General features: G+C 34.5%; 7 protein-coding genes and 1 long non-coding RNA gene across 10 annotated transcripts; 2 read left to right on the forward strand and 6 right to left on the reverse strand.

The window, feature by feature from the left end:
- The first annotated feature begins 21,880 nt into the window (after positions 1-21,880).
- On the forward strand, positions 21,881-30,675 carry LOC110107088 (uncharacterized protein At2g02148). Its single transcript, XM_028699859.1, has 6 exons — positions 21,881-22,316; positions 22,406-22,535; positions 22,659-22,994; positions 23,088-23,250; positions 30,351-30,471; positions 30,544-30,675. The coding sequence occupies exons 1-6, from the start codon at positions 22,044-22,046 to the stop codon at positions 30,673-30,675; spliced, it is 1,155 nt and encodes a 384-aa protein (XP_028555692.1). The 5' UTR covers positions 21,881-22,043.
- A 17,873-nt stretch (positions 30,676-48,548) lies between these two features.
- LOC110107083 (protein DJ-1 homolog D) lies at positions 48,549-67,137 on the forward strand. The gene is made up of 5 exons (XM_020837228.1): positions 48,549-48,663; positions 48,756-48,872; positions 61,149-61,589; positions 65,722-66,084; positions 66,715-67,137. The coding sequence occupies exons 1-5, from the start codon at positions 48,598-48,600 to the stop codon at positions 66,901-66,903; spliced, it is 1,176 nt and encodes a 391-aa protein (XP_020692887.1). The 5' UTR covers positions 48,549-48,597; the 3' UTR covers positions 66,904-67,137.
- Positions 67,138-70,879: 3,742 nt separating this feature from the next.
- On the reverse strand, positions 70,880-75,269 carry LOC110107084 (myosin-10). 2 transcript variants are annotated; one of them, XM_020837230.2, is made up of 6 exons: positions 75,162-75,269; positions 74,839-75,063; positions 74,502-74,714; positions 72,492-72,575; positions 72,295-72,423; positions 70,880-71,178 (listed from the first exon to the last, which is right to left on the reverse strand). In XM_020837230.2, exons 2-6 carry the CDS (start codon positions 75,043-75,045, stop codon positions 71,059-71,061), a joined length of 753 nt encoding a protein of 250 aa, XP_020692889.1. In that variant the 5' UTR covers positions 75,046-75,063; positions 75,162-75,269; the 3' UTR covers positions 70,880-71,058. The 2 variants fall into 2 exon arrangements, with proteins under 2 accessions (XP_020692889.1, XP_020692890.1); XM_020837231.2 differs by having other exon boundaries at positions 74,839-75,033; positions 75,119-75,255.
- Positions 75,270-78,123: 2,854 nt separating this feature from the next.
- On the reverse strand, positions 78,124-89,946 carry LOC110107085 (plant UBX domain-containing protein 7). The gene is made up of 10 exons (XM_020837232.2): positions 89,610-89,946; positions 89,320-89,438; positions 89,095-89,211; positions 84,779-84,950; positions 81,052-81,129; positions 80,878-80,946; positions 79,829-79,972; positions 79,567-79,669; positions 78,600-78,859; positions 78,124-78,518 (listed from the first exon to the last, which is right to left on the reverse strand). The coding sequence occupies exons 1-10, from the start codon at positions 89,709-89,711 to the stop codon at positions 78,354-78,356; spliced, it is 1,329 nt and encodes a 442-aa protein (XP_020692891.1). The 5' UTR covers positions 89,712-89,946; the 3' UTR covers positions 78,124-78,353.
- Positions 89,947-91,354: 1,408 nt separating this feature from the next.
- On the reverse strand, positions 91,355-105,015 carry LOC110107089 (protein PHOSPHATE STARVATION RESPONSE 2). The gene is made up of 8 exons (XM_020837237.2): positions 104,817-105,015; positions 101,302-102,032; positions 100,745-100,940; positions 100,590-100,666; positions 100,462-100,501; positions 100,021-100,078; positions 93,316-93,382; positions 91,355-91,911 (listed from the first exon to the last, which is right to left on the reverse strand). The coding sequence occupies exons 2-8, from the start codon at positions 101,743-101,745 to the stop codon at positions 91,564-91,566; spliced, it is 1,230 nt and encodes a 409-aa protein (XP_020692896.1). The 5' UTR covers positions 101,746-102,032; positions 104,817-105,015; the 3' UTR covers positions 91,355-91,563.
- Positions 105,016-108,710: 3,695 nt separating this feature from the next.
- LOC110107086 (acid phosphatase 1) lies at positions 108,711-111,903 on the reverse strand. Of its 2 annotated transcripts, none has more exons than XM_020837234.2 (2): positions 111,416-111,903; positions 108,711-109,479 (listed from the first exon to the last, which is right to left on the reverse strand). In XM_020837234.2, exons 1-2 carry the CDS (start codon positions 111,877-111,879, stop codon positions 109,077-109,079), a joined length of 867 nt encoding a protein of 288 aa, XP_020692893.1. In that variant the 5' UTR covers positions 111,880-111,903; the 3' UTR covers positions 108,711-109,076. The 2 variants fall into 2 exon arrangements, with proteins under 2 accessions (XP_020692893.1, XP_020692892.2); XM_020837233.2 differs by lacking the exon at positions 111,416-111,903 and adding an exon at positions 110,515-110,977.
- A 12,361-nt stretch (positions 111,904-124,264) lies between these two features.
- LOC114580919 lies at positions 124,265-126,943 on the reverse strand. Its single transcript, XR_003702594.1, has 3 exons — positions 126,866-126,943; positions 126,239-126,285; positions 124,265-124,335 (listed from the first exon to the last, which is right to left on the reverse strand). It is a non-coding gene; the product is annotated as an uncharacterized LOC114580919 (long non-coding RNA).
- A 5,572-nt stretch (positions 126,944-132,515) lies between these two features.
- Positions 132,516-139,325, reverse strand: LOC110107092 (60S ribosomal protein L23). Its single transcript, XM_020837247.2, has 4 exons — positions 139,214-139,325; positions 138,800-139,084; positions 132,884-132,925; positions 132,516-132,783 (listed from the first exon to the last, which is right to left on the reverse strand). The coding sequence occupies exons 1-4, from the start codon at positions 139,224-139,226 to the stop codon at positions 132,701-132,703; spliced, it is 423 nt and encodes a 140-aa protein (XP_020692906.1). The 5' UTR covers positions 139,227-139,325; the 3' UTR covers positions 132,516-132,700.
- Between the last annotated feature and the right edge of the window lie 4,854 nt (positions 139,326-144,179).

Here is a 144,179-nt window from a genome sequence, read left to right on the forward strand (position 1 = left end):
AAATTACTGTGGTATTATAATTTTTTTAATTTAATAATTGGGCATCAATAATCTTAAAATTATCATACTTTAGAGGATATTGTTGTTAAAAATAGTTTCTCATCATAAAAATTTTTAAAAATAAAAAATAAATAATAGCCAAAAGATATATGATTGTAGTCAGTAGTCTAAAAAATGATAAGAAAGTTGGCCTAAATAGACCTAAGTCTTATTGCTTGATAACTATCTAAGTACTCGTAGAAGTACTCTTGATGAGTTCTTGGTTTTGGATGAGTTATTTAAGAAAGAATTTTTATGACATTCTCCATAGTGAAATAATTATATATCCTAACAAGTTCTCTCACTAATTGATTATTAACGTCCACAAAATTAGAGACTAAAAAAAATGGACGCTAAAAATACACTTTAGCGATCAAAAATAAAGATTGCCTCTATGTTTACATGAATGATGATATTAGTTACCAAAACAGAGAATTGACTGCTAATGTTTTCTCTTATAATGCATAGAATAATTTATTCATAAATAAATACTTTAATAACCAATATTTTTTTTTACTTATCATTTTTAACGATCAATTTTGATGGTCATTAATAACCCATTTTCTTATAGTGTATAATCATTTCTTTTATCAACTTGCATAGAATGTTTCGACGAGCAAATTAAATTTTTTGACAAACTAGTTGATATATCATCAAAAAATTATCTTGATCGGGCTCGATCTAATCTAGAGGCAAAATCAAGTTAGAAATTTCAAAAATTAAATCAGAGGTCATATGAACTCCGATTTCAGTAAACTTACAGTCGAACTAAACGTCTCGGAAATGCGAACCCAACAACACTAAATTAGACCCAATCTGAGCTCAAATTGGTCCAAATTGAAGGCCTGAGGCACATTCAGAAGGTTCAAACCATAATTTGTATTACCAAATGGTTTCCAAATGTAAAATGCTTATAGTCTAATCGAGCGGCTCGACGAGACGAATCCAACAAGCCCAAAATCCTCAAATTCTGATATCATCATTAAGACATTGAAATGCCCAACGAATGATTCATGATTAAGGGATTCAACATTAGCCGTTCATTCAAACCACTCCCAATTCACCCATGATCTTCCTCCTAGTTATTGATCATGCCACTCTAAAAAAACTATAAATAAACCTCTCATTCTAATAGAAAGGGGGGGGGAGAGAGAGAGAGAGAGAGAGAGAGAGAGAGAGAGAGAGGCCCAAGCAAGAAGAGAAGGAAGATAAGGAAGTGATCAACAAAGAGACTCCTCCTCGACCACTGTCAGACTTTCACCCAGCAGTCTATCCGACGTCGGACTTCTTCCGGAATGCCATCTAACGCCGAAGTTTACTTGGCTGCCGATTGACGTCGGACTTCTACCCGATGTCGTACCTCTGCTCATCGCCGGACTTCTACCCCTCGTCGGACTTCCACCCGTCGTCGGCTTTGATGAAATGAAAGAAATCTTATTGATGAGTTTATTTTTAGTATGTGAATATTTAGTTGCTTTGTAATTTATAGTTTATTTAAAAAGAATGTTGGAAGAGAATCTAAAATATTTCAAAATTAGATCTTGAAATTTATCTGTCACAACTTAACACGGTAGGACATATCCTAGTAGCGGTTGGGTTATGTCAAGCTTTTGTCATATCAAAATTATGGTTTTGCAATGGATCATATATCAGAGTTATGAGAATTAATCTATAAGTCACGTGGGGTAGTTTTGAGTCAATATGAATGTTTATTATTATTTGTTTCATGTGCATCTTTGCTCAGTTGCAAATTCTATGCGATTATGGATTCATCAGAACCATATATGACAGATGAGTAGAGTAGTAGTCATGCAACTCTTGTATATAGATGATATTTATAATGGTTATGACCGCTATAAATCTGTAAGTTTGCACTAGTTATAACTGACATAAATCTAGAAATAAGTTTTTTTGGATGAAATTTGTGGCGGTTATGACCGTTACAAATATGCAAGTTTGCATCGGATATAACCGCTGCTAAATATATCACTTTGTCAAATATACCCCGTCGGTCCTTAAGCCTCTACGGAATGTTGTTGTAGAGCATTGCAATTACAACGGGGGTACAACGTTTTTAAAACCGCTGCAAAAAAAAAAAAAATGGTGGTTATAATCATCAGGAAAACCTAAATTTGTGCTGAGCTAGCCCCTTTTTTAGTAGTCTATATGAAATGAGTATTAATATATCACACTTATCTTTTGATATCTTAGATGTTGTGAAAAGTTCAATAATATATAATTTATTAGTAAAATTACATGATAATGATTAATAACATATTTCGTGAAAATGCCTAATTGTCTATTTGGACATTTGTTGTAAGGAAAGTATTTTTTTTTTTTTTTTTGAATTATTGTGGCATTATATTTTTTTTAATATAAAATGGGGCATCAATAATCTTAAAATTATCTTAGTTTAGAGGATATTGTTGCTATAAAAATAGCTTCCCATCATAATTTTTTTTTTTTTAATAAAAAAGAAATAATAGCCAAAAGATATATGATTGTAGTCTGTAGTCTAAAAAATAATGAGAAAGTTGGCCTAAATAGACCTAAGTCTTATTGCTTGATAACTATCTAAGTACTTGTAGAGCTCTTGATGAGTTCTTGGTTTTGGATGAGTTACTTAAGAAAGAATTTTTATGGCATTCTCCATAGTGAAATAATTATATATCCTAACAAGTTCTCTCACTAATTGATTATTAACGTCCACAATATTAGAGACTAAAAAAAATGGACGCTAAAAATACACTTTAGCGATAAAAAATAAAGATTGTCTCTATGTTTACATGAATGATGATATTAGTTATCAAAATAGAGAATTGACTGCTAATGTTTTCTATAATAATTCATAGAAAAATTTCTTCATAAATAAATACTTTAATAACCAATATATTTTTTACTTATCATTTTTAACGATCAATTTTGAGGGTCATTAATAACCCATTTTCTTATAGTGTTACAAAAACTCAATTTGAATAGAAATGAAGCTTTAAGTGATATGATGGTGTTAGATGCTTAATAATTTATAAAAGCAAGTAGGTATAATCATTTCTTTTATCAAATTGCATAGAATGTTTCGACGAGCAAATTAAATTTTTTGACAAACTAGTTGATATATCATCAAAAAATTATCTTGATCGGGCTCGATCTAATCTAGAGGCAAAATCAAGTTAGAAATTTCAAAAATTAAATCGGACGTCATATGAACTCCTATTTCAGTAAACTTACAGTCGAACTAAACGTCTCAGAAATGCAAACCTAACAACACTAAATTAGACCCAATCTGAGCTCAAATTGGTCCAAATCGAAGGCCTGAGGCACATTCAGAAGGTTCAAACCATAATTTGTATTACCAAACGGTTTCCAAATGTAAAATGCTTATAGTCTAATCGAGCAGCTCGACGAGACGAATCCAACAAGCCCAAAATCCTCAAATTCTGATATCATCATTAAGACATTGAAATGCCCAACGAATGATCCATGATTGAGGGATTCAACATTAGCCGTTCATTCAAACCACTCCCAATTCACCCATGATCTTCCTCCTAGTTATTAGTCATGCTACTCTCAAAAAACTATAAATAAACCTCTCATTCTAATAGAAAGGGGGGGGGAGAGAGAGAGAGAGAGAGAGAGAGAGAGAGAGAGAGAGGCCCAAGCAAGAAGAGAAGGAAGATAAGGAAGTGAACGAAGAGACTCCTCCTCGAACACTGTTAGACTTTAACTCAGCAGTCTATCCGACGCCAGACTTCTGCCCGAATGCCATCTGACGCCGAAGTTCTACCTGGCTGCCGATTGACGTTGGACTTCTACTCGATGTCGTACCTCTGCTCATCATCGGATTTCTAGCCAACGCCGGACTTCTGCCCCTCATCGGACTTCCACCCGTCGTCGAACTTCCACCCGACCTCCAATTGACACTGAATTCCTACTCGACATCGGACTTCCGCTCATCATCGGATTCCTACCCAACATCGAGATTCCGCTCGTCACCGGATTCCAACCCGACGTCGGACTTTTATTTAACACCGGACTTCTGTCCATCATCGAATTTCTACCCGACGCCATCTTTCCGACTTCCATCTCCAGACAAACGGTCTTATAACCTCCATCACCCGCAGATTATGGTCATTCTAACTTACTCCGTTCATCGATTACGGTCCTTTCGACCAAACAAACACATCAACAATGATTCTTTGTATTCCCACCATATAATGTACTCTATATGATGTACATCAAGCTAAGACAATATTCCTCCAAGGAAGGGCCGCATTTGTAATCAACAACTAATATTAGTGGATTCATTCAAACTGAGTTAGGCCCCGTGATTTTTTCCCCTTTCAAGGACTTTTCACGTAAAAATCTTGGTGTCTCTTGTGAATGTCGCACATTATCTTTTTATTTGTACGTATGCATGTTGGATCTTCGTACAAAGCTTAGACGTTAAACTTTATTTTTCTCTACCGCCACAAATATTCCAGGACGCAACACTAGTAAATGCTAGAAACTTTCCAACTCAGGGTTTTTTTTGAGTCAATTAAGTCAAATCTGCATATCACATATATAAGCTTCGAATTCAAAAAAATTTAATTGATCACAAAATCCCCCAACCAACAAATCAATATCAGCAACGTCCCAGCTAGAGATTAAGATTAACGTCAATGCAAATTGGCTTGATCGACAAGACCCATAATGCTTCATCTTCTTCATTGTTTCTTCATCATATTTATTCATGCTTGAATTAGAAGAATAATAAGCCAGTGAATCATGATCCAATTTTTCTCCTTCAAATTTATTAGGGATGCAAACTAATCAATTGCTGGTTTCCCCATGAAATAATACAGTAACGGTCAATTACTTCTAACAATATTAACAAACTTTTTAATAGCTGCATGTTTAAACAAAATGAACGCGATCGATATGAGAGAAGACAATGAATCAACATTTTATAAATGATGTCAAATGTGTTGATATAAGGAAATATACATTTTTTTTTCTGCAATTGCAACCTAAAAATTAAAATCAAAAGAATAACTCAAGACAATTTCCAGATCTCCAGCAGGATCAGCTCTAGCTGTAAAGCAGGCGAGGTCGTCTTCCTAAAACAGCAATGCGGTGCCAGTAATAAGCATAATGCTCATGACCAGGGAACATAAAGTCGAACTGTTCGTCGCCGAACATTAGCTGGTTCAAGAATAGCTCTGCAGATGGATTCCACGCCACTACCGCCGCTATCTTCTCTATGCGGTCGCAGGCACTCCGGTCGATCGGAGCCTCGTCATCATCATATTCATCTTCTAGCAACTCATAAACCTCCTCTTCTTCTTCTTCTAATTCCTCCATTGTGATTACTCCTGAGAGCTGCAGTACTTGCTCTTCTTCCTTCTCCATCTATGTATTTCGATGTATGATTTTGTGGAGAAGAGTGCTCAATTTTATAGAGAGAGAGTGGTAGGAAAAGTTATGGAAGTGAAGAGGAGCACGTGAATGGAAGGAGAGAAGAAGGTTGAGTTCTGGCTGGCGTTTTACGTGAATTTCTTAGTGAAAATGGGGTCATGCACGAGAAGTATGTGCTGTGTTTGCAAGTCAAAGCTGTAAAAGTTGCTTTTTCAGGTTTACGAGTCAATTATGTATGCTGCATTTGTTATGCGCTGGTTGATTTGGGGTGTTTGAGCTGGCGTTTTCATTGACTTGTGCTTATTCCCATGGGGTGTTCTTTTTAAACTGTTTTGCTCTATTATTGCTGAGAGAGAGAGAAATGGAGTTGGGATTTTTTTTTTTTAAAAATCCAAGTGACTGCAGATTGTATAGAGCAATTAAATAAGAAATGAAGTGTGGTAATTTTTTATTTTAATTTAGGAAGTATATATGGTGAGATCATAGAAGTCAGGGAAATTAGCCTAAGAGAGTGTGAAATTGTATATAAGTTATGAGACTAGGAGTTTTCATGTGGAAGACTTAGAGTGGGGAAAATAATTAATATGGTCTAAATATATAAATTTAAGTGAACCTAATAAACATTGGAAGATAAAAGAATCATTTCTTTCTCGTATTTGAAGAATTAGAGAGATTATACACAGTTGAGAATAATAATATGATTCACATTATTTAGTCATGAATTTTTTTTTTTTTAGTTCATAATTCTTTACATGTCTGTTTGGGGGGGAAATTATTGGGTTCGGACACAGAACGATGTCCGGAGCCCAATGAAAATATGTCACATCACCTCCTACTCGGTACTAAGCTCAGTATGAGCTTGGTACTGTGGAGTACCGAACTCGGTACTTCACAGTACCGAGTTAAGTATTACTCGATACTCTGAAGTACCGAACGATAACCTGTGTCTGGTGTCCGAACCCAATAATCTCTCATGTTTGGGACATATTTTGTTCTAAAGGATTCATCATGATATGACGAAAATCATTTGGCTCTTGTAATTTCGAGATCATTTAATTTCTACGTGCATCAAATTTTCAAAATGAATTAAGCATATTATTGATTACTATGATTTAGTTGAATATTTATATGGCACTTCATTTTTATTTCTAATTATAAAAAAATAATAAAATAGGAAATAAAATTTATACATAAGAGTCTTTAGTTGTCTTTTGTGTGAAAAGGATAATAATTTAAGATTGTATAAATAAGGATAATAGTTTATACTATTTGATAATAAAAACAAATAATGGACTTCATATGGATTTGGGGTTTTAAACAAATCATGTCGAGCTGAGAAGATGATTGTTCATGTTTGAGCTTGTCTATTATCATATTGTTTTAGCTCGATTCAAGATTTTATAGTAGTGTTCAAGCTTGATTAATTTAAAATTATGAATTTCATGTTTAGTTTGTGTTTGGTTTATATTTGTTTCGTTTCATTCTTATGGACCATTAAACAAATTAATGAGCCTTATTGAGCTATAACACACTTTACTTTCTAAATATCTACTAGCTTAAGTACTTAACAAACGAACCTTATCGAGCTTACTAACAAACAATGACCGTTGATCCTATTCAAGAATATATTTAGCTAGTATTTTTGAGCTACCAAAGGAGCTCATTCATGAACATACCTAGTAGGTATTTTTAAGCCACCAAATGAGTATGTTTACTAATGTCTAATGAGCTGAGTAAATGATTTTTCTCATAAACAAATTTATTCATGAACATTTCAAAAAAAAAATCTACCAAACCTAAATAAATATATACCTCTTATTTTTTAACATATTTTCTAATGAAAATATATAACATAAAAAATGAAATAAGAATAATTTATTTTAATAAACTAAAAAATTATGAAAAAATACATCAAATAAAAATTTAACCCAATATTAAGAAATTATTTAGTTCCAAACATTACTTATAAACGAACTAATTCACTATCTTTGTATTGAAGATGAATAAATATTCTTAATAAGCTTCTTATCAAGTTTCCTATCAAGTTTGTTCTTGCATTTTAAACCATGATATTCATAAATGTTAACGAGCCGAACAAATAGTTGTTCAAGCTTACTTATTTAATCATCAACTATTTAAAAAAATTCAAGCTTGTTTTATTACATAAACAAGTGATTATAAACGAGCTATAATCATGTAGAGATATGATCAGTAGCTTGTCGATCTCCCGGCAAACAAAATTTTTTTGACAATAATGAAGCTAAAATAGGAGTGTCTTCATAATTTTTTTATTTAAGTGGTTTTATTTCTATATAAACTCCCTATTCACTACAAAAAATTGCTTTTCGCAGCAACTTTTTATACCTTTCCCGCAGTTATACCCGCACTTAAATTTTCATTGCAGCGGTTCTAACGGTGCAAACTATGTTTAAATTTCTGATGCAAAACGAGGTTTTGGCAGCGGTTTTTAAATTCGGTGCAAAGAACCGCTGCGATAGGTCGCGTTTTTGGTATAATAAACAAATCTAAAAAAATAGACCAAAATTATTTCGAATACATTTTTTTAGTTGACTTAATAGAATATCTAAAATATATAATAATTTTATATCTTCACCAAATTTATTTAATTTATGCATTAAATAATGACAATTACTAATAGCTTTCTTCTGAGCATTATTTTAGTTTCATAAACGAGAAAAACCTTTGCTCCCAGTCAACTAAAAAACACAACACGTCAAGAACAACCGAATCAAATAAATGTGCACAATTGTCAAACATAAGCAAGACTAAATTGGGTTGTCATCAATAAACAGGCCAGCATAGAGCTAAATCAGAGGTTTCTTATCAATCTGTTATACTAGTCAAAAATATCTAAGAGAAAATATCAACCTTTTCAACTTACAAAATGTTATTCAAAATTCATATACCTTGAAAGATTATTTTTCAAATTTTACAATTTGTTTGAATTTTGAAAATTTCTCAATTGTGCGTGCAATTTAGGAATGATAAAATGACAAAATAAGAGGGATTTAACAATTTTTTAATAATTAATAATAATAATAAATAATATATATATATATATATGTATATATATATATATATATAATATATATCTCATATTGGATTTGCAATTATAGCTTATCTCTGTCCGTTTCAAATTTTAGATCGGTTTAAGAGTACAGTCCTGATAACCTGTTTTGACCCGGATTGACCGGCACGTACGATTTGATTTAGGCCATGTGACATAATTTAGTGTGACAGACATTATGTGTGCTCTTTTTGTTTGATATATATATGAGTTATGTGCATTGTTTCATCTTATGAAACATTCATCGATGTTATTTCACAAGAAGTTAATTTCAACATTTTAATGGCTATTTTTCATTTCTTGCTCATATTTCAATTCAATAATGTAGACTCAACAGAGCAACTTAAAGTACTCAATATGTTGGTATTAACCCTATGTAAAAGTTTGTGTCTAAATTTAGGTTTCTTTTTTTTGAAAGGTGTCTTACTATTTTACTTTTTAGATCCTAATTATATACAATTTATATTTATCCATTATTTTTTTGCTACTTTCAAAAAAATAATATTCTAAAAAGTTGTTTTTGACAGCAACTTCAAAAAGTTACTTTTTTTACAACAAATTTATAAAATAGTAATAGAACTAACATAAACAAAGTCAACATTGATTTTGTTTCTAATGTTTTGATTATTGATTATTGGCTAAGCATATTCTTTGGGATGCAAAAGGTTTAGCATAAGCTGGAAGTCTAGCCTAAGGCAAGATCGATGAGTTTTATTTGCATGCTTGTAATAGAATTTGAAGGAGAAGAGGAAGCTACAATCATTATAAGAAATCGCTCTTTATCGACGAAATTTCAGGTGTATTTTCGACAGAACAATTTCCGACGGATTTTTCAGCGGATTATGATAAAAAATTTCCGCAGAAAAAAATTTTCCGACGACTTTTATGGGGTTTAGATTAGAGCGAATGAACGTTTTGAACGCCTGATACGTGGGAGGTAATCCATTAATCGTATACATAATGATATCATCTATAGATAATGGAGAACCAGAAGAACTAATGGTATCAACTTTGCTCTTGATCTCTGATAAGTATTGCATCATCGATTTATCCTTCATTGAAACATGATGTAGCTCGTTTTTTAGCTGTAAGATCCTTGAACGGTTGGTCGATTGCAATCGCCGTTCAATCGTTGTCCAGATATCGAAACATGAATCCAAATTTAAAACATAGGGAAGAAATGTAGTAGAAATAGTCGAGTAGAGAACAATAGCAAGATTCTGATCAACTAACAGCCATGTAGCATATTCAGGATTGGCTTGAAGATCGCCGGAGGCAGTAGAGATGAGCTTCGGGGGTTTTGTGATGGTACCATCCAAATAACCATCAAATCCATTCGCCGTAAATAGCTTTTGAATATGAGACTTCCATAGAGGAAAATTGTCTGCAGTTAGTTGGAGATTGAGAATGGATTTTACATTGGACATCAGAAACTTCAGCTATGAAGGTATTGTTATATCTTCCATTTTGACAGTAGACGAAGAAGCAAGGATTGACGTAGCCGACGAAGCCGAAGACATCATTGAGATCGATTAAGCCGTATGGCCGAAAAAATGCTCTGATACCATGTAGAAGTATCAGCACCTGCAAGTTAGCAAAGCAAAAACAGAGAAGGAAGAAAAGCTACAGAACGAATCATCTCAGAGGTAACTCATCTTCTCTGCGTATTCACTGTAGCAAAGCATACATATAGTGAAGAGTAATAAAAAGGAGATGGGGACATCAATGTTCCAGATTAGACTGTTAGAGATTAACGGGTGAGATGAGAGGAACGTTTTGCACAGACTGAGCACACTCGTGGTAGCCGCATAAAGTCATTTTCAGCTCATTTAATTATTTCTGCTCATTACTTTTACCGTCGAAAACGTTTTTCGCAGGAAATCCGGCGAAAAACTTCAAAATCCGCCATAAAATTCAAAAATTTCAGCCGAAAAATCCGCCGGAATTATACGATTTTCCGTAGTGAATTGAGATTTTTTTGCTGTGATAACAGAAGCATAAAAAGGATCTGTCTGAGATGGTTTTTTCATATTTTGATTATTCAGTTTGTTACAGTACTTCATTTTACCTTCTTGAAACTATTATAAAATTTGATTTTAGAGGCAATTTTGGCGGGGTTTAGCAGGAAATTCAACCGTTATGTAAATTCTTCCTACTATTCTAAAATCACTACAAAACATTTTGATTGCAAAACAACTAGAGGTTCCTTTGACAAGGGTTTTGCGACCGCCAGTGAAGGGTTACAGGGGGACGGTAGGTAGCAACATATTTTTGTTTATTAGGGCATCTTTAACCAAATGTCATTCGGGCATTTGCATTTCGTGCAAGTGTCCAATCAAGCGGCATTCATAAAATTATTTTCGTATTTTGAATAGTGCGACGTTAATATTAGTAGGATAAATGCTTATTATTGTTGTTGTTCTTGAACAGTGCAATGTTAATATTGATCATGTCGCATTGTTCACGAATATAACTTTCTTAAAAAAATGATAGATAAAGAATATATACAGAATAATCTTTTTTTTATGTCAGAAATAAGGTTGGATAGGAAATGCCCCTTACTCTTCATTCATAATATTACTAATTTCTTTATGCTATCCAAGGCATCAATTGAACCATTACTGATGTAATTAGTGTTCATTAATTATATTATTACTTTTTAATTAACTTCGATTAAATATAATAACTTTTTTCTTCAGTTCACAGCAAAACTTCAGCTGAAAGGCGTTAAATCGGTTCCAAAACATAATATTCTGCATGAAATAATAGAAAACAAGCGATGATCTTAATTAGCGCATTGCTTGCCTGACCAATAGATCAAAGATTAATAAGTTTAATTAACAGGTTAAACAACTTCCTGTTCTTAATTAGCTAGCTTAGAAATAGTTTACTTACAGAATCCGAGCAGCTATACACAAAATAACGCCGAACTGATCCCAAAAATATACAGTTCCTGTGAAAAATTCTATGATTTAAATTAGGGGTGTTAATTTTTGACGCGACCCGAAATCCGACCCGGAAAATCGTGTTCAGGTTGACCCGGTTAGCAAACGGGTCCGATTTGGGTTCGAATTTTTTACCAGTTTAAAAAACGTGTTGGTTTCGGGTTGACCCGAAAACCCGAAAATCAGATCCCACATGACCCGAAAAGTGGAGTCCATTCCCGGATTTCCACCCGCACTGGCACAGTCCCGACTCCGCGGACTCCTGGGTCGCTGCCCGCGCTCTCACGGAACCCGCGGACAACTCCATCCGCACTGGCGCACTCTCGGACGACTCTGCCCGGCACTGGCGCAATTTCGGATCCGCGGACTCTGCCCGCAGCCTCGTCGCAGCACGCTTACGGCTTCGGATTTGTGACCTAGCGTGTTCACGACCCAGGCGATTCAGCTCACGCTCTTCAACCAAATTCTACTAATCCAGGTCGGGGTCAAGCATCATCAACCACCTGGGGAACCTGGTGTTCATGTTTGAACATATCCTTATTCCGTTTTTGCGCAAAAACGGATCATGTTCAGTATTGACAACGCTTAAGCATCCACGGGCAAACTTAGATTTGACCTGAACCACGACTCCGAATTGACACCCCTACTTTTGAGTGCTAGTAAGTTACTCTCGGCAAATTATAATTTAACTATAACTTATTGTAAACTTATTATATACCAGTTCAAGAAAAATAACATACTATTAGTTTTATTATAATGTAAGCTTCCCAAGACTCTAATCTCTACTGATGGACTAATTAAATAAGCTCCCACCTCCTCACTCACCCATCAAAATTACACATACGCAACAACAATGGCGAAAGATCAGGAGCCTATTGCTTACGCCGTCTCTCTTCCTCGTAATCGAATCGCACAACCATTCCGAAACAGACCTCATCATTCTCCAAACTCCTCCCTGACATCTTCAGTGCTGGAAAAGCCATCGTTTTGAGGTCAGAACACTGTGTGGTAAGCTTATTGCTAGCTTCCTTAACTTACATATAAGGAGGCATCAGCACAGAATGATAATTGCAAGGCTTTCCGTGCCCACATTGAAGATAGTTGTGTCTCCTGCTGTTGTTCAACGCCTTCCATGTGTTTGGCCCCGGGTTGTCCAACTTCACCTCCAAGCCGTTTGGTGGCGTATTTGACCGATCCGCCAGCTTCGGCTTAAGTTGATTTTCAGCTTTGTTTCTCAATAAGCGCCGTGCTCTTGCATGAAAATGGATATAATTATTTGTATGAAAGTTCAGCGATGGTGGCTTTAACCTTTTGGTTTTGTTAAAGATCGATTAAGTTTCTTGATCATGTATGTTTAATGTTATTCCGATGCTAATAAAGAAATTGCAATAAGCCTTTTTCTGGTCTTTTGAAATCACAAGCTGCAGGTTATTGCCTTGAATATTTCAAATGAACTCTTTATTCTTAATTTTCATCTTCCTGAAACAACTTTTTTTTTTTTAATAAAGAAAACTTATATTAATCAATTCAAAATGGTTACACCAAAATAAAAAGACGAGCTGAAAAAAAAGAGGAAAATTACAAGCTAAAAGCTAAAAGTGGGCTCAGTAAACGGCCGAGGCTTCCAGCGCCCCTGAAGCCCTGCACGGACCGTCCAAAAAGGTGTAGACCCAGTCCAAAAAATCGTCCCGAAAAGCCACACCAAAGGTTGCCACCAGCAAAACGACCGGAACGCGAGCCCTGACCACATCATAGCCCTTAGCCCCACGCAACAGCAACTCGAACAACAAAGCATATAATTCCCGAGGAGAGCACAAAGAGAAAAAAACACAACAACACGAAAAATCATCGTCTACGTCTGCCTCTTCCCCAAAATCTCCCCCGAGGTGAAATAATGAAAGTAGGTCTATCACGCACCAGAGAGAAATCATTATCAGGCTCAGACACCCCATCATCTTCAGAAAAGTCAGCTTCCGATTCACCATCCGACGAACCATTCAGCCAATTAAGCTGGTTCTTAATATCCAAACCCGAAGAATCACCCAAACTGTTAGCCATAGCTTGCGTATCAATCTCCGACGAACCATTCAGCCAATTAAGCTAGTTCTTAATATCCAAACCCGAAGAATCACCCAAACTGTTAGCCATAGCTTGCGTATCAATCTCCTTCACTGGAACCTCAACTAACCTGTTGACACTAGGAATACACTCCACTCTGACACCAGACGACGGAGGCTCAGCCTCTAACACAACGGGAACTAAAGCAACCGACGAAATAACAGCAGCACCACCTTCTGAATTATTAAAAACCTGTCCACACCCATTTGGCTCCACAACACCCAAAACAGGCGAACCACCAGACCCCCTTCCACCCTCGGCAATAGAAGTCACAACATTAACAGGAACAGAGCCCAACTCCAACACCAGAACAACTGCCAGAGAGTCCACAATCACATCCGTAGGACCAAAACCGTCCACCAAACACGAGGGAATAAAAGGAATGGCATTAGGAGACAACAAAGTATCAGCAGCATCCGACAAATTGACACCAACATCATGCGCAACCGGGCTATTACAGTTAATAACACCCACAGGAGGCAACAAAAGCTCCGAAGAACCACCAACCAAAGCAACAGAGGAATTCCTAGCCGCAGGGGAACACCCCGAATGCTCAACAGAGGGTAAAGCCTCAAAAACAACATCAGAATTAGCAACCAATTTACCCAAATTTTCCGACACAGAAGGGGCAACACCCTTATCGACATTAACAGCACATAAAGAAGAAAGCTTATCAATCGGAACAGACAAAACAATAGGAATTCCAGACACAGCATCAGTACGACACTTATCTGATACATGCCCTAAGCATTTACAAACATCACAAAATTGAGGAAAATCATCTAACACCACCCCTTGAACAGACCCTAATGAATCAGAGCCTAACCAAACTTGCTTAGGGTAAGTTTTAGTAATATCAAGTTCAACTAAAACACGAACATGTTGTTATGGAAACTTTGATGGATGTCACTGCAACGATTAGCTTGTTGGGTTTAGGATTACAAATGAAGAAATTTGATGGATGTCGAATAGAAATTAAATCCTAAAATAAAAAATGAAATGAAATGTGATGTATGTCAAAAGATTTTTTTTGTATCATTTGGAGCAAGTGGCACCATCACATGGTCATTGGAGTTATAACTCTTAATGTAGAGTATGTGATATATATGACTCTCAGAGTCTCTTGGGGATGGTAACATTTCATAGTATTAGCACTGTAAAGTTGTTATGGAAAAATAAGTTAATTATTCTAGTTGCAAAAAATAAATTTGCATCATAAAAATTTATGTGTAGTGCCGCAACACTGTGGCACTACACAACGATGCGATGCCGAATCTACAGCTTTGCGGCGCTCCGCTCTCTGTCGTTTCTCCTAACAAATTTTGCAACACTGAGGCGCTCTGGTGCACCACATCGGGTCGTTGTACGGGAAAAAAAATTATATAGATTGGACCCGCATGACCCCTTCAACGAGCATAATCAGAAATTGATTTGAGATCCGAGGCAATAGTTGTGACAGTCCAAACTCTTAAATATCGAGATATTGTGCCTAAAAAGCCTCACTATTTTATATTATTGGTGTAACTTTCAAATATGTCACCCATCCCTCGATTATTTCTTTGGGATAAACAAGCTTAATTGCAGAATTTTTTAATGAAATTCTAACTATTAATTACACCAAAACTCACATTGATGTTTAAGAGTTTAACTTCTTTTATTTAACGAGTTTCACAATCTCCCTCACTTAAGTACACGACGTACTCATTAGTTTTCCTATTCTAGAATCATCCACCATGCTGATAGGATTTCAGAGGTGACCTTACAAGTTCAAGCGGTGTACTCAGTTCAAGAGATGACTCATATAATGCAGCACTTTATCTTGTTAGTTCCTATCTTTCTTCTAGTATATTGTGTAAGAAGAAGGCTAGATGCAGTAGATGCCCATGGAGGAATCGGAACAAAGACAGGGAGAGAGACAGAGGTGAAAGAAGAGGAAAAGTAATTCTTAATTCATGTATATGTAAAGCAGATACAGAGAAGCTATAAATAGAAGAGTACAGAGGCAATATTGTAATTAAGTAACGATTATATTAATAAGCTGATATAATATGCTAATATCCCCCCGCAAATTAATCATTCTGATCTTGAATGGTTAATTTGGATCGGAGATCTTGGAACCGAGCTTTGTTGAAAGATTTTGTTAGAATGTCGGCGACTTGATCCTTGGAAGGAATGTGCTGAAGAAGAATGCTGCCGGTGTGTATATGTTGACGGATAAATTGATAGTCAATTTCTATGTGTTTTGTACGAGCGTGAAAAACGGGATTCTTAGCTAGTGCAATGGCGGAGATATTGTCACAGTGGATCGTAGTGGGTGATATTTGTTCGGTGTGTAGCTCGGAAACTAGCCTTCTCAGCCAAATAACGTCTGAAGTTGCGGCTGCTAGTGAGCGGTATTCGGCTTCGGTGGAGGATTTGGCGACGGTTGGTTGTTTCTTGACGGACCAAGACACGAGATTGGGTCCAAGAAACGAGCAGAACCCGGATGTAGATTTTCTGTCCAGGTGGTCCGATGCCCAGTCGGCATCTGTATAAGTGTGTAGATGTAGTTCGCCGGTCTTGATTGGAAGGCCGAATGATATTGTGCCTTTGATGTAGCGAAGTACCCGAGTTAAGGCGTCATAGTCTTGAATGGTAGGAGACTGCATGTGTTGACATAATTTGTTGGTGGCGAAGGCTATGTCGGGCCTCGTGATTGTAAGGTATTGGAGGGAGCCAGCTAGACGGCGATAGAGCGATGGATTGTTGAACAGTTTGCCGTTGTCCGAGTGAGCTGTTGTGGGCGGTGTGCTAGGTGTAGAGGCCGGTTTGCAGTCCAAAAAACCGGCATCTTTGATCATTTTCGCCGCATAGTGTGCTTGTGATAGGAAATATCCTTGAGTATTTTGCTGAATTTGGATGCCCAAGAACAGAGAGATCTGTCCCATTTGCTTAAGTGCAAAGGCTGCGTGGAGATCATGAAGGAGTTCTTGTATTGCTTTTTGGTCATTTCCTGTTACAAGAAGATCATCAACATATATTAGAAAGAAAATGCGTATGGTGTTTTTGGATAGAATTAAGAGGGAGGGATCGGAGCGACTAAACCGAAATCCTTTTGATTTGAGAAAGTCCGTTAGCTTTTGGAACCATTGGCGAGGCGCTTGCTTAAGGCCGTAGAGGGATTTTAGTAGCTTGCAGACCGAATTTGGTGAAGCGGGATCGAGGAAGCCGGGAGGTTGACGCATGTATATATCTTCGTGAAGATCGCCGTGTAAAAAAGCGTTAGAGACGTCAAGTTGAAGGACGGGCCATTTCCGATTGAGGGCGACAGTGAGAAGTATCCTAATTGTGGTCATCTTGGCGACGGGGCTGAAAGTTTCGTCGTAGTTTTCTCCGTGCTTTTGATTGTAGCCGAGGGCCACGAGGCGAGCTTTATAGCGGTCAATTTGGCCGTTGGGTAAGATTTTGGTGCGGTAAGTCCATTTGCATCCGAGTATAGTTTTGTTCGGAGGTGTAGGGACAAGAGTCCATGTCTTTTGCTGTTGGAGAGCATGAAATTCGGATTCCATTGCCTGTTGCCAATGCGGTATGTGACGGGCCTGATTATAATTAATAGGTGTATCGTTATCATTTTGTTTGCTGAGAAGAGAGTATATCGGGTTCGGCTTGTAGATTCCCGATTTAGATCTCGTTTGCATTGAGTGTTTCGACGGATTGATAGAGCGGGTATTGGAGACCGGAGGTGGTTCAGATATAATGGGAATAGGGGTGAGAGTTTCTGGTTGTTGAATTATGTTGGTGGGATTAGTAGGATTGGGTGTGTAGGAGTGATTCACGGTGGAAGTGGGAACTAAGAGGAGCGGTGGAGTTTCTTGGTCAGCCGTTGGTGTAGTGGCAGTGGGATTGGTGTGATAAGGAAAAATGGATTCTACAAAGACCACGTGACGGGATATGTGAACTTTGTGCGTTAGAGGATTGAAGCATTTGTAGCCTTTGTGGTTTGGGGAGTAGCCGATGAAGATGCAGTCCTGCGAGCGAGGAGCAAGTTTATTCTCGGAGTAAGGTTTTAGCCATGGGTAGCATAAGCACCCAAAGACCCGAAGGTGGTTGTAAGAGGGTTGTTTGTTGTAAAGGAGCTGATAGGGGGAGATGTGGCTGTTGGATTTGTTTGGTAGGCGATTTATAAGATGAATGGCTGTAGATACCGCATCTGCCCAAAATTGATTTGGTAAGTTGGCGGCGTGAAGGAGAGTCCTGGTTAGTTCGAGAACATGTCGGTGTTTGCGTTCTGCCAAGCCATTCTGTTCCGGAGTATGAGGGCAGCTGAGACGTTGGTGAATACCTTGTGCATGAAGAAAATTTTTGAAGTTAGTACTGGTGAATTCACCGCCCCCATCAGATTGTAAAATCTTGGGGATTTTGTTGAACTGTGTAGAAATTAATTTGCATAAGTGTTGAAAGTGTGAAAAAGTTTCTTGCTTTGTATGCATAAAATAAATCCAAGAGAATCTTGTATAATCATCAGTAAAGATTGCATAATAACGAAACCCGGATAAAGAAGAAATCGGAGACGGTCCCCATACGTCCGAGTGAATGAGATCAAACGGCGTATGGGTGACAGAGGTTCTTGTATTAAATTGGAGCTTGTGGCTCTTTGAGATATTACAAGATTTGCACAAGAAATTGTTGGTAACAGTAAAGGGAGGAGAAATAGATTTTGCTAGGCGTTGTAGAAGCTGGATGTGCGGATGCCCGAGTCTGTCGTGCCAAGTCGTCATAGAGTTTCTGACGGTTTGAAGAGCGACAGGTTCAGAGCTTGGCGGCGTCTGAACATGGTATAACCCATTACGAAGATGGCCACGTAGAAGTAGCCGATTGTCCTGTGAATCCTTCATTTCAAAGCCATTAGCATTAAACATGATTGAAATAGAGTTATCTTTGGTAAGCCGAGAAACTGAGATTAGGTTGTGGGTTAAAGAAGGAACATGAAGAAGATTGTTTAAATGTAGCTTACGCGTGGAGTCAGGTAAAGGTAGTAATCCTTGCCCGGTGTGTTGGATCGGTGCGGAAGACCCGTTAGCAACGGATATAGTATCGGATCCATTGTATGCCATTTGCTGGTGTAAATTTGCAGTGTCCGGCGTGAGGTGGGTGGTAGCCCCGGTATCAAGAATCCAATCTTGAGTTGGATAGGAGATCGGTTGAGCGAGCATGGCTCGAGGTTGATAGGGCGTTGTTGGTGCGAACTTGAAGTTGCATCGGTGCCAGCAATTGATTGCTATGTGACCTGTTTTTCCGCAGATTTGGCAGATGGATTTGGTTGAAGACGTTGGCTGCGGTTGTTGCTGAGTCGGAGGAGGAAAATTGGGGTAGGTGCTGACGGGCTTGTTCTTGATATATCGTTTTTGTTGCTTGCCACGGGTGTAGTTGGTATTGTTGGAGAAGAATGCCGTTTGATCTGTGGTGGGTTCTTTTTGTTGATCTTGATTGACGTGAATCTCCTCGCTGCAGAGGAGCGAATACAGGGAATCAAGATCTGCGGGTAGAGGTGATGTGCGGATGTAAGTCTTGAAAGAGTTGTAGGATTGAGGTAGCCCATTTAGGATGTAATGGACGATATCTTCTGGGTCGAGCTTTGAGCCAGAAGCCGCAATATTGTCAACTATGTGCTTGATCTGAGTGAGGTATTGTTGCATAGAGAGATTCTTGAGTTGAATGTGGTGAAGTTCGTTCTTGAGTTGAAGAACTCGAGAGCGATTTGTCGGTTGTAGACGTCTTTCAAGTATCGTCCAAACTTCGTGCGCGGTGGTGGCGGTGATGACGTAGGGAAGAATGGAAGGAGTAATGGTTGCAAAGAGAGCCGAGATTAAGGTGCTGTCCACCAGATGCCAAGTTTCGTATTCCGGAGAGGTAACGTCTGCCGGAGGGGGTGAAGCACCGGTTAGATGACCGGAATATTTGTTGGCTGTTACCTGTTGAAGAACTTGGATACGCCAGATAGCGTAATTTTCGATCGTGAGGGGGTGAGGTATGAGATTCTTGATATTGGAGATAAGGAATTTTAGGGGAGCCGGAATGATCATCTCGATGGAGTTGCTGCTGTGCTGGATAGAGGAGGGAGGGTGGGAAGAAGAATATGTGTCTTGATCTCCCATCTGGGCACTGATACCATGTAAGAAGAAGGCTAGATGCAGTAGATGCCCATGGAGGAATCGGAACAAAGACAGGGAGAGAGACAGAGGTGAAAGAAGAGGAAAAGTAATTCTTAATTCATGTATATGTAAAGCAGATACAGAGAAGCTATAAATAGAAGAGTACAGAGGCAATATTGTAATTAAGTAACGATTATATTAATAAGCTGATATAATATGCTAATATCCCCCCGCAAATTAATCATTCTGATCTTGAATGGTTAATTTGGATCGGAGATCTTGGAACCGAGCTTTGTTGAAAGATTTTGTTAGAATGTCGGCGACTTGATCCTTGGAAGGAATGTGCTGAAGAAGAATGCTGCCGGTGTGTATATGTTGACGGATAAATTGATAGTCAATTTCTATGTGTTTTGTACGAGCGTGAAAAACGGGATTCTTAGCTAGTGCAATGGCGGAGATATTGTCACAGTGGATCGTAGTGGGTGATATTTGTTCGGTGTGTAGCTCGGAAACTAGCCTTCTCAGCCAAATAACGTCTGAAGTTGCGGCTGCTAGTGAGCGGTATTCGGCTTCGGTGGAGGATTTGGCGACGGTTGGTTGTTTCTTGACGGACCAAGACACGAGATTGGGTCCAAGAAACGAGCAGAACCCGGATGTAGATTTTCTGTCCAGGTGGTCCGATGCCCAGTCGGCATCTGTATAAGTGTGTAGATGTAGTTCGCCGGTCTTGATTGGAAGGCCGAATGATATTGTGCCTTTGATGTAGCGAAGTACCCGAGTTAAGGCGTCATAGTCTTGAATGGTAGGAGACTGCATGTGTTGACATAATTTGTTGGTGGCGAAGGCTATGTCGGGCCTCGTGATTGTAAGGTATTGGAGGGAGCCAGCTAGACGGCGATAGAGCGATGGATTGTTGAACAGTTTGCCGTTGTCCGAGTGAGCTGTTGTGGGCGGTGTGCTAGGTGTAGAGGCCGGTTTGCAGTCCAAAAAACCGGCATCTTTGATCATTTTCGCCGCATAGTGTGCTTGTGATAGGAAATATCCTTGAGTATTTTGCTGAATTTGGATGCCCAAGAACAGAGAGATCTGTCCCATTTGCTTAAGTGCAAAGGCTGCGTGGAGATCATGAAGGAGTTCTTGTATTGCTTTTTGGTCATTTCCTGTTACAAGAAGATCATCAACATATATTAGAAAGAAAATGCGTATGGTGTTTTTGGATAGAATTAAGAGGGAGGGATCGGAGCGACTAAACCGAAATCCTTTTGATTTGAGAAAGTCCGTTAGCTTTTGGAACCATTGGCGAGGCGCTTGCTTAAGGCCGTAGAGGGATTTTAGTAGCTTGCAGACCGAATTTGGTGAAGCGGGATCGAGGAAGCCGGGAGGTTGACGCATGTATATATCTTCGTGAAGATCGCCGTGTAAAAAAGCGTTAGAGACGTCAAGTTGAAGGACGGGCCATTTCCGATTGAGGGCGACAGTGAGAAGTATCCTAATTGTGGTCATCTTGGCGACGGGGCTGAAAGTTTCGTCGTAGTTTTCTCCGTGCTTTTGATTGTAGCCGAGGGCCACGAGGCGAGCTTTATAGCGGTCAATTTGGCCGTTGGGTAAGATTTTGGTGCGGTAAGTCCATTTGCATCCGAGTATAGTTTTGTTCGGAGGTGTAGGGACAAGAGTCCATGTCTTTTGCTGTTGGAGAGCATGAAATTCGGATTCCATTGCCTGTTGCCAATGCGGTATGTGACGGGCCTGATTATAATTAATAGGTGTATCGTTATCATTTTGTTTGCTGAGAAGAGAGTATATCGGGTTCGGCTTGTAGATTCCCGATTTAGATCTCGTTTGCATTGAGTGTTCAAATATGAAAATAATTTTGATATATTAATATTCAATTGTTCGATATTACCTGCTGCGCATATAGTGGTATGTCTCTCTCTCTATCCATACTCATACTCGTCAAAGCAATCAGAACGCAGCTAATAAGCTTCTGCGTTTTCTACCGCAGGTGTCCCTCTTCCCTCGAGGTGGAATTCGGGCAGAGAACCAAGAAGAGGAGCAAGGCGAGATTCAAATATGAAAATAATTTTGATATATTAATATTCAATTGTTCGATATTACCTGCTGCGCATATAGTGGTATGTCTCTCTCTCTATCCATACTCATACTCGTCAAAGCAATCAGAACGCAGCTAATAAGCTTCTGCGTTTTCTACCGCAGGTGTCCCTCTTCCCTCGAGGTGGAATTCGGGCAGAGAACCAAGAAGAGGAGCAAGGCGAGAAGTGAATGGAGACGAGCTCTTAGTAGGGTTCCTGCGTCTCGCTTCCCGGAATGGGAACTAGGGTTCCGATATCACATCCCTACGGGCTAAGACCCGCCAGCTCCTTCATTGGAGGATCATTGCACGACCTGAACTCCGTGGAGACGCGCAACGGCGAGATCGAGGGGATCAGCGACGTTGATCGCGACGCTGTCACTGAAGACAGCCTTGACAACGACGAAGAGTCCACTTCTGTGGTTCGCCCCGCCAATTTTTTACCCTCGCTTTCTCTTTCTCATCGGTTTGCTGTTTCTCCATTGATTGCTAGCGAAAACCCTAAAAAGGCTGGCTGTGCTAATTGATTTTTTTTTTCTCATTTTTGCGCTTGGAAGCATGAGATGATGCGTCTAATTTGGTATGTTTGATGCATCAGGATTGCATACATGATTCATATAGGAATTCGTTGCAACCTCTCCATGGCGTTGGAGTTGACGAAGAACAATCTGCTCTTGAGAGTGATGGCAGGCCCCCCACTCCTTGTTATAGCATTCTGACAGTTGATGGTAAATTCTTTTTGCTCTTTTGGGAATTCATTTAGAAAATTATAATCTTGCACCCGTTCAACACTTCAGCAACCTTTTATCGGAGGTGCTTATTTTGAAGTTGCTATTTTAATACTGTGATAGATGTTTTACCAATTGATGCTGCAAGGGCGAGATTCTTGCACATTATTGTGGATCACTTTGTGAAGGAGAATGTGGTAGAAGTGACTGACTCTTCTGTTGCTGAATATGGTCATGGGCATGATAAACACAAAAGAAAGCTTCACGAAGTCTGTTATGAAGGTGACCCAAGGTTTGTATTGCCCTTGATGTACGTGGCAAACTTGTATGAGACCTTGGTTAATGATGTGAACATCCGCCTTTCTTCTTTGGCTGGGATCCGTGAAAAGACAATTGGGGTAGCACTTGAAGCAGCTGGTGGCTTGTACAGAAAACTTGCTAAAAAATTTCCTAGAAAAGGTGTGCATCAATTAAGGTCCTGCATTGCAAACTTATGTTTCTCGTTAAGGTATCTTTGCACCTTTCTTACCTCCTTTTATATACTTGTACCAGGACCTTGTAGCTTTAAGAGAAGAGAATTGGCCACTTCTCTTGAGACAAGGACAAGGTTTCCTGAGCTAGTTGTACAGGAAGAGAGACGTGTTCGTTTTGTCGTTGTGAATGGGTTGATGATAATTGAGAAGCCAGACAGTATGTCACCGGAAGATGCCGAATGGTGAGTACCGCATAAATTACTAAGCTCTTTTATGATCAATGGAACTATTGTTAATACAGAAGGCTCAGTGTTCATTAAGACATTGATTTTAGCTCATGATTCTTAGAATTTTGAACATATCAAGTTCATTTAGAGCTAGAACAATGTGTACAAGTTTCTCTTCGGAAAGTGTCATCATGGCAATTTCCGACTCGTGGTTGTGTTATATAATGATGTTTACAGTCTTGAAGGAAGATCACCTATTTGTATCACGAAATTTGTTGATAACCTGAGTGGAAGAATACGCTCCAAAATATGCTGTTTTTTTCATTGCTGTTTTTAGCAATTTTTTTATGGTTGGAGTAGATTCATTTTGAAGATGTTTGTTCTTTGAGTATCCTGTGCTATTTTGAACTTGAATTATTTTTTTGAAATGTTTTCATTATTATTGTTCATTTGTTCTTATTATGAAGTAAAGAATTACTTGGAATATGTACCAAAAACTTGCACTTTTGTCTGCATTAAATCTGACAATTGATCAGTTTTATACCACATCATTCTTATCTATTTACATATCTAATAGCTGAACTTTACTATTTACTTATTTAACACCCAGATCTTTTAATCATATAAAAAATATGACTAATATTAACTTTTATAAAGTGAATACATCTTTTGATGGATTGCTTTGATGTGATTGAGACATTAAAGTGTTATAAGTAAATATTAAAGTTTAGGTGCTAGATATGTAAAGTGTAAACAGACAAGAATTGTTTAGCTAGATATGATATATGTAAATCTACCATATTTTAATTTTCTTAGCAATCCTTCACAATTTTGCACTTATTATATGTGAGATACCTATTATTTGGTATTAACTGTTAAACTAAATTTAGTCGTTGAGAAAGAGATCAAACTCGACAACTAAAGTTTCATTTGTGTACTTTCTTAATTATATGTTTTCTTTTTATTTCTAACATGCATTACAACATGGGCTTATTTTTTGCAACTCTTGGAAGTTTAATTACTAGCTAAACTTTCCAACTTCTACTATTCACTTGTTTCTAAACTAGTATTCTCTTATTGGAAATCATTTGCCCCTTGCAATTTCATGTTGTGGAGACCTAAATTCCCTTAACAAATAAAGATTTTAAATCCTCAAAAGTCGCGATAATTTTAGTCCAAGTTTGTTCAAACTTAATACCTAAAATTGTTAATTTATTTCAAATAGATTTTTTTTTTCAAGTTTGTCAGCTAAACTCAAGCCTAAATATAAACATAATCTGTCATTCTTGCTTTATTCCTTGTATAAGGAGATGAGTTGATGGGCTTTTTAAGTTCCTTAAAGTGGCAACAATTGAATGTCTTGAAGCAATTAATGATCGGTATGAGTTTATGGTGTGCTCGTGCTTCCCTTGTGGTGGTTGGTGGCTAGTCGAGGGTGTCCAATTTGGAGGCCAATGGGCAGCCATAGGGGATGTAAAGAGAACCATGATGACCTGATCAAGGAGGGACCATTGATGGTGTTAGACAACCTTATGCGATAAGGGTTGTTGACTGGTAATATGTTTGATCAACAAGAGTTCTTTTTGGCTTTTGGCCAGTAGTTGGAGGCATCGATCGATAGAGGCGGAGACTATTGATTTTTTCGGCTAGAAAGGAGGCAACATGTATCTTATGCAATGGAAGATGATCTACTTGTAGAAGGTATTTGGTTGAAAATGTTTAGGGTAAACAAGGATTGTTGGGTTAAAATATATCTACAAACATACTCAAATACCGACATTAAATTCCTTATACTTGTTATTTTGGATTTTGGAGTGACTTTGATTTGGAGTTGGCGGGAAAGACGAAAAAGAGAGGAAAAGAAGAGAGATTAAAGTAAGAGGGATAAATATTTGTACTATTGTAATCATCTATTCATCTGTGTAAACTAATATATTTCTATGTGGTTGTGGATGTAGGCTAACATTTGCTGAACCACGTAAATTTTATGTCCCTTATCTTTTAGTGTTCTTCTTGCAGTTTATTTATTGTTCTGATTATCATCATTGCTCTTTCCTGCACACTTTTGTTTATCATATGGTATCAAAGCTATGCTTTGATGTCTTTGAAGAAAAATAGGAGTATTGACATTTGTGGACGGGCTGAAGATTGATAAGTTCGATGACAAGGATTTTAGACATTAATTAGAGGAAGCATATTGGATATATTGTTACATCAATATCTCTTGGAAACAAATGCTTGCAACCATTGGTCAATGTGATTAGATCTCTCGAATAAATTGTAATAGTGTGTTTTATGCTTGACATTGATAAACATCATTGAATTTAACATATTATATGAGCTGACCGCATATTGAGTTATAACAGTTATATTGGATAATTTAAGAAGAATGTGTTGTGAAACTAGAAATAATTTTACGTAAATTGATTATATTGGATAATTTATGGAAAAGGAGTATTGAAAATAAAATTATAGGAAATATAATATTTAGTTTAGACATATGCATTGGAGATCAAATGATGTATCTTGAGGGTAGTTTATTTTGAGGTTAGAAATGATTTGGTTGATTTGAGTTGAAGCTTCTGTTTTGTGCAAGGTAAATGAAAGTGGGTTTGAATTTTTAAAACTTTAATTAAATTGAGTAAGTTTTAATTATGAGGATTTAAAGTCATTTTTATTTTTGAGCTCTTACTTGTAATATTAATAGAATAAGATGAAGTTGATGTTTAGCTCATTATAATAAGACTTGTGATAAATAATTCATTGCTAATAGAAGAATGGGTAAATACAAAACTCATTGTAAGAACTTAGTTTTGGTAAAACAAATAGTGCTCATTGAAATTCAGTTCAATGTGTCTCACATTAGGAATTTAGCTTCAATCATGTTTAAACATTTGCATTGAAACAAAGTTGACCCTATGACAGGTACAAAAGGATTGTTGTGAAAGAAAATGGATGTAACATGGTGTGAATGGTGGTTTCATGGTTAGAAATTCTACAAAAAGATATGTACTATTTGAGATTGACACCAGTATATGATGCAATAACAAAATAACGGACCAAAATATACTCATCCTTGGAAAGGATTAGCAAGTTTGAAATTATTGGGTATAATTCCCAATATTTGATTCAAGATACTCGACTAGTTAGTCCTATTAAGTTTGTTTAGGAACACAAACAGAATCTTCAGGTTCTTTGCACAAAATTCACTTAAGCTGTTACAACTTTTCATCATGTTCTAGCCAACATCGTGGCATACAGGGGCAGGATTGACCTGTGATTAGGAGCAGCAAGCACTTAAGAGTATTTTGGTTGCACCTAAAATATGGTTGGAGTTAATCTAGCTTACCTGCCATGTTTCGAAAGCAGGTGGTAGACAAGAGCAGGAGTTAAAGATGAACAAATGAGTTGGAAAACATAGAACACGATGAAGGGATGATTCTTGATTCAAGAAGATGTTGATTTTTTCCAATTTTGGACCTAGTTGTTGTTTGTGGTATCACCTATGAGCAACAATGAACTAACATCACTTCCCAGTTATATTCCTTTAGAATCTTGTTGGAATAGTATTGGTCGGAACTTCTAATTCCATCTGCATTGAATCAATGCTTAAATAGTAATTAATTATTTAAAGTAAAAGATCATTTAAGATAACAATGGGAGTCGAAAAATAGAGAACTAGCAGTAGTTCTGGATACAATCAAATTGAAGGTAGTAGGCTGAAATTCCAAGAAAGGTCATTAGCTGGAATCTTCAGGATCAAGACCTCCTAGTTTATCTGTATTCCACTAGCTGTCGTCAAGATAACGACCATGACAACTTGGCCAACCACTTGACTACAAAAATGATACGTTTCTTGCTGATTTTCTACCTCTGGAATAGAAAAATAAGGATTGGCCTTTCTCAGAGCCTGGAAAAAAGTGCTGGGTAGAGCTCAGACCCAATTGAGAAAGGCAAGGGGATCTTAACAAACCAATTTTGACAAGGTCTTGAACCCCACTATGGCTTCTTCTCCTCACCACCTCTTCAAGATAAGAGGAAATCCATCCCAAAGTGTTGGGAACTCCTTCCCAAATTCAGAAAACTTGAAAAAAACTTCAAAAATACCTTCCTCCCAAACATAAGATTTTGGCGTTTAGAGGAAACAGCCTAAGGATTGAAAGATAATAATTATTAAAATACCCCAAATAAAAGAAAAGGCTAAAGACTAAAAAAACAATAAAAATAAAAGAATTAGTACTTTCTCTAATCACATCATGTTAGAAAATTCAGATAAAGATTTATGCTATTGAGATTCTACATCTAAAGCCGCATTTAATAAATAATTGCAACAGAAGAATTCATAAAGTTGAGATGAAATGGTTGGTACAAGTCTGTTGATAATGAAGTCTAGCTTATTGCATGCTAGCTTGGCATCTCGATGCATTCAAATGTTGAAGAATAGGCCTGAGTGCTTGTGACCTTTAAAAAAAAATTCACTAGTTTCCTATGTGGAATGTTATCTGTTATGGACCTCGTGCTTTCTTATCTATAAATGCCCTTTTGCTCTACTTTCAATTGAGAAAAAAAATATTTGGGATGTCTTTATGAGCTTAAAAAATTCTTGCCCAACGCTTTTGAGAGAGTTTAGCTCTTGGTTGAATTTTCAGAAGCCAAATTAGATTGCATGCATGACACTACTTAGAGATTTTGCCCTTATTTTGTGAGAATTTGAAAATCTAGTTCCAGATTTCCCATCTGCACGAGCCGCTATAGTTAATTATCCTTCTTGGTGATGAGAGAGAATTATCGATTAAGGCTAGTTAATTGAAACTAAGTGCTTAATGTATTGTATTAGTGATTTGATGTTAGGATAGGAAAATATATCATGTTGAGTTTAAAGTGGATGGTGGGAGAATGATCATGAATTTGATTAAGATCCCATAGTTTTCCATTCTAGGTTGTTATGATGTTTACTTAGTTTGTGGTGATAGTCAACACAATCTAATCACAATATTCTTGTTGGCAGCTATGTGTTTTGTTGTATATAGGGATTTTGTAGGCTTGGGTTGGATGCTTATTTAAGGGGATCCTTTTAAACTAACCCAACTAACAGAGGACTATTTGCATTATCAAGTGCACTCTATAATTCATCACTAGAGAGATTTGGGATCATTGGGGAACATTCATGTTATGACTGTGATCATGATTTAATAGTGCAATTTTGCTGCAAAATTATCTTACGAAAGGGCACTAGTCATAACTGTTATTTTGCGATGCCATTTGACAGCAAAATATTCTAGTTATTGCAAAATTTTCATGCTCTTCTTGGTTTGAGATCTTTTGAGAGTGATTGTAGTGATATGCTTGACATGACATCGATCTTTGTGAGCTTATGTTAATTTTAAATTTGTCACCTTCAATAAATTATTGCGAAGAGCAGATGGCTTTTCACTTTAAACTTAGGGTTGTCAATTTTACTTGAAGCATTTAAATTTTATGATTTTTCTTTAAATGTTTACATTTTTTATCTGAATTTACATCTGAAATGATTGATAATGGATTTGGGGGTATTTTATAAATAGGATCCCCTTCGATTCATATTTTCTATCAATACACCATCATTGAGGTTGGATTATCTGACATTTGCAATTAAAAACGTAATTTTTTGCAATTTAAAAACTTAATTTTTGAAAATAGACCCTTCCGATTATGATGTACCGTAAGCATGCCCATCATAAGAATTACTTGCTTCATTGGACTTTCTCATATTGAATTTTATCAACTTTGCCTGCTTACTGGCAGAGGATTGGGTTCATGGGTTCAAGTCTATTCTAATTTTTGTAATGCGGAGGATCGTGCTCAAAATATGGGACTTCCATCCTTGCCTCATAGATAGGGCAACCTGCTTGACTACATGCATAGAAGTTGAATTTGAGTTTGAATTTAAACTAGTTTAAATTTTTAAAATAATTGCAAGACTTCTAAAATATATGCATGCGTCTCTAAGTGGGAGAGTACTAAGTTCATTCTCTTTTTTAGTTCGCGTAGCATTCTTAGCCTTACATGGTCTTTTGCATGCTCTTTTGTGCTTTTATATAATGCATTTGCATGCTTTTTGATGTTTTTTTCGTTATGAACTTGCACACTTTTCGGTGCATTTGTATAATGCACTTATATGCTCTTCAATGAATTTTTATTTGAACTTGCATGCATTTAGGTGCATAGGTTTTCAGTACTTGCACGAAGAAATACACAATAAAATTTTCACTATATTGGGACAATGCGAACAAATATTTAAGCACGAATTTTTTCACTGCACTGGAATAACACACACGAGTGGTTAAAATTTTTAGGGTTTTTTTTTACATTTATATCTTCGCAACAGGTGATTGATGATGATGCGAGGCAACAAAGTTGCAGTTAGAATGGAAATGCACTCCACCTTTTTTTTTTGCTATTTTTGAAGAGAGAGAGAGAGAGAGAGTTGATGATTTTGATTTGCAAAGGTCTGAGAATAACAGAGTTGGTTTGCTGGCGAAGCTTTTTAGAGAGAGATTGTGTCTCACAGTGAGAAGAAAAATCTTGAAGTCCATAGAGTAAGTCATGAAAGCTTATCATGATTGAATGTTGATCACATCTTTGTCCAAGAAAATGATAAAAAAAAAAGAAAAAAATGGTTTAAAAAAATCTCATGTGGTAAAAGGTGACGGTCCCTTGCTCTTGCGGAAGGCTCAAATTAAGGTTCTTACCTTTGTAATGTTTTGGGAAATCCATGAGTCCATGGCTTTGCCTTGCTTGCTTGAGCACTTAAGGTGCTAATGCGTGAGACCTCTATCGGTATACTAAAATTCTTGAGTTTCAGGGGTGCAAAACAAAAAACTATAAGCAGGTATATGAAACTTTAATATGCTGACATGTGATCCTGTATAGCACTTGAGCGGTACAACACAATTCAAATTAGCCTGTGTTATGCCAATGGTCTACCTGCAATCATTAGCATCAATGTATCACAGCTTAAATACTTGCTTTAGACCTAAGCAAAATGTATTCTTTATTCTTACCTTGTTTGTGGCATACTTGTGTGGTGTTACTTATGAATTTTTTTCATTTTTGACAAATTTTTCAATTACTAGGTTCAAGCGTTTGACTGGCAGGCATGAGGTATCTATCTCAGCTAGAGACTACAAGTTTTACTCACCACGCCATAAATATAGACGGATTCAATCACAATCTATCTCTAATATCAGTCTTGCGGTAAGCTTACACAGCCACTGACTACCTTAATAAATCACTACTAATTATATTTATTACCCGTTCACTTCTCAGGCGTTTTCAGCTACCGACAGTTCTTGTCCGTTAACAAATGTTGCAGGATTCCGTCCAGTAAATGAGGTCAGTCATACCAAATTCAGCTTATTTTATCTGAGATCTTTTTATTATCTGCGTATCTTCTGCTGAAATATTTGAAGTCCTTGTTTTTGGTTGATCATATTGCAAGGAGTCTTGTTTTTCCTCTTTGAGTCCTTTAACTGATTGTCCTTCTTTATGATTCTTTTCATTAAACCAAGTAGTACCCACATTGCTTTACTGTATAAACCTTATCAATGGGTTGCTTCCTACCATCATAATTTAAATTTGCTTACTTGATAAGATATATCTGATCTGATGGATCTTTAAAGCAAATATCTTCAATCTATTAAAGTGCAAGCGTTGAGTATTTTTCCATGAGGTTTTCTTTTTTATCATTCAATATGATATTTATTGTCACTACAGGCTTTATAAATGAAATGTTAAATCATCATTCAATTATGTTGGGGTGCAACTAATGTGAAACAACCAGGATTTTAAAGAAATAATAAAAGTTTTATAAGCTTGCTACTTCACGAATAATGGATTACAAAAAAGATTAAAGAGTTATTTTTGGCGACTTGTTTTAGCAATCGGTTGCAATTTAGAAGGAGAAGCCAATTCAAAACAAAATCGACAAATCAGAGTAAAGTTTAATGCACTTGTTATAACAATCCATAGGTTAATGTCAAGAGTTTTCACCTGAAGTTCCCTTGTACCTCTCCAACGTTCTATGGGAATTATTTAATGGAGAGAAGTCTTGAGCGAACTGGACGATGCCACTTAAGAGGACGGTGACGCCGATGGTCTTGATGAAAGGGGAAGTAGCCGGAGAAGGAGGTAAGGTTGAATGTCCCACGAGTTGCCTCTACACGGTGAAGATGTTTTTATAGATGTTATGGATGCCAAAATAGTTATGCAAGCTTAATTAATAGCCTAGGATGAATTCTAGCACAAGTATCGCATGCTAGCCATGCTCTGATACCAGATGATGCAGGACTACTTAAATGACATGCTCATGGATTCATGTGGGCATTGCACAACTAATAGATTAGAACAATTTCGGAACAAAATTACAAGCAATTTTCAAACGACAATTAAAACAAATGACGCGATCAATTGCGTAGGCGAAACCACATGCTCCGAATTTGAACTAACAAGATAATTGAGAAAATAAAAAACAATACCGAATAGTAGTTTTCAAATTAAATCCCTAATCTAACAACGAGACGTAGGATGCATAGAAGATTACACTCAATTCCTACAAAATAATAATAATAATAATAATAATAATAATAATAATAATAATAATAATAATAATAATAATAATAATAATAATAATAATAATAATAATAATAATAATAATAATAATAATAATAATAATAATAATAATAATAATAATAATAATAATAATAATAATAATAATAATAATAATAATAATAATAATAATAATAATAATAATAATAATAATAATAATAATAATAATAATAATAATAATAATAATAATAATAATAATAATAATAATAATAATAATAATAATAATAATAATAATAATAATAATAATAATAATAATAATAATAATAATAATAATAATAATAATAATAATAATAATAATAATAATAATAATAATAATAATAATAATAATAATAATAATAATAATAATAATAATAATAATAATAATAATAATAATAATAATAATAATAATAATAATAATAATAATAATAATAATAATAATAATAATAATAATAATAATAATAATAATAATAATAATAATAATAATAATAATAATAATAATAATAATAATAATAATAATAATAATAATAATAATAATAATAATAATAATAATAATAATAATAATAATAATAATAATAATAATAATAATAATAATAATAATAATAATAATAATAATAATAATAATAATAATAATAATAATAATAATAATAATAATAATAATAATAATAATAATAATAATAATAATAATAATAATAATAATAATAATAATAATAATAATAATAATAATAATAATAATAATAATAATAATAATAATAATAATAATAATAATAATAATAATAATAATAATAATAATAATAATAATAATAATAATAATAATAATAATAATAATAATAATAATAATAATAATAATAATAATAATAATAATAATAATAATAATAATAATAATAATAATAATAATAATAATAATAATAATAATAATAATAATAATAATAATAATAATAATAATAATAATAATAATAATAATAATAATAATAATAATAATAATAATAATAATAATAATAATAATAATAATAATAATAATAATAATAATAATAATAATAATAATAATAATAATAATAATAATAATAATAATAATAATAATAATAATAATAATAATAATAACATATTTAATATTTTAGAGAGAGAAAATTTTAATATTAGAATTAAAGAATATTTCAAATGAGAGAAAAATTACAGAGAATGCATTTATACAAGTATTATATTAGCGACAATTTGGGTGGTGCCTAAAGTAAATTATCCAGATATCTGAATCAACGTGAGTGCTCATGTTTCTTTTATTATAGCAATGACATTATTTTCTCTTCAATTAAATGCTTTGAAAGATAATGTCTACTTATGAAGTCTTTATTATTAGCAATATCGTGTTTTATCTTTTTTTCATACGCAATGATTGATCATGTTAAGTCAAATGAAAATTAATATTTTATGTTTCACATTATCATATAAAGCTAATGAATGTTATAAAAATGAAATAGCTAGATAGATATGCTTGAATGTGCATGTTGACTAACGGAGCACTCTCTTATGGTACTAGCTTTGGAGATAATGTATTTGTGCATGTAAATGGAAAAGATTCTGGGAAAGAAAAAAGAAAATAGAAAAGGAATACTTTTATTGGTACTATTTTAGACAGTGACTCCTGTGATGTTTGTATTGCTTACGAAAAAGGATAAAGAAATGATATAGGCATAACATTGAAAATCTTGAAATAAAATGATGAGATATAATTACTTTATACACTGAAATGATCATGCATATAGTTTCAAATACCTTGAGTTACTATAATTTATAAGCATTATTTACTCGCTGAATTCTTTTATGACTCACTCTTAATTTATAAATGAATAGGTACTATTCAAAGCTTAAAATGAGTAGAAGAAAAAATAATGTATATGGTAGGCGCGGCGCACAAGAAAAAAGGTATTTATAATATTTAACTTTGTTTTAAAAGTTGTGGTTATAGTGGCTCTTTCAATTTATTGGAGATAATTTTGGCAAATGAAATTTAATCAACTGTTCGACTATCTATTCCTGCCTGTGTTAATTCAGGTGACATAACATTTCCTCCACCCCTCCAAATCGATTTTTCATACAGTTTTCCATAAATGGGAACTTTCTTCCATGGTAGCGAGATTCTCCTCCAAACCAGTTTTGAATTGCTCCATCTCACCTTTGAACGCCTCCACCTTCTTCGCTGTCATTCACGGATCTACGTTTCAAATGACAAAAATCAGCAAAAAATAGCAATTAAAGTCTTCAAACTGCAAAAAGTTGCAAACTAGAGAGATAAGGAACATAAATCTGCGAGGAGAACGAAGATTTTGGTCCATAACACCTCTCTGATACCAATTTGATACGCCTTGGAGACAAACAACAAACAAACAATGGAAAACTACATAAATACTAATAATAATGGTTGATTATGTTATATAAGTTCAATTTGAAAGAAAGATACAGGTGATCAACAATTCGAGAGGTAGATCGGCTCTCCCAAACAATATAGACGTCGTTAGGAAGCCCTAAAAGAAAAACTATAGCAAAACCAAATCAAAATCTACATAAAATAATATAAACCCTAAACTTAGCCTTAAATAAGCTTCTCCTACTTTCCTCCTAAATCTTCTCCTCTTCATAATATATTTCCCTCTCCAATTTAAAATTCAATTAGGAAATTTTCCTAATTAAAACCTTCCTAAAGCAGCCCCTTTTCCTAATATATTTCTCTCCAATTTGAATTTCAACTAAGAAATCCATCCTAATTAATAACTTCCTTTATTCCACATCTCACATAATGAATTAATGTTTTACTAGATCCCCCAAGGGCTGAAGATGTATCACTTCCCTAGAGATAATGTATCTAATACTTCATATCTTTCTTTAATACTAGGGACTTCACTAATCACGCGAACAAAATCTTCATCTCCTCTCCAAAGTCATCCTCACTCAATAACAACTCCAAATGACTATCACTCAACAACTCATTCACAACATTTTCCACACAAGTATCAACTAAATCTACTTGACAACAATCCTCACTTTAATCCTTAGGAAACTTCATAAGATTTCAAGACATTGAAGGTGACTTCTTGGTCCTTAACTCTCATAGTCAATTCCACCTTTTGCACATCAATCATAGCCCTACCTGTGACTAAGAAAAGTCTACCCAAGATATAAGTATTTCCTTGTCTTCTTCCATATATAGTACAGGGAAGTCCATAAGGAAAATAAATTTATTAACATTTACTAATACATCCTCTATTAGCCCTTTTAGATAGGTGGATGAATGATCAGCTAACTATAGGGTAACGATGGTAGATTGGACTTCTCCTAGGTCTAGTCTTTTAAAGATGGAGAAGGGCATAAATTTGATGCTAATACCTAAGTCACATAGTTTTCTCCCACAAAACTTGTCTCATATATCCATAGGAATAATAAAATTACCTGGATTCTAAAGCTTATGTGGGATCTTCTTTTGGATGTTAGCACAACATTCCTCAATTAATACTATTTTTTCTAAGTCTCTTAATTTTCTCTTTTTACTAGAAATATCTTTCATGAATTTAGCATAGATAGTCATCTGCTCTAGGGCTTCAGTAAAGGATATATGTTAATTTTTTAAACACATTTAAGAATCTAGAGAATTGCCTATCTAAATTATATTCTAATAATCTCTAGGGAAAATGTTGTGATGGTCTCTCAACAACCTTTCTAACAGGTTTTTATTTTTGCTTATGTATTATTATAACCAAGTCCTTGGGATCCACTATTCAAAGGGCTAGCTAACTACCCTAATTGATCTTGAATATTTCTTATTGCAGGAGCTTGACATCATAATTGGGATTTCATTTGCAAAACTAGATCTTTTAAAAATGACTTTTTATTCTTAGTTTGATTATTTGAGTTAAATTTAAGTGGATAATTAGCCCTTGAATTTCCATAATTCTGACGAGATGGGTTCCAATTTCTTACTTGGTTTGGTTGACTAGAATTCACATTATTAATCATTGCTCTGATTGTTACTCCAGTTAAAGTTAGAGTGATTTCGCCAACCTGGGTTATAAGTATTAGAGAAATGGTTATTTTGTTTATTATTGATGAAATTTAATGATTCAATTTTGATGTATTTTGGTCACTAGATGATCCATACACACTTTCATCTACTAGCAATGGTGTGCTTCGGGATGAAATAACTCTAACATTATTTAGCATTCTAGATATAACAACCACTTGTGCAGTTAAAATTGATAGAGTATCAAATTCATACACACAAGCTACTTTCTTAAGATTTACTCTCTCAAACTATGAGACCTCCAAATTTAGAGAACCATTCAAACCGATCTAAGTTGACTTGAAGTCAAGTGACTTGTTAAATTTCTACATTTGAACTCTTTTACTCATATTTGAGAGTGTTACGTGTGCATATGAAGGTCTGCATGTGTTTTGGAATGAATTCCAGATGTTTGAATGAGGAAATATAAAATATTCCTAAGAGCGCCCCAACGTTGTGTTTCTAGTGCCCTCGCATTGAAGTCTTGGGAAAATTTGCAATTAATTTAGGGCTCTGACGCGCGGCGTGGGAAGCGACACTTTGAATCCTATAAGGTGGCACTGTGGAGCACCATGACGTTACAACAAATTTTGTTATTTGTTATGTGATAAAAACTCTAGAGCCAGAGGGCTATTATGTTTCCGAAGCCTAAGGGTTATTCTGATATACCCTAATAAGAATTTCTATTGACTAAGAGAGAGATTATGTTGGTCTGGTAATTATTATATATATGAAAAATTACAGCCTAAGATCTATTATGATTGTTACTATAAAATGTTTGCTTATATTTTAGTTAGTATCAATATAGTTTTAGTAATTATTTAAATGCATTTAGGTTCAGTATCTATTTCAATTTCAACTTTTCGTACAACACTTCAGTTAATTATTACAGCACATTATTTTCAATTATTTTGGTTTAAGTTATTGATTTTTTATTTAGGCTACGATGGTCTACTGAACCGTGTTAGCTCATTGTTTCTTTTGCTTCTATTTTCAGGTCAGGAAATTGGTAAAAAGCGAGTTGAGGACCTTGATAATAGGATCTGATCTTTGTTGTAGGTATGTTTTTTGGCTAGTTTCTATTACTAAGTGTTGTTGTAAATAGACCTCATATTATATATGTATTTTTGAATAATATTTAGAAGAAAAAATTTTAAAATATAATCTTTTACTTTATTTTATATTCAGTAGTGGCTCTGTGGTATATATAAAGTGAAGGTTTAATTTTTCTCAGCACTTTTCCAACTGAATCTTAGAATCCATTTCTAGTTCTTACCACGATCGAGCACGATATGATTGTGTGGCATTGGGTCATAACAGGTTAGGTTATGACAAGCATTTTGTTATCATAGCGTTGGTTGAAGAAGCAAATCGTAACAAACCCATAGAATTTACTATGTATAATAATGAGATGATTTTGGATAATTTTGGATGCTCATATTATTTATTTTTCATATACATATATTGTATATAGCCATGTTCAATATTTTTGAGATGGATCAGACAGATCAAAATATAACTAATGGTCACAACTCTAGTCATGTAGCTTAGGTTCAGTGTACAACTCCTGTGATTAGCTATAGATAGTTTCTCAAATTTCAGGAATGGTAACACAACTGGTAGGTGAGGTTCATACGCAGGTTTCTGGTACCTGATCTGATGACATATATAGGAATTTATAGAATTTTATGAGATTACAATCTCCCATATTTTTGGGTGTTATTAAACTAAGGGTAATTGAGGATTAGCTGATAAGGATAGAAAAAATCTTGGATGGGATGTATTGTCCTCCGAAGAGGACAATTGCATTAGCTGCATTCTTGATAAAAAAGATCTTGATTCCTTATTTTTACCTTTCGTATTATTACGTGTTTCCTTATCTGTGGTCAATGTTTAAAATTGCGTAATCAGGTATTGAGACGTTTTTCGTTCGTGAGGCGAGACGAAAGCCTCAAGGCGTTTTGAGGCGTAAGCCTTAAAATGAAAAGATTGCGTAAATATAAAATGATAATTTTTTATATACTAATGAGCAAATAATATAAAACATAAAAAAACACAAGATATAAAGTGAAATCAAAATATCCCAATAATAAGACAACATGAAATATAGTTCAACTCAAATTCTATCTTTCCCAAATCCCAGTATTCTTTTCATTAACATATAATTCAAAAAATTAAACTATCAAATGAGCTCGTTCACGAACAATAATTAATTATTTAATGATAATTATATCATTAAGTTATAATAAATATAAAATATTTATATTATGTATATTTATTAATTTTATAATCAATTATTTATTGAGTTTTTATCGAGCTTATTCACGAGTTCTGAATCGAACACGAATCGAGCTTCTTATCGAGCTTATTGTTCACGAGCTTTAAAGAATGTTATTCATGAACATAAATGAGCCGAACACATTAGTGTTCAAGCTTTGTTTATTTAATGATTGATCATTTAAAATATTGTTCAAGTTTGTTTGTTTAGTTAATTAAATGATCACAAATAATCTTTAATCGAATCGAGCAACGAGTAGTTCGTCGAACGTTTGGTTCGTTTGCAACTAATGACTCTAATACCATGCTGATTGCACTCCTTCTGGTCATGCTGAGGGTTTTTCATCATTATATAAGCAAATAGTTGGCAGGGCACAAGCCTATATTTCAACAATGATAACAATTAGATCTGACCTAACAAAGAACAAGCAGTTGTACTCTTTAACTACAAATATTTATAGCCACACTACTTTTAATTACAAAGATTTTTTAGTGAACCTTGCACAATAATAATACAAGAATCTTGCAGTAATTATGGGTAATTTTGCCATGATGTGTGATGCCATCTAAATTTCCCCTGACAAGTATCATGCCTTGCTGGTACAGCATTGCTCTTGCCAGTCGTAATCCTATCTGAATACAGAAAATTGAGGTACCAGGAAAGTTACATGCCTTTGTTGGGACAACATTCCTCGTATGATATTGAGGCTTCATTTAGGACAGCTTTCTTACTGCTTAAAATAATTTTTTAAGTACAAAATTTTAATTTTTGTATCAAAAAATTGTTTTGAGAAGCAGTAAGAAAGCCGTCTCAAACGAAGCATGAGTTTCATTTGAATATGCACAATTGAGATATGCTTTGTTTGTATATTTCATATTTAAGCTCTGGTACATGTACAATGACCCATTCCCAAGGTTTCGTAACTTTGTGAAAGATTATACTTTTCTGTAGAATTATAGTAATTAATCACCCGACCAGTTAATCTCCACACTAAGGTTTGGACATATTTCTTTCGGATTCTGCTTCTCAAAGGATTTAAGCCTACTGCAAAAATCTGTGGTTCTTGGCTTATTGCTGTAGTATCTAATTGACGTGCTTCCAAATGTCTCTGAACCGAGGCAAAAGCACATTCTACCAGAGTCCATTCCTATTGGGATTGTTAGTAAAAGAGATTTTCTATAGGAAAAAAAAAAGGGGAAGGATCGAATTGATCCCTTAATTTTTTTGAAGAATCAAAATAGTCTTCAATCATGTAAATGTATCAATTTTGTTTCTTGAATTTTTAAATAGGTATTAAATTAATCATTTCAGGGTATTATTTAGGTCCGTATTTAAAAATTCAAGAGATTAAAATTAGATTTTCAAATAGGCGGAAATCATTTTGATTCTTATCTTAGGAGGAAAATTTGCTACGAATATCTTGAACAATTTTTTTTGTGTTTTTTCAAAAGGAGCCTTAAAGTAGGGGTGTAAACGAGTTGAGTCAAGCTTGAGTCAGAGGGTGTTTGAGCTCGACTCACGAGTCAAATACCGAGCTCGAACTCGAGTCGAGCTCGACTCGCGACACCGGAATGAGATGTCGAGCCGCTCGATTTCGGTTTCACACCCGCCAGTTGTTTTCCCGCCCGATTTCTCAGCCCGCCGCACTGTAGATTGAAGATGTGGTTCATCTGTTTCTCCTGTGGATAAAAAAGAGTCCTGAGTGTTTTGTAGCTGAAGCTTAATGTTTTTTTTTTGAAAAGCCACGTACTATAGCTGTAGCTTTAACATTATATATATATAGTGAAATGTTGTACTGCAGCTTTAATTTTTTTTTTTGACTGATTAATTACAGTTCTTTTTTAGATTTAAATTTAATGAAAATACAAATTACTCTATTTTAAAAATTCCTAAAATAATTCGAGCCTGCTTGCGAGCTTACAAGCCGAGCCACATCAAGCTTGAACTCGAGCTCGAGCTCGACTCGTGAGCTCGATAAGCTCGGCTTGTTAGCCCATAAACGGGTTGAACTCGAGCCGGCTCGGCTCACTTACACCCCTACCTTAAAGTGGTTGTATTTTCTTTAAGATTAGCATAATGTAAATTGTAATTGATTCCTCATTGTATTCATTTTAAGCTACATCAATTCTTTTTCTTTTATTCTCTATAATCATGGGATGCAGTTTATGCTATGATCACTGTTAATTGTTACGAAAGTAATTGCCAGTACTAATCCTTATGTGATTCTTTCAATTTCAGCCTACCAGCCCTGCAAAGTTTTGTGATGAATGTGGAGCCCCTTATCTGAGAGAAACATCGAAGTTCTGCTCTGAATGCGGTACTAAAAGATTAGGGACATAAATTATGTTATGCTGTTATAATTAGTCTATATGATGTAGCATTATCTTTCTTTCAAAAAGGTCTTGTAATGTAGGGCTGCACATCTGTTTTAGCTTAAGTTGAGTCTCTTTAAGTTAATTTTTTTGCAGCTTATCTTGCTGTGTTGGTTGAGAGTTTTGACTACCAATCAAGAGATCTTGAATTTGAGTCTTGTGAATATATTGTATGTTAGTTTATTTTAATTAGCCTAAATATTCTTCCCAAAAATAGAAAGGTAAAAACTTTGGAGAAATTATTCTGTGTGAAAGTTCAGACGGGAAGAATCGTTCAGATTGTTGCGTATTCACTGAGAATTTGTTGTAAATATTCTGCAAATACTCAGTAAATTTATAACAAATACTCAATAAATATGCAGTAAATCAACAAATACTTATAAAATATTCAGTAATACTCATAGTTTTATGTGCTTTGCTCCTAAAAAGCCACCCCAACAGATTTCGGACTCAAATACTCTCTAGTATTGCTCTTTCTTACCTATGTATTTCAATACACTAATGAAAAATCTGATAATATAGTCATCCATCTGTAATTCGAGGATGACTTTGCTACAACTGTATCTAGAGGTGTAAACTAATCAACTCGAACTTGCATGGCAGCAATGAGATCAAACTCGAACTTGATTTGTCGAAATAACAATGAGAATCAGACTCAGAATTGTGAACTCAAGGACCCCAAAATAGATGAAGTTGTGATTTGAACTTTGTTAGAAATGACATGGTTGGGTGTGAGTAGAAATTTTAAGTTGTTATAGGAGCTCATTGGATAAGACATCAACGAGACTAGGGAGGAAGTTGTGATGTTAAGTAGTTAGCCCATCAATGGGGAAGTTGCGATTGAAGCTCATGAAAGAAGGTATCGAAGGGACTAGTGGGAAAGTTGTGCTGAAAGCTTGATGGAGAGGTGTCATTAATGAGACCGGTGGTGTTTAAAGAAGAACGTAGTTCGTGAGACTTGTGGTGGATCTAAATTACCTAAATCAAATGATAGAAAAAATAGGAGCTAATTGAGCTGGCTAGCAAGCTAATAAGTTGAGCCTCATCAAGCTCTTAACCTCATTTAATATGAGTTGTCTTTTTAACATCGAGAGCTAGTCGTTTGATAAGTTTGACTCATGAGCTTGTTTTTTAGTTGGATTTGAGCTGATTCATTAGCCAACTCGACTCACATACAGTTTTAACGGTATGTCCATCAAACAAAAAATTTCTCTAATGCTCTCTAAAGAGTAATCAACAATAAGGTGTACACCTTGAACAAGAAATTATCTAGTAGGTAGTCCTTTGGGGAGCTTCAAATGATGAACTTTCCCTCTCTTGGAGGAAAAGTAGTCCTCCATAATTAGGCATAAACATACACCATGAACGCATAATCTTTAGCATGTAGTCCCAATAAGTACATCTTCTTGGTGAATTATTCCGAGAAGTCTTCCATTCTTAATGCCTTGTAGATATCTTGTTGCACGTAGCTCTACTTAGCAACTTCTCCTTATAAGTCTCGACTTGCCACCTTGTATCGAGAGGTTCTCCATCTCCATGAACTCTCCCAAAAAAAATCTTTCCCTTTTTTTTGCATTTTGTCCAAAGAAGCCTCTCTTCTTGATGATTTCACAAAGGACTCAATGTATCGATCAAAGAATTATTACTTTTCTAATGACTTCTCTTGAGAAGTCTTCCCTCTCAGAGCTTTTCACATCTCCATCCTTAGAAACCTCTCATCTTGACAACTTCTCTTAAGAAATCTTCCTTCTTTGCACCCCTTCTCAAGAATTATCCATTCTTTAAGACTTCTTGTAGGTAGTCTCCTTCCCCTTCTTAGTACTAATTTTATCTTGCCAACTTCCTAGCACCATCTCTTCTTATTAGCCTTCAATCAATGTCATCCCATCTCGTGGGCCTTTTATTCTGTGCGGAGTGCGGAGGGCGTTCGGAGACCAATAAAAATACACCACATCACCTTTTGGTGGATACCCAGCTCGATACTCGCACTCAGTATCGCTAGGTACTCAGTACTTAACCGGACGGTTCTCCCGTCTGATATCCGTACAAAACAAAAGCTCCATCTCGTGACATTCTGCATTGGTGTTTGCAACAAACTTCTCAGTACCATTTCTACTTATCAATCATTTGTTGATGACATCTTGTTTGTCATCATATCACATCTTTCTTTGTTAGCCTTAGTCAACAAACTTATTGGCAACAACTGCCAGATTAATAATAAATTAATTAAAAAATAGTGGGCAGTGAAGTTTTGAATGACTTACGAGTCTACTAAGCATTGCACAAATATTAAGTGGTTATCTCTCGTTGGAGATAATTATATCAAAAAAGAACTTTCAAGTAAAGTTCTCCTTAAAAATTTTTAAAAAATATTTGCTCAATTTTATATATTATAAGATATAGACAATCAAATTTCATAAAAGTAACCCCTTTTTTTAAACAATATGCAGTTCTATCTTATATTTTTTCAAACAGAAGAATCACAATTTAATTTGCTGATTTGAATAAAAGATTGATAATATAATATATTTTCATTAGTTCATATCACCTTAGTTTTTTTTTTTTTAAATTTAATAACATAAAATTGACTCAATTTCACTACTAGTGGGTTTGAGTTAGGAAAATAAAACTTTTAGCTAAAAAAAAGAAGAAGAAGAAACATTTAGGCTCTATTAGCGTACATAATAGCCGAGCTATCAAGATAGGGGCCACAACACATTGTTGTACTATCTCTACAACTTGTAGCTACTCCACTTGTTGCTCCAGCTCATCTATTTCATTCACGGTAGCACAAAGATAACTAACAATTTGTCTTATGAACTTCTTTATATTACAACTACTGTAACTTATGTTATTGAGTAAAAACTATAGTTGCAGAATTCCTTTCTTCGTACTATTTCTCATTCTGGCTATACAATCTCTTCAGGCTTGGAGTATACCAACTGGCGGTAGAAGCTACGGGAGAACTTGTCGATGATTTTCATGGCTAAAGCCTCACCAGTAGAGACACAAACATGTTGATACACTGCACCAAACTAATCATGATCGAGCAGTCCATCAAACAACCCTTAATTGATTTGGCCAAAACATAGAGAGCTCAAAGAGAACACCACCTCCCTCAGTGCCATGGCATCTTACGGAAATTTTTTTTAGATTTTCTAAATAATGTACATAAACCCACATAACCCGATTCAAAATATATTTAGACAATTACATTCATACAAAATATCCCTATACACATGCAAGAGAGTTCAAATGCAGAAATTTAATGGATTAGCTTTAAGAGGTCGGGTTAGAACAGGTGGAATGGTACACTATGAATCCATATATGTTACAATTTTAATGATTAGGGGTCTTTGGCTATTTTTCTCAATATCTTTACCTATTTGTAAACCATATATTTTGATTGAGTTGGCTAAATTTATGAATACTCATAATAATTTTATAAGGCCAATTCATTTTGCACTATTGGGCACATGTGAGCTTATAAGTATAACCTAACATCTCCTCCCCACCTATCTCCTCAAATTATGCATTTCTTGAATGCTTTTGGTAGTTTGCCAAACACTTCTCTCAATGCCGCTTTTTTTATTCTCCTCCCTTTGTGATAGAAAGTGACGTCCACCGCTTAGAAAGTTGATATGATTTTTGTATGTATCCTTTAATGGACACTCTCATTAGAGGAGGGATTTCCTACCCAATTTATAAGGTTAGATACCACCTTACCAGATATGCACCATGCAAGACTAATATTGCCTTATCCTCATCTCTTCTCTCATCATTTGAGGCAACCCATTACCTCACCTTTAGATAACATGCCATTAGTTTGGCTTAAGACTGCATATAACCATCTTGTCTTAATATGCCATATCATCTCACTACACTATGACTTTTCACAATATAATCCTAAGATGACAATTGTATCACTGTGAGATTACTTATTGTCATCTCATCCTAGGATGGCTTCAACTTCCGAGTCTTTTTATGGGTTTACTTGTGATTACCACATCCTAGGATAAATTTCATCTCACTTTAAGACAACATACCTTCATACCTTTGTATCCCATGATAATCCACATCTTTTGGCGCAACTTACTTCATTCATATATAAGTTGATGCGAACTCACTCTCCAACCTAATGGCTTATCGACCCAATATATTGATGATGTCACATTGACTTCCTACTACTTTAGCCTCCCCACCGGCTTAGCTACTTGTTGACTCCTAATAGAAAACTCCACACAATCAAGATAACATGCCACATAATGCCTCCAAAGCATCTGGTTGGAACTCAGTGTCTTTTCAAATGACTCTCCATCTCATTCAAGAATTTGGGTCAATTAGCTTATCACTTGCCTTAAATGATACTTGGGGACTACCTTAAAACATTTCAACTGACAAACCTCTCCCCTTACAAATGGCCATCATTACATTTTCATGGCTCATTGTAGTATTGATTTGAAGGGCAATTAAAATAAAATAAAATATTTATGTGCAAGAAACTTAGTGATTATTTTAGTTCATTTAACTACATTTATCCAGAAGACCCATCTTCTTTTGGAATTAACATATTAGATTAAGTTTATACTCAATATAATATTATGTTTCTCAATTATTTAAGTTCTAAAATATTTCAAAAATCTTATTTTTCTTAAATTATAGTTAATTTATGAGAAATTTTAAAAAGATGCTAGTAAAAGTTGTAGACATTTGAGAATTAATCCTTTGACTTTCTCTAAGCTTTTTTTAGTCATGTTAGACAATTTGATCTAAAACTTCAAAATTTGCGCACTTAGTTATTCTAATTACACAATGTTAAATTTATTTTATATGGATTTGAAAATTGTATAGTCTATTATTGTAGTTTGCCTACTATGCACATATACATACTTGGACATATTTTCATGCCACATTATACAACCTTTATTTTTCATAGGATTTGCAATATATCATGTTGATTTATTGGCACTTATGAGCATCTTTTAAGCTTTGTTATAAATATTGTATTAATAAGTAAATGAAATAACCCTTTTTTATATGTAACAATCATTAATGTTATGTGATGTGAGCAAACCCCGTGGATTACTACAAATTTTTAACCCTCAAGCCTCCTATAATAGAAAGGTGTCTTCATATTTTGACCTCAAAGTTCATTGAACTTTCTCATATGATTGTTTCACTCAATATCTTGAACCCATAGAATATCCTGTGCAAAAGTTCTAGCAAAAATTATGCTCTCTCCTAGCCATATGGACTCATTGATTTTTCATTGAATAGAATTATATTCCTTAACATCCATAATCCTCTTTAGTATTATACCACAATCTCAAAATATTATGCTTGAAAAAACTTAATCTTCTTTGTAGCTAAGAGAACATGAGTATAAAGTTCTTAATTGAGATTATTCTTTGACATTATATCAAGAATATAATTATTCATATAGGTTTGAACCCATGGGAACCTCTACCCTGATAACCAAGTCATGCATGGTTTATCATACTATTTAAAGGAAATATTCATGATATATTTTTAATTTATTGTCCATTGATTCATCAAGTTTGTCTTATATTAGTCATATTTGTGGTTTAATTCCTTTTAAAGATGTACTTTTTCATATAAAATAGAAAATATAGGTCACCTTCAATGCAACGTGAGCTTTATGTCCATAAATAAAAGTGTAATGAAGTCAAGTTGAAATTGAGTCATCCTAGCTTTAACTAGAGATTGAATCAGTAAATTAAGTTCAAGTAAATTGAGCTTAATTCAATGTGTTTGAGTCAACTCATAAGCAAGTTTCTTTTCTTCAAAAAATAATAAGATGGTGTATACTATGTACTAGAAGTTGAGACAATATTCGTAGAGAGAGATTTCAAATACCTTAGCTTTGAATCATGACTGGCATATAATCAAATAAGCAAAATTGAGTGATATGGGGATACAATATTTTTTATAAGGAAAATAAAAAAGTCATAGGCTCTATCCTAGCTCAAATTATTTTTAATAATATTGCATATGAGCTATGATGTATCACTTTTTGATGAACTTTAAGAAGATGACAACATAAAATAGTAAAATTAGATAGTTTTTCATATCCTCTTTGTTAACAATGAAATAAGATTTATTGCCATGATTGCCTCCCTTTAGGAGGTGATTGCTATATTACCTGAAGGTGATAGATGTTAAAATGCTGAAAGGTCATTAATGCCACTATACATGGTTGATATAGTCCCCTCTTAGAGCTAATAGATAAATGACCTAAGGGAGATGGATGTATTGACATTGAAAAGCTATAGAGACACTAAGAATGGTCTATAATATCCTTCACATATATGTGAAATGGCTTGACCTTGGGGCAATAAATAGGGTAATACAAACAAGTAGAGGAATATCTTCATGTAAGGATCATTATTTTAGAATTCTTCTAAGATGTAAATGTTTTAAATATCCTATATGAATAAAGTTCTATAACTATTTATATACTTTAAGAGGGATATATGAGCACTTATCCTAAGTGAACTAGAATACTAACACTTATCAATAATAAAAATGAAGATTGTGCTCCCCTATAATTAAAAATTGGTTAGGTGGTCGTACCTCTAGGCTAGCTGATCAACCCACTCAATTTGAGTGAAGCTAGAGCAGTGGATGATTGTCCAATGTTGATTGTCACTGCTAATGTCTTTAATCTACACATATATCATTTTATGTATCTTGATGGCACAAGTCCAATCGAGATGACATTGAAATTCCAATGAGTTGATTGATGAGAGTAATTACAAAAAAGGTTTGTTATTTATATTTGAGGTTGTTAGAAACAACAATAGTATGCAACTATTTTTATACCGAAATGTTCGTATCATCGGAAGCAACAATTACTCACAAAAATAGTTTTTGAAATGAAGGTTTATAGATGCCACAATATATTTTGGAAGTGAAAATCTTGTTAGATATATTACATCGATACAATCGGATGCCACAATATAAAAGTAGAGATTGCTTTTCATGGGGCTAATTTAACAACCTAAAAACCAATTGTGATAGTGTCTCCTTATGTGTAAGTGAAGATGAAGATTGATTTAATATATCTAGGCCAAGACATCTCACCTTAGTTCATGTAATTCTAGTTCTTCTGATTGTCTAATTTAGATATTTTGAATATGGCTCTTCTAGTGATGTTCTGTGTCATTCTAAACTTATTTATTTTTTAATTAATTATGAAAGAAAATTGATTATCAATTTAATCTTCCCAAGTGGTTTGACAATTATTGATCCAAGATCAAGTGAGAATTTTTAATACCCTAACAAAGCTAACTACGAGAAGTCTAACCATAAAAAGAACTAAGGTTAACTAAGACTAAGTAATTGAGCTCTATTCATAATTGAGTTACACATAGATTAATAATATCTCCAAGGCCTAGTTGAGACGGATTAATTTCACCTTTTCTGTGTCAAAACGACACAATTATTTTTTGTTGCTCTTTGTATGCGACACTTCTGCAGAAATGTTTTGTACGGAAAGTTATTTTTCTAGTGTTTTAAGAAGCTTTTTGATATTTATTTCTCTGATAAAAATCTCTGTTTCTTCAACCAACATTTTAAAAATTACCTTTTACAAAAAGTACCAGACAACTAAATGAAGCCTAAGATGTTGATGGCAGTTCAATCTTATTTTTACTATTATGTTTTATTCAGCAATAATTTTATAATTACACCTTCGAATTTCATAACAGTATCCTCATAAAGAAGAAAACCCAAAAATAATTTGACGGCCATTTTTACTTTCTTATTCTTATGGATTTAAATGGATGGCATAAGCTATGCGTGGGGTTTATCAAGTTATAAGGCTAGCAAGCAAGATAGCTCCTGTGGAATCGTGATCTGGAAAAGCATCAATAACAGCAGACAGACCCCATGTCTAACCCAAACGAGCCACGTAATATGTCAGGGAGGGACCCACATTGAATTCACCGGACCATCCTGCTTTTAACCACTCCAAAGTCCGATCAGTGCTTCCGATAAAAAGATTAGCAAAAGAGGCATACATGGCGAAAGCCGTAGCTCCGAGAAGAGTTCTGTTGCTCTGCGGAGATTACATGGAAGATTACGAGGTATTCCCTTTGGATTGGCTTCCACTTTCTCATCCTCGATGTTGTTTTTTATATTTTGCGAACTAAAATGTGAATTTGGTGATAATACGAAGGCGATGGTTCCTTTCCAAGCACTGCAAGCTTTTGGAATAGACGTGGACGCAGTCTGCCCGGGAAAGAAAGCCGGCGAGCTGTGCAGGACTTCGGTGCATCAGATATTAGAGCATCAGGTAATCGGCAGTGTGACTTATGCGATTGAGGTATTTTGAAACTGAATTTGCAATTACTCGGTGTAGGGTTGTGTAAACTTTACAAATTTAGGTTAAATTTCTCAAGCGTGTTGATTAGAAATTCTGATGCAATATTTGTTGATCTGAAGCCTAAAGACTGTTAATTAGATTTTGATAATCACAAATATTGCCAAGGAATTATGACTGGTGATCTCAGTTTATTTGTATCAAGGAATAGGTGCATCATCAGGTAGTAAACCACTAGAAGGAGGGCCTTGGAGACATGCACGAAAAACAACCAAAGTAAGGTTAACTAGTAAACCACTTTGTTTATGAGTCAAGTTGTTTTTTAAAATAAAATTTAAGACCCTATCATCAATAAACTAAATCATGAAATTAATATGAAAGAGCTTGGTTATGCTTAACAAAATAATTAGTGAATAAAATGTTTTTCACATAACGGTCCTCCATCAATGTTTGTGGATCAAGACAAAGCTCTTTTAGTCCTCCAAAAAAGGTTAGAACTCTGTAAAAATATAAAGGTTATGGATCTTGAAAAAGTTATTACAGGTCTCCATAAAGGTTTGTAGGTTTCTACAAAACAATTTGCAGGCCTCTGTAAATGTTGATTTTAGGAAATTTTTAATACAACAACAACATCAAGCCTTTATCCCACTATGTGGGGTCGGTTAGGAAATTTTTAATAATGATTTCAAATTGATTTGAGCCATTTAATGATGAATTACCTCAGATTTTTTAATGTTAGAAGTTGTGATTACATGTATATTATATTTTTAATTAATTTTAAAAGTGAAATGAAGCGCTTTGTTTGACATACAAATTGATAGATCTAACCCTAGGTCAAAAAAATTTGTGATTTTGAACTCTCTCTCTACAAAGCTCTATTTTGCTTGAGAAACTGCCAATCATCTCTTCTTGTGAAGTTTTCTCTTCTAGAAACCATGATTAAATAAAATGGCTTGCTTGAAGTGAGTTTTCCCTTCAATGTTTGATGGATGGTTTGCTTGATTTGTAGTTGTTGCGCCATTTATGTATTTTGTGGTTTGTTTTTTATTTGCTTCTTAACATCCTGTGGTGTAGTGATGCAATCTATCATTTGAATTTCTAGCAAAGTAATTTGAACATTTTCAAATTATCCCAATTCACCTCCCATCTTCGGCCCATGTCAACCAACTATATGGCATCTTTTCAGAGAGGAGAAAGTGTTATTTTGAACTATTTCAATGATTAAATTTAGGATGGGAGGAGCTAAGTCACTTCATCCTGTCATTGGCTGAAATAGTAGTAGAGTACTTCTATTTTCAAATTTAAAATATTTAATTTTTTTTAATGTAAAAGTTATTTGCTATGGTTTTTATAGTTTTAGTATCATACCAAATATATCAAAAGTATTATTTATTAATCACAATATCTATTGAACATGAGCTTATATTTATTTGAGCATAATTAATTTGATAATGATTGAATGCGTGTAATTGTTTAAGATTTATTAAAACTGAACTGCAATATTTAAACAAATAATGGATAGATCATGAGAGTAAGTAATATTGATATTCATGTTCAAAGATAAGTTTCATTGTAATACATCAGCAACCATTTGAGAAAGGAAGTGCAACGATTAAGAAGTACACATAATCACCATCTATAATGCTCGCTCAATATATCCTTGCCATCAAGTTTAAGCATTTGTGTGATGCTAATGTCATTTTTGTTGATTAAAATAGTCCCCTTCATCCTTATTCTCATTTTCAGTGATAAATGTGCCCATCCTATCACGAGCCAACTCAGATTGATATCAAACTATGCCTACCTAGCTATGGAATGACACGTCCAAAGGAGAAGTATCCACTCAATAAAAAAAGGTTGCTTGGATTGATGTAGAAGGCCCAACATATTGAGCTTTTGTATTGGTGTATGTAGCATTAAGTGGTGGTGGGGATGGTGCTGGGGATGACTTCATGTCATGACTAGTTGGTGGGAATGCATATGCCGTGGATTGCGGAATAAAAGATGGCATGACATCATATTGAGATGGCAAAGTTGTAGAAATTGGGTTGTGAGCTGCCCAAGATGGTTCGACATGGTGGAGCCTCTTGAGCGGCGTAATTCCATCCATAATCATCTACATGATAGGTGAGTCTCATATGTGCACAAATCTTGTATGCATAATTTATGGCTAGCTATAAGCTACTTCCATCATCTCCTGTGCCTCAAAAACTTGGTCGTTCATGTATCTTATGTAAAAAACTGTTCAACAAGAAATCATTGTGGGCAATGGGTTTAATACTCTCAACTTTGGATAGAATGAATTGAAACATAACATTTACAAACCCTCTGTAGAATTGAGCTTGAGGGTAATATATGTTTGGAGGATCACTCAAATCCTTTGGTAATTATAATTGTGCCTTGGAATGGTACCATACAAGAATATCTACAGCTCATCATCTTTGTCTTCATGCACATGGTATGGCATATGTACATGTATATATGATTGTTAGACATCCCATAGCCCCCAATTTTGATGATGGGAAGCGAACTAGTCATATATAGTTTTCAAGTCCCATCCAATTATTTGAAGTTTAGCCCTAACACCTCTAGGTCTATACCCTACTCGAACCCAAATTGGTCCATTACCCTATGTAGTTGGTGCAACTCAATACAAACCCAGCAAAGTATATTGGTCCTAACATAGATTGATCTTTTTACCTTCCAAACACAATTGGTGTAACTCTCAATGTATATGGCAACTCTCAATGTATGTGACACCCATGTAACTTTTTATGAAGTAATGATTTATAATTTTGTTAGTTAATATGCTATCTTATGGGAGTATCATTTAACATTATATAAACAATACTTTGTTTCAATGAAGCCCATCCAACCCATTTCTACAAAATAATGTTGAATTTCTTGGTAATTCTCTCAGATAATGCTTGTTCATCTAATTTATCATTTCTAATTTAAAATAGTACTTTGATCATGATGTAAAGGATGTTAGCATGTACGGGTAAAACAATTTTGTAGTGTAAAAATTATATTTGTAGCTTAATTCCTTGTCCCTCAGGCCTTGAGTTGATAATGCATACTATGTCTGTTGCCCTGCATGAAGATGCTCTCATTACCAGACCTATACCAAATGGATGCACTCGTCCCGAGTTCTCCCTATTCAAATAGTATCCTCAAAAAGCTCCCTATATAAATGAGCCAAAATAACTCCTCCCAAAGAATGTTGTGATAAGACTACCTATTATGCTAAGACATATTGGCAGCAACTGCTTTGTTAAATTTTCACGTTAGGGGTGAGAGCAAACTATCATCTCAGTCATCTCAATGGCAGCCATGTTCTCGTTGATGCATGGCTCATGGTAAATGTAGTGGCCTGTATCAGGTCATTTAGTGCATGGTATACATTATTCTTCTTAGGGTGCTTGCCAAACAACTTCTCTCACAGTTTAGCCACGAAAACTTTGTAAATTACATTAACGAAAAGGCATGTTTTAATTATCATAATATCAAATTTGAAATGTTTGTTGTTATCAAGATATTATGTATGTTCTCTTTTCTCCTAAGTTTAAATCTATAAAAATCTAATATGTTTTCTTTCCATCATGATTTTACTCTTAATTTTAAATGTTTTAGCTCCATCATGTTGCTATTTAATAATTGACTTGCATCCATGTTTATATAACATGGATAAATTTGTTGAAACAATATCTAATTTTTATGCGAAAACACTATAAGGATCAAATATTATGAACACACAAAATAATAATTAAAGGAATCAAGCACCATAAGAAGACATTAAGATTTACTTGGTTTTGCCAAAATGTCCTCTTAGAGGAGATTAGAGGTGATTCAATCCTATATAAGAAGCCAAACAAATGTGTGCATAAAGAAGGCACACAAAAAGTACTTTTATCCAAATCCAAGTACACTCAATCTTACCACAAAAGTGTTGTAAATATCTCAAGATGAATAAAATAGCAAATAACTCAAGAGAGATAATATAGCGAGAGAAGTAACTGATAGGTAGTGGATGTAGAATTTGTGAAATTACTTGGCTGAATTTGATTTCAGCAAACTATAAATTGGGAACAAGAGAAAATAGGAAGAACTCACAAGGATGCCCTTTTTATTGAAATAAATATGAAAGAAAGACAATATACAATTGGATCTTCAATTGGGGAGGAAGATCTGACTCTCCTAAATCCTAGCCAGCGGGTAGAGCCCACTCAATCTAAGAACAATCTAAATTCAACAAATATCACCTCCCAAAAAATTGAACCCTAACATAAATTACTTAAAGCATACAAAACCAAGAAAATTCCCAAAATAGTCTCCCCCCTTGAATTTTCCCTCCTAGTCGGTCCCTCTCCCATTTGAAACCCTAGGCGTAACTAGGCGGATTAGTTCTGCCTCACATACACCCTTGTCGGTCTAGGATGGACCTACCCTCTTATGCCCGATCCAGGAGGGACCAATCTAACAATACCCCTCTCCCAAAGGCCCACCTTGTCCTCAATGTGGAAAAATGAAAGCTGTTGTTTAACCCCCTTGATGGCTCCCAGGTGGCATCATACTCGAGTATTTTCTTCCATTTTATTAGCACTTACTTGATCCCTCCTCTCCTTGTCATACTGCTTTCAGCTTCAATGGTTCCAACACCATCTCCAAATCCTATGGTAGTGTCATGGGTAACTCTGAATTGGATGCATGGTCATCATTAGCTCTCGTCAATTATGACACGTGAAACACTTGGTGTATGGTAGCGGTTGGGGGTAACCTCAATCAATAAAACACTGCTCTAATCCTCTCCAATATCTCATAAGGGCCAAAATACCTTGGGCTAGCTTCTCATTCCTCTTGTTAGCTACCGTCCTTTATCTATAGGGATAAAGCTTAAAGTATATCATATCCCCTATCTCAAACTGGATGTCCTTTTTTGCGCCCATCCGCATACTTTTTCATGATATGCTATGCCCTCAACAAGTGCCTTTTTAATTCATCCATCACTCTTTTCATCTCCTCCAAGTATTGCTCTACTGACAAGACTAGTGTGCTTCTTTGCCCAAAGTGCACCAAGTGTGGTGGGTCCCTTCCGTACACCACTTTGAAAGGAGTCATTTGTGAAGTCAAAGTATATGAAGTATTGTACTAGTACTTCGTCCATGCCAGCCACTTGGTTCACAACCGAGGTTCTTTGAAGCAAAATATCACAAGTACGTCTTCAAGCTCCTATTTAGCACCTTAGTTTGCCCGTCCTTTTGGGGGTGGTAAGCATTGCTCCTCTTCAATACTATCCCCTGTAGCCTGAACAACTCCCTCCAAAAGTGATTGAGGAACACTTTATCTCGGTTGAATATTATAGACTCTGATATTTCATGCAGTCTGACCACCTCTCTGATAAATGTTGTTGTCATTATCACTACCATGTAAGGATGTCATAGGGGAATAAAATGAGCATATTTTCTCATTCTATTCAGCCCCCCCCCCCCCCCCCCCTTCAGGTCATTAAGTGGGCTAGCTCTATCTAGCCTCTCCCAAATTACGAAGTCTCATCACTCTAACTGCCACACGGATCTCTGGTTTGAGCCTTTTTATAAATTTTCCCTCCAATACAGCCTCTGAAAGCCGATCTAGTCAGCTAGCAAGTTACTCAAACCTCTCATGGTGCTCCACCACTGATCCTTCCTATGTCAAAGAGAAGAATTGCTTATAAAAGTCTCATCCCCTGCTGATTCGGAAACGTTCCAACATACAATCTTTAAACTCCCTCGAGTTCCATATGGGCCGCTTCATGTCTCTCCATTGGTACCATGCCATTGTCTTCCCCTCCATGCACAGATCAGATGTCATCAGCCTCTCCTTCTATGTCAACTCATTGAAAGCAAAATACCTCTCCACCCTATAGATCTACCCATGTGCATCCTCTTTAAAAAATTGACATTTTCAGCTTCCTCACCCTCAAATCTCCTCCGTTCCCCCCATATTCCTTCATAACTTCCCATTCTCCAAGTGGGTGGTCCCCCCAAGTGTCATGATCATCCCTTTCACATTCGTATCCTAACCCTTTGTCAAAATCCACCGTCCTTTCAAAATCAGCAACTCTTCGGTCATAATGAGCCTCATGTCTTTCAAATTCATCACCTCTTCGTTCATACTCGCCCCCCTCACATTGCTTACCATACGTTCTACCTATCTCCTCCCTAGGAATAGGCTCTAGGGGAGGTCTTCTCTCCTCTCCCTCCAAGATGTCTACTTTGTGATCATCCCTCCGGTTGTCGGAATTTGCATTTCCTCCTATCAACGATATTGTCTTTGATGCCGCCGTTTGGTGTGAAGATCCAACACCTTTTTCACCATCTCTTCTAGGTTGGAGAATTTATCTTTCATTGATAAAATTATGTCCTCAAACACTACTTTGATTTAGCTCACTTGTTCAAGACACTCTTCCAAGGCATCAAATATCTTGGCCTCCATAGGTACTCGGATCTTGGCTCTGAATAGTAAAAAAAGCAAAACAACAAATATGGTCTTCAAATAGCAGAAATTAGCATTTCAGAGTGGCAAACGTAGCAAACATCAGCATGGAAGTCTCCTCTATTTCAGCCTAGGACATTGCTCTGATACCAATTTTATAGGTAGTGGATGCATAATTTGTGAAATTCCTTATCTTAAATTTGATTTTAGCAAACCAAAAATTGGGAACAAGAGAAAATAGGAAGAAGAACTCACATGGACACCTGACACCCTTTTTATTGAAATGGATATGAAAGAAATGCAAGATACAATTGGATCTTCAATTGAAGAGGAAGATCCAGCTCTCCCAAGTCCCTAGTCATCGGCTAGAGCTCACTCAACCTAAGAACAATACAAATTCAGCAAAAATCACCTCCCGAAAAACTGAACCTTGACATAAACAGCTTGCATACAAAACCAAGCAAATTCCCAAAATAGCGCCCCCTCCCTTTTCCCTTCTTGAATTGTCCCTCCTAGCCGACCCCTCCCCCATTTGATAAAACTTTCTAGGCCCCACCCAAAAGGATGTGGGATTTCACCCAGGCGGACTGGTTCCGCCTCACTTACACCTGGCTGGTCTAGGATGGACCGGCCCTTCAATGCCCAATCAGGAGGGATCAGTCTAATAGTAACCTGATTAAAAAATTGCACATTTGTTCCTCAAATGGATTCCTTCCCACATGTCTATGAAATCATCATAATCTTTGGCACGACCATGATTTCACTGTTATAATAGTACTACAAAGCTTTAGAAATCTATTTCTTCTCTTTTCCTTCTCTCTCTCTCTCTCTCTCTCTCTCTCTGTCTCCACCATCTTCTCACTTCAATCTTCTTAAACTCTAAGCACTCTGTTTCACTCCAGCAAACCAAGCTTCTCTATTTTTATGAAGCTACATACTACGGCACACTATTCATTGCAGTACATACAGCTCACCCAAGCCTTGGTCGCCTCAAACCAATGCCATCTATTAAAATTTAGGGATTCTTGAGAAGATGATTTAAATTCGAATCAGGTTTGAATTTTTTCTTAGAAATTATCAAAATAAAAATTTCTCAGCAAATTTTAAAACCTAATATTATTTAAAAATAAATTTTATGATCTTTTGTCCTATAAATCACTTATTTTAAACCCATATTATCTTGACTAAATTATTAAGTCAAAATTCTTATAGTAGTTAGTTGCCTACATGCTTATGTATGGTCATATACTACATTATTCATTTTGCTTTTTTTTTTTGGTATTGTTTTAGTATTATCACTTTGTGGTTATTTAGCAGGTTTAAATAACCTGTACCACTTATCTGTACTTTGGGTTTGAGAATTGGATCTAAAGCAAACCAGATTTGAATTTTTTTATTGGATATTTGGAACAAGTTGCTTTCGATTGGATTCATTCCAAGGACGAGGAACTAATATCATCTAGGTTTGTTCTTGGATTTGGTTGAAACTTAATGATACTGGCCTTATTTTAAATCCAAATATTTGGGTCATTCATTATCTTATTCTTTCCTTGCAATTGACTTCCACCAAATCTGCCTAGCTAAATCTATTAGCTTGCATCATTTGACTGTACAACTCTTCATTAAAGTTGAGCCCTTTAAAGGTGTTTTTTAGGATATTTTGGAATAAGTTGGATTCATTTCTAGGACAACTAATGACATTTGGGTTTGTTCTTGGCGTTGGTTGAAATTGACCGACCATGTTATCAATCGTAATTACTAGAGTCATCCATTATCTTATTCTTTGCCCTTTTGATACATTGGTCCCTTGACTTGTGCAAAATATGCCTGTCTAAATCTAATTAGGTTGAGTTATTTGACCTTATTGTTCAGTGTGGAGTCAAAATTTTATGAACTATCTTGGATTAGAATTCATCTTAATTTTCAATATTGGTGGGTTACCAGTTTGGTTGTTGTTCACATTTAATTTTTCAAAAGGTGGCTAGAATAACTCAATACATTTACACTTAATTTTTCAGATAGTGGCTAGCAAACTCAAGCTTCATTAAATTCAAAATTGTTGTCTATTATGTCATAAAAAGATTGTTGCGTTATATTGAAGTATCCACAAGAAGTAATAAAAAGGAGAGAGGAGGAGGAAGAGAGTGGAGATGGGTGTCATCCGAGAAGGAAAACAAGTTTTTTTTAGTGCTTGCAACGGGAGTTCTTCACCTTCTTCAAGAATGAAGAATTATTATTATTTTTTATTCAAGGAAAAGAAGAAGCTCTTGGCCTTAGCAACGAATGTTCTCATTCGAACTCCAACAATAGAGAGAAACAACATCTCATTCTCTACGTCTAGCCCTAATCTTTGCAGTAGATGGTTGTATTTTCACTTAATTATACAAAGTGGTATCTTTATCTATATCTTAAATTTTGTGTGAAGTATAGTTCTCCATGTACTACTTTTAAAGTTTAGTGAATTATTTGATGTCTGTTTGGCCATAGATATAGGACTTATTTAAGCCGAGCCACATAAAATTTGGTGTTTTCTTTTATGTTATTTGATTACCTTTATAGTTACTTTGTGGTTTTCCTTACTAGCTTCTTAGATTAAAGGTGATATTTCCTATCAATTGGTATTAGAGTTTGATTTATGAAAAGTATAATGGCCATGAGTTTGAGATTGGAAAGTTTGATGGCTTAAAGAGTTATGATCATTGGAGAACCAAGATGCATGGTGTTTTTGTACTACAGAGACTTATGAAGACACTCATGGGGCATAGCAGAACACCTATCACAATGACAAAGATAAGACTGAGATGGATGAGAAGGCTCTGCCAGCGGTTTGATTGTGTTTGGCTTGCTAGGTCTTAGAGGAGACACTTGTAGATGGTTTATGGCTCAAGGTGTAGTCTTTGTATAAAATTACAAAGCCTCTCCGACAAATTTTATCATAAGCAAAATTCTACTTCGCATGTCGGGAAGTATGCCTATTAAATCACATTTGAATAAATTTGATTCCATCATTTTAGATTTGAGGCATGTTAATGTGATTGTTGATGATAAATGTCAGGCTTTGTTAATTTTTGCTCTTTATCTCTCTTTTATAAGCATTTTTAGATATAATAAGCTTAAAGGAAAGAATTTACCTATTTCAATAAATATAATTTCGAAGCTGAGGAAGTTATAAGCTAGTTGAAGATTTATTGATGGTTAGAAGGATATCCTATGAGTGAGGGTTCTCTTTTAACCATGATAAGAGTAAATCTTAGAATAAATTAAAATAGATTACTTGCTTCTATTACAAGGAGAAATAGCACATGAAGAATTATTTTATTTTGAAGAGAAGAGAGCAAAAATTAGGTGGGAGCTATAAAAATGATAAGTCAATTGATGCAAGTATTATTGCAAATTTTTCTGGTGATGAAATTTGTGATGCTTTTTTGGTGATTGAAGACAACAACTATAAAGAGTAGTGGACTCTTGACTCAGTTTGTTCTAATAAGATGTATTTTAATTTAGATATATCTTTTATATATGAGCCAAATCCTGATGGTTTTGTTTACATAAGAAACATAGCCATATGCAAGATTGGATGTTTTGGCATTTTGAAGTTAATTGTGCATAGTGGTTTAATTAAATTGTTTTATGGAGTCATATTTAGTACATTTGAAGAAGAATTTAATATTTCTAATTGTCTTAGTGTTGCAGGATATAGATTTTCTGGTGATGCTAACGCCCGCTAGGTTTAAAAAGATGTGATGATTGTGAAGGTGAATAGAGTTAGTGAACTTTGCGTGTTGTAGAATGCAATGTATGTGTTGATATGTTGGATTCTACAACTGTTGTTGTAACTTATGGAAGCAAGAATGGTACTAAGCATATAATGTGAATTACTAGAAAAGTGGTAGTATCTTTGAATTCTCTTTCTGATGATTCTAGAAGAGCGGTGCAAAATAAAGTTTCTCTCAAGTGGAAGCTTCCAAAAGATAGATGGATATTATATGATAAGCAAAAAATCAAAATAAAGGAACAATACAATAACAAGACAAAGTTTGACAAATTTATCACTGATGGACTGAGGTATTGCAAAGCCTTATATAATCTTCGTGGTTGATGACAGAGGTGCTGTAGAGAGTGTGTGTCAAACATCATCCCTAAGCTAATGCATTGAAAATTTAGCCTCCAGTGGGAGGTTATTATGGATGGAGTCAATTTTTTATGAACTATTTGATAAGATTTGGTTTTTCAAGATTGATGGTTTCAATGTCAAAATTCATTTGGGCTTGATTTATCAAGATAATGTCTACTAAATTCTAGCTTCACTAAATCAAGCTTACTATTTACCATCTCTATTCACCTTATAAAGAGATGGTTGCATTATGTTAAAGCATTCACAATAAGTAGCAACAAAGAGAGGTGAATAAGAGGAAGAGAAATGAGTGGGTGTCATTTGAGAAAGAAAAGAAATCATTTTGGGTGCTTGTAAGGTGAGTTTTTGGCTTCTTCAAGAGCAAATTTGTGTTGTTATTTCTAGTTCTAGCAAGAGATGAAGCTCTTAGTCATAACAAGGAATAGTTCTCATATGGACGCCTATAATAATAGAGAGGAGAAGAGAGTAATTGGAGCAACACTAATATCTCCTTCACATTTAGTCCTCAACTTTGCAGTAGGTGATTGCATTTTCTCTCAGCCAGACTCATTGTTATATTTGTCCATTTCTCTTTATTTATATGAAATGTAATTCTTCATGTACCTGTTTAGCCTTAGACATAGACTTAAGTAGGATAGCATAAATTTTTATTTTTATTTTTATTTTTAATTTATGGCACTTGATCTATTTGCATTTACTTTATGATTTATCATATTTTCCCTTAGATTAAGGGCACTAAGTTTAAGATTAAGGGCACTAGCTTTCCTAAAACTCACAGCTCTTCTTCGTTAAACTTCAACCTTTAAAGGGGCATTTGTGCACTTTGAGTTGAACTGCATTTTCATTTTGATGATTGTTCCTCTTGAGTTAATGATTCATATTTTAGATAAATTTGGATCCATTTATGATTTTTATTTATTAAATGCCCTATTGTGAGGCTAATGCTTGCTTATATCATATCTGAATTGGTATTTGGGTACTAGTTATGTTTCAAGAGCTTCTAGTTATGGGAAAATGATCAAAATGATATCTTGACTCTTTATGAAGGATCAAAATTATTCTCAACTATATTAAAGGACTATTTTGATTCTTCAAGTTTTTAAAAATGAATCAAAATAGTCCCATGGTGAGACTATTTTGGTTCTTCTTTAAGGAGTCAAGTGATCAAAATTGTCATAAAATATAATAGGAGATTATTTTGGTCCTTATAAAGAGGAGAATGACCATTTTGGTCCTTTTCTCCTCTAGTTATTCTCAGAGTGCTTAACATCATTGATTTATGTCATTGCTAAGACATGAACTCTGCTGGAAGCTAGTATCACATGTTAGATACAATATCATCCATTTTCTTATATTTTCACAATTAGACATGCTATGAGCTATTGCGGTTGGTATGTGCTCTTTGTTCAACAAATTTATGACTTGACTGATGTAAGTTGGAGGTAGAACCCAAAGTGGGTTAAAAGTTAATGTTTACTCAATAACTCAAATACCATTTCTGATTGTATGAACTTTAAAGGACAACTAATTAACTATGAATTCTCACACTAGAAAAATCAGTTTTGCTGTGCTTAAGTTCTTTGACAGAATTTTGATCTTTAGGCTCATTCTTCTTTTATGGCTAAATTGTTTTGTTGCAGACATATTCAGAGTCACGAGGCCATAATTTTGCACTTAATGCGACATTTGATGAAATTGAAGTGAGGAAGTATAATGGATTAATTATACCTGGTGGAAGAGCTCCAGAGTATCTTGCTATGGATGAATCCGTCTTAAAATTGGTGAGGGAATTTTCAAACTCCGGAAAGGCAATTGCATCCATTTGCCATGGACAGTTGATACTGTCTGCTGCAGATGTTGTCAAAGGGCGTAAGTGTACAGCATATCCTGCTGTTAAGCCTGTTCTGATTGCTGCAAGATCTTATTGGGTAGAAGCAGAGACTACAGCTACTTGTGTCAGGGATGGTAATCTTATTACAGGAGCAACATACGAAGGGCACCCTGAATTTATTCGTCTGTTTGTAGAAGAACTTGGTGGTACCATACAAGGTTCGAACAAAAAGATTCTCTTTCTTTGTGGGGTATGTTTCTAACATAGTTTACTTATTATCTATTGGCCGCATACAGTAAGTTCATTTTCTTCCTTTAATTTGGATATTGTAAGGGGGCATTAAATAAAAACAAGTCAGAAAATTGATTGGTTGTGTTCAATTTTGATCACTTTTGAATACACTGATTGGTTTAGTTTGGATTAGATCTTGGGCTTGGGAAAACCAAATAGCTTGAACTAGGTTGAACTAAGCTATACATTGTACCAAATATATCAAATCAATACAACCCTAAAAATATTTTTTACTTTTCAATTTTATATTTTTTTGTTAATTTGGAATTGACTTTTATCTTTGATGGCAACTTCCATTGTTGACCTCCTTTTTGCATCGGTCACTTGTACAATTCTATTGCACACTTTGTTGGTCGATTTATTTCTTATACATATGTTCAATCCGTACATAAAAATTTTCAAACAATACCTTATCTTGCAAAATGGATTGCACTGTTACGTTCGGCTCGTCAAGACGGATCAAATGAGTCCATCTGCACTCGAATCGGATATCATTTGATGCGTGTTGAGAAGAGAGAATTTCTGTGAGGGCATTTTTCTTAATAAATTTAATAATTAAAATAAATTTAAAATTATATAAAAATATAAAACAAATTTTCATTAGCAAATCAAAACATGAAAATTTAATAAATACAATCCATAAATTTAAACAAATATTTTAAATTTATTAATAAAAATTTTATATGCGGAATGGACATATGTATAAGAGGTAAATCAACCTACAAGTGTGCAATAGGATTGTACAAGTGACTGATGCAAAATGGAGGTCAACACCATCTAGTGAAGTTTGAAACAAGACTAAACCAGAGACACCTCTAAATTTTTTAATATTCATTAACCAAATGAGTTTATAGCTTAGATAACTACTTTGATGGTACCTCTTTATGGTTGAGCATGACTTGTTATTGATTGACTTTATTATACTGCAAGTATCATATTTCATGATCATCATCATCAACAAGCTTATTTAGGGTATGTTTTATGAATCTTTCTTCTCCATTTATATATGTTGAGTATCATATGGGTTGTTAACTCTATTTTACTAAAATTTTCTAGTTCAACTTTTAGTCATGTTATCTTTGGTCTAATTTTTTTTTCCTTTTAAATTTTATCATATTAATTATGCCCTCTCATTTATTGGCTCATTTTTTTGTCCTCCATTATATATATGCTCAAAATTTTAAATTTATTTCTATTATTTTATTTTCGATAAGTGCTACCCTTTGTATATCTTTGATATTATCATTTCTTACTCCATCCTTTCTTATTTTGTACGCTTTGATCTAAATATTTTTATTCAGGTACATTTAATTTTTCTACTAGTGATTTCTTTGTTACTGAACATATCTATACAGTATAAATGGTCCCATTATTTTTTTTATAAAATATTTATTCAATTTTCCATTGCATTCTCTAATGGGATGATACTTCCTAGGCAGTTCACTTCTGTCATTTGAAGCATTTTAACCACCTAGCTTTTTAGATGTTGATTTGTCCATAGTCTCGAGTTAATAAGGGAATAGACAATTAGTCATATTTCATAAATTCTTTCAACACTTAGTACTCAAATTTAAAAATAAGCATCTAAACTTTAACGAAAGAGCCACCCAATAAAAAATTGCTATTTAAGCATACAAATAAAATAAATTTTACCTATTTTTAGTTGAACCCAACATTCTATGCACAACAATCTCAATCAACAATTTAATTAATTGGGAATTTATATAAATTTTTTTTGATTTAATGAATTGAGCTTTCAAGAATAAACTCAGTGGTCAGTTACAATTTTATAGTATGGTACTAATAATGAAATATGTGTATAAGTAGTCACACTATGTCATCTAAACTTTAATTTAATATGCATATAAGTATTTAATGTAAATATGAGTACTGTCAATCATTGATTTATAAAACATTCTTTAAAATTTTATTTTTCAATTTAATTTTGTTAACAATTCATTTATTCCAAGAGCACTGCTTAAATTTGCATCGATATTAGGGGTGCAAACAAGTTGAGTTGAGCTTGAGTTAGAGGGTGGTCGTGTCGCGCTCGACTGTCAAATACCGAGCTTGAGCTCAAGCTCTAACTTGAGTTGAGCTCAAAAGTTGATCTGCTCATCCACGTCCGTTCGTCATGCCAACTTCAGTCATCAACGTCGCCAGCATTCTCTTCGTCTTCACCAATGTCCGTCGTCATCATCACCAGCGTCCGTCCAGGGTCAGTCCATCGAGATTTCATTTTCCCTCCAACGTCCGGCCAGCGTTAGTTCGTCGCATTTTATTTTCCCACATACGCGATTTCATTTTCCTGCTAGCAACTCATTCCGCGAGCTACTCGATGAGCTCGTAAGTCGAGTGGAGGGTTGTTCGAGCTCGAAATTGTGTTCCAGCTCGACTCGCGAGCTCGATAAGCTTGAATCGTCAAGCCTATTACCGAGTCGAGGTCGAGCTAGCTCACGAGTCGGCTTGACTCGGTTGCACCCCTAATCGATATAGGTATATCCATTTTCATTTCCAATTTTTTTCATTTATCGTGCACAGATGTGTTGTGTCCCCTGTCAGTATCATAAGGAGATGAATTCCTGTATTTGCATGCATATACTTTTTCTTTTAAGTACTTTCCATTTCATATTATAATTCATTTTATTTCATTTCATATATATATTGTAATATAAAACAGGTTGTTTGATTTTCCTCATTTTAATATAAAACAGTCCCTTTAAAATAAAACAAGTATTGAAGAATATAATGAGAGATTGGATGTATGAAGCTCAAGGAGTAATCATAGAAGGAGATAATCACAACATTATTAAAATTCTTCAATTAAATTTGAAGAGTTGGAAGAATAAAGGAAGAATTGAAGAGGATCTTGCATTCATTCAAGACTTTAACAAGGTTTTTTTTTCTTATTCAAATAGATTTTGTAACAAATTAGCTGATTTTTGTGCTAATTTGGGTTGCCAAAAAAGGTTTATTTGGGAAGAACTCAATAACGTTGATATCCCACATTCTTTCTTCATTATATTGAAGGAGGAATGTGATGGATTAGGGTTGGGCTGAGTTTTATTTTGGTTTGTATTTTATTTGCTTTTATTTTTAATGCATCTTCGCATTTTATTCAAAAAAATAAAAAAATAAAACAAGTATATATAGAAATTATAGTGTTAGTCAATGTTTTAAATCAATAATAAAATTGTACTTGCTGCAAAATAAAATATAATCACCCACATTTTCCTTTTAAATGTGGAAATTCTCCTTCAGGGTTTTTGAATTTTTATAGTACAATCTATCTATTAAGGATGTAAATTTGTCACTTTATGTAGATAATTAAGAATTGAATTTACATTAAATTTCAGTAACACAATTAACGCTTATCTATTTTCTTATTATTTGGTTTTTATTTCTATTAAGTTTCTTCCTTTACCTCTTCCCCTCACACTTTCCTCCCTACTTGTATGGTCAGCTTGGATATATGATATCTTGAAGGAGATGATTGGCACCAGTGAATTACGTTTGGTATCATTGCTTAGAATTCTAGGCGTGAAGTCACATCTTATTTCTGCTTGCTGTGCAATAATTTATTTGATTGGCAAAAAATATCTATGGGATGGCCTTTTATACCTGTTTGAGTTTCTCCTATAATCGTTTTTTTGGTTATGGGTGTGGAGGAATGCGTAAGCACCTTACAATAATCTTTTGGTGAAAAAATGATTTGTAGTATGGGGTGTCATTCTGCACTTTTTTGTGCTAAACCTCGTTTCTTTGACAATTTTTTTACTGCTGTATGCTCCCCGTTGAGTTGGTTTTTCTTTTTGACCGGTTAGCTAGATGGGCAATTCTACAGTTCTTTCTTGATTATGAGAAAAAATTACTGGATTCGGAAAGGTAAAAGTTACGTTTGAATGTTTTCTTATTTATGAGATGCACATAAAGAACCATAGAAAGGAAAATAACAGTTTGTATTGTTTGAATTTTATCATTATTTGTGGAACTTCTTTAACTTAGATTTTGCTCAACTACTCCAAAACATAATTCTGTGTTGTTCTGCTTGTAATTCAACTTATGAAGAGCTAATCCAACTAACTTTTCAGGATTATATGGAAGATTATGAAGTTATGGTTCCTTTTCAGTCTCTTGGAGCTCTTGGTTGCAAGGTTGATGCTATCTGCCCTAATAAGAATGCGGGTGATATATGTCCAACTGCCATTCATGATTTTGAAGGCGACCAGACATATAGTGAAAAGCCTGGTCATAACTTCACGTTGAATGAGCAGTTTGATTCTGTGGATATCTCTAGCTATGATGCTCTTGTAATACCAGGAGGCCGTGCCCCAGAATATCTAGCATTGGATGAGAAGGTTATTGATTTAGTGAAGCACTTCATGGATAGTAAAAAGCCAGTTGCATCTATCTGCCATGGCCAACAAATATTATCTGCTGCTGGAGTTCTTAAGGTGATTTCAATAAGCTTTAAGGCCCAAAATCATAATGCAGATAACCTAAGCATTACTTGCCTGCTCTCTTTTTTTCAACTGGATCCCATCCTACTAAATCTTTTATTAGAAAATTCGCTAATTGATTTCTTTTGGGGCTGTTTGGTATGCGAATTTAGGCTGGATTTTAGGCGGATTTGAGGCAAATTCCAGCCAAACGGCCTAAAATGCAAAACCAAATCTCACGGAAAATCAAAGCCTCCGTCGACGGAAAATTCCGCCTTTTCGTAGTAAATACCGGATTTCGAAAATCCTCTCGTTCGGCGGATTTCCGAAATCCTCTGGCTCTATTGGTGCGGGAAGGAAGAAAGTCTACCCAAATCTTTCAACCTTCTTAAATCCTGAATGGAATAGCCAAACAGTCATATAGGATTTATCATGAATGTTACCAAACATTTTTTTAGGATTTAACCCCCTTAGGATTTCGTAAATCCTGATTTGGAGGATTTACGAAATCCTACTTAAATGAAATCCTAGATTCTACCAAATAGCCCCTTTATATTTCCGTTCACTTGGCCTCTCAACATTCATGTTTCTTGTATCCTTTTTAAAAGTTACCAGCAACGCTTGTAACCATTACTCTTCTCTCAGGGAAGAAAATGCACAGCATACCCTGCCGTAAAGCTGAATGTTGTGCTAGGTGGAGGAACATGGCTGGAACCAGATCCAATTCACCGCTGCTATACAGATGAAAATTTAGTGACTGGAGCTGCTTGGCCTGGGCATCCGGAGTTTATTTCTCAGCTGATGGTATTACTTGGTATCACAGTCTCATTCTGAATTAGCAAAGTTAATGGTATTTGTCTACTTAATGGAAAGAAGAAGTTAGAGGGAAGGCCACTGTCATCCTTCTTTTTTTGTCGTGAGAGAATGCGTCATTTTGCTGCAGGTAAGCTTGTCATAACGTTATGGTTATTTTCCTTGCTTCTTGCTGTGACATCTATATAATGTAACTGTTAGTGGTATAGTTTATAGTTGTGAAGGTACTGTTATGTGGTGGTTTTTTTCAAGTCATGCAGGCTTGTTAGTCCTTGGCACAAGCTTATAGTCAGGGGCGGATCTACCTAAAGCCCGAGGGGGTATTTAGGTAATTTCATGTTGGATCGGAAGTTATGCCATTTTGATCAGAAGCAATGACGGGAGCTCGCTCGTTGTAAAGGTAACTTTCTCCCTTTCACGGGCTTCTCCGGCCGAAATCCCGATAAATTCGTTGAATCGAAGGATTTCATAATTCTGGGATTTACCACGAAAAGAGGGAATTTTTTGTCAACAACAGCTTAAATTTACTGTGAGATTTGGGTTTGCATTTTTGGCCGTTTGGGTTGATTTTGATCAAATATGCTCGAAATCCGGACTACATCTTGCATCCAAATAGCCCCTTAGAGATAGGATACGAACCGAGCATATTTGTGAAAAGGTTGGGGTAGCTTAGGTGACACATAAGATTATAGAGAGTCGCCTTAGATGGTTTGGTCATGTAAAACGGTGGCCTTCCGATGACCTTATTAGAAGAGTAGATGTATTAGATTTGGCCTATGTTAATAAAAGTAGAGGTAGACCGTAAAAAAACTTGGTTAAAAAATATTAGAAATGGCATTTTCTTTATTAAGATTTAAATGAGATTTTGACTCTAAATAGAACACAATGGAAAAAAAAAGATTTATGTAGGTGATGTAGTGGGATAAAGGCTTGATGATGATGTTATTGTTGCTGTATAAAATGCTCTATTTTGAATATTTTAGCTTTAATAAGTAAAGTTTTAATAAGTTGGTTTTATTTATGTTAAGTTTTGAATACTTCTTTGTTAAGAATTGGTAAACTTGAGATCCATTATAATCCCCAAAAGTCTCAAAATGATATTTTGAAGCATAACTAGAATATTACCTTAGGTGATAAAAGTTGGAAAACATGAATAACATACATGTGTATCATCCTCTATATTGTGATATATCAGTATTTATGATCATGTTTAGCATCTTTTGTATCTATTAACTCTGTAAAGTTTTACATATTTACATATGCATTTATGATCATATGATAAATATTTTGATGTGAGAACTGATAAAGTGCACTATAAATTCTGTAATGTGACCTTAACTTTATATTATGTTTTGTTGTATTCTATTTTGTTTTGTTTTAAGTTCTGGTCCTATCTGCTTTATGTAGGTGTGAGAGGTTTAAAGGAGATATAAGTGGAAATATAGTCATAAGGAGATTAAGGAGGATCTCCTTCACCTAGAGAAGATAGACTATGGGAGGGACAAGTAAATGTTAAGTTATAAGCAAACATCGAGATACAAATATCATTTTTCTTATGTCTCGTATTCTATTCATAAAATGAATTTTCTGATAAATAGAAGCTCAACATAAAAAAAGGAATTTCTAAAAGCAAGTATATTCTATTACTATTTTACACTAGGTACTTAATGGGTATTTAACAACCAACCTGAATCAAAAATCTCTCTCATCACTAGAAGAGAAAATTAACAATATAATGGCTTGCTTCTATGAGAAACCTAAAACCAGATGTAAAATCATCACAAAATGATGATAAAATATCTGTATATTATTTTATCTTAATTCTAATATACTTTCTTAAAATTTATCTTGGAACATTATTTGTTAAAACAATCCTTAAAAAAAAAAAATCAGAGTGATCGAAGCACGAATTTTTTAGCAACAATCATAGCAAGAGAAAATGCACGGTGTATAATCGCTTCCATTCAGTCAAACTCATCTCAAAATTAAAAAAAAAAAATTATTTTTTTTTTCTTTGAAAAACCATACAAATGTATTTATTGATGCAAATTTTTATTGATGGCTGCAAATTTAAAAATTTTACAACTCTTTTAGTTGCATATTGTTATTTAATATATAAAAATTTAAAATCAAATTTTAATATTTAATTCAGTCTCGAGGCCACAAGTCAGGCTCATTCAAATCGAACTGGAGTTTGAACTTGAGCTCATATTTTGATAAATTCAACTCGTGAGTTCATAACCCATTGGCCAGTAGAGTTTGAACCAACTCATAGGCCAACTTGACTCTTTTACAACCCCTATTGCCCATTGTATCTTTCTATATTGTTATCCATTGCCTAATATAAACATTATACCCCTTCTCTAGTTGCGTTGTAGGAAAACCTGAATGGCTGAATATTATAAAGAAGTTGCAATTATCTATGATGCCTCATTTCTCATGTTCATGATGATCATTTGCAAATTTTTCAATGATGAATAACCATTTGTATGGATTCAAACCAAATTTTTAGAAGAGATCGACACCATTACTTAGATCATTGATCTTAATAAGAAACCAAGGTAGCTGTAGACCCTTCAATCGATTAGGTAAGATATAAAACTTAACAACAGGCTTGGTTTGAGTCGGCTCAAAAAATCAACTTGAAAATAAACTCAAGCCAAAACCTAAATCTTGAGTTCAGGTTGACTTGTTAGAACTTGACACAATTTTTGGCTTGAGTAGGTTTAAAATTGAATATATGAAATGTAATTTTATTAGTAATAGACATAGTGAGAAGATTGTGACTTTTGGACGATCAAGTCATTAATAAGAGTACATGTTTTAGATATCTTTGATTTATTGTTCAGAGTGATGTGAAATAGATGTGGATATATTATCAACAGAATTCAAATTGGATGGTTGAAGTGGAAGAATGCATTAGGCTTGCTGTGTGATAGAAAAGTTCTCCTCAAAGTTAAGGGAAAATTCTATAAGATGGTGGTGAGAATTGCAATGCTTTATGGTACCGAATGTTGGCCATTAAAAGAGAATCATAATACTAAGTTAAGTGTTGCAAAGATGAGGATGGTCAGGCGGATGAGTGGCTTTACCCTTAGAGATAGGATACGAAATGAGCATATATGAAAAGGTTGAAGTAGCTCCAATGAAAAATAAGATTAGAAAGAGTCACCTTAGATGATTTGGTCACATAAAATGGTGACCTTCCAATGACCCGGTTAGGAAAGTAGAGGTATTAGATTGACTTTTATGTTAAGAAAGGTAGATAAATACCTAAAAAGACTTGGTTAGAAAATATTAAAATTGATCTTTCTTTATTAAATTTAAACACGAATTTGACTTTAGACAGGACATAATGAAGATAAAAGATTTATGTAGCCGACCTCATGTAATGGGACAAATGCTTGATTAGGGGTGTCAATTCGGGTCAACGGGTCAGGTTCGGGTCGAACCCGGAACTGACCCGACACTGTTCGGGTCAACCCGAACCCGACCCGTTTTTAAAAACGGGTCAGGTTTCTGGACCCGAACCCGACCCGATTTGGGTCCGGGTCAACCCGATCCGACACGAATGACCCGGGATTGACCCAAAATTGCTAATTTTCGGGTCAAAAATCAGGTCAAACTCGGGTTTTCGGGTCAAACTCGGGTCAATCTCGGGTTTTCGGGTCAAAAATGATTTTTCGTGTCACTTTCGGGTCAATTTCGGGTTGGCGGGTCAACCCGAACCCGGCCCGATTTTTAAAACGGGTTGATTTCATGAACCCGAACCCGACCCGTTTCGGGTTTGGGTTGACCCAAACCCGGATTTTTCTGGGTTGGGTTCGGGTCGGGTTTCGTGTCGTATCAAAAATTGACACCCCTAGACTTGATGTTGCTGTTGTTGTTGTGGTATTTTGTTATAAGTTGACATCGGTTACCTCATTCCAATATGATAAACTGAAAGTATCTAATTCAAATTCAGACTAGAATGTTCTGAAGCATTTAAAAAAAAAAATAGTACAAATACAATGCTATCTGGAGATAACACTATAAGGCCCAAAAACTTCAAATTGGTTAGAGACTGAAAGGCTATAAACCACCTTCCAAGAGTTAGAAGTCAGCTGCAAGCTTCCGAGGTTTCTAAGGCGCTTTACAATAAGCGAGATGTCAGCTTGTTTCTCACTTCATAAGGATTCATGACTTTGGGGACAGCTTATGCAGAGGAGTAAGCGGTTGTCTTGTTTGCTCTTCAGAATTGAACTCAATCTGTCGCCCAAAAGAGCTGCCCTTCATGAGGCATGATTTGTGCTTTCCCTATAAAAAAAATGGAATGTTTATAAAATCCATAACCTGCTTCGGAACAAATATTAACAAAATTCTGGGAAGATTATATTCAGCATTAGAAGACTATTAATAAAACAAATTAAATCCAACGGCAAAATGACTTGAGGAAAGAAACCAAAGCTTAGGTAGTGAATATAAGCCGAGCCTGGGCAAGATTGTTCAGCTTATTTATTGAATAAATTAAATATAAACTATCCATTTCAAATATATATAAAGAAAGAGAGGGAGAGAGAACTATTGCTTTAAGAGAATAAGGTTTTATTTGGAAAGGTTTTGTTACTGCTTCTTTAAATAGTTTTTTATACAAATATTTTAATTTTTTGTATTTAAAAACTGTGAAACAGTAAGAAAGCCATCTCAAACAATGTCTAAGGCTTTGTTTGAGACGACGTTTTTTTCTGTTTTTTAAAGCGGCTTTCAAGTAAGAAAGCCGCCTCAAACGAAGCATAAGTGTTCTTATCATATATTTTATAGCATTCATTCACATCTTTGAATGATTGAGATTTAAAATAGAGGGTTTAACAATTAAAATATGATATATATAAAAAAAAGAATGAACTACTTTAACTCTCAAATATTAAAAAAATGTAGATGAATGAGCTAAGATGGGCAAGGATAAAAGCTCCTATTCTTCTAAAAAGAAAACAGTCTTTAACTCCTCAGATGCAGATGAATGAAAAAACTACTTTCTACTACTAAAAACTATATAATATACTTCTAAAAAACGTGTGTTTAGGTTTCGTTTGGGACGATTTTTTTACTACTTAAAGCAGCTTTCGAGTACAAAAATTTTAACTTTTATACTAGAAAATTATTTTAAGAAACAGTAAAAAAACCCATCCCAAACAAAGCCTTATTTTCTATAATACTTAAAAGACGTAATATAAAAATCACGAACTTGTTTTCATGTGGTAGTAAGTCATCAATCCAAAACTTGGCGAAGCATCTAATGGTCATTGATTGGGCTTGCTTTTTGGGTTTGAGTCAATTATAACTGAGCTTAACATAAACTAAATTCTTTCGCTCACTAAAAAACTTGATAAGCCAAACAAAGCCCTGACTAGTTCATGGTCAGCTTCTACTCACCCTAGAAGAAGATGCACTAGCAGATAGCTTGCGGTCAGATCTATGTCGTTGTGTCTCTCTTTGCAGACGCAATAGCAGTCGCTTATTCTCTTCATCCAATAATCTGTTGTCCTCAAATAGCACTTTCACCTTCACAAATAAATGAGGTGGTGAGAGACAGAATTATGAGAAATATAAAAACAATCAAATCCCCGCACCTCCTCTTCAGCTCTCTGCAGATTTATCCGAAGGTTCTCCTTATCTTCTTTCAAGGATTGTACTTCAGCAGCTAATACCTGAACCTGCAATTGCGAATAAATAATCAATTTTTAGAAATTACAGGGAAAGATACAACAATAAGCAAAACCAAAGCTAAGAACCTGTCTTAAATGTTAAAATGTTAAGCAAAACCAAGATACCAAAGGCTGTTTTTTCAAAATTTTGGCAGGAGTCGAAAAATTCTAAATTATTTAAGTATTAATTGACTATTCAAAAATCTAATGTGAAAGTCATGTATAACAAACAATGCAACACAATTTGCATATCATTTGTGTTAGGTTGAGGAGATGCATGCAATTCTAGTTCTTGTTTATGTTTGTTTTAGTGTAGAGAAATAATAAAAAAAGGATTTATTTTATATATTTAATTTATAAATTAAAATTATAAATCATCTAAACCCTAACTTTTTAGGCTTGCATCTCTTACAAATAATGTATGCATGAATTACTCAAATAAACTTCTATAATTCTAATCATTCAAATTTAAAAGAAATGTGTACTTAAGCTTCGTAAGTATAGACTCATATTTCACCTATTATATGTACATATCGTAGGTCAACCAGAAGACACCAGCCTATTCTGAACTTGACTAAGCTCATTATCCTTTTTTTCAGATGAGTATCTTTTAGCCATTTTATTTCAAATAGGGGGAGGTAAATTCTTTAAAGGCTATAGAGAAAATTCCTTATTCTATCAAATTGGATCCATAACAAAGTTTAAATCAATGAGAATTTTGAAATAAGAGAATTTTACATATATCAATTTACATGCTTGTATGTCAATCATTTGAGCCACTAATTGTCATGCTAAGACTTTCTAAGGTTCTCAAAAGACGATGCCCAATTCACGAGAAATAATGCTTTACACCTCAAATTTTTCCATGTCAATTATAGATCTTGATTAAAATAAGTTCTAGATTTTTTATCTTGTTTGAATAATCTATGCCAATTTCTATAATAAAAATTCATATCATACATGCACATCTCAATTTCCATTTTAATATGCATACCTTAGAATGTATCAATGAAAGATGCATAAATTCCATCTAACTGTTAATAATACATTTTTATTTAACTCAAATTAAATGAATAGAGACATATTTTAGAAAATATCATCCTTAGCAGTAAGCTTATGAAAGATTTCAATAAAACTGTAATTTTTGAATGCGTGTTTGCTAAGATTTTTCATAAGTTCCATTTTTTAACCTTTTTGTGCAACAGAACTTTTCCACACAACAATGACTTAACTATTATCAAACGTCTAGAAATCTAATCTATTGTTTGAAATCACAATATTTAACAAAAATCCTTATCAAATGATGCCTTATAAAACATGAAGTAACTAATTCACAAACTTTAAACTTTGCTGCAAAAACAGAACTAAACCCTAAATTTAAGGTTCATTCAAATAGTCTAAACTCTAAAGTTTCTAAATAAAAACTAAAAATAAAAAATCTTAAGTTTCTAAATAAAGTCCAATTGACATCCTTTGTACGAAAACTATTAGGCGAAATTATTACATACGGTCACCGGACGCTGTCTAGATGCCAATTAGGATGCGCCATGTCACCAATTTACTGTGTACCATTATGCATCGGGTGACATGGCACATTCTGATTGGCCTCTGACGGTCCGGTGACCACACGTAATAACTTCTCAACTATTAGAATTGCTGCAATTGTAGTTAGGAATATCATCTTTACCCATTTTAACCATAAAAGATATGCTTGATGCATGTTAGCATAGATTACAATCAACATTGCCTCCCTAGAACTCTTTGCATGTGCCATGAAACTTCCAGACAAGAAACAAACAAAAGCATAAAATCAGCCAAGGCAGATACTAATTTTTTTATTTTTTTATTTTTATGCTTGCGAAGGCAGATACTAATATGAATTACTAAATGGAACTGATTTAGGATATTTGATTGTATAAAGCAGAGAGGACTTACCGAGAAGTTATCATGTAGCTGAGCGCGAAGCTCATTGTTCTCCTTCTCCAATTCATCACAGGATTCCATGGCCTTCTCTAAATCTCGTTCAAACAGCACGCATTCTCTTTCCAGCTTAACACAGTAATTCTCCATTTCAGCACACTTTGCAGCCATCATGTCCTTATCCTGTATGCAATTCCTTAAACCCTGGGCATTCATACTCGCCTCTTCCTGTCGCAATATACACAAAATTCCCTAATGTAATAAGAAAAACACTAGAAAGGTACAAAGATTGGGTGAAAGTAGCAAAATTAAAGAAGAAATAAATTGGCCGGCGAAAATTAAGAGAACGAACCTTGCAAAGCTGAAGCCGCTTATGAGACTCCTTGAGTTGGTCCTGCAAGAAGAAGATCTGATCTTGGAGGCGGTGACGCTCGTCCTCTGAAGCGAGAAGCTTCAGCCTGAGAGTTTTCTCCGATATTGGGAGGCCTAGCGAACCCTCGATGGATTCTCTGATGTAATCGTCGGTCTCCTGGGGCATATCCATCGACTGGAACAACATAATAAAAAACTCGGAACCCTATAGATTACACCAAAAGAATTAAGAATTATTGTCGCTAGTATAAAAACCCTACAAATCGAAAACCAATAGAGCGGGTCGATGGACAGAGGCAAAACCCCAAGTCACCAAGAAGTTGGAGTACTGGACTGTAAGTGAGATCAACAGATTTTTCAGCTTCTCAAAAACCCTAGGAGTGGACGCGAGCGAGAGAGAGAGAGAGAGAGGAGAGAGATTTCAAATTGTGAAGCGAGCCGTTGGAACTGGAGAAAATTGTGACGATTGATGGCTAAATCTACACGTGACAACCTTTTTTAAAGATTACCTGTGGCTGTTTGGTTATATAATTTGAAATCATTTTATATTAGATTGGAAGAAATTAAATAGAATGTATTTTTTAAGGAATTTAAAATTTTAAAAAAAATTATATAAAAATATTCTGATAAAATAATTATTATTATGAGATTCAAAGCTCTTAGATCTATATTGAGATATGTGTAATATATAAATAATTTATTTTATGCCTTTCTTAAAGAAAATTCAAAAATTCTAGTCTATCCCAATCAAAGATTTTATAAGCATATCTTAATCAAATTATTTTCCCTTTGAAAATCGATATATAAGTAATTTTTTATTTTATTTAAAATTTGTTTGATTTTGGCAAATTCAAAATACATGGCATGTGTTAACGATGGCAATATTCCGATGACAGATATCGAGTACTTTTCTAATGGGGGTTATTGAACGGTGTTACAATGATGGCGGTAAAGTGATGCACTAAAAGAAGAGGTTAAGTTATAGTTTGACAATGAACATGGTGCTCTAATGGAGCTTTGATATTCTTAGAGCCTCTAAGCTTCTTGAATATCAAGCCCTCTAAACTCTCTTGAATCTCAAACCTAAATCCAAGCTTTTCCCCTTTCATGAAGAGAGTGAGGGCTTATTTATACATTTTTTAGAGTTATATGCCTTGTAAATGTAATAGCACATATTTTGACCAGCTAAATAAATTTTTCATGAGTCATTATAAGTTCAAATTACAAATCATTTCATCATAACATATATATTATAGTGATTTAATTACATTATTAAGATAAAAAAATAATTCTTTTAAATTAGATTATGAAGCATGATAGAAAATATGAAGAAAATTCATAACACTTTATCAGATAGCTTGTATTGATTCTCTTGATCAAAGAGCACATGTTCAACAACTAAGTGCCTTAATATTATTGAAATTAAGTGATTTTTGGGCTCGTTGGATTGGTCTCTCGAGATGCTTGAATTAATTATAAGCATGCAAGATTTGGAAATAGTTTCGACCAAACAAATGTCATGAAGTTTTCAATTACGCTTCAATTATCTGATATGGGTTCATTTGGAATAGAATTAGACCACTTTTGATATCATTGAATTTGTCTATTATGCAAATCCTGTATTTAATTGTGGAAGTTTCAATTCACATCTTGATTTATACCTCATTAAGGTGATTTTCGATGGCTTATCAACATTCAATTTATGCAATATTTCTCAAAAATAAAGAGCCTAAGAAAAAAAATACTCCTGAATTATGGATATAAGAATAAAATATTTATTTTAAATGTGAATTAATTTTTCAAAGATTGTAACACCATAAGAAAAACAATAGAAAATTAATAAAAGATAAGGTACATAAAAATTATATGAAACTCATTTAAATCCTATCTAGAACTATTCACTTTTATTTATTTTATAAAGTTTTTATCTTCTATGAAGACTTGTCAATATAAATCTCAATAAAAAATGTGCAGAAATAGGACTAGAGCGGTCAACATTTGACCCGACTCGAAAACCCGACCCGAAAATTTCAGGTTCGGGTCAACCCGAACCGGGTCGGGTTCGGGTTAGAGATTTCGACCCGTTTGTAAAACCAGGTCGGGTTTGGGTTGACTCGGAAATCCGAAATCGACCCGGTTTGACCCGTTTTTAATTAATTTAATAAGATTTTAAAGGATTTTTATGAAATAAATAAATGATATTTCAAAAAATTATAAACATTGTTGCCCAAATTAAATTAATCTTGATTTATTTTAAATTAATTGAAATAAATCTTACCTTAATTTAATTTAGATTTAAATAAATTGAATTAAATAAAAAAATTTAATAAAATATACCCGAAGCGGATCGGGTTCGGGTTGACCCGGACTCAAAGCGGGTCAGGTTCAGATTCGAAAAATTAACCCGTTTGCAAAAACGGGTCGGGTTCGGGTCTGGTTCATATCTACCACCATGCAGAATTCCTTATGAATGTCCTAATTCTAAGTTTTTTACTGTTTGTAATTAAATTATTCATTGAAATGAATAAAAGAATTAATCTTAGTTTGAGTAACTTTTTATTACTTTCTAAAACAATTTTCTAATACAAATTTTTTTTGAAATAAATATTTTTGCACTCAAAAACTATTTTAAAAATTTATAAAAAAACAGTCCCAACCAAAGACTTTTATGCAAGATTTTAAAGATGGAAAAGCAAGCAATTCATCAGTGCAGTAGTGAAAATACTTAGTCTCATCAAACAGGAATTTTTATCATAGTTTATGGTAATGCAACAAGCCTTGCTTTGTGATTTACAAGGTTAAAGACACAAAAGTTAAATTAAACGAGCCCACGAGCTGAGATCCAATTAGAGCTGCTTACTAAACAAGCCACCTCATTTATATGAGATCTTATAATATAAAGGAAATAAAAAAAAATAAACTTGGACCTCATGAGCTGCTGGTCAAGGGCTATTATTCTGTGCGGATGCCAGACGGTTCTCCCGCTCGGTTACACTTAGGTACCGAGCATGATACATTTTGGGATGACGTGACATATTTTTATTGGTCTCCGGACGCCATCCGGACTCCGCACAAAATAAGAAATCGCTCGTCAGAGTCATAACCTGGAGCTTAAGCTTTACTGGCGAGCTCAACCTGAAGTCATTCTAGGGAAAGCTGATCTAGTCCCTACAACCAAAATTCTAGCCCTCTGAATTAATAGAGATTTCCATCTACATATTGTTCTGCAATGCAGGCTGTTAAGGGAATTATATGCAAGAGATGGTTTATTGGAATAGCATCTGCCAGCCATTAATAGATTATATAAAAATTAAAAAGGTCATCAAATCTAAAAAAAGCATAATATACACAACGTACAACTATAACTTAAACAATTTTGCTCCCAAGAGAAACTTGTATCAATATGAACTCCATCTAGCTCCTCATAAGACAAAATTAACTTGCACATTAAGCTTTCTAGACATTGGCAATGTCCACAGTCAAAGATCCAAACCTTCAATCCCACAGCATGGAAATCAAGGAGTTTGATAAACCAGCCTCATCGAACGTTACGTTGCTCTCATATTCGAGAGTTTTGGATGCTCCAGGAATTGCTTCTGTGAAATGGAAAGGACGAGCTACTGCACCCTCAAGTTGAGAAGAGCAAAATGACCATAATAACTGCCAAAATTCAGCAAATGAAACCAAAAAGTTAAGCGAAGAAAGATAGATATAAATTGTAAGATTCAGTAATGTCTCAACCCTTATGGAGTCAGAACGAAGAAAGCTCCGCTGGACTCGGCGTCCATCAGGAAGGCGGATGCCCACTCTACAAAGAAGCTCTCTGTTCCCCTTTGGCTCCTCTGGAAGGGGAGGATATACAGGTTCCTTGTTGGCGCTGCTTTTAGCATCTTCATCAGCTTTTGCTTCTTCATCTACAGAGGACTCCACAGGCACTTTTGATCCTTCCAATGATGCTGCAACTGCCATCAGCAGCTCCTCATCTTCGTCGAGATATTTTTCTGTTGCAGAAAAAAAAAATCTTATGGCATCAAGAATGGCACAGCAGCCGAATAAATCAGAAGGGAACAAATATTATCAAGCCAAATGACTTGGGAGAAAACGATACTAAAGGCTCAGGGTACAAAGGCAAGAAATTGTGGCAGCATTTAATGGCAGAATAGAAGGACAGAAAAATGGGAGCAAGTTTATATATATATATATATATAGAGAGAGAGAGAGAGAGAGAGAGAGAGAGATTTGTGTAGATATGGATATGCACAGCTGGGCTTTGTGTGTGTGGATTAACGAGTGGGATCTAAAAACAAATCCTATGCAATTTAAATGACCAAATCACAAAGAAGATTAAAAAAAAATTCAAAGAAGTCAGAAAAATTAGCCATTTAAGATGTTAAAAAACTTCCCATATTAATATGGTTAATCAACCAAAAATTAAAATTCTTTTGGAAAACTGTTCCATGGATGACAAGGATAGATCATGTGGAACAACATGCTCTAAGAGAAATGGAATAATTAAATTTAAAAAAAAAAACAAATCCAGTCAAAACAATGGCAATAGATATTGAAGCAGTATCCGTAACAAAAGCCTGACCAGGTACTTTCTATTACTTGCCAAGCAAAAGTAAACAAAAATATGAACTAAAAATATCAGAATTAGTAAACCTACAATGGACCTATCGTGGGAAGAAGAGAAGTACAATTGCAATACCTGATATGCTGACCGTAGAATCCTTTGCTCCTTCCCTACGTCTTTTGAGAGGAAGAGACACGTGTTGTTGTTTTGGTCCGCCTTCCATAAATGGTAATAAATCCTAAATAAAAGAAATGTCATTAGAGAAGGAAAAAGGAGAGGTACAATATCAGTCTCAACTATACAAACAATAAGCTTTCCAACACAACATGCTATATCATCGTATGTCTAAACTGAACAATAAGACTGCAATATATCAAAACATTTCAATGTCTCTTACCTCCAAAATACGTTCTGGCTGTACCATGCCAGTCCATGCTCGCATTTTTTGCCCGGTGATAGGATCGATAACCAAAATGGCTGGAATTGAGGATAAGTTATAGTAGGTGCAAACCTTCCGTCCCTCGCTGGTGTCATTATACACCTAGAAATACATTGAGAAGTCCAATGACAGAAAACTTGATGTTTTAAAGTTTAAAAGAAGTTAGAACATCAATTTATACATGGACATCTGATAGGCCGGTTCATCCTAAACCGGCCCAACCGGGACAGGCCGGTTCTTGTCTATAGGAGGCGGGCTAGTCCCGACTCCTCTATGTTTTCCTCCCACAATAGTGGATCCCACTATTCCAATTGAGTTCAAATTAGAAAATGAGGGGGCAGCTAGAGCTTTGGAGGGAGAATTGATTTGGAAAGTTTATGTATTAAATAGCATGAGGTGTTTTAGGGTTCGGGTATGCTTGATTTGATTTTGATTGAAGTTTCTTGGCATCTTGGGCTCTAGACTAACTTGTCTAGAGATTTGGGAAAGAAGATCCTCCTCTCGAATTGAGGATCACTTGTATCTTATTTTCGTGTTTGTTTGGCTTTGATTCTCTTATTGCAGTCCAACGTTTTGGGGCTGATTTCACCCAGATTTTGTATTATTCTCGCTGTTTTCACCAATTAGTGATAGGTTTGCTTGCGAACTCGAGTATTTCCCTTAGGGTTACTTGCAAACTCAAGTATTTCCTATCAACATCAAAAACAACCTCTCTTAAATTTCTCAAAAGAATAACTCTATATCGAGAACGGAAACAGTACTGAAATTGAAAAAATACTATAGAGGCAGTATTTATCAAAATGGAATAGGAGAAATGCTGAAAAAAATGAGAATAATGACAACAGAGAAATATAATATCACACCGAATGTATCTGTTCAACTAAAAAATATAAAGCATTAAAAACCACAAATAAATCATGTCACAATCTTATAAGCTACAGAAGAAGATGAAAGCTTTAAAATTATCAACATCAACATATTGGTAAGAAACAATTAGGAAAATTTACCTGCCAGAATATGAAATTGGTGCGAATTGTTTGTGTTACAGCTTCATTAGACCATGTATCCCGATTAAGCTTTTGCAATTGCAAGGTAACATAGCATCACTTGAATGGACCGGATTACATTTACATAAGACTAATTCAAAGTAAATGAAATAATTTGTTTTCAGAAAATTTTACCATATGAGAGCTAAATTCTTCCGTGGACTGCAGGTTGACTAACAACCACTTGTCCTGAAGAGAGGCCTCAAACTTGGCCTGCATTTTATAAATAAAATATCAGGATCAGTAAGAAACCAGACAACTGAACCAACATATTAAAATTCTTGCAAAAATAAATAAAACTTAATGTATCACAAAAAGAAGAAGAGCTAAAATTGTGCCAATAAATTGATGTCAATAACTCTTAGATTTGTTGATTTGTTAGGGATGGGGCAGTAAGAAATATTTCTTCATGCAGTATCATAATTAAACTAAGCACCAAACACAGCAGACTGATAAACAAAAATGCAGCTGGGAAAAGCATCATTTCAGACAAACAATCCTTATATCAACACTTGTGCGTAAAGCATCCTACATGAACCAAGCAGCAGTCTAGGGTGTAAACGAGTCGAGCCGAGCAGCAGTCTAGGGTGTAAATGCCTAACGCGAGCTTCGTTCGCCTACCAAATTGGGAGCTCGAGTCAAGCTCAAAATGTGGGCTCGAGCTCTGCTAGTACATTAAAGACGCTCACGAGTTCGCTGTAAAAAAATCGATCAGCCGCTGACACGATCACAACGGAAGAAGAAGACGACGACTTGCATTTTTTCAATGAAGGAACCAAGCTTGCAGTTGCGTTTTTTCCTATACATAAAAGACCTGGAGCTTTTTTCTCTCTGGATAAATAATGCTTGCAGCTTAGGGAACATATACTTCATATTTTATATATATATATATTTTTTTTGAATGTGGTTTCTTTAGTAATTATTAAAGTAGTAGCATTTATCAGTTGTAGTTCTGGGGGATTTTTTTATTAGTTGTGATGTTGTAGTCCTTAAATTTTTTTAAACTTGTAAATGTAATAAAAATATTAATATTTAAAAAAAAAACAAAAGAGTAATTCAAGCTAGCTCGTGAGCTTCTGAGTCGAGACTCATCAAACTCAAACTCGAGCTCATTTAACAGACAAGCTTGAGTTTGAGATTGAGCTCGTGGCTCGATAAGCTTGGCTCGCGAGCTCGTTATCGAGTCGAGTTCGAGCTAACTCGGCTCACTTATACCCCAAAGTAGCACCTTCAGTGGGCAACTCCTATGTCAAATTCAGCATGAAGCACAATTTATGTAGCCCTATCACCAGGCCTTCATTTATGTCCGTAAACAAACCAAGCGTTCGACAAGCTACTCAAGGCTTGGCTCGATAAAAGGTCTTCGTAATCGTTTAATTAAGCAATCAAACAAGCTTGAACATTTTCTTATGCTTTAATAAACAAACTTGAACAACTATATATTCGGCTCATTTATGTTCATGAACAACATTGTTAGAAGCTCATGAACAAACTTAATATGAAGCTCGAGAAAAAACTTGTTAGGAGCTCAATTCTTGTTTGATATAGAAATTTAATAAAACTACTATAAATATTTTATGTCTATTATAACTTAAAAATATAATAATAAGTGATTCTAGAACAAGCTTTCTTATAAGAAGAATTATATCTCGTTTGTTTATGAACGAGCTCATTTGGTAGTTCAAAAACATTCACTAGATGTGTTCATGTACAAGCTTATTTTATAGTTCGAAAACCCTAACTAGATATGTTCGTGATAGGCTCATTTGGTACTAAAAAACACTCATTATATATGTTTGTGAAAATGCTCATTTGGTAGTTTGAAACAATCGCTAGAAATATTCGCAAACATGTTTGTTAGTAGGCACGATAAAGCTCTTTCGTTAAGCTGATGAATATTTAGAAGTAGAGCTCGTTTATAACTTGACAAGGTTCGTTTGTTTAAAGCTCAATAAGCATGAAACAAATAGAACATGAATCAAACACAAACTAAACATGTATATTCATTAACTGAAACAAACCAAGCTTAAATACGAGCAGAAAAGCTCGAAACAAGCTTAAATGAACATAAACAAGCTGATAATAAACGAACACAAACATGAACAAGCACATGCTGGACTCGGCTCGGTTCATTTACAGCCCTACCCTCATTAAAAAAAAAAAAGACTTCTTACACAACTTCCCAGTCCTAGGCATATAAAAGGATGTAGCAATACTGGCGTTGTCATCAACCCGATCATTTGAATGCCAACCTATTTATTATATACCGTGGTCTATGATCCCTCTCTAGAAAACATCAAATCACAAAATAATTTGTTTTGATGATAATACAAAAAGTTGTAAAATCAAGGCCATTGATGTTAATTTGAAAATATGAACTTTATCATGAAAATTGATTGTTTTTTTTTTTTTGGAGAATTGCATACGTGCCAATGAAATCATGCATATCTACAAATCTAGCAGACTTGCACCCAGCCTTAAAAAAAATGAACTATCGAGCTCAAGCAATTGGGCATACTTCAACAAAACTATTTGGAATTTAAGAAAATAAAAAAATAAGTGCTAAATTTTTTTGTGAATTTTGATATAGATAAGAATTAAGAAATTATATAAATGTCCTTCATCAAAAACACTTTTTTAAAACAATTATCATATCAAAACTCAATTAATTCTACACAAAATAAGATACACGAACAGTAATCAATTTGATTTGAATGCTTGTACACATTTAATTTCATAAATCATTGATGCCACTAATTGGACCAATAGAAAGAAATTTGCTGTGCTTGTAGCACAGTTTAATCATAGAAAAAGAATGCAGAATAATGTGTCCTCTATTTTCCATGATATGGATTAAAATGACTTTTCATCAGCATGTTTAAAAAAACAATTGAAATATAATCGTGTTTAAATGAATATGAAAAAAAAAAATAATAGCCAATATATAGACATCATAAATCATCATATTAGCCTTATTCCAAAAAATTGCAACCGTAGCACTATAATCCAGCCATGTAAATCCAACTTCCCTCCCAAGTCGTAAGACTAAGCTATCCAAAGCAAAATCTTAGCCAGCAGCCACAAGACTGACGTCAAGCCCATCTATATTTCATCATACATGTCTTAATCACTATCATATGGTCATTTACATTCATTATAGCCTGTATCAAAATTAATGGGCTTTACTTCAGCCAATCCAAGCCACTCTTTCCCTCTCTTCTCCTGGCAATGTGAATAGCACGTATCAAAATTAATGGGCTTTACTTACTCCAAAGTCCAAACCACACTGTTTTCTCCTGGAAATGAGAATAGCACGATCCTCCCCCTTCCCCAACCTCATAAATTCCCTTGAAATAAGCTATCAGAAGTGCAACCCCAGCCCAAATGAAAAAGAAGAAAAAATTCCAAAACAAAGTATCTGCAATGACAAATAAAAGAAAACAACAGTGCAAAAATTAACAAAATAATCTGCAAGTAACACTATATTCTACTGATGATTCTTATCCCAAACTAAAAAGGATTTGTTAGAGCCTAAGAGAAAAAGAAATGAGTGTCAGTTAGAAACCTTCACTCATTCAAGAAAACTAACAAAAAATTCTACAGAAATCATTGCAAGTTCAGACACAAACTCAAGGAATTTTCCATCGCATGGGCAGTGGGGAGAATAAAATCAGTTATCATTCTGAATCTAAACAATTTACATTATCTTCAGTTAAAAAAAGAGGTATGTATTTGACCAGATGATATGACTAAAATCATAGAGCCATAAGAAATTTCATTAAAGATGCTTCTATAACTGACATTGCAGCTGCTAAAAAGTAACTAAAAAGACAATGAAAACTTGTAACAAGATAGATTATACCTTATCAAATGATCCATTATACATTAAAGCAAAAGGAGGGCGGTATAGAGAAGCAAGATTATCACGGCCCCCATTTGCTGTTGATGCAGTATTTTGTTCAGACTCCCAAACCGCAGGCCTTCTTGACTCCTCTTCAAAGTTTCGAAAAGCAACCACAGAACTAGGTTGTTGTCTGAAATGTCAAAACAAAGAATTTTGAAAAGTATGCTAATGAATTTCTGGATAGGTTGTTGGAAAGAAAAACATAACTATTGCATATAATTAAGTTATCGACACTGAAAAAAAAAAAACAATTGAAACAAGAAATAGGCACTGTAAAATATAGAAAACTAAGATGAACAATCTCTCCCACTAAAATAGCCATTGAATGAACTAAAAACAAAAACAAACAAGGTATGTGAAAAAGGTAAAATAAACTAAAAAAGCAGAACAATAGAAATATTTTCATCATATCATAAAGATTTCAATTCACCATTAGAAGCAAAATAGAAACTTTATTTATCTAACAATATCGTATCAAGAGAAGTTCTTTTTTTATCGTATCAAGATAAGTTCTTTTTTTTATTTATCTAACAACATCAAATCAAGCAAGCTGCAGTGCTCATCCAACTCTAATAGCACGTAAGAGTTTGTTCTGTGCGGAAGTCCTTCAGCTTCTGCATCTCAGGAGTCTGTTCTGCAGTTTTGACTATTGTGTAGAGTTAAATAAAAAATGCCAATAACTTTTACTCAAAATTATAATTGTATTTATCATGGTTTTAAAACCCGGTCCATACCAGCCAATTCAACAAATTCAACTATGAACCGGTCAGATTGTCAATTCGATCCATCTCAAAAATCAGTTTTACATTAAATCGGACTAAACCGGCAAGAACCGTTGGTTCAACCATCAAACCAATCCCAATTTATTAAAACGGACTGGCCCAAGTGTTTTTATATTTAAATAATTAGATAAACTAATTTAATGATTTTAGATTAAAATTTAATAAATTAATTTAAATTTAATCTATTCAAACTTTTAAATGAGTTTTCAATACAAGTAATTATTATTTACCAAAAAGCACCAACCAAGCATTCTTGCATAGTCCCATCACTCCATGTGAGTTCCTAACACATGCAAAATCAAAATGAAGAACATTTCATCTTCGTTTTATCAGCGGGAGCGGGACGAGCAATTTGCGGACTGTTTCGGCGCCGATCTACAAGGATTTCAGCGGAATTTGAGGATGTGAACGGCGTCGGTACATAACAGGTACAAGGTAATTTATTTTTTTTGATTGGTTTTTTATTTTAATTATTATTGCTAATTATAATATAATTATTATTATTATTTTAAAATAACAAAATAATAAGAGAGGAATTTTCATTTTAGCCTCGATTTGCATGTCGTCGCCTTGAAATCTTCACTGATTTTCTTGCACATAATTAATTTTAGATGACTTAGATGTTCTGGACACAACCGAGAAGTCCATTTTACAATCGGATGTCGTTTGGGCAGTGTCACGCAATATTTTCAAATGTTGATCATCGATTTCGACCGTTTTAGCCTGATTTGGCTGCGAGGGGCTCCCTCGTATGTAAATTCGATGCTCCGATCGCAACAACACAGTTCGTTTGGTGATCGGAGGTCATTTGCCCTTTTAAGTGATGCATAGCACTCGTTGGTAGTCACTCGCGTTGCTGATTTCACTTCTTTTCACCCGTTTCTTAATGTATGGGTCAACAAATATGAACAATACAACTTAGATATGATTATCACTTGAGCAAGTTTGTTATGGGTGCAAGTTGGCATGACACTATGCAAGGATTTACCATCAGTGCCACTTATTTCATCTATAAACAAAGGATTGTGGCCCTTAAAAAAGATTCTATAATCAAATTCTCCATGGTTATGTTGGTTGGAAAATTTTGTGAGAATGCATATACATATAACTTAATTAAATAATGGGTATCTGGCTCTCATATAATTAATAGATGATTGATTTACCTGATGAGATATATGAATGATAATCCATGTTTGCTTTGGTCTAACCGATCAAGTCAAGCATGAAGCTCAAATCAAGTTTTGCAGCTCGCTAACAATGAAATGGCTTTATTCACTCATCATTTGCTAACCTTATAAGTTGTCAAAGGCATTTACTTGCTTGCTTCCCTTACTCGATGGGAGTAAAAAATTTATCAAGTTGTTACGCCGGTCCAGCATGGACCGGCTCAACCTGGACCGGCCCAGCCGGTCCAAGTCTATGCGAGGCGGAGTCGGGCCTGGGAGCCGGCGGAAGCTTCAAGGGGGGCTGGGGTGGGGTCCACTTGAAATTCAAACATGGTTTAAGTGTTTTTGGAGGGAGAAGGAAGGGTAGAGAAGTCCTTTTGCTTTTATTTTGTATTAGATTGTTTTAATAGGGAGTTATGAGGGGAATTAGGGGGATCTTGATTTTGAATTTCTTGGGAGATCTAGGGTTTGTTGTTCTTGGGCTCTTGGCATTGCCGGAGATCGTTGGAGAGTTTTTCCTTCCTCTCGAATTGAAGGAAAGTTGTATCTTGCAAGTGCTTTTCATCCTTTATTGAAATAAAAGCGTTTGCATCGTTTTTTCTACGTTTCTCCCTACGTTTTCTCTCAGTTTTTTCACTGTTTGAGCTGTGTTCTTGCTGCGGACAGCAGTTTACTTGGCTTAGGTACTTGATTTGGGTTAGGTTTACTTGTGCAAACGAGTATTTCCTATCACAAGTCACTTAGACTAACAAGTTCTACTCAGATATCAGTACTCAAATATTAAACTCGTCTAAGAGACTTCAAAAGTCACTAGCTTAGCTTAACAAAATCAATCTTCCTAATTGACAAGGTTACAGAAGCAACAAAAATAAATAACCAAACAATGAATCTACAACTCAAGTCTCAAGCCAGTTCAACAGACCAAACAACCATAGGTACCATTAAGTGCTAACAACAAATTAGCCATTAGAATCAAATAGAGATCTACATCTGCGCTAAGCAACCTTTAAAAAAGACAAAAATAGAATCAAACCACCACAAGTAACAATTGCTATAGAGAAACATCAACCAACCTAATTGTAGGCTAGAACAAACAGATGGGCGAGGAACTAGTGGTAAAACTAAACTAAACTCAACCAAATGATGGGTAAAGGTCCCTGATATGATGCAAGCCTGCTCTCCCACCTATTGATGGCCCTAAATACTACCCATTCCTTTGCAATTTATTCCAATTAAAAGTGAATTATGTCAACAACATAGAATAATCTTTTAAAAATTACAAAAGTTCAGTGAAAAATATCCAATATGAGAGAATTAGATTCCTGTACATAAGGTAGTCGGAATAAAATATAAAAAAGCTTTCTTAGAAAGCATGAGGGTTGATCTTCAAGAAAAATACTAGATCCAAAGTTCTTTCAAGTTCATGAAGGATGAACAAATTCAAAGGCCAAACCTAACATCTAGGCAATGAACCTAATAACTTATTAATATAAATGTTAACTTACATGACTAAACGAATTGTCCTGTAGTTTGTCATTTCCACGCCTGACATGGATATCCAAACGTATTTGTTGACGGAAATTGACCTAATGTTTATTTTTATATACCTATTAGATAAGCTGTAGTACTCTCATTCCTGAGCCAATGGAATAAAAGGAGCAATTTTAACATTATAAATGGTAATCAAATAGTTATGTGAGTACAAAGAATGCATAAATCCTTTATCAAAGTAATTTGATCCTACAAATCAACCAAATCATCCTGCATTAATGAAAAACATCTTTTCTTTCAGCAAAATGCTTTTTTGGTTGTTAGTGCTGATTGAGCCACATATTGTTATGGCTATAAGGATATGGCTCTTCACAAAACCTTGTCAGTATGCCTACCATAAGTCTGACAATGTGAAGTTTCACGTTTACCTCCCGAAGGTTGATTTGTAACCCTATATCTAGAACTTGAAACTAGCTTTGAAACAAGAGCAGTGGGACTTAGAGGAAGATGTCGTTGAGATCTACTATTGAAAGAGCAAATAGAATAGCGAGCACTGTAAAAAGGACAAAGTAATCCTCAATAGATCCAATCGTTTACCGATAGAATTCATCAGAAAGGTCAGAAGTAATTATCTTTCAGATGATATAACCTGTGATGGCACTATAATAAAGCCTACAGCCAATTGTAGCAACCTAGAAGGAATGCACCATTTTTAGTATCAAACTGCGCTGCAATAAATTTGAAATAAATGCATCCAACAAATATTCAAGAGCTTCTTCCATTAAACAACCCATAAACCATGAAAAAATCACTGCAAAGCAAAAAGCATAAATACCTCAGAAAAGCAGCATCACCATACAAAGTGTCTCTCTTAACAGGCAATGGAGCTCGCACTTCATCAGCAGTAGCTTCCTTGCCATCACCGCTGTATGCAGCAACATTCTCTACTCCACTGCAGCAACAAAAAAATGCAATACATCAGCCGATGCTTGACAAACCGTACGCATGGCATGCACAACATCTATACTTCCATATGGTGAACATTCAGTCTATTAACCACCTAGAATTTTGATCAAATGGAGGCAACTCAGAAGCAGAAGCAGAAGCAAGTCCGGCTCCACCAACATCGTTCCCAACATAGAAAAGCTGAATAGCTTCCTCAAGTTTCCAACTTGTGGCCTGCGGAACAGGCAAAACAAACTTATTAAAACAATCAGCCTCACATTACATGCCCCCATATCCCAATTGATCAACAAAAGCGGAGCTTCCAATAAATCATGAAGCGAAAAGAATAAATGATCCGATCGCGGTGAGGGCAAAAATATAAAAACAGCTGGTGGACCATCGAACCTGCAGGAACTGGATAGCAGTCTCCGCGGTCTGACCGACTGCGATTTCTAAGAAGGAGGAGATTAGCAACTGCCTCTCCGTTGCCGTCGGTAGGCTTTCCATCGTTCGATCCAAGTAATTCTAATCCAGACAAAAGAAACCCTAGGGCAACAAGGAAAAATAGCGCATTATAGAAGAAATCGATGAAAAGGAGAAATCGAAGGGGTAAGATGAGTTCTAGGAAGGGCGGATGAGATTGGATGAGAAGAGGTCTGTCAGAGGAGAGAGAGAGATATATATAGCAGAAGTTAATCCGGCGAGATGCACCGGCGAGAGGTGAAGGTATTTCTATATGACTTCCAAGCGCTTGCGTAGGTTCCAACTTCCAAGCTTTTTATCCCTGCAAGAAAGCCCTGGTTTTTCTTCCAATGGATGGACCAAATTCAGCCCAAATTCAGCCCGGCGAATTCTAGTCCGTCCATTGGCAGTAATGTTCCACTGGATTCGCATAACATGGCACGTGGCGCGTTTTGCAGCCTAGTTCCCAATGTTTACTATAAATAACATTTTGATATAACCTTATTTGATCTAATAAGGTTAATTTAGCTTTTCTTGTAAAAATAATGGGAAATTCATATATATATGTAAATCCCCCATATTTTTACATAAATTTATTATTTTCTAAAATGAATAATAGAATAATCTTTTTATGGTTATAAAATATTTCTATTAAATACTATAAAATTTATAAGGATAAAGATAATTTAATGTCATAATTTGTTAAAAGATATCTTACAAATACATATAATTTTAGTTATTTAATAATAATTGATCTCTTCCAATAAATAATGAAATAATACAATAGGAAAAGATAAGTAAAAATCAATGTGCTTTGAGATACAGTAAGGCAAACCTCGATGTAGATGGGGATGAAGAAATGCTAAAGCAAAGCTAGGTTTTATGATGTATAGTGGATGGGTCTATTATATGGTTATCCTAATTAATAATACTAATCCTAATTGATCATCTTAAGCATAAATTAATCACTAATTTTTTGAATAAATTAAACATTAACTTTCATCTAGATAAATTAAATAAATATTTGCTGTTGTTGTTTGGTATGCTTTAGGCCAAATCCTGCTACCAAACAGCCCTTAACCACCAAAGCAGAAGCAGGAAACAAAACATATTATTGTTTGACTGATTTATTTTAAGTTTGAAGAGAGTAATGTTAAGTTTTATTTGGGACAATTTTCTTATTGCTTCTTAAGATAATTTTTTAGTAAAAAAAATAAAATTTTGTACTAAAAAATTGCTTTAAAAACTATTAATAAAACAACTATTTTACTATTTTTTGTTAATCCCAAGTTTCTATTTTGAAGTTTGAGATAACTTTCTATTGCTTTCTAAAGTAATTTTTTAATAATAAAATTGTTAAACTAGGAATATTTGTACTAAAAAATTGTTTTAGAAAGCAATAAAAAAATTATCCCAAATAAAATCTTTGGAAAGAAAAATGCATCAGGGTAATATGATTTCAGTTAAAATTTCCGTTCAACTTGTAATGTCCAGCAAGAACACTTTTTGGTTCTAGGCAGGAACTTAGAACTGGTGATGCTTTTGTCAGGTTTAATTTCCAAAATGTTGATTAATACACAACAGAAATAAATGAGGAAGTCATAATTATACTATCAAAGCTTCTACTGCAAATCACATAAAGACTAACAGAATTAAAAAAAAAATGGAAAAATAGTAATAGAAGCTTATTTTAGTCACATAAGATCTAATAAATCTTCTTCAGTTCATTCATTTCACAAATCTAAGCCAAAATAATCTTCTTGAATTCATAAATATGATGACTATTTTGAATAATATAGTTGAAATCAAAATGACTGCATATAACTATTTCAAAGATCACTTTGAACAAGTTCAAGGTTATGATTTCTGCAAAAAGAAAATGGTGAATATAAATTATTTAGCACAATCTTTTAGAACATCTGTCGTCATCTTCACCTCTTTTGCGTTTTTCTGGCGGTGACTGATCAGATTCACAGGCAGGGGACGGTCTGATATCATCAGGAGGATTTGATTGATGATTAGTAAGTTTATGAATATCTTCCACCTCCAAAAAAATTTCTTTCATGTGATGCACACTTTCCGTTTCTTTCTGATCTTTCTCTGAGGTTTCATTCTCCATTGGTTCAGATAAACGCTCAGATGGCAAAGGAGCTTTGAGCTTGTCAAACCCGTCCTTTTGTTTCTCAAACATTATTTGTAGGTGTTTCCCTTGTTCTTCAATTTGCAACTGAAGTTTTCTCTGAACCTGTTTGGATAAAAAAAACGGTGAGAAAGGCTAACGAATACCTATCTGCCAAAGATCCTGGCAGTAAATAGGAATCGGCGCATACAAATTGTGCCAAAAAACAGAAAAATGATTTTCTGGAATGAAAGAAAACATGCAGAAACAAAGTGCGGCACCCAGTCTAACTAAGGCCTCGTTTGGTTTCCCCCGACGTTTTTTTCGTTCTTGACGTTTTTTTCGTTCTTGAATGTAGGTATTACAACGGATAAGTATTTTTTTTCTTCTCAAATCGGCAAAAATACGGAGGTATAGCTAAATATATTTTGAAAAAGTGGCGTAAACAAACAGTAAAATAATGATTTTTTTACTAATTGAAATCGGAAACGGAAAAATTACGGCCAACCAAACAGGCCTAAAGTAGAATCATGTTTGTCTTGTCCGAATGCACATAAAATGCTATTTTATCAATGCTCTGATTTACAAAAATGTATGCAATGCCCATAAAATGCTATTTTCTGATGATGAAATTATAATGAATTTTAACATAATTACATAAAACAAAAGAATATTAGTTGTAAATGAGTGAAAATAATAATACGCATAAAGAACTGATTGACCACGGAAGGATCGAATTATTTTCAAAATCAATTATCCTGGATGTAAAGTAAATTTTCAAAGTAAATGTGATCCTTTAATAATTCAAATTGAGCAAAACCACAAAAGGGCGTGCCTCAAAGTTGCAAAACTAGAAATAATTCAGTCACTAGTATTCAGAACAGAATATTTATATGCTATTGAAGTACTTGCATATACATGAAAAGGTTAGAGTAGCTCCAGTAGAAGATAAGATTAGAGAGAGTCGCCTTAGATGGTTTGGTCACATAAAACGGCGGCCTTCCGATGATCCGGTTAGGAAAGTAGAGGTATTAGATTTGACTTATGTTAAGAAAGATAGAGGTAGACCTAAAAAGACTTGGTTAGAAAATATTAGAAATGATCTTTCTTTATTAGATTTAAACGAGAATTTGACTTTTAATGGGACACAATGGAGAAAAAGGATTCATGTAGCCGACACCACGTAGAGGGATAAAGGCTTATTGTTGTTGTTGTTGTTGTAGTACTTGCCGACTTGCTGGAAGTTATACAAGATAAAAAAATATTTCAGGTCAGTTATTGTACATTCCATATGGACTAGTTCCCAAATTGCAAGCAATGTCCATAAAATGCTATTTGACATGAATTTATATGCCGAGGAAGGAGCTGAAGGTGAAATCGCTGAAAACAGAGAAACGGAACTTGAATATGAAAAGAAAAAACAACAATATTCGGTGATTTGTTTTTCTATGTAAAATAGGTTTCAAATTAAATGAGGTCGCATTTCATTTTAAATTCAGCACACTCGCAAGGATAAAACTTAAGTTGTACCTCAAGCTGTTCATGGAGCCGTTTCTGCAGTTCCACTTGGAGCCGCAATGCTTCAGTGATGTCTCCACTACCATTGAAAGAAAACAAAATCATCAAATCGATTGCAACTAGCTGCAACAATATACCTATTAAATTAATTGGACACTGCAAGCTAAATGCAGTCCAGAAAAAAAATATTATAAAAATGATCATATGTAATTTGATTGTTTTTAGTATTAATTTTTAATTATTATTTTTTTTATTTTTTAGTATTAAATTATTATTATTTATTAATTTAATTAAAAATTTTAAAAATATTTTAATTTTTTTTAATAATTTTAATTTATTAATTTGTCAAATTTAATTTAAAATTTTAATTATTAATTAAATTAAAATAATTAATTATTTTTAAATTAATTATACTGATTAATTATTTAATAAATTAATTTAAAATTAATTTAAAATTAATTACTCAATATAATTTATTTAAAAATAATTAATTATTTTAATTTAATTAATAATTAAAATTTTAAATTAAATTTGAAAAATTATTAAATTAAAATATTTAATCAACAATTATTAAAATTAAAATAATAAACAATATGTTCAAACTCCAATGTAGTTATTATAGAAAGGAAAGCAAGAAATGATCTTCAGGGCAAGGTACACTTCAAGAACTACCATAATACAGGTTAAAAGAACTCAATTTATGAAAGTTTGATATGACAATCTCAGTGTAAAACCAACAATGAAACACGCTAAAAACAATTGTTTATGTGTTTTCTCTAGAGTTTATGGTAGCTATTTGCATGCAATGTAAAATGTGCATATGGTGTTGCTGTATGTTTATATGTGCATGCTGGCATATTTGTCTGTGTATTGATGCAGGCGGTCAGATAATCTGCATTTGTTGTCTACTTCTCCCAGCATGTTGACTGTTATCATTCGCAGTGAACTATTGTATTCATTGCATATCAAATTCCTCTGCTTATAGGGGATGGATATATTTGCTTGTCACTAAATTATTGTAGACTGCATAAATGTCCTAGCACTTGTTGCATGCTTCTGTATATCTATATAGGGAATATCATCAATTGTAGGCAAGTTCACTGCATTGCGCTCATATGCTTATATATTGATCTCGACCGTAGGGGGTTGTATGCATGAGAAGTCTCCTTTTTATTGCCTACAAGAAGTGTATGTCTTCTTTGTAACTGGATGAATATCGCTTGTCAGTGAGTTGTATTTATCATACTCTTCTAGCTTGTACTTGTAGGATGGCAGTCGTCACTGTTGTCTACAGGAGAATCGGTATATTTGCATACAAGATACTTGGCATTGATGGCAAAGAAGTCGTCTTCTCCATGACCCCCTCACTCAGTGTGTAGACATGTCACATTCCTTGTATGTTGTGCATTATCATTTGCAGGGTTTAATGTGCTTGCTTGTAAGTTGACTTCATAGAGAGGTTGTTATATCTCTATATTTTGTTTATAAGTGCATCATAGCACCACTCATGCATAGTCTATTGTGTATATTTACAGTTACTTTTGTTTGATTGTCATGGTTGCTAGCAAGATTGCTATGGATGTCACTATTATTTGCATATGGCTTGTAATGCTTGTTAAGATATTCTCGTACATCTGCTTGTAATTAGGTCACACATCCTTATTAATCATCGTTGATCATTGCACGTTGACCCCCTCAATTTGTAGGGAATTTATGCGCTTGCTTGAAGTTGGATTGTTGTTGATGATGTGGATATTACTACATTCATTATCTGCTCTTCATATTCCACTTGTGAACATCTCCATGTTGCATGTTGATTGTTATGGCTTGCAGAGGTTCAGTGCATTTGCCTGATAATCACTCATCATTAACTACAAAGATGACTCAGCGTCTACTACAAATTGTTCATTGTCACTTGTAGGTAGACTATTGTACGCATAATGAATTTTCTACATTTGCTTGTGGATGCTTGCAATCATTATATACCGCACTACGTGTGTTTGCAAGAAAATTCATTGTCAGCATATGAGTTGGTGTGCTTCTCTGCATACTGATGCTGACCACAAAGTGAGTTGCATTCACGACTGATTTCCCCATGCATATTAATTGGAGGTTGCTATATTTGCTTGCATGCTGGTTGTTGTTGTCCACAAGGAACTGCTATATTCATCCACAAATGGTCGACAATGATTGAAAGGATATTGTAGCATTCATCGCATATCCCTCAAGTTCATTTGTAGTTTGGCGAGTATATTGCATCTGTTTGTATATGTTTCACTGTTATTCACAAACACCCACAAGTCTTCTATAGTTGCTTGTGGATGGACTATTGTGTGTGTTTGCATTTGTTGCATTCTTTATGTATTTTATTGTGGTCTTTGGTTCTTACAATATATCTGCTACTGTTGCCTATAGACAGGTAGATGTATTCATTCACAAATTGAAGTTGACTACAGGATACTGTATTTACTGAAGTCTCTCTGCATCTATCCATAAGTGGCATATAATGCGTACATCTGCATTCGTAGAGGACCCGTACGTATTGCAGATCTTCTATCATTACTTACAGAGGATCCATCACACTGGCGATACATTTACCATCATTGCTTGTAGATAAGATTGTTGTATGTATTACAAGCTCTTTGTTGTTATATGTGTGGGCAAGTTGTGCTAAACACAGGTCTTCTAGTGCTGCTTGTAGGTGGGTCATAGTGTGTTAGGAAATCATTGGAATCTCCAAGTAAACCCTAATTATCTTGATGAAATCAGTGATAACGATCCACAAATCCAAAGGAAAAACCAGAAAACAATAATTTTATTGTGATAATCAACTAACGGAAGAAAAATAACAAGATACAATTGATCCTCCATTCGAGAAGAGGATCTATCTATACCAAATCTCTAGATGCCTCTAGAGCCCAAAATAACCTAAGAGATCTCAAATTCAGCCAAATTCAAGATGTCCTAACCCTAGGAAAACAAACTATTTAATGCATAACATTCAAAAGGAAATCTCTAAACAGACCCTACTTTGAAATTTCTCTTCCAATCCCCTTCAAAAACCTTCCTAAATAGCTCCATGAGGATCAGCAGTCAGATCGTGCGTACAGGAGAGGTGGAACTCTTTTGCCTCTGTTTTGTTGAGCCAGTCCCGTATGGACTGGCTGGACCGGTCCAATGGACTGGTTTAACAATACTCTCCTCCCAAAGACCCACTTTGTCCTCAAGGTGGAAGGATGGGACTCTGCTGATAGCTTTCTTCAACTGCTCTGTTAGTGGCCATGTTATCGTCCATTGGAACCAAGCTAGAACTTTCCCCTTTAAACATAGCCATGTAACCGTAAACTTCTCCTCCTCATTTAACCCATTCACCATGAAATATATCTCCACCAGTACACCCACCCATAAGCATCCTCCCTTTCAAATACTAGCATCCTCAACTTTCTCATCCTATGATCGCTACCACCCCAGTAGCTTTTTCCTCCTCCAATATAGCAGTTGTCGTGATCCCTCCATATTTCCCCTATGTATTGAGGGTGGTAATCCCACCTTACTTACCTCCGCCTCACATGACCCAATTCCCATGATTCGGCCCGTCCCCCTCCTTCGGTCGTCCACTCCCTTGCTTAAAAGACCTCCCATAGTGGTCGGCCATCCCACCACCTTCACAATGAAGCTGCCTTCCTACTGTCCCCCCATTTGATAACCCTATTCTGCCCCTTATCGAAGCCCTAAGAAGTGGCTCTCGACCCCCTCCTCCGATGACCCACTCCCCTTACCCAAAATGCCTCTCATAGTGGTCAGCCGCCCTACGACCCACTCCCCTTGCAATAAAAAGATATTTTCCTTATTTTTTCGGAATTTCATATTGCAGTTCGCTGATTTTGCTGAAATCGCATCTACTTCCTATCAAAAGCATATAATAAAGTTCCAAGAGAAGTGTTATGGAGAGTTCTAGAAAAAGAAAGGGGTTAATAATGCATATATTCAAGTCATTAAACATATATATGTAGAAGATGTTACTTGTGTTCAAATACAAGGTGGTTTGACCAAATATTTTCCTATATCAGTTGGATTACATCAAGGATCAGCCTTAAGCCCATATCTTTTTGTTTTAGTCATGGATGTTCTTACTAGACATTTGCAAGATGATGTACCCTAGTGTATATTTTTAGCTAATGATATTCATCTTGTTGATAAGACTATAGAGGGAGTTGAATGTAAACTTGAATTATAGAGGTCAACCTTAAAGTCTAAAGGTTTTCATTAGAGTAGATCTAAAATTGAATACATGGAGTGTAATTTTAGTAATAATAGATCTAGTGGGGGAATTCTGACTTTGATCGATCAAGTCATTAATAAGAGTACACATTTTAGATATCTTGGGTTGATTGCTCAGAGTGATGGTGAAATAAATGGGAATTATTAATAGAATTTAAGTTGGATGGTTAAAGTGGAGGAATGCATTGGACTTGTTGTTCGATAGAAAAGTTTAACTCAAACTCAAGGAAAAAGTCTATAAGATGGTGGTGAGACCTGCAATGCTTTATGGCGCAGAATGTTGGTCATTAAAAGAGAAGCATGGTATTAAGTTAAGTGGATGAGGATGCTAGGTAGATGAATGGCTTTATACTTAGAGACATGATACGAAATGAGCATATACGTGAAAATGTTGGAGGCTTCGACGGCAAATAAGATTAAAGAGAGTCGGCTTAGATGGTTTGGTCACATAAAACGGTGGCCTTCTGATGACCCATTTAGGATAGATGTATTAGATTTGGCTTATGTAAAGAAAGGTAGAAGTAGACCTAAAAGACTTGGTTATAAAATATTAGAAATGATCTTTCTTTATTAGATTTAGATCAGAATTTTACTCTTAACATGACATAATAAAGAAAAAAGATTCATGTGGCCGACCCTACGTAGTGGGATAAAGGCTTGATGGTGTTGTTGTATCATCAAAGGTAATGTCTTTTGAAGTAAGAGATTTTTTGTTGGGAGGATGTTCACACTAATACCCTTTTTGAGCAAAATACTAAATAAAGATACATTTGCGAGCTCTATGATCAAGTTTAACCTTGTACATATTATTGAAGCTCATAAAAACTCCTATACATCTCTAAATTGTAGATATCCTCACAAAATCATTTTCATGTGGCAACAATGAAATTTGAAGTCCAAGCAAAGAATGATTAACATCTACAACCTAGCTTGAGAGGTGTAAATTTTCATCAAACCAAAATTCGAAAGGCTTTATGCTTTGACTAAGGAGGATTTTTTGAGCAACTAGTTTAAATCCTTTTATTTGGTTTCTTTTGTTTTGCTTGTGCCTTTTAGGTACCTTTTAATTGTAATTAAGGGCTAGGAGCCTAGGACTATAGGAGGATATAGTCCTCTATTTATAAATATAGCTTCAGATTTCATGTATTAAAGCATAAAAAAGAGAAATAAATATCAGTTTTTTTTTTTTTTTTCAAAACTTCTCAATATATAAATATTGTTTGTGAGGATAGAACTGATATTGGTGGTCAACCGATGAGCACAACTTACTGTTTAGGTTCTTTAATTTCTAGCTGCACCTATGTAGAAGTTAGTGTTTTCTTCACAGAAAGGTCATTATTGGCAAAGATTGCTTAGTAGTTTAAAGTACTTAAGAAAATGAGCAACACCCAAAGCAGATATTAGTATAACTAAAAAGTATTTTCAACTTGGATATGCACTGCTAAGGGTGAATCTCATCGCGGTATTGAGTTTTGCTTTTCAAAAACTTGCCAAATCACATTTTCATTCTTATGGAAAACTAATATAGTCCTAACTCAAATGATAATTCAACAAAGCATCAACGAGCAAAGGCTCCATCTTTAAATTGACCAAGTATTTTTGTGATTTACAAAATAATTCAAAAGGTTATTTGAAGCAACCAAATGAAAGAAGCATCTCTATTCTATCCTTTAGCTGGGAAAGGCTCCATATTTTAATTTGATAATTTATTTACTAAGGTGATTTCTTCAAAAATTGCAAATTCTTAAAATGAAATCAGTGTAATCTTCAACATATTTATGCATGGAAGCATGCATGAATGGAATATTTAATTTTACCGTATGTTGTTGGCCTTTCAAAAATCAATAATAGAAAGATTGAGGGATTGTGATAACTATCTTTCTTCAGTTTTCCTAGTAATTATAGCTAAATGATCCAGGTTCAATCAAATTATTTCAACTTTAGGTATATCTACTGCAGATAGAGGATCAGGTAAGGATACGATTTTTGGTAAATCATAAAACTTGAGTTTCTCCCACCTACGCTATTACACTATTTCTCAAGCACGACATTTTACAAGCAAAAAGTGCAAACTCACATGCACAACTTAGCTAGCATGATACAATCTTACAATTACGGGATATTATCTCCCACCATGTGTAGTTCCGGCACAACTTAAATAGGGACCGCAGCACACATATTTTTCAAAAGTGTACTTTATTCAAATAACTAAAAAGTACCTAACACGCCTAAAAACATTATTAGAACAGTATCAGATTACATACACATGCCGAAGACCATGAGAATAGTTCTAATTTCATAATTCAGTTCTCCATTAAGACTTCACAAAATTCCACTAGGTTTCACCTTTATAAAATTGTCTGGTTGACGTATAGGATAAAATATTACTGCTGAGATATTAATAGAAGTTTCTAGCACAGATTCAGTTCAACTTACCATTTCAGGCTGAAAGATGGATTTTGAATCGATGAATTGTTGTTACTTTCCACAGCACCTAAAAGGAAAATTGAAGCATCTATTCATAATAAGATCACATTTATTTAATGAAGCGGTCAAAGACTTTCTAACAAAAGAATGTATGTTCATAGTATCAAAATGAGAGGCGATAGTGCTAATTCATCGCCATCTTGCAAAAATGGATGCTGTCTGTTGGTGGATAAGGGCCTTTTGCTAGTCCAAACCAGGCGACAACCAGCAGCATTTAAATGGCTGTGCAAGCCACACCAAGGTCCAGTATTTTTTCATTTATCTCAAAAGAGGGAAGTAAGATAAATAAAACGTACATTATAAATGATAACATTTTTAGGGGAAAAAAAAGTAAATTGGGCTCACAAGAAATGATATGATTCTAAATCTCAAAAAGTAAAGTAACCTAACCTTCAGATAATCCTGGCCTGACCCGAGTTGTCCTGTATTTCTGCAAATTAAAGTAGAAACACAATCAGAAAGCATGACAGTGAACTGCTATTTAAGTGCATGCCTTTCAGTAAGAAAGCAATTAGAACCTGCAAATGGCTTTTAACATGGTATATGGTCAATCCATCAACCTGCATGAACTTAAGAACGCTCTTAGGTGTAGCTCCTACAAGTGAAGAAGCTAAAAATAAAGAGGGAGTAAAATATCAAATCAAACAATGATTCACAGAAACAAGCAGTTTACTTTCACTTCCACCAAGGTGGTTTACAGCTTCCACAAATTTGTCATGAAGTTCTGGGGTCCATCGCATGCGAGGCTTTGTTGCAGATGCCGTGGTTGAAGGTGAGAGCCAACTGACAGAACCAAGCTCCATAGAAGAAGAAATTGACGGATATTTACTCTGCTGATGCAATGAAGCATTGGATAATGGTTGATCACCCTAATAAATGAGAAATAGCAACATATTTAATTACAAAGAACGTTGCTAAATAATAGTTATAGCATGTGCATACCAAGTAGATAGCAAACTATAAGCATCATCATTCGGAACCTCCTTTTGATTTTCAATATAGACAAATCCAACGAAAGAAGCACAGATCACCATGCAGCATCAATAGAGACAAACTTTTTATAGCTATTCAAGTTTAATATCCATTTACAAAAAGTAATAAAGGAAAATAGTGGAGATTGGTTTTTGGAAAAAAAATCATTTTCTTAGTAACTTGTAACATATTACTATTTATGAGGTAGGCAATCCAACAAAAGTACGACTGAGACTATCTAAAAAATCTTGAAGCTACCTTCGGTTGAACATTGTTATCATCTGATTCATTAAAAAGTTCGAGACAATAATCATTCATCAACTCTGTCAGGTCTGCCAACTCATTCTGCTCTTTAGAACAAGCATTCATAGCACGATTGCTCTGAATTTGATTGCTCGCAGCCGTTACACTATCAGGATAGTCGAGAATATCCTCAAGTGAAGCAGGGCACCAAGAGCTTTCATTAAATTCTTGGGAAAATTTATCTGATGAGGGTAGATACCCTTCTGCATACGTATAACTTGTAGAAGGGGGCATAGTAACGCAATTGGCTGACTGAGAACGAAGCAGAACATTAGATTTTTTCCTTTCTTCAAGTAAATCAGAAGTAAAACCAATATCAGATGATGGTTTAACAACACCCACACTTGACGTGTAAGTGTCAAGTTGCGACACATGATTACTTTTAAATTGCCTTTCCATGGTATCCTACTGGGAATGAGATAGCTATTCTCTAAAGTGATAGCTAGAATGGGAGCAGATAATAAGAAACTCAGAAATTTCTATATTGATGAGCTGCTTCAAATCTGATAACTGTAATGATGTAGCTCCACATGCATCCATTGTTTTCCTTAGGAAAGTTGGTCAAACCCTCCTTTTCTTGGATAATACATGATGACCAAGATACAGTAATGATGAATTTTGCTTTAGACGATGCCAAACAATGTTACAGATCAATCGTAACGTCATAATCCATTCTGCCTCACAACCTGTTAAGAACAAAATTCAGGATTCTAATTGCCACAGAGAGCGAGCCCAAAACAATTGAAAGTATTAAATAGAAATTCCTTGGGAAATAGCAAAACATGGGCAAACCGGGTATACCAAAAAAAAGTAAGGTCAAATTACAAGGGAACCAAATCAAATCCATACAAAGGAGAAGTTCAGCATTGCAACAGTGTATGGTTTTGTAGATTAAAAGGATTAATAACATGAATATAAAGATAAGAGAGAATATAAAAATAGATGTGAAAGCAGATTAAAAAATAAAAGACTAAGAACTAGTAACCTCAAGTGCCTCTTGTATGCTAATTTAAAGGTCTAACATATTCAAGAAAAAATATATAGAAATTATTTCGTCTCGCCATAGTATCCGAGACAAAAAATCCTATATTCTGATTCCTTTGCTAACACTTGCTTGCTCATGTCCCATTTTGCTGCTGCATTCTTCCATTTTCTCTCATCCCAGACTACTACAACAATCGTGTGGATCCGCATGAAATTAATCCTCTTTAAGACTCAATAATAAATAACATTATATTAACTTCTGCTCGGTTTTCACTAAAGAAAGCATATGAGAGCAATCTAAAATGTCATGCAAACACTCAATATAAAAAAAGCTTAACATGAATAAGCAAACATAAACAAAAAGTCTAAAATAAGCAAATAAATAAGTCCTAAAAAAATTAGTTATGACTTCAGACTTTGAATTGAAAAGTCACTTGCAGTAGCATCACTTAAAAAGTCTCCATTAGAATAGTCATCATAGTTGACAGCTTTCCTCCCTACCTCATCCTCCACTGCATAAACAAACTCCCAAACTTAATCATCAGCTTCAATCTCAATCATCTTTTTTTCCCTAATCAATAAAATTCAATAAAAACATTATTTAAAACAACAACTAAATTGAATTTTTATGACATCTATTATATAAAGTTCTATGCTAATATCTTATGTAACTTTATTATTGAGTTTTGTTATTCTTCTTCCTTCCACTAATTAAAAAAAGTTAATATTGAAATCTTCCTATTATAATTCTTATCGTGAAACCTCCACAATTTATTTTTCATTTGATAACACATTATTAATAACCAAAAATCTTCATTATTCTCCAAGAAATTCATGCAAACCCATAATATAGGCATACATCTCATTGCATGCTCTTGAAAGTGCACCTCAAAATGAAGATTGGATGCTCCTCAGCCTAAAACGCTATTCAAGTTGCATAATTTTAAACACTAATTTGTTGGAAATTTTTCAAAATCATAAATTGGTGTAGTCCAAATAAGTCAACGTACATCTTTGTACAAGGAGTTGTCATCCTTAACCATTTTTTAATCATCAAAGGGTTATATAATGTTCATTTATGATAAAAAAAACTAGGAATACTTCAATATATTTTGAATAAAGATCGAAATGTCCCTATCAAAATCTATAAATTATGCCTTTACTTAATTCATTTAGGACATTATTTATTACCATATCTTAAGAGAATTCTAGAGCTCTGATACCGCTTAAAATTCTTGTTGATCCCCTATAGTGTTCCAACATCATACTGCTTCACCTCCATGATGAGGACTGCTTGACCATTCTCAATAGTCCCTAGCCTTTTAGTGTTGCCTTGTCCGTTAACCCCAATGGTTTTATGCCTACACATATTGGACGAGAATGGTCTTCTTCACCATCAACACCCTCCTCGGCCTTTTAGTTTCATCTTGTTCGTAATCCCAAGGTCATATTACCTTCATCTCAAGGAGGAGGATTGAACCAATCATCCTTAGGAGTTTTCTTGAACTTTTAGTGCCATCTTGTTCATCTCCCCAAGTTCGTGATGTCTTCACCTCAACAAGGAGGGTATCTCAATCATCCTCAATGGCCTTCCCAAACTTTCAAAACCACCTTATTTGTCATCCCAAAGCCGACTCGCCTTCATCTCTAAGTGGATGAGGGAGCATCCTCAGTGGCCTCTACAACTTTTTAGTGTCACCTCATTAATCACCCCAAGGTCATATTGTCTTCGCCTTTGGAATATTGACCCGACCATCCTCAATGACATCCCAATCCTTTCAACGCCACCTCATCTACCAAATTCAAGTCACGTTGTCTTCCCCTTACATATAAGGACTATTCCAAAACTTAACCTTCTTGGGTCGCAATACTAAAAGTACTATAAACAACTTACTTTCATTTACTTTATATTAATGGCTTTTTTAGTTCAAAGAAGGGCATTCTCTTATGACTAATATTTACAATTAGCGAAAATAATTTTCACTAGGTTTGGCCTCATGGTTTTTCCCATTTTGGGCTTTTTAGAAAGAAAAAACGTGTCCCCTACCTGCCCCCTTTTAGTCATCTGATTGTGTGTAAGTCATTGCTTGAAGTTAAGGCGACTGAGATATCTCTTTACCGACACAACTTCCTGCACTCAACAATATTATTATATCAAGAAAATGGAAATAAAATCCTAAAAAAAATTATCCATACAAATATCAAGGTAGTTCAAGTAAGTCCAGGAAGTCTAGTTATGAAATTTTGATACTATACATTCCCAGGGCACAGTAGATTGATCGAAGAATAAAGGGTCAATCAAACGACATGAAAGGCTAGTGTTCAGGTACTCCATCGTTTAAAACAGGGGGAAGAAACTAAAAAGATTGAAAGATGGGAATCAATTAACGCCAATGAAAATGGGTACATGCGATCCCAATTGAAAGAAAGTGAATAAGAAATCAATTATTTTCTCTGATTCTAAACTGAAACGACTGTCGTCATACCTTCTGCGATCCCAATTGGCAAATTCCTGATTCTACCCTGAACAAGACCGGAGATAAAGCGGGTCAGTGAAGAATCACGCCTCCGGCGCGGCGGCAGCGCCGGAAAAGTCGAGAGCAAACAGAGATGAAAGTGAAAGGAAAAGGAAAATTCGGAGGGAAGCGGGATTCCTAAATTCGATATCATCGTCCAAGATAAGGGCGAACGAACGGCAAATGAAAATTCGGTCACGGATCAGTCGCGCAATTTATGCGCATTAACCCTCTGACTTCAAAGCATTTGCAAAACATCACGACCGCAATTTTTATTTTACTTTTTGGTTATGAATCTTTATTGCCATGCATTTAAATGATGAGGTGGATACAAACACAATTTTACATTTTTCATTTTTTACATATTTTATTAGACTTAGGTTTCTTTTTGGGATATTTTCTGAAATAAATTTTTAGAATAACAAATTTTTTTTTACAAAATTATGTTAGGATATAATAATGAAATTATCTTAAATGAAGTCTTATTCAAATTAAATCGGAATTAAAATCTTGAAAACTTTTTAATAAATCATCAGTAACAATAAAAAGTATCAATTAGTTGTAGATATATTTAATTTTTTTTGCGGTTACTTTAAAAAGACTAGTGAAGACTACCATTTTTCCTTTCACTAATTTTTTATATATAGGGCTACATAATCTAAAAAAATTAAAAGGCTGCAATATTTGAAATTAAATTATTAATAAATATTTGAATTCATGCTCATATAAGGAGCTATTAGGAATTATTTTTATATGTTATATTTTATTTTATTTCTTTTTCTTTTGATTAAATATAAAATATATTTGACATCTTAAAAATATTTTTGATATCTATAACAGTGGGGGCTAGTTGAGGGATGGGGGGTTCCCAACAAAAAATTCGAATATAATTTACAAGTATATCTTCATGCAGTATATTGATTTTTCATAATACATATAAACAATAAAGTGATTAATTAAATCTGAATATAAAAATAAGTTGAAGGAAGGTTAAAATCGGGCCCCCCTTTTATTTTTTTTTTTTTTTGTTTTATCACTATAGTCAAGGGAACAATGATCATACTTGTTGCGGGCTGGAAGATTCACGGCGGTAGAGTAAATAGAATTTTCGTCTTAGCGGTGCATTGATATCCTGCACACAAACAGAAAAACACCTAATATTTTTTTATGTGGAAAGCCCGAAGAGGGAAAAATCATGGGGCCTCGCTCATGTGAAAAGATTCCACTAAACTTGAGTGAATTACAAGGGTAGATCCATCCCTCAATTTAGAGGTGGTTAAATTATAGTAGTTTGTAGAGCTAGGTAATGATTCGACGACGGTCAGGCGGAAGTCTAAAAGCGTTTGTGCAGAAGTTCAGCTGACAATGAACGATCTGACAAAGCTCAGGCGGAAGTCCGGCTGCAGTCGATGACTGGGCGGATGGCCGGGCTAATGTCCGGTCGGGTGGTGGTCCGACGATGGTTAGGTTGAAGTTTGGCTGAGGTCAGCAACTGGGTAGAAGTCCGACGACGATCGGCGACCGGGCGGTGGTGTTAGAGCTCTTGAAGCTTCATAGCTCTCTCCAATCTGCAGCAAAAGGTCATCCTCATGTATAGAGTAGGGGTCTATTTATTGAATTTCATGAGTGGCATACCCAATTAATATATAGAAGATCCGGGGCTGGTTCGGTGTGCTACATCAGATGACTCGTATTGATTCCCCGATCATATAGAGTTTTTTCAACTATTTAAGTGCCTTAACAATGTCGGAATTCATATATCTTAGGCTCGTTGGATTCGTCTCGCCGAGCCACTCGATTTTACTATAAGCATGTCATATTTGGATATCATTTTATCATCTAAATAAATAAATAATGTTTTGACCCTCCAAATGTGGTCCGAGCCCCCGATTCAGACCCACTTGGGCTTGGGTTGGACCAATTTTGGTATTGTTAGGTTTGTCTTTTTGAGATATTTATATATATATATATAGTTTTTTAGCATATTTTTTAACTTTTTTAAAAAAAATCAATCAAATTTATTTTAAAAACACTTAAAAGAGCATTCAGCTTTCTAAGTGTTTTTAAAACAAACCTTTACTAATAGCTACCGCCACTACTTACCGCCTATAGCAGCCATCTCCGTCAGCAACAACCGCTACTACACACCACTACACCATAAATAAACTCAAATAATATATTTTTGAAATATCAAATATATTTTATTTCTCCTGGAACTATAAACAAAGAAAAAAAAATTATCCCGAATAGCCGAATGGCTTATCCGGACTATCATTTTGAATTAAAATAAAAAGAGTTATTATTTGAAAGAGGGTATGAATGAAAATAGATTAATAACTTTGGTGATTGGAGGAGAAGAACTTGATCGCGTGAAGTAAAGAGAAACCAAGCAGAATTGATGTATCCCTCAAAACGGTTGAAAATAGGAGAGAATAATAAATTATTTATATATTAAGGATTGTTTGAGACCGGTGATTTGCTTTTAAGATCGCAATCACAAAAGCAATAGAGCTCATTTGATTGCTTGGATTAACAAAGGTTCTTATTATTTTTAAAGCGATTTTTTAATACAAAGTTTTCTAATTAAAAAAAAAATTAATATTAAAAGATTAGTTTAGAAAGCATTAAGAAAGCTATTCCAAATGAAGCGTAAAAAGGTTTGAAAAAATGTTGAGTTTTAGATTTTATCATTTATGTTTCGTTTGGGACGACTTTCTTATTAAATCTTAAAGCAGCTTTTTATTAAAAAATTATTTTTTTACTAAAAACTGCTTTAAGAAGCAATAATAAAGTTTGTACGAAAAAGCTGTTTTATGAAGCAGTAAGAAAGCCGACCTAAAGGAAACCTTAGTTTTGCTTTGGTTGCAACAGGCGTGAGGATTCTAATTAAGCATATGTGGCAGCTTGAAGGTCCTATATATCATATTTTGAAAAATAATGAAATTGTTGCACACTCAAAATATGTGAAAATAAATTTCTCACATTTCAAAATATTTATTTATTTACGTGCAACTAAATGAACCCTAAAAATATTCTACACGTAAAATTTAAGACTCTAAGAAAGATAGTCAAAACTAGTGAAAAAAAATAATTAGCAAATATTTTGAAGATTTGAATGAAATCTGTGCATATTTGTAATATATATTATTTTCATGAAAATTGAGCAATAATTTTTTTACAACGAACACAATATAATAAATTTATTTGTATAACTTCCCATTATACAAATATCTGAAAGCAGTAGGCCAATAACATCAATTTAGACAATCAAAGCTTAAGCAAATGTTGTAAGACAAAACTTATAATTTTATTTATACGCTTTGGGAAAAGTTGCGAGGCTTGCAATATTGGTTGAGTTCCCCGGTACTTTCTAGGCAATACAAAGTATTCAGGTTTTCATTTAACAAATTGGCTCAATTGCTTTAGTTTAAATTTTACATATTTAAATAAAATCAATTATTTTGAGATTTTAAGGGTCTATTTGGGGAGAAAGTATTACTTGCGGACGTCAAACGGTATTCGGAGGCCAATCAAAGCGCCCCACATTATCAATCAATACACAACTGTGCACAGGGCTAATGTAGTTTTTTTTTTAAAGATGATTATAAAATCATTGTAGGAAAAATAATTTTTTTAATAGTTGTTGTAAAAATAAACTTCTTAACTAGGGGTGTCAATTTTGAGTCACGGGTCGGATTCGGGTCGAACCCGGAACTGAACCGGGTTCAATCGTGTCGACCCTAACTCTTAATTAAGACTCAAATTCAAAATCGACATCATATTTATAAGACTCAAATTCAAAATCTCTTAATTAATAGTTAAAATTTTCAACCAACAAATCAAAATGAGTTACTTCTACTAAAAACTCGATATATATATATATATAAAATCCTGCATCTCAAGATCTTGCAGGCTATTTATTTATATAAAGTTCTTCCTCTACTTCACTAGCATTCGAACACTCAACACACAGCCCAGGAAATTTCAAGCAGCAGAAATAGATTGCTGATATTACAACGCTAAGAAAAGAGAAAAATTGGCTCAGCATATTTTTATCAAATTCTTATTTAGAACAGATCTTAAAATTATTAAATTTATTATGAGATAAGTGTAATATAAATTTAAATTAATTCTTCATTTATTACACTCATCTCAAATAAATCTAATAATTTTAAGAACCAAAATTTGATAAAAAAATTATGCTAACCCAAATTTTTTTCCAGAAGAGGATCACAAGTAGTACATGGGATTTGGGAGCTTGAAAGCTCTCTTGGCTGTAGAGTGGCCATTAAGACTGCTCCACTGAGAACCAACAATGCCCCACAAGCGATATCCTTGCTCGACCAACTTCTTTCTCTGCTCTGATTTATAGCTCTGTGCATCAACATAGCTCTCCTCATCACACCGGAGGATGAGCTTGGTCCATCCATGATAGCCAGCTTTGAAAAGGTTGTCGACGGTGGCGGCGCGGAGATGCTCCGGCCGCCAGGAGATGATGAAGATGTCCAGCCCTTTGCTGTTGATTTCACGGAAGAGACTAAGCATGTCGTCGATCACTGTCGCCTTTCCCTTCGCCATCCATTTCTCCAGCGATGCTCTGTCTGGTGGATCGCTCCGGCAATCAACAATTTCCCTTCATTTGTTGTCTTTGTTGTTAGAATTGAGTGATGAGAAAAAGGACAAATTTAGGAGGAGAGATTAGAGGAATTATTGGCTCCGCCACTGTGAAGAGATGTTTGATTTGCTAAAAACTTTGATGTAACGTTTTTTATTTTTTATTTTTTTAATTATTTTATATTGTTAAGATGTTAAGTAATTTGATGTGCAAACTAGAGTGGAACTGAGTCAAGCCGGCTAGTGGGCTGACTCGAGCTCAACTTGAAAACAGGCTCGGCGAGTCGAGCTTATCGAGCTCGAGAGTCAAGCTTGAATACAATATCTAGTTTGACAGCTTATCGGGCTCGAGCTCAAACAACCCACTACTCGACTCGCGAGCTCGTCAAGCAGCTCGTGTGAAATAGGCAGCGGGGAAAAGTGTTCGCACACAAGAAAAAGGAAATCGTGAGCAGGAAAAGCTTGTGACAACGCAATCTGGCAACGAAGGACGGAAGCTCGACAGTTGCAGACGGTCGACGACACAAGCTCGATGGACTCGGATGGTTGACGATGCAAGCTTGACAGACGCGGTCGATCGATGATGCAAGCTCAACGGATGCGGATGATCGACGACTCAAGCTCGATGACTGCAAACGATCGACAACTCCAGCTCAACAGACGCAGATGAAAGCTCGACGAATGCAGACGGTCGATGACGCAAGCTCGACGGACGCGGATGATCGACGACTCAAGTTCGATGGACGAGAACGGAGACTCGACGGACGTAAACTTGACGACGCAAGCTAGCGACGAGGTGGACGAACAAAATGAGCTTGAAATGCCGCTTGAGCATCTCAACGAGCTTTTTTTTTTCCTCGGTCGAGTCGAGCTCGAGCTCGAGCTCGGTATTTGACAGTCAAACTAGACTCGAAAACCGACCGACTCGAGCTCGACTCAACTCATTTGCACCCCTAGTGCAAACAAATGTTAGCTAACTTGGTGCTCTTTGAGGCATTCACAATCCTTTATATTTTGAACTGCCTAACAGAGTTCTAAAGTTCAGCAAACATACCCAAAGTGGTGCTTCTTGTAGAACGGGACTGTGGAGAGGAGAGTATCGTCGACATCGAACACCCAGGCATCCCGGCTGTCGCCGGCAAGGCGAAAGGAGTTGGTGAGGAAGCGCGACGCCTCGTCGGCTACTCGGCGGACATCAGACTTATACAGAGAAGAAGACATGTACTTGCCCACAGAGCTGGCACACTCATCAGGGATAGAGTTGAAGTCCCTTATGTTGTGAAGCTCCACATTGAACCTCCAGCTTTCACAGTAGTTCTTATGAGTGAGCTCCTTCCCTTTCTCCAAATCTTCATCTCCTCTCTTAGCCACACATTGAGCTTCCAACAGCTGCAAAATGTTGCTCCAAGAATAAGAGTCATTTTCTAATGCTAAGATCTCTGTGGTTAAACACAGGCTTAGAAGCCATAGAAACCATAGAGATGCTCTGCTTGCCATTGTTGAAGTCTCTTTGTTCATTCAATCTCTGTGTTCTCTTATAATATAATGATGATGAAGATCATGATGCAAATGGATTAAATATTTACACATTTAAAAGTCGATAAGAGTAGTTGGACTGTTGGAGTATATATTTTAAAATAAGGGAATTGAAGGAAGAGGAAGCAAGTGGCAAACTAACATAAATAAATAAAGGGCCAGAAATCACATGGATTTTCGCGTGGAAGTTTAAATAAAGAAGGGCTATCTGCCTGAGGGAGATTGGCTGGCAGTTTTTTTTTTTTTTTTGGGGGGGGGGGACAGTCAAACTAGACTCGAATACCGACCGCCTCGAGCTCGACTAAACTCGTTTGCACCCTAGTGCAAACAAATGTTAGATAACTTGGTGCTCTTTGAGACATTCACACTCCTTTATAATTTGAACTGCCTAACAGAGTTCTAAAGTTCAGCAAACATACCCAAAGTGGTGCTTCTTGTAGAACGGGACTGTGGAGAGGAGAGTATCGTCGACATCGAACACCCAGGCATCCCGGCTGTCGCCGGCAAGGCGAAAGGAGTTGGTGAGGAAGCGCGACGCCTCGTCGGCTACTCGGCGGACATCAGACTTATACAGAGAAGAAGACATGTACTTGCCCACAGAGCTGGCACACTCATCAGGGATAGAGTTGAAGTCCCTTATGTTGTGAAGCTCCACATTGAACCTCCAGCTTTCACAGTAGTTCTTATGAGTGAGCTCCTTCCCTTTCTCCAAATCTTCATCTCCTCTCTTAGCCACACATTGAGCTTCCAACAGCTGCAAAATGTTGCTCCAAGAATAAGAGTCATTTTCTAATGCTAAGATCTCTGTGGTTAAACACAGGCTTAGAAGCCATAGAAACCATAGAGATGCTCTGCTTGCCATTGTTGAAGTCTCTTTGTTCATTCAATCTCTATGTTCTCTTATAATATGATGATGATGATGATGATGCAAATGGATTAAATATTTACATATTTAAAAGTCGATAAGAGTTGTTGGAGTATATATTTTAAAATAAGGGAATTGAAGGAAGAGGAAGCAAGTGGCAAATTAAAATAAATAAATAAAGGGCCAGAAGTCACATGGATTTTCGCGTGGAAGTTTAAATAAAGAATGGCTATCTGCTAACATTTAATGTTTTGAATTTATTAATTTAACATTTAACGTATCTAAATAATATGAAAAACAGCACCCCATTTTAACATTTTCTCATTTATCAAAGTGCTGTTAATCTTATAAATTTTACAAAGCTCATCTTGATATATTGAAGAAGAGCTTTAGCAACCAATTAATTGGTCTTGAGTTCGAATCTTAGATAGGTGATATATGTATGAGTTTACCTTATCCTAATTAGCTTAAAAGTGCCCCCAAACAATATTGTAATCATTCAAAAGCTATTGATTGTTGCTAAGATTTCACGAGTTTTTAGTCGCCACCGCCAGATGTAATTGAGAGGGAGTGACGGGAGTGGGAGTCCGCTTGTGCAAGATTGAGAAAGAGATGAGTCGCGAGAGTCAAGCAAGTTGCAAGAGTTGCAGGACACTCCTGGCGAATATTCCATGACACAACAACGGTAATTTAGATGAATTTTGAATGATAAATTTTAAAGTATAAATTTTAAATATATGATTTTAAAGATCAGGGGCGAATCCACCTTAAGCCAGAGGGGGCAATTCCCTCTAAAAAAATCTTTATTATATGACTATTTAGGTAATTTATCCCCCTCCATCTAATACGTACAACTTCTCACACTTCATTGTCATCAATATTTGTTGCAACAAAATAATTTTCAATGGGATAACGACATATCAAATTTACTATGGTGAACAATGGTTCATATTTAAGTGCTTTAAGGACTCATAACTTTAGTTGCTCTAGATTAGTATTTATCGGGATTTTTATTGGACGAGTTTGACCTCCAATATACTGTATACATAGATGAAAACTATTCATTCACGCTCAGTTATCCGTTACGCACGAGCATAGTTGAAGTAAAAAAATCTACACATCTCAGCTTTTACTACAAGGCTGAGACCACAAAAAAACATCGCTAGACAAATTATTAAAATTATGGAAAATTACAAAAATTACCTTATACTGTCCCTAATTAATTTAATTAAACAAATTCAATTTAGTTTTCAATTAATAGTAAAAAAATAAACAACACAAAGCCATTCCAAATTAAATTTAGTTTTCAATTAATTTTGCTTTATTAGTGAAACAAAAAAATCTGTGAAGATAATTCCAAAAGAATTAGGCAAAACAAACTGCATTTTTCCAAAATCAAATAATTTTTCTCTCAGTTCTTCGAAAGCACTAGACACTACAGAGATCTAAAATAATTATGTATTTTCTCAAACCTATAATAAAAAAATTGCCACTACATTCCATATAATTAAGTATAACGTAAAATAACTTATAAGACAATTAATTAAATGTAGAAAAAATAAAACATCTACCAATCTTTACATTTATAATACAAAAAATAAACAAAAAATTTCTAATAAAAAAACTAAGGAAAAATATTAAAAACACTTACAAATATGTGAATCGGCAATGACTTTCTCTCGAACACCACCGCCGGAAATAGAAAAAATCTAAGCGGCTGCTGTGGGAAAGACCTTGGAGAAATGAGGGAAGGCAAGATCACTGTAGATATAAATTCTCATCCCATTTTTCAGTGGAGAAATTATTCTGTGCGGATACCGGATCGTCTGGATGCGAATCAGAGTATGCCACGTTATTTGGTACAGAGCGAGCACACAGTCGCGGTACACAATAAAGAGGTGACGTGATACGCTCTGATTTATCTCCAGACGGCGTAGGTATACGCACAGAATAATTTCACCTTTTAAGTGTGGTATGTGACTATTTTTATTTATTTATTTTGTTTTCCTAAACTAGCCGCTATTAATATATGCCGTTAGCTAGTTAAAAATAAATAAATTTAAACACCATTTCCTTGGGGAGCCTGCGATTGGCTCAAGCTAGAAAAATTATTATGTCCGGATTCCAGCCCCAAAAAAATTGCGCTTCGTCCGGTACCGAGCTTATATCGAGCAGTACTCGATACTCGGTACCGCTCGATACCTGAGCGTGAACCAAACGGTTCTACCGTCCGGTATCCACACAGAATAATCTCTCCTCCCTCAGCACGATAAGTCACTGGTACCCCTCACGACTATGTCGGGAATTATTTTTTTTCCTTGGTGTTATGTCTATACAAACTATTAAGGGGACGGTTTAAAAAAAAATCAAATTTATGTGGCATATCTGATTTCTGTGACAATTTTATGTAGATGACATTTTTTTTATTTTTTATTTTTTTATTTTTTTTATTTTATGTAGATGACATGACAAAGTCTTTGAGTTCATTTGAGATCTAGACGATGAGGGCATACCCGCCCCGACTGTCATCATACTATGACAATAGTATGAGTAGTTTTTTGGAATTGTCAATATATAATTAGAATCAAATGTATAACTAGATCCAAGAAGTCTTTCCTATTTTTATGTTATGATCCCATAGAATTCTTTGGATTTACTTTCTAATTAGAATTGAAAAATGGATGGGTAGAGCCAAAGAGTGTGAACTATACAAGTTCACAATAAAATTTGATGAAATGAAAGAAGAGGCTCCGGTGTATAGAGAGGACCAACCCACAACCCCTTGGGGTTATCCTGCGCTTGGAAGAAGAAGTAGGAAAAGGAACAAATATAGTGATAGTTTTATTCTTCGTCGCCGTATGCCCGAGTGGTTAATGGGGACGGACTGTAAATTCGTTGGCGAGAACCCCCGTTTTTCACTAGGAATCCCTTTTTGTTGAATAAGATTGGTTAAAGTCGGGAACTCATAAGAAACTCTTTTCTATCTTTCCTTTCAAAACACCCATAGAAAGGGGGTTTCCAATTATAATCCAGAAAGGATTCGTGTATATATTTCACAGAAACGTGAAATCAAAGTAGGTGATAAAGTAGCTGGAAGGCATGGGAATAAGGGTATAATTTCTAAGATTTTGTCTAGACAAGATATGCCCTATTTGCAAGGGCCAACTTGATCCTCTTTCCTAGGGATCCCAGATGAGGCAAGCTCTTCTATTCTGGTTCATGGTTTATCCTGGCTATATGGTTTATCTGGGGGGGACTATAATTTTTTATAAAAGTGTTTGTAAAATTACTGTAAAGAAAGTAGATTTTTTAAAAGCTATTGTAAAAAGCCGATACCTACTACAAAAACTTATTAAAAGTAATGTAAACAAAATGATTTCAATCTGAAATGAAAAACAATAGAAAAGTTATACCAAATGAAATCTCCATCAGATAATTTTTTTTCTATTTGTTTGTTAATCTAAAACTTTTGAAAAATAATTGAACTATAAATCAAAATAGGTATTAGAGAAGCTTTATGATTAAGGATGATGCTCATTTCAGTGTTTACCAATCACCCTTTTTTCATGTTTGAAAAAAAAAATCTATTAAAATTATTTATAATTTAAGAAAATTATCATTAAAATTCTATAGGATTTATTTAAAACGCCTGCAATACTTTATAATATTATTTTAAAATTGGTATAGAAAGAATAACTCAATTACTTTAGCCGTTAAAAATAACTTTTCATCATTGAAATTTCTTTAAAAAATAACAAAAAATGATAATTAAATAAAAATACAGTTACTATATATAAAAGAAAAATGAACGGCAAAGTTGTTTTAAATAAATCCTTAATTTTATATAAATTGCACTTGGAAACCTAAATATGTCTTTTAACCCATTAATGTTTTAAATAAAATATTATATGTGCACCTACTCCCATAATATTAAAACGACAAACTATAATTAAAAAAATCATTGAATTTAATCAATAAAAAATTATTCTATAATTTTTCATACCACTGCGTAGTGCCCACTCAATTTAATGTACACACTCATCGATATGGGTGGTTGCATTAAAAGTTTTTTGTTATATCATCATCTTTACATGTATTTTTTTACAGATCAATTAAGTCAAAATCATATACACATCACATACGGAAGGCTCAAACCAAAGACCTCTTAATTGATAGTCAAAACTCTTTTTCATCGTGTTTAGCTCTTACTAAGTCAAAATTATAAATAAATAAATAAATAATACATTGTTCATTTTATTTTTTTTTTCCTTAAATTAGTTTAGTTCAATATATTTAAATATATAGAATTGTGTATAAAATTTAAAAAAAAAAACTTTATTTAAACGAAAATTATTTCTTTTATTTAACCCGCTCTTTAATTTCAATGAGATAAATCTAAAGAGTCTAGGATCACATAATTTCAATATTACGAAGACATCAAGATATATAAAGACTACTTTTAGCAAAATACTAAAAGAGACATTAAAAGAATCTCAAATAGACTTTCATCCTAGAAATGAAGGGGACCTAGAGTTGGACAAAGCTCACATTTTAAAAAAATATATATAAAACTATAATGATATGCATCTATGATTATAGCCAACATCCATCGTCTCCTGACTATTGTAACTATGTTGCCAATTGTTGTTCGCTGCCATCCGATTGCGATATCACGAACTTCATCAGCTTCTATCCTTTGACCTTAACAATTATCTTCTAACGTCAATGTTTGCAAAAATCAGGCTATTGCCTCCCAACTAATGTTGCCAGAGAGATAACCTACTATTATTGCTCTATGAACTTCTAAGTATTGTTGTTTATTATCTCTCATTATTTCTCCAGCATTTTCTCAATTCTCACAGAAAATAATTCAAAAATTTAAAAATTATAATCTCATATTCTCCAATCAAGGAGAATGACAAACTAATATAATGTTTCATTTAGATTATATATATTCAAATAAAATTTTAACTTATTAAAATTTTCGCTTAGAAAATCATATTATGAACATTTATTAATGTGTATCCAAATCTTTATTTATAATTATGATAAAAAAATATGAATTCTCCCATCATAAATTTTCTAACATGTAAAATAGTCAATTTATAATTATCAATATCATGATTAATCAGAATGATTTGATTTATAAAATTCATGCAAAAGCAAGCAAAACTTCAAATCTAACCCAAATTAAAAATTATGATTACCTTTTACTTCTTTGACCCATTCCATTAACACCCCTACTCTGCAGCCACTGCAATATTCAATAGCTCTATCTGGCAAGTTCCAAAGCTGCAACTGGCAATAATAATAATAATAAAAAAGCAGCTCATTTTGATCTATTAATGAGAGAGATTTTAGAATTAGAGAAAAAAAAAAATTGCTTGACCAAGTATGAGTCTCATAATTTTTTTGGAAATGCTCTAGAGTTTTATAAAAATGTTTGTAAAGTTATTGTGAAGAAAATAATTTAGCTATATTATTATAAAAATAACTTTTTATGCATTATTTTTTGAAAATTTATGAGAAAGTAATAATTAGATAAAAATGTGACTGATGTTTGAAAATTAAAACAAGTAAAAAGTTATTACAAATAGACCCTCAAAAATATAATTCAAGATTATTCGAATTTCAATTCTAGTAAACTTACGGTCAAATTGAACATCCCAATGATAAGAATCCAATCACATTTATAGTCATCTATAGTGAACTGATTAGTTCAAATGAGCCTAAATCTAAAAAGTCCAAGACCTGCTTTATTCTGAAATCATGAAGGTGTTGTCCAATGGAATGTTTGAGACTTAGCTTAAATGTATCAAAATGTCTCTCACATATAAAAAAATTAGCCTACATTCTCTTTATGAAAGAGAGGTAGATTGGAGAGGAGATGACTTGTAAGCTTACAAAAGCTTTACTTGAAACCACCATTGAATGATCATCATTTGATCACGACTGTCAAGCCAACATCATCCAACCGCCTCCATCGGATCATCACAATACCAACGACCATCATCAAACTGCCACAATTCAAACATTATTGTTAATCATCAATAGACCGACCACTTTCGTCATACCGTTATCATTAACTTGTTGATGTTCGACCAACACTGTTAGACCACCATTGTTAGTCCTCCAACAATTATCGCCCAATTGTAATTCTGCGACCACTATCTTTGGACTGTGATACCGGTATTATTGTCGCACAACTATGATGGAAATCACGCCAAAGATCTTCTAACACTTACCATTTGACGCTAACATCCATTGATGTCAGTCAACCAACACTTGTCATCAAATTAACTTAATCATCTTCACCCATCCTCTAATAATTTATATCAATTGATGTTAACTACAAATAGTATTTGTTCACCATCTTACATCATCAATTTACTTCATCAAACCTTACCAATATAATAGTAGAATATTTAATTAACATTTAATCGTAGAACAATCAATTAATCTCATTTCAATAATTATTAAATAATAGAAATTTATGATTACAAAATAAAATAAAATTCACACATAAATAATGTATACTATAATTTTAAATTTAAATATCTTCAATCATTAATTTTAACTATAATTTACATATAAATTTATAAATTTAATGCAAATAATTACTAATATATGTTATATATTTAGGTATAATTTATACATATAGATTATATACAAAATTCATTTTTTAAGAAAAAAAGATACAATAATGAGAAAGAACAATACATCACAAAACCAATTAAAGTCCAAAGCCAGATCCTGGATAGTTTGTTAAGCTGGTCGGGATCCGGCTCGGGCGGAATCCGTCCCCGTCGGGTCGGGTCGTGACATTGAAGGAGTTAACAAGTTACATGAATAGTGAGACCATGTGACTTAGTTTGGTTGGAGCCGATTTTATAAATAACAATTGTTGCGTCCTGGAGTATCCGCGGCGGTAGAGAAATATATAGTTTAACGTCTTAGCATTGTACGAAGATCCAGCACATAATCAGATAAGTGAGAGGGTGAAGCGTTCATAAAAGACACCAGAGTTTTTACGAGAAAACCTCTAAAAAGAGAGAAAAATCACGGGGCGTGGCTCAGTTTGAATGAATCCACTAATATTTGCAATCAATTACAAATAAGGCCCTTCCTTGGGAGGAGGTCTTGGCTTGATGGTACAAATATATATCATATAGAGTGCATTACATGGTGGGGGTTAAAATATAAACATGTTAGTTTGGTCGGCACGATCATAGTCGATAAAATAGAGATCGACGAAAAGACCGTAGTTGGCAGGTGATCAAGGTCTGGAAGACTGTTGTCTTGTGATGGAGGACGAAAGGACCATAGTAGGTGACGAAGGTCGGAAGGACTGTAGTAGGCAGGAGACCGGGATCTGAAAGACCATTGTAACAGGGCAATACTCCAGTAGAAGTTCGGGCGTCAAGTGGTGTCCTGGAGGAGCTCGGGACCTCAAATGGTCGTCTGACAGAGCAACCGCGTCAGGCGGTGGTTCGGTGGAGGTGATGGCCTCAAGTTGTGGTCCGGCGGAGCAACGGCGGCAGGCGGTGGTCCGGCAGAGGTGAGGGCCTCAAGTGGTGGTCCGGCAAAGGTCCATCGGTGGTCCGGCGAAACTCCGGCGGTGGTCGAGGAGGAGCTTCTTCCTTCTATTCTCCTCTTCTCTTCTTGCTTCCATCCCCTTTCAAGAGAAATGAGGGGTATATTTATAGATTTCTGGAGTGGCATGGCTCGTAAATAGGTGAAAGATCAAGGGTAAATGAGGTGTGGTTGGATGGACGGCCGATATTAAATTCCTTGATCATGGACCGTTCGTTAGACATTTGGAGGCCTTAATGATTTTGAAATTCAGTGATCTTGGGCTCGTTGGATTCGTCTCGTCGAGCCGCTCAATTCGACTATAAGCTTGTCATATTTGGAAACCGTTTGGTAAATCAAACAGTGGTATGAAGCTTCCAACAACACTTCGGGTCCTTGATTTGGACTCATTTGGGCTCGGATTGAGCCGAATTTGGTGTCGTTGGGTTCGTATTTCTGAGACGCTCAATTTGACTATAAGTTTGCTGAAATCGGAGTTCAGATGATCTCATATTTAATTTTTTTAAGCTTTCAACTTGATTTTAGCCTCGAGATTCGTGCCTGATTAAGAGAATTTTTTTATGATATATCAAAAATTTATAAGTTATTTTAAATTAAAATATAGTAAATTTAAATTCATTTATTAAATTTAACATTTCATATTAAATTTATTAACCAAAATTATTTAATTATATAAAGGAGAGAATAATTGAATCTGCCGGTTTAAAAAATTGGGACCAATTCAACGATTTTACGATCAAACTGTTGGTTCGAGTATATTTTTTTCCGGTTCATTGCGAAACCAATTTTAGAAATAAAACTAACTAGCTAGTCGAACAAATTTTGGTTGAACTGGCCCATCTGATATTGCTTTCAAAATATTGGTTATTTCTTTGTAATATTAAGCCAAAAGCCTCAATCAAACACATGACTCCCTACTCATTAATTAAGTATTGATGATATTTTAATGCCTCAATTAGCTGAAGTTACAATAGTATATAGAGATCTGAACTCAGTTTTTTTAGCTTCACAAGTCACATTTTTAAATTTCGCCTTCATTTTACGAAAACTTTATGATCAAGCTTCAAATATTTCGAGGTGCAAGCACCTATTGTCCCAATAAAAAATGAGAACTTTTAATTTAAGCTAATAGTTAAAAATAATTGCATTGTGCATGCTAAAAACAAAATTACTATATGTTCAGAATTTTCACCCTAAACTTAAAATAAATGATGATGATGAAATAAAGATCCCATAATTTTATTATCTAGAGTTTTCATAGTTCATGATTTATTTAGGTAGTAAACCTAATCAACCCACACGCTATAGCTTATTAATCAAAGATATTTTTACCAGTAGAGAACTTACGAGATCTAATCATAATCGTAACTTAATTATACTATTTTGCGACAACCACATGATCAATGAGTCATATAATTTTTGAAAGAAGATACAAAAATATAAGAAAAAGAAAAATCAAATCTAAGTTAAAGAAACAATTAAGTTTTATGCTTAGGGAAGTATTTTTATGATAGGGCAAATTAGTGTAAAAGCATATATCATATAATTGATATTTAAATGGACTTTGTTGATCTTTAGAAGGCATTTGATCCAATGTCATGATAATTACTTTAGTGTCTCAAAGCTAAAAGTGTACAAGATGGAGCAATGGCATACTACAAGTGGTTGTGGAGTGACCAAACTATTCCCATGACTATAGTAAGTATCTCAACAATAAACTCATTCATTCTTCAATTAAGTATAAAGAATATTACGATATTTAAACTAAGGCTTTGTTCGAGACAACGTTAAATCACAGTTTTTTTTTTTATTTCAAAATATTTTTGCACTAAAGTAATTTTAAAAACAGTAAAAAAGCCATCCAAAACAAAGCTTAAATCACTTTGTTCTACACCATTTGCAAATGAGACAATTCTAATAAAATAAGTGAAAAATTAAATAAAAAATTTAAATTTATAGAAGATGATAGACTTGGGCTTCGTTTGGATCAGCTTTGGTATCGCTTTATAAAATAATTTTTTAGTATAAAAAGTTTTTGAAAAAAAATTATTTTAAAAAGCAATAAAAAAGCTATCTCAAATGATGCCTTAAGGTTGCATAACAAAAATAAAATGAGACACGAGTAATTTTGGAGCACGTGTACTTCATAATTATTAATCAATACTGACTCACTGAGTGAATACTATGGTGTAATGATTTTTATATCTTGAACTTACTATAGAAGAATGATGTTATAGATGAGTATATAACTTTAAGAGTTATAGTTAATAGTATCATGTTATTAAAGAATAATATGAAGGTTTAAATGATAAATACTATAACAATGCAATTAGACTAAATATGCTATTTAAGTTGCTAATAGACAAGTTAAATTTAACGCATAAGAATTTTAAGATTGTTGTGAAGTAATACAATGATAGATTGAGAAATAATTAATATGAAAGAGAAAGTTAGAGTAAAACCTAATAAAAAGAAGGTAATAAATAAATCAAGTTGGTTTTTATATAAGAGGAAAGCAAATGCATAAATGAAACTCCAAAATAAATTATTATAATGAAAATGGGTTGACCTAACGATGGTGAAATTAGGGGTGTCAATTTCGGGTAACGGGTCGGGTTCGAGTCAAACCCGGAACTGACCTGGGTTCAAACGGGTCAACCCTAGCCCGACCCGGGTAGACAAACGGGTCGAAAAACCGAACCCGGACCCGACCCGGCGGGTTGCCGGGTTGACACGACCCGACCCGGTTTGGGTGGCCGGTGCTGGAACGGCTGCGGCGGATGGCGGGGGACGCGGGCGCGGCGGGCAGACACGAGACCCGTTTTTTAAACGGGTCGATTTCTGGAACCCGAACCCGACCCGTTTTGAAATCGGGTCGGGTTCAACCCGGATTTTCCGAGTCGGGTTTTCGTGTCGTGTCGAATATTGACACCCCTAGGTGAAATAGATTGGGATATTAATAGTATAATTCAAGTTGGACAGTTAATGTGGAAAAATGCATCAAGCTGGTTATGTGGTATTGTGGTGGAAAAGTATCCCTCAAACTTAAGAGAATTTTATAAAATGATAGTGAGACATGCAAAATTTTATGATGCAAAATATTAAGTTAATTGTTCCAGAGATGAAAATGCTAAAGTGAATGCGTGGCTTTATACTTAGAGACGAAATGTGAAACGAGTATATATGTTAAAAGATTGAAGTAGTTCCAATGATAACTAATATTAGAGAGAGTAGTCTTCGATGAACTGGTTACATAAAATATCGGCCTTCCAATGATGTGGTTAGGAGAGTAGGTATTTTAGATAAGCCTTAAGAAACTACGTTAGGTGGTCACCAATAACAAGCAGTTACATTCACCTGTCAGCATGTGTCAGTTGAAAGCAAAAATCTACTAATTAGAGGACAAGTGGTAGTTTTATTGATAATATCATAAGATATTATTTGAAAATGAATCTTAAAACCAAACTCAATAAAATATTAACATTTTATGAGTTGTTATTATTTTTAAATACCATATCAACAAACAAATTTTTACTTTAAATTTGTGTTATATCTAACTAGTAATATTTTAAATTTTGTATAAATTTCTATGAATATAGCCCCAAAACTACATGCATCTATGGGTTCAAATGAGCCAAGTTAAGTCTAGAATATGCTTAATTGTATTGAGCTCATTTAATTTTTATTAAGCGTTTACTCAACTCAAGCTTATTTACTGAGTTTGAACTCAAATCATTAAAAAAATTTATGCTCAAACTTATTTAAAAAGCTCAAGTTTGACTCAATGATTGAACTTGATATTTTAATTTTAAATTAAAATTTTAAATTTTCTTATGAATTTTATACTTTTAATATACAAATAAAATAATATAATTATATAAAAATAATTTTTAAATCTTAAAAATATTATATAATACTAATTTAAAATTAATTTTTGCATATAATTTAAGTTAATGAAGCAGTTCAACAACTTATGAGCAAAGTCAAACTAAGCTCAAGTATTATAGAGTTGAGCTCAAAATCATGGCTCGATAAATTCAACTCATCAAATTGTTAACATGTCAAATTCGAGCTGGTTCACAAACCCGCTGACCTCCGTGTCTCATTTACACCGCTAACACAATCGTCTTCCATTGATGCTTTCAATTAACACACCCATCATTGAAATTTTTGAATGCTTTTAATTTTTTTGCTTGAACATTCTCCACCATACAAACGGTAAACCTAAAAAATAATATATTTTTTATAACGAAATATCAACTATTAGAAAAAATGCTGTAGACCTAACACAAATGCATGTAAAACTAAATATCATCATAAATTTTAAAGCTTCTGTTCATTTAGAAGAAAAGAATTTATAATAAACTATTTAAAACTTGTTTGAACATTTTTCATAGTTAAAGATGTCCCTTGCAGGCTTCAGGCGTATGCTCATTCTTAGACTTTTCTATAGGACAATCCTTACAGTAAATATGATGACGTTTATAAGGATCATAGAAATGCATTCATTCAAGAATTTCAGCTTTGAGTAAACCATCCATGGTGTATGCAAATTCACCACCTGTTTCTCGGGTGCAGGCACATGGGATAGGCGCACTTAAACAATCACCAAAACAGTTCAAACAGCAGTCTTCATCATCAATTCGAGCAAGGGAAAAGTTGACATGTGCATTCTGATAAACAGCATTTTTGCTATGTCATTCTCATCAAGCAGGGGATGGGAAGCACTGACAGAATGATCTTTAGTGATCTCCTTTCGTACTTGAACTTTTAGACATTTTTCATCCTCATTGATTGGTGCATCTTGACTGTTTGCACCAGTTAAACCAGTTGAAGCATTTGCCCAAAGAAAATCACCCTTCTGTGCTGTGCCATGATTGGCTAAGCAATGCAATGACAATATAGATAAGAGTAAGAACTTCATCTTGAGATGTGGAATGGAGGGAATAGCTCCAAAAATTGATTGTAGTGGTCTCCCAAAGATAGCGTTGTAAGCTGATTCTGACTTCACAACAATGAATTGTATTGGATGGGTAGCCTGCTAAGGAAATTCCCCAAGTGTTACAGGGAGGCTAATTGTCCCTTCTACCCATACAGGTCGGTTATCAAAGCTATATAAAGGCCATGCAGCTGGCTGGAGCTTTTTCCTAACCAAGCCCATACTAAGAAAGGTGGAGTAGAACAGGACATCTACTGAGCTCCCATTATCAACTAAGATCCTTTTAACGTTGAAGCATGGATCGCCAATCCCCGCATTAATTACAAGCGGATCTTGATGGGGGGTATGAATGCCCTCTAGATCTGTGTCATCAAAGATAATACAGTGGTCAACACGATTCTTCTTTTGTGCTGGCTCCTCGTTTGCCGCAAGTAAGACTTGGTTGGATAATAATGGGCCTCCAGCGATGGTATTAATCTCTCCAACCATTTGGTGATTGTTCTGCGGCTGTTTTTGTGTCGGTTGCCCCCCAGTAGGAGGAGTGTCCTTACGACCGGGCGGGTTTGCTATGAACCGACCAAGGTAGCCTTGTCGGATCAGTCTCTCGATTTCCTCTTTAAGTTGTTTGCATGCTTCAGTTGTGTGTCCACGACTTCGGTGAAAGTGACAGTATTGCTCCTGATTTCCTGAGTTTGACTTTATGGGATTTGGCCACTTAACACTCTCTTCATCTCGAATAGCCATTAAGACATTTGCTCGAGATGTATTAAGAGGCGTATACTCTTTCTCTGCTCGAGGATCCTGTCGAGAGTGTGAAGGTCGAGGGGGCAGGTTTTTACCCCCCTGCTTCTTTCGTTGCGATGATGAGTCACCCATCCCCGGTGCATTTTTACGCTTTCCAGTGGTTTGCTCAAATTGCTTCTTATGAGCATTGATGGCTTCGTCAGCTGAGATTTGGGCCTCTACCCGATGGATTAGGTCAGCATATGAATGTACTGTGTCTCGACCCATTTTGAAATCGGGTAGGGTTCAACCCGGATTTTCCGGGTCGGGTTTTCACGTCGAAACTCACCATGATGTCGTTCACGTCCCATGTGACGACGAGGTCGTCTCTCGGTCACGTCCATGTCTGTATCTGAAAACTCTTCCGGCATGAAACTGTCTCATTCGTCTTCGGTCTCCGACCATTCCGACACCAATGTAGTTCGTCTCCGTCCCCGATTTGGGTATCCTCTCCCTCCACCCATTGTAGTCACCACAGGGGGAACTGGTCTCCCCAGCCTTACAAGAATATCACCGGTTCGAATACCAGGTGGATCACGGTGTAAAACGGTAGCGAGTCTTTCTATCGCTGCCGCCATGTCGTCCAAACGTTTCTCCACTCCAGCGTGTGCAGCCCAAAGTGCCTCAAGACTTCGGTCATCCTCGCTCGTCACACACTTGCTGGACTCTGCCATCTCTCCGAGTCTCCGGCTCTGATACCAAAATGATGAGGTATACGGCGGAAGAAGCAGGTTCACAAAGCCAGAAACATTCAAGGAGGACAGAAAAACTATCAAGGTGAGAATATATTTTATTCAATACCTTCTTCATCCTCTCCTGGAGAAGATAAACAAGCATCCTAAGAGACAACTGACTCTTACTAAAAATGCCTACTGCTCAAAAGGAGCTGCTTGTACTACTAACTAAATAAGGATAATAAGAAGAGTGGAGCAGCAACTATTCTAACGGAAAGCTGCTTCACATAATTACTTAACTATTAAAATAAAAAGGCACTTAAGATAATTAAGTAGTAAGATCCGGTAACCATAATCTGCCGACGATGTGATGCACCGCATCAGATACCTTACGTGCAACACTTGCAGCAGCATCTGTTTCATTCACCTCAGGTCCTGGTTCACAAAGGACGTTATTCAAAGTCAAATCATTAAACATAAAAGCTCATCAAAATCATTCTTTCATAAGCCATCTTCATCATCTGAGAATTTACTTAATTCATTTTTGCTGGCTTACGAAACACCGGTAAACTACTCTAGGTACCAAGCGACAGTAAGAAATAACAGATAGAACCAACACTGAACCTACCATTGATTCCTGGTCATCGAATATTGAGTCCGCCAGAAGCCTGTAGTTTTCTGCTTCAATATACTCCCAGTTGTTTTCATAAACTTTGAGCAGCTTCTTCAAGACTGCCTTCACTTTGGCTTGATCAAACCCAATGAGCTTCATGGCTTTAACAGCCACTTGTGCTCTTTGCAAATGAGCGGAAGGAGCCATCCCAAACTGGTTTTAATAATCCCTGAAACTGTCAGGGATTATTAAAACCAGTTTGGGATGGCTCCTTCGGCTCATTTGCAAAGAACACAAGCGGCTGTTAAAGAGGTGTCAATTTCGGGTCACGAAACACCGGTAAACTACTCTAGGTACCAAACGATAGTAAGAAATAACATATAGAACCAACACAGAAGTTACCACTGATTCCTGGTCATCGAGTATTGAGTCCGCCAGAAGCCGGTAGTTTTCTGCTTCAATATACTCCCAGTTGTTCTCATAAACTGGGAAAATTATTGGGTCAGGTGACCGGAGGCGAAAAATAAGTTTGGACATCCAATAAAAATTTACCGCGTCACTTGCGCTTTTGACTTACGCTTTAGTTGTGCTTTACCTGCGCTTTTTGACTTGCACTTTAGTTGCGCTTTACCTGCGCTTTACTTATGCTTTACCGGCGCTAAATTTAAAATAATATTTTATTAATATCCGGACCTATCTCCGCGTCCGATCACCTGACCCAATAATTTGCCCATAAACTGGGAGTATATGACCTTTTTAATGATATTTCAAAAAATTTGTTTTATATAAAGAATTGAAAATGACTTCTCATATGTAAAGAGAGTATGCAAATAATAGTAAGAAGTAATACAGGCCTAATTTATGAACTGTTGACAAAAAGTTATGTGTTTGCATGTTATTCGTATAGAGGGAATGAGCCCAACGAATAGTGAATTATCAGTTAGAATTATTAATTTTCATTATAAATTTTTTAACTTTAGGGTGCTAATTCAACTTTTTATTATTGAAAAATTTATCAGACAATAAAGTTGAACTAAAAGTCAATAAAACTCTTGAACAATAAATAAATAAATGAAAAAAATATATCAATAAGGATATTATTTATTTAATTTTAACAAAAAATAAATGAATAATCTTATTTAAGTTAATAATGAATGATTATTATTTATTATATTTTGTATTGTTCAAAATCAAATGGAACTATCAAAAATAAAATTGTATTCAATTAGTTCATTAGAAAAATAGGTTACCCATATTAAGTAGCCCAAAATGTTGTGAATGCAAAAGGGATGAATCTATTGTTATTGACATCACAAGCATATTGATGCTAGTAGTCATATTACCATAAGAAAATCTGTCATTACCATCGGACTTTTCGACGAATAGAAATACGTCGAAAAATGCAGCGGCCTAACCGACAGAATATACGCCGGTATCGTAATGACGAAATTATATGAATGGCAGGGTCGACAATACATTGACTAGTCAGTGAGGATAGATTGATGGGATCCACACAATCTTATTTTTAGAATGATATGAGCACTTGGGTTGGAGGAGAAGCCAATACGAAAGAATAAGGAGAAAAAAAAAAACTCAATTGAGATAAGTGGCTCTGATATCATATAATACATTATAATTTAGGAGGAAATGTTCATTTTACACGAATGATTTTGTACATTATTTATAGACACAAAAATTATATAATAAAGGAAGGTGCATTGACACCTAAATTGAATGACAATATAATGTGATAACTATTAAAAGGAATATCATAAAACACATTACAAGTAATTTATGATATTCTTCTAATAACTTCAACTATATATGAGCATTTGATCGGTTGGATATTTTGATTTATGAATTAACAAAACAAAATTTCTATTATAAAATATTAAAAAAATGAGCCCAAACTATTTTTCAATTGAACTAATTGAATCAAATTATAGTTTTGTTAGTTCCATTTGCTTTTGAAAATTCCAAAATATAATTAATAATAATAATGAACTGATCATTATTATCTTAAATAACAATATAAAAAAATAAAATAAAATATGTATTGATATTTTTGTCATTTATTTATTTATAGTCCAAGAATTTTATTGACTTGATATTTATAAAAATAATTATAGTTCAACTATTTATTGATTGATTTTTCAATAATAAAAGATTGAATTAGTGCCAGTAAAAAACTATTATAATTAATAATTGAACTGATAATTTAACAACTGAAACAAATCAATTAAAAAATGATTTGATTCAATATTTTAATTTTATCGAAAAAAAAATCAACTCGTCGATACTAAAAAAAGGCATTTCCCATTCTTTATACATAACAAATTTTGAAATTGTATAATCATTCAAATATTGATTTCAGCGCTTGTTATCAAAATGAATGTTTTGATAACACGGTGCAATAGCACCTAAAGTGAGATTATGGATTCGTTTGAGACGGTTTTTTTTTTTTCGCTTCATAAATCAGTTTTTTAGTACAAAAATTAAAAATATAGTACTAAAAAGCTTCTTTAAGAAGCAGAAAGAAAGCCGTCCCAAATGAAGCTTATGTGAACCTCCGAAAGGACACCGCCGGCTGCAAAGTGCAGAGGGTACACGACCGCACCACCCCGAGAGACAGAGACGATCGCAGGCCCCCGCACTCATATCAAACGGGTCAATGGAAGGGCAGATTAGACCGTGCATACGATTAACCATTGAGGATAACGGCTTTCGCCAGGGCACCCCGATGGGTAGTAATATATACGACTTGATCAAAACAACTGGTTTCCCCCACCCGATAAATCAGCTCGAGTGGGGTTTATTTGTTGTGGAATTCTATATATACGATGTAGCTGTAGGTTCGGCCGCCAGTAGAATCGCGTCACGCGTTCTCACTATTTACCGCGCGTCCCAACAACCCGACCCGGAACGGGCCCAGGATTGCTCGGTATTTCCGATTTTGCTAGGTATTGCTCGGTATTGCTAAGTATTGGTCGATTTTGCTCGGCAATAACCAATACCGAACAATACCAAGAAAATACTGAGTAATACCGAGCAATATCGAGTTTTTCTAGAACAACTCAGTACAACTCGGTATTGCTCAGTATTGCTCAATATTGGTCTTCACAGAGCGGTATTTCTCGTTATTGCCAAGCAATACCTAACAATACCGAACAAATACCGACTAATACCTCGCAATACGCGAACATAGCAATCCTGGATTCTGGTCCTGGTCAAGTCGTCGGGCCGCACGGTAAAGAGTAAGAGCACGTGGCGACATGTTATTGGCGGCCGAACGTAGCTCTACGTCCGATTAGAGGACGTAATAATTGTTCTACGAGATGACACCTATTTGCATGTGTCAATTGAAAGCAAAAATCTACTAATTAGAGTACAAGGGCTAGTCTTATTCATAAGATATTATTTGAAAATAAATCTTTAGTGCTAAACTCAATAAGACTTTGACAATTTATGGGTTGAGATTATTTTCAATTTATTTTTTCTTTTAATATACAAATAAAATAATATAAGTATATAAAATAATTTTAAAAAGTTAAATTATATTAAATAAACCTAATTTAAAATTACTTTTTAAATATAATTTAAGTTAATTAAGTCATTCATCAAACTTATGGGCCAAGTCAAATTAAGCTCAAGTATTATAGAGTTGAGCTCAAAATCACAGCTTAATAAATTCAAGCCCGCTCAGCTCATTTACACTCCTAACACAGTCCTCGATTGATGCTTTCAATTAACATACCTACCATTAAAAATTTTGAATGCTTTTAATGTTCTTTGCTTGAACATTCTCTACCATACAAACGGAAAACCTAAAAATAATATATTTTTATAACGCAATGTCATTTTTTAGAAAATATGTTGCAGACCTAATACAAATGTAAAACTAAATATCATCATAGCAGATTTTAAAGCTTCTGTTCGTTAAGAAGAATAGAATTTAGAATAAACAATTTAAAACTTGTTTGAACATCTTTCATAAAGTTGAAGCCTCGTCAACTGAATCTTGGAAAGGAGGATTGAACATAAAAAATGGTCCTTCCGATCTCAAAACTGCAAATAAAGCGACACGCTCAAGAAACATACTGTGAAAATGATAAAAAAGAACAATGAGATTTCTGCTTGGAACAATTATTAAGTCCTCTGACCAGACGTAAAGCTACGTTCGGCCGCCAATAACATGTCGCAACGTGCTCTTACTCTTTACCGCGCGGCCCGATGACTTGACCCGGACCGGAACCCGGGAATGCTATGTTCGCGATTTTCTCGGTATTGCCCGGTATTGCTAGATATTGCTTTGCAAAAATGAGAAATACCGCTATGTGAAGAACTATACCATGCAAATACCGAGTTGTACCGAGTTTTTCTACAACTCAGTACAACTCGGTATTTGCTCGGTATTGCTAGAAAAACTCGGTACAACTCGGTATTTGCTCGGTATTACTAGGTATTTCCTCGGTATTGTTCTGTATTAGTTATTGCCGAGCAAAATCGACCAATACCTAGCAATACCGAGCAATCTTGGGTTCGTTCCAGGTCGGATTGTCGGAGCGCACGGTAAATAATGAAAATGCGTGGCGCGATTCTACTGGCGGCCGAACGTAGAGTTGCGTACATTCACCGAACCAAATAAAAGTTCCTCACATTGAAACTACACAAAGTACTCAAGTTTTTCTATTTGAGCATCTCCAAGAAAAAAAAATAAGTTTTTCTATTAGGTCAACTGCAATCAAAATATCTATTTCACACTTTAAAATGCTGTAAACAACCATTTCAAACATAATCAAACTTCGACCGAACTACATTTCTAACACGATTAGAACGAAACTACGCAGATGGAGGAAGGGCCGCTCGACTTGCTTGGGAAGAAGTAGATGAAAAACGGGGGTGCCATTATAGATTTCTAAATAGCATAGCATGCCTAATATTAATGTCGTATTGTTAATAGTCAAAATACGCCAAAGCTATAAACACGTGAATGACATTCAATCAGTGATGCCTTTACAACGAACTTCTATTACGTCCTCTGACCGGACGTAGCTCTACGTTCGGTCAGAGGATTGTTACTCAGTTTTGCTCGGTATTTGATCGGTATTGCTAGATATTGTTTGGTAATAACGAGGAATACCACTCTGTGAAGATCAATACCGAACAATACCGAGCAAAATCGAGTTTTCACAAAAAAATATAATTTTTCTAGAAAAAACTCAATATTTTTTGGGAAAACTCGATATTGCTCGATATTACTCAGTATTTTGTCTTCACATAATGGTATTTCTCGTTGTTGTTGGTATTACTCAATATTTACTCAGTATTTCTAGTTTTGTGCCTGCGATCTTAGTACCGACCAAACGTAGCTCCACGTACGTTCACCGGACCAAATAAAAGTTCCTTTACAAGACTTGTTTGTAGTATACATCTTTTGTGAGAGAGTGACAATGGCAACTTTGTAACGAAAAAGAAATCTCTTTTTTTCTCCCTTTTGTTATATATTATATAATGTAGAGAGAATAAAAAAGAGAAAATGTTGGGTGTAGAAAGAGTTTGAGAAAAAGAAAGGAGAGAAATAGAGAAAGAAGGTAAATGGAAAAGGTTTTAGAGAAAGACAATGGAGAGAATAAGTAGATACAAATAAACATAGAAATAATATCGGGAAATTAACTAAAAATGAATGATTTTGCGTTGTCTTCAACATCACCTTTGATCATGTCGAGTTAATCAATCATCGAGGTTTCAAGTCCAACCCAAAAAACAAGATACAAATAATTTAGTTAATTCCTATTAACCCCATTTCACAACTAGATAAAAACTTCAACCCAAACTCAACTCATTAAAACCAATCAGAATACATCATGTCTCCCGTGTGCTCGGTACCGCTAACGTGACGCATTCTAGTTGGTCTCAGGACGACATTCTGCAACAAGTTTCCGCACAAAATAATGTCCATAAGTTGAATTTGGTACATATGAATAGCGTTTAAAACGCCTTAAGTTGAAAAACTACAGCACAGCATATCAACAAAAGAATTCTAGAATACGGATTAACGGATATAAATAACTCATAAACCACAGTCCAATTTACCCTGTAAGAAAATACTAATATGACAGAATTCAAATGATCCAATAAAGTTATAAAATCTCAAATCATACGTGATGAAAATACAAAACTCCATACCCAGCAAATAGAAGCGGATTGTATAGATCGGAGACATGAAATGTTAATGAACTACACTATAGCATTCGCAGCACTTGCAATTCTAGGCCACAAGTCAGCACACTCCTTTCCAATAGGTCCAGTAATTGCAGAACCTAAATCAACACAGAAAATGCAGACAAAATTTCAGCACTTCAATTAAAAGTTATAAGTTTGAAACAACAACAGTAAAAAAACGCTGATAACCAAATACACCTTTCATTTCCCCTTTTGGATTCACGATGACTCCGGCGTTATCTGTACATAAGCCTCACAAATTTGATTAACATGACCACAAAATTTGAAAAACAAGATAGCAGGAGCATAAGTTCAACTTGATCTGATACAAGTAGACTACAAAGGAACGAAATAAGAAAATAAATTATATAATGTTGAAAATCAGAAAAAGTTCAAATTTGGCTATGTGCGATCAGCTACATGAATCTTTTTTTCCCTATTGTATCATGTTAAAAGAAAAATTTTCATTTAAATCTAATAAAAAAAAGATCATTTCTAATATTTTCTAACCAAATCTTTTTAGATCTATCTCTAACTTTCTTGACATAAGTCAAATCTAATAACTCCGAAAGGCCGTCATTTAATGTGAACAAACCATCTAAGACAACTCTCTCTAATCTTATCTTCCACTGGCGTTTGGTGCTACTTCGACCTTTTCATGTATATGCTCATTTCATATCCTATCTCTAAGAGTAAAGCCACTCATACATCTGAGCATCCTCATCTCTGCAACACTTAACTTAGCATTATGCTCCTCTTTTAATGGCAAACCAATGAAGGCCTGGTTACTCCATAATATTTTTTAAATTTAACCGTTATAAATATGAAGTTGACAAAGAACACATACTTTGTTGACACTTCATGTTAAGCCTGATTTATTTATTAAATCTTAATAGTTAGCACAAATACAATTGTCAAGTAGAAATTGGATATTACACGTACTTCTTAAATTCCTACATGCAGTCATCAAAAAAATTATTTAGAAATGATTAAGAACCTGAGATCCAACAAACAATCAAATTGACAGATAAGCTAAAAACTTGAGAGTCTGTCATTTTGCTTTGAAGTCAATCAGCATCTGTGTTTAGGTCTCCCGGATGAATCTAATCAAATAATAAACTTTGCAAATCTATTTTACTGAGTAACACCCACATCGACTCACAAATTCCAATATTGAAACTTGTAATTGCAACTTTGCCTTTTTAACCTAAGTGAGACCTGTCATCACTACTGCTCCCAATATTTTCTTAGGAGGCACGCTCCTCGATCCCATGGCAAAACAATGATGCCTATCCATATTGCTAATGAGGCTCGCTCATAATTTCACATACCATGTTTGGTAGCAAGAATAGGTAAGGCATTTATTTGTTTAATTTTAATTTTTTCTTATTCAAAAAGAGAGGGAAAAAAAAATAACAAATCAAGATTTAATCAACACTCCTAAGAAGAACCTGCAACTTCTAAAGATTTTAATCTGCGGCATTAACATAGAAATTTACAAACATTATTGGTTTGCTCAAATCGGTTGAGGATAGTTTCACCAAAAACATCAGCAGTAATAAATATTCTCCCTTCTCAGACATTGCAAGCAACATTTGAAGGGACAACTTAATATATATGATGATAACCAACTAGAAATGCATACGAGTAAGAAAAGCAACCATCTATACAAAAAGACAATAAAATTTCACAAAAGAACCGAATGGATAAGACACAATGGTCTAAAATAAAATTCAAATATCATTAATTGTAACTCATTCAACGAATAATTAACTACTTAATAGAAAAATGAGAATAAAACAAATTACATAAAAGTGGAAAACACAGATTTCCAAGAAAAAAATATTCACTTTGCTTGAGTACATATTAAAGAAATTGAGACAAATTTCTAAAGCTTTAAATCCCACTTTGCCGATAAAAAATTACAAGCTTACTTAAAAAGACAAACTATTCGCTAAAAACATTCCAATACCATGAACAAACAAATATCCATGAACCACATAACTTCAATAAACAAGTATATGATAAAAACCGTTAGTACACAGTTCCAAATTTCAACATAGATTGCCTGCCTCATGTTCAGTCCCCACTCTCAAAAAATAAAATTAGGGGTGTAACTCAATCAAGCTGAGCTCGAGCCTATTTGTAGAAATTCGAGCAACTCACAAGCCAACTCAATTATTATAAAAGAGAAAAAAATAGATGATTCAATTATCTGGTGCAGCATTTTGATCAATTCATGCAATATGGATTAATCATAGCCTACATCTTACTTATCTAAGACGCTACAAAAAAAACTTTGCAAAACCATAAATTTGAGCGTGCAAAAATGTAATTGCCCCTTAACTTTTCTTTCAGAATTCAGCAACAAATAGAACATACCCTTCCTAACTGAATTTTATTTTACCAGATTCTCTAATGCAACTTGGCCAATAAAAAATTTCTAGCACGTTTAGAGAGAGAAAATCATTATTATCTAACATCTATCTGATAAAATGCTAAGAAATCCATAAGCAAAATCATATACCAGTGGATAAAAACAAAATTCCATATTCAAAAAAAAATGTTTGTCTCATGGCCAATCCCAAAAGGTAATAGCAGCAACGCTGCTCCCTAAGGCAATGGAATATGAGACACACTCCAAGAAGGAGGAACTGCCGAACCATCAACCTCTAGAGATCTTTATGTGACGTTTACTTAGGAATGTACAAACATAACAGGTTTGCTCCAACAAGTTGGGGAAATTTTCACCCAGGAAAGTTTGCTCCCCGTCACAACAAATTGAAGATAATAAACAATTCTCCTTTAGGATAAAAGAAAATATAATGTAAAAATGACCAAAATATCCTCAAGAAGTAATTCATGAAAATATAGTTAAGCAAAACATTAAAATGAAATTAATTTAAAATTCACAAGGAGCATCAAATTGTAGGCTGGTTAACGAATACAAAACAAAATAATCTTAGGATGTAAGGAAGTTCATCTCATTTGACTCGTTTCCATCATCCCAATAAGGTTATTCTTTATCCAACAAGAAGTATGGATCTATTTGCAAATAACTGAAGAATCAAACACAACATATATTTCTAATTTCTAAAAATGAAACATTTTATTTGTCAATTGTCATAGTAAAGTGAAATTGAATATGGATGATTTTTTTTATCTGCTCATTTACTCATTTTTGTAAAACTTCACTCATTAAGATCCAATACATTACATAATTATAGATATGAAAAGATTCTTGGATACAATCTCCCATTAAGCGAAAGGAAATAAGGCATCAGATTTAGAGAAGATTGCCAATGCAACTTGTCCGATTGAAATTTACACGAAAATTTAGGAATGCAAAAAAGCATTATCAACTAAATTCAATCCAAGACAACAAACAAAAGAAAAATGGCAAAAAATCTGTGTTAAAAATTGTATAACTGTGGAGAAAAACAGTTCAATACTTTAACATAAAATGTTTGTCTCATGGCCAGTCCCAAAAGGTAATAGCAACAATGCTGCTCCCTAAGGCAATGGAATATGAGACCACTCCAAGAAGGAGGAACATAAGATCCATCAACCTCTAGAATTATCTATGTGACGTTTACTTGGGAATATACAAACATAAGAAGTTTGCTCCAACAAGTCGGGGAAATTTCGCCCAGGAAAGTTCCTCCGTCACAAAAAATTGATGAAAACCCTAACTAGAAAACAATTTTTTCTTTACGATAAAAAAAGGAAGATGGAGTCAAAATGACAACCATGGTGCCCTCAACAAGTAATTCTCAAAAACATAGTAAAGCAGAAACCTTTTGAGCAAAAAATATTTATATTTCATATTTAAAAGCATATTGTAGGTTGTTAGCCCATACAGAACAATCTTTGGCTGTTAAGAAATCTGTCATATCCCTCCATCTGAGTAAGGTAACTCGAAATCCAACAAGAAGCTATGTATCAATTTGTCAAGAGTAAGGCAAAGCTCAAGCAGCAAGTCAACTTGAAACCTAGCCGGCAGTGGAGAAAAACAAATTTAATTGTTGATAGACAATGTATAAGGATTTCATCAACTTACAAAAAAAGAGAGGTTTTGATTCAGGATGTTAAAATGAACATATAATTCTAATATTAGGAGCCATCAATTAGCAAAATGAAGCATTTTCTTTGTTATAGTTAACTGACTTTGAATGAGGGTAACAATGATCTTTTATCTGATCGCTTCTTCATTTGTTCTAAACTTCCCTCCTTAATATCCCATAACAACTTTACATATATGCCGATATTTTCGGGTACCATCTTCCATTTAGCAAAGGGAAATTATGCATGAAAAAAATGCGCACTCGATCTCCAAGAGCTGTACTTACAAAAACAATTAGTTAAGCGGAAATCTTTACCAGGAAGAATAAAATTTCCATCATCCGAATAAAGTTATTCTTTATCCAATAAGAAGTATAGATCTATTTGCAAATAGGGTTGAAAATCTCAAACAAAAATTTAAGTTGAATCATTCCAAGTGAGCTTGAGTAAGTCAGAGCATTAGAGAAAAGTAAATTTAATTCTTGATAGATAATTTTTATTCAATGTATATAAGGATTTAATCGAAATAAAAATGAAGAGATTTAGATTTTGAAGAATCAAACACAACATATATTTCTAATTTCTAAAAATGAAACATTTTGTTTGTCATGGTAAAGTGAAATTGAATACGGATGATTTTATATCGGCTCATTTATTACATATTTTTTTGTAAAACTTCTCTCATTAAGATCCAATACAATACATAATTATACATATGATAAGATTTTTGGATACAATCTCCCATTAAGCAAAAGGAAATGAGGCATAAGATATAGAGAAGATTGCCAATGCAACTTGTCCGATTGAAGTTTACAAGCAAATTTAGGAATGTAAAAAGCATTATCAACTAAATTCCATCCAAGACAACAAACAAAAGAAAAATGGCAAAAAATCTGTTACGCAAGATCGTATAACTGTGGATAAAAACAGTTCAATACTTTTAACATAAAATGTTTGTCTCATGGCCAGTCCCAAAAGGTAATAGCAGCAATGCTGCTCCCTAAGGCAATGGAATATGAGACCACTCCAAGAAGGAGGAACATAAAATCCATCAACCTCTAGAGTTATCTATGTGACGTTTACTTGGGAATATACAAACATAAGAAGTTTGCTCCATCAAGTAGGGGAAATTTCGCCCAGGAAAGTTCCTCCGTCACAACAAATTGATGAAAACCATAACTAGAAAACAATCTTTCTTTAACAAAAGAAAAAGGAAGATGGAGTCAAAATGACAACCATGGTGCCCTCAACAAGTAATTTTTAAAAACATAGTAAAGCAGAAACCTTTTGAACAAAAAATATTTATATTTTATATTTAAAAGCATATTGTAGGTTGTTAGCCCATACAGAACAATCTTTGGCTGTTAAGAATTCTGCCACATCTTCCATCTGAGTAAGGTGGCAACATATCCAACAAGAAGCTATGTATCAATTTGTCAAAAATATGGCAAAGCTCAAGCAGTAAGTCAAGTTGAATCCTAGCCGGTCAGATGATTCAGACGGAGCAGTGGAGAAAAACAAATTTATTTGTTGATAGACAATGTATATTCAATGCATACAAGTATTTCATCAACTTATAAAAAAGAGATGTTTTGATTCAATTAGCAAAATGAAGCATTTTCTTTGTTATAGTCAACTGAGTTTGAATGAGGGTAACAGTGATCTTTTATCTGATTGCTTCTTCATTTGTTCTAAACTTCCCTCCTTAATATCTCATAACAACTTTAAATACATAACGATATTTTCGGGTACCATTTAGCAAAGGGAAATTATGCATGAAAAAAATGCTCACTCGATCGCCAAGAGCTGTACTTATAAAAATAATTAGTTAAGCAGATTTTTTTTTTTTGGGAATAGTTAAGCAGAAATCATTAACAGGAAGAATAAACTCTAACTTCATAATCGACAAAACTTTGCAACTTTGGTAAACATCAAACATAAAAATTTATCATTTATTAAAATTTATAATATTTCAAACCAACAAATTCTCTAGCTATCTTCCAAGATCATAACAAGAGCTGATGCAAAGACAAAATAAGAGAGGTATCATACCTTCAAAATACATGTAGACTCCGTCCTTTCGGCGCCAAGGCTTACGCTGGCGGACGATGACAGCGGGCATCACCTTTTTCCTGAGATCGGGCTTGCCCTTCTTAACGGTGGCCATGACCATGTCGCCGACGCAAGCAGATGGGAGGCGATTGAGGCGTCCCTTGATTCCCTTCACGGAGATGATGTAAAGGTTCTTTGCACCAGTGTTGTCGGCACAGTTCACGGTGGCGGCCACCGGCAGACCCAGCGACATCCGGAACTTATTTCCTGCTGAACCTCCGCGTCCTGAAATCGTCAGCAAATAAAATAAAAGTCAATTCAGCATCACCGCCATTGAATACAGATCTGAGAATAGTCTCGGAGATGGATCGAAGAAATGTAGGCATGAAGGAAGAGGAGCTCTGAGGAGCGTACCTCGTTTCGACATCTTGACGAGTTTGCAGCCGCTGGGAAGCGACGGTTCCAGTTTTATAGACAAGTAGCTAGGGTTTTGCCGCGTAGGAATTTACTAAAAAGTCCCTGTGGCATCCTGTTCACGTTAGGTTTATTCCGGTTCTTGTAGAATTTTGGTTTAAGAGGGGCTCTAAAGTACTAATCAACATGTTTTTTATTAGAATCAATTATAGCTCATTTATAAAGATTTGATTATTTAATCTTACAAATTATGATATTTTTATAAATATTTAATTTATAAATTAATTAATTAAAATAGTTTGATGTTTATTTCATTTTTTTATCATAAATAAATTGGTTAAGAAGATCAATCAAATATCAATAATATGATAATATGTTCATTTTAAATTTTATTATAAATTTATCTAATATGCAATTATGTGATAATCATTTTGTTTTTCTACATTAAATTATTTTTATTCATGAACTCGTCAAAATATTTGTGTTGCATCATGGAATATTTGTAGATATTGAGAAATATAAAGTTTAACATTCTAGCTTTGTACAAAGATTCAACACACCAATATAGATAAAAGAATGGGGCGCACCATTCATATGAGTTAATGAGACAACACAATTTTCATGTGGAAAATTATAAAAAGGGGAAAAATAACAAGGTATTGTCTAGTCGAAATGAATCCACTAGCATTGGTGGTTGATAATAAATAATGTCCCTCCTCGGAGAATAGCGTTGTCTCAAATATACATTGTATAAAGCACATTATATAGTTGAATAATGAAATGATAGTTGTTCTAAAGAGAGTGTTGGTTTGTTCGTTTAGTTGGCAGAGCCGTAATCAGGCGACGAAGGTCAAAGGGACCGTAGTCGGCAAGTGAGAATGGATAGAAGAATCGAAGTCGGGCATAGTGGTTAAACGGATCGTAGTCGGCGGGCAACAGAGGTTAGACGTATCATAGTCGGGCGATGATTGAAGAGATTTTAGTTGGCGGGCGATGGATGCCAGAAGGATCGTAGTCGAACGACGCCAACTCATCCCTTAACTCCAGGTTAGGGAGTAGACAATATGCTGAAGAGATTTCCAAACTTAAGAAAGTTAGTCCCTTTTTGATGTAGATTGAATAACATAGAGTGTTCCATCAATGTCTGGTGATGGATGGAGATTCAACATTAACCAGTTGTTGGGTTTATGTCTAAAAATATTTAGTTGTTGGGAAAAGATCCAACAATAACCAATGAATAGCTGGAAGTCCGAGGACGGTTGGTGGTCAGTGGTCGGAGTCTAGTGACAGTTGTTAGCACTGAAGATATCCGACTGGTGGTGCACGCTTTAGAAAGCAATAAAGATTCTTAATTTTTCCTCTCCCCCTCACGAGGGATCTATTTATAATTTTGGGGTAGTGGCATGCATGGCTAGTAAGTAGAGAAAATATTAAGGTCATGTTAGGAGTGTTTCAATAGACGACTGATATCAACTCCCTCGATCCGTCTTAATGATGTCATAATTTAGTGATCATGGGCTTGTCGGATTTGCCTTGTCGAGTCAATCGATTCTACTATAAGCATGTCACCTTTCAATGTCATTTGGTCATCCAATTAATGTTCTAAAGCTTCCAAAATGCTTTGGGACATCGTTTCAGACCCACTTGGGTTTGGATTGGACCGATTTTATTGTCGTTGGGTTCGTCTCTTCAAGACGTCCAGTTTGACTATAAGTTTGCTGAAATCGAAGTACAGCTTATCACAAATTTTATTTTAAAAATTTTCTATTCATATTAGCATCGAGATTCGTGCCCGATCAAGATATTTTTTATGACAAATCAATTTGTATTTTATAGTTCATTCAATTAAAGTGAATCCATTTTAAGAATAGATAAAAAGAAAATGACATTCTAGTAAGCATGGTGCCTCAATATATTTTAAAATAAATAATATACCATAACTATAAAGAAAGTCATATACAATCCACCAAGAAAACCTCAAACTGTCAAAATGTTGAAATCTTATCCTTTCCTAAAACTAAAATACATACAGTACAATGGGGTGTGCAGTAAGCACTTACATTGTAAAATCAATAAATCTACAAATTTTAATGCTCATCAGTGAAAGTTGAATCGTTTTTTAACTATCAAAGCAAAATCAATAAATCTACATTGCATAAATGACATATAAGATCGATGCATGTCGTCAATACCAACACATACAAATTTTATTGTCAGTCATCACCAACAATATTGATGCTTCTCATTGATTATAAGCCTAATGCATGTCATCGATGCGAATGACGACTCCCATCAACTTCATCACCCGCTATCTCCAACAACATAAATCATCATTGCCTATAAAGTTGATGCCTGTCGTTGACACCGACGTGAACTCTATCGACTTCATCTCATGCCATTGTCAACAACATCACCACATAGCATCACCTCGAAGGCCGATACAAACTGTCAACACCATCACCGACTTCAGCAAACTTTGCTTCACATCATTGCCAACAACGTCTGTATATATGTAATTGCCAACAAGGCCGATGTATATCGTCGACATCAACATTGATGCTTATCAACTTCATCGCTCACCATCGCTAACAATGTCAACTATCTTAAGTTCTTAACACATATAAGGTTAATGTACACCATCAACACTAACTTTCACTCCCGACATCAAACACTAAGATTTATACCATACTTTTTGACCTTTGGTATCATCTCCTCAAAGGAGAATGATCAAACAAAATAATCTCTTAATGATAACTTGAAGTCCACAAGATTCTTCTAATTTTAGCTGTAGAATTCATCCTCTATAGTTTATGACTATCATATTGTGCCATTGCCTAATTACATCAATGGCATCATTTTTTCCCTTAAAATATATTAGTCAATTCATTTCAATTAGATCAAGCCTTATGGGTTTTTCTTTTTTTAGTATTTTCACGTAAAAATTCTAATGTCTCTTATAACATTTCTTTATATGTGGGTACAATAGACATTCTTATAAAACTAAGACATTCACTCTCTCTATCTCTTCATCAATTTTCAAGCACATAACACTCCTGATGTGGAAAATTTTTCATGGTTGTCTCGCCATGCAGAAATGGCTTCAAGTCCTCCAAAACATATAAAGTTTATCTCTGCACACTATTGGTTTCTCTCCCTCTCTCACTTCGCTATTACGATAAAATGGGGAAATAGAAATCTAAGTGAAGATTTTAGATGGTATTAGACTCATGTACAAAAACTTTTAAATATAATACTCATATGCACTCTTTTACCAAAATTACAAACTTAAAAGGAAAATATTTGAAATACCATATGTCTAAAACACATTGGCTAAAAATTTTGGGGCAAAGTTAAAAATTTTTATTAGCGGAGATACAATTTGATAATTTTTAATTTACTCTGTTGCATGTCAGAACATTTAAGGCGATAGGGAGATATAGAGTTTAGCGTTATAGCTGTATATCAAAATCCAACACACAAAGAGAAGAGATGGGTGCAAAAGTCATAAGAGAGTAAATTTTTTATGCTTAAAACCTAGAATAGGGGAAAAATCACAAGGTCTAACCACATTAGGATTATTTCACTAGTATTTGTTATTTGTTACAATGGACACCCTTTAGCAAGGGGAAGAAGATGGCTCTATGTAGAAAAAAATACATTGTATAGAGCTCGTTATATATATGAAGTTGGAAGAATTCAATGACACGAGAGTTGTTCTTGAGAGAATGTTGGCTCGTTCGTTGGGTCACTGTGACCTTAGTTGGGCGAAGAAGGTTAGAGGGACCATAATCTAGCGACTGGTATTGCATTTTAAATAATAATATAAGAAAAAATAAATAAATAAACAAACACTTAATATGACAAAACAAAAAATAAAAAAATTTAGTCAAGCTCTTATACATTCCATCAGAGACGTATATTAGAATTCATACCCTTAAGACTCCATGTACTAACATATTAGAAAACAGACCCTCCTGACTCCCAATACTTAGCAAATATTAGACAATTAGAAATTCAAAGCCTTCTGATTCACTCTGCATCCCGCCCGCACAACAGAACTTCATCTAAAATTAGAGCATTACAGAATCACACATTTCAATCAAATAATCATATATGTTATTGCATTGAAGAAAAAAAATGTACATATGCTAATTTTAAAAATGAACAAAATAATTTATTGACAGGCAATATATTAAACTATTGAAAATAATTTTACTTTTTTAGAATATTATCTTAGTCCCAAAGATTATTCAGAATACTATTTTGAAACTTTAATTGTACAACAATATTTTATGAGATTAAAATTATTTTCTAATTTGATAAAAATAACATATTTTTCAAATTATCTAGTGGTTTTTTTTTTTTTTGAAAAATATCTAAATATTCAGAATAACCACATCTACAACATGCAGAAGTTACACGATGAAAATTCAACTAGTGTAAAATTATTCGCAATTTTACACTATCAAATTATGAATCCAATAAGAAAAAAATCCATAATCTTTATTATTTTTTTAAAAGCTAAGATAGACAAAAATAATCAACCTCCATCCCAACAATTTTCAGAAGAGTGTTCACAACAAAAAAAAAAGGCCTGAGAAGCTCAAATCAAAATTTCTCTCTCTAAAACTCTCCCTCTCTCTCTAAATGGCTACTAGGAGGTTGATTTAATTAAAATGAGAGAAGTGACTTTTGATATATTTATAAAAATTTGATCTATAGTTGCGGTGCTCGATCCTATATCGTCGCATCGCTCTCCACTAGAGAGCACGATGCCACAACGCCTGACCACAACCACAACACCCTAATGCATACAAACCTTTAAGACCCCCTATCATAATAGATTTAGAAATTCAGATACACACTAAGACATGCAAAAAAATATAAATATAAAAATATCACCTTATTATTCTTATCACATTAGAATAAGAATAAGTATATCTACTCCTAGAGCTGCAAACGAACC

Source organism: Dendrobium catenatum, unplaced genomic scaffold, assembly GCF_001605985.2.
Source record: "Dendrobium catenatum unplaced genomic scaffold, ASM160598v2 fragScaff_scaffold_1398, whole genome shotgun sequence".
Lineage (NCBI taxonomy): Eukaryota > Viridiplantae > Streptophyta > Magnoliopsida > Asparagales > Orchidaceae > Dendrobium > Dendrobium catenatum.

Bases quoted from the DNA above. Each gene is read 5' to 3' on its own strand.
- LOC110107088 (XM_028699859.1), top strand. From the start codon at position 22,044: ATGGGAACTAGGGTTCCGATATCACATCCCTACGGGCTAAGACCCGCC. The intron at 22,995-23,087 runs GTGTGCATCAAT...TACTTGTACCAG, and splicing joins TAAAAAATTTCCTAGAAAAG to GACCTTGTAGCTTTAAGAGA. The intron at 30,472-30,543 runs GTAAGCTTACAC...TTCACTTCTCAG, and splicing joins TCTCTAATATCAGTCTTGCG to GCGTTTTCAGCTACCGACAG.
- LOC110107083 (XM_020837228.1), top strand. From the start codon at position 48,598: ATGGCGAAAGCCGTAGCTCCGAGAAGAGTTCTGTTGCTCTGCGGAGAT. The intron at 61,590-65,721 runs GTATGTTTCTAA...CTAACTTTTCAG, and splicing joins AGATTCTCTTTCTTTGTGGG to GATTATATGGAAGATTATGA. The intron at 66,085-66,714 runs GTGATTTCAATA...CTCTTCTCTCAG, and splicing joins CTGCTGCTGGAGTTCTTAAG to GGAAGAAAATGCACAGCATA.
- LOC110107084 (XM_020837230.2), bottom strand. From the start codon at position 75,045: ATGTTGTTCCAGTCGATGGATATGCCCCAGGAGACCGACGATTACATC. The intron at 72,576-74,501 runs GTAAGTCCTCTC...TCGCAATTGCAG, and splicing joins AGCTACATGATAACTTCTCG to GTTCAGGTATTAGCTGCTGA. The intron at 72,424-72,491 runs GTGCGGGGATTT...TTATTTGTGAAG, and splicing joins TGCAGAGAGCTGAAGAGGAG to GTGAAAGTGCTATTTGAGGA.
- LOC110107085 (XM_020837232.2), bottom strand. From the start codon at position 89,711: ATGGAAAGCCTACCGACGGCAACGGAGAGGCAGTTGCTAATCTCCTCC. The intron at 81,130-84,778 runs GTATAATCTATC...TATAAAATGCAG, and splicing joins ATAATGGATCATTTGATAAG to GCCAAGTTTGAGGCCTCTCT. The intron at 79,973-80,877 runs GTAAATTTTCCT...ATGTATTTCTAG, and splicing joins CCAATTTCATATTCTGGCAG to GTGTATAATGACACCAGCGA.
- LOC110107089 (XM_020837237.2), bottom strand. From the start codon at position 101,745: ATGGAAAGGCAATTTAAAAGTAATCATGTGTCGCAACTTGACACTTAC. The intron at 100,667-100,744 runs GTAAACTGCTTG...CTTCACTTGTAG, and splicing joins CCACCTTGGTGGAAGTGAAA to GAGCTACACCTAAGAGCGTT. The intron at 91,912-93,315 runs GTACAACTTAAG...TTATCCAAACAG, and splicing joins GGCTCCATGAACAGCTTGAG to GTTCAGAGAAAACTTCAGTT.
- LOC110107086 (XM_020837234.2), bottom strand. From the start codon at position 111,879: ATGAACAAAGAGACTTCAACAATGGCAAGCAGAGCATCTCTATGGTTT. The intron at 109,480-111,415 runs GTATGTTTGCTG...CAACAAATGAAG, and splicing joins TACAAGAAGCACCACTTTGG to GGAAATTGTTGATTGCCGGA.
- LOC110107092 (XM_020837247.2), bottom strand. The intron at 132,926-138,799 runs GTATGATACCTC...GCTTATGTACAG, and splicing joins AGTCTACATGTATTTTGAAG to ATAACGCCGGAGTCATCGTG. The intron at 132,784-132,883 runs GTGTATTTGGTT...GTGTTGATTTAG, and splicing joins TCCAAAAGGGGAAATGAAAG to GTTCTGCAATTACTGGACCT.